The 125,432-nt window shown below is 55.3% G+C and overlaps 5 protein-coding genes across 6 annotated transcripts; all 5 read right to left on the reverse strand.

Moving 5' to 3' along the window:
- Positions 1–2,746: 2,746 nt before the first annotated feature.
- On the reverse strand, positions 2,747–13,099 carry LRRC4B (leucine rich repeat containing 4B). The gene is made up of 2 exons (XM_085565820.1): positions 12,776–13,099; positions 2,747–7,282 (listed from the first exon to the last, which is right to left on the reverse strand). The coding sequence occupies exons 1-2, from the start codon at positions 13,046–13,048 to the stop codon at positions 5,543–5,545; spliced, it is 2,013 nt and encodes a 670-aa protein (XP_085421946.1). The 5' UTR covers positions 13,049–13,099; the 3' UTR covers positions 2,747–5,542.
- Positions 13,100–24,550: 11,451 nt separating this feature from the next.
- Positions 24,551–45,408, reverse strand: SYT3 (synaptotagmin 3). Of its 2 annotated transcripts, XM_085565827.1 has the most exons (10): positions 45,150–45,405; positions 41,607–41,763; positions 40,228–40,341; positions 39,921–40,137; positions 35,542–36,067; positions 34,351–34,471; positions 33,400–33,571; positions 31,412–31,541; positions 29,045–29,116; positions 24,551–27,000 (listed from the first exon to the last, which is right to left on the reverse strand). In XM_085565827.1, exons 2-9 carry the CDS (start codon positions 41,758–41,760, stop codon positions 29,048–29,050), a joined length of 1,503 nt encoding a protein of 500 aa, XP_085421953.1. In that variant the 5' UTR covers positions 41,761–41,763; positions 45,150–45,405; the 3' UTR covers positions 24,551–27,000; positions 29,045–29,047. The 2 variants fall into 2 exon arrangements, with proteins under 2 accessions (XP_085421953.1, XP_085421952.1); XM_085565826.1 differs by having other exon boundaries at positions 39,921–40,341; positions 45,150–45,408.
- Positions 45,409–51,662: 6,254 nt separating this feature from the next.
- Positions 51,663–52,911, reverse strand: LOC146763970 (uncharacterized). The gene is made up of 2 exons (XM_085565850.1): positions 52,626–52,911; positions 51,663–52,389 (listed from the first exon to the last, which is right to left on the reverse strand). The coding sequence occupies exons 1-2, from the start codon at positions 52,767–52,769 to the stop codon at positions 51,754–51,756; spliced, it is 780 nt and encodes a 259-aa protein (XP_085421976.1). The 5' UTR covers positions 52,770–52,911; the 3' UTR covers positions 51,663–51,753.
- A 187-nt stretch (positions 52,912–53,098) lies between these two features.
- Positions 53,099–120,690, reverse strand: SHANK1 (SH3 and multiple ankyrin repeat domains 1). The gene is made up of 26 exons (XM_085565714.1): positions 119,650–120,690; positions 112,388–112,596; positions 108,669–108,872; positions 105,823–105,894; positions 104,430–104,538; positions 101,362–101,519; positions 100,171–100,338; positions 98,105–98,221; positions 96,533–96,610; positions 95,451–95,517; positions 93,114–93,390; positions 89,738–89,916; positions 86,983–87,096; positions 85,003–85,078; positions 79,451–79,750; positions 76,639–76,721; positions 74,170–74,294; positions 71,947–72,082; positions 68,983–69,066; positions 64,256–64,312; positions 63,217–63,338; positions 61,683–61,752; positions 59,430–60,044; positions 57,820–59,395; positions 54,652–55,297; positions 53,099–54,357 (listed from the first exon to the last, which is right to left on the reverse strand). The coding sequence occupies exons 2-25, from the start codon at positions 112,577–112,579 to the stop codon at positions 54,757–54,759; spliced, it is 5,520 nt and encodes a 1,839-aa protein (XP_085421840.1). The 5' UTR covers positions 112,580–112,596; positions 119,650–120,690; the 3' UTR covers positions 53,099–54,357; positions 54,652–54,756.
- On the reverse strand, positions 55,659–57,524 carry LOC146763971 (uncharacterized). Its single transcript, XM_085565837.1, has 3 exons — positions 56,752–57,524; positions 56,072–56,523; positions 55,659–55,941 (listed from the first exon to the last, which is right to left on the reverse strand). The coding sequence occupies exons 1-3, from the start codon at positions 57,097–57,099 to the stop codon at positions 55,674–55,676; spliced, it is 1,068 nt and encodes a 355-aa protein (XP_085421963.1). The 5' UTR covers positions 57,100–57,524; the 3' UTR covers positions 55,659–55,673.
- Positions 120,691–125,432: the final 4,742 nt, after the last annotated feature.

A 125,432-nucleotide genomic window follows, 5' to 3' on the forward strand; every position in this document is an offset into this window, starting at 1 on the left:
TTTTGGGGGTTTTTAAAGCGGATTTTGGGGTTTTTTTTTGAGAATTTGGGCGGACTCTCGTGGTTTTGGGGCCTTTTGGGATATTTCTGGGGTATTTTGGGTGGCTTTTGAGGAGTTTTGGAGATTTTTTAGGTTATTCGAGAGAATTTTGGGGTATTTTAGGGGCGATTTTAGGATATTTTGGGGTAAGTTTGGGGGATTTTGGGGAATTTTGTAGTTTTGGGGCATTTTTAGGACTTTTGGGGGCATTTTTGGGGGCGGTTTTTGGGGTTCTGATAATTTTTAGGGTTTTTTGGGGGTATTTTGAGGGTAATTTGGTGTAGTTCTAATGAGGTTTTTGGTGTAATTTTGGGATATTTTAGGTGTGGCTTTTGGGGATTTTTTGGGGGGTAATTTGGGATTGTTTTGGGGTTTTTTTTGCATTTTGGGGGGTATTTTTAGGGTATTTTTGGGGTCGTTTTGGTGAGGGGTGAAGGGTTTTTTGGGCAGCATTTTGGGGCATTTTGAGGGGAATTTTGGGGGTAATTTGGGGTATTTTTGGTGTCGTTTTTGGAGTATCTTCTGGTGTGGTTTTTGGCATTTTGGGGGTAATTCTGGGCATATTTTTGGTGTGGGTTTCGGAGTCTTTTGGAGTATTTTTGGAGGTGATTTGGGCGTATTTTTTGAGGTGGTTTTGGGGTATTTTTGGGGTGGTTTGGGGGCATTTTTGGAGTGTTCTTGACCACGTCAATGGAATCCAAGTCCAGGGTTATTCACACCCAAAAATCACCCCAAAATCGCCAAAACACCCCAAAAACCATCCCAAAATCATCCCAACCCCTCTGACCCTCCCAGCCCCAAATCAGCTCCGGTACCACCCCAATCCCACACCTGAAATGCTCCAAAATCACCCAAAAACACCCTAAAAACACCCGAACACACCCAAAACCACGCTAAAACACCCCAAACCACCCAAAACCCACCAAAAAAAATATCCAAAATCCAACCAAACCATGTTAAAACCACTCAAGCCCAACGCAAACCACCCTAAAAATGCCCCAAACCACTTTAAAATCACCCAAAATGACCCAAAACCACCCTTAAAACACGTAAAACCCACCCAAAACCAACCTAAACCAGTCTAAACCACCCTAAAAACCCCCAAAAGCAACCCAAAATCACCCAAAATGACCCAAAACCCACGCAAAACCACCCAAAATACTCAAAACCCACCTAAAACCACCCAAAAAGACCCAAAACCGACGCAAAACCATCCAAAATCACCCAAAACCAACCCAAAATCACCCAAAATTAACCAAAACCCACCCCAAAGCATCCAGTCACCCAAAATTACTCAAACCCAGCCAAACCACCTTAAAAACACCCAAAATCACCCAAAACCAACCCCAAAACCACCCAAAAGCACCCAAAAACCAAACCAAATGACCCCAAACCACCCAAATCCAACCCTAAAAATCGAAAACCGACCCAAAACCACCCAAAACCAACCCCAAACCTGACCAAACCACCCTAAAACCACCCAAAAAATCCCACAGCAACCCAAATCAAATCTAAACGACCCTTAAACCATCCCAAAACCACCCCAAATCCACCCAAAACCATCCAAAATCTCCCAAAACCACCCCAAACCATCCAAAATCACCCAAAATTACCCAAAACCCACCCAAAAACATCCAAACCAACCCCAACCCCCCCAAAACCAACCCCAAACCACCCCAAAACCCACCCTAAACCTCCCAAAACCACCCCAAAACCACCCAAAAATCAACCCCAAACCCCCCCAAAACCCGCACCAAACCCCCAAATCCCACCCCAAAACCACCCAAATCCCACCCCAAACCTCCCTAAAACCCCCCTAAACCCCCCCTCAATCCCACCCCAAACCCCCCAAATCCCACCCAAAACCTCCCAAACCCCCCAAATTCCACCCCAAACCCCCCAAAATCCCACCCAAAGCCCCCAAAATCCCACCCGAAATCCCCCAAATCCCACCCCAATTCCCCCCCCCATCCCCCTAAAACCACCCCAATCCCCCCAAATCCCCCCCTAAATCGCCCTAAAACAACCCCAAACCACCAAACCCCCCAAACCCACCCAAATCCCCCCCAAACCCCACCCCAATTCCCCCAAATCCCACCCAAAACCTCCCAAACCCCCCAAATTCCACCCCAAATCCCCCAAATCTCACCCCAAACCCCCCAAACCCCCCAAATCCCCCAAACCCCCCAAAACCCAACCCCCAAACCCCCCTGAAACCCCTCAAACCCTTCCCAAACCCCCCAAAATCCCCCCCAAACCCCCCAAACCCCACAAATCCCCCAAACCCCCCAAATCCCACCCCAAACACCCCTGAACCCACCCCAACCCCCCCCAGACCCCCCAAAATCCCCCCCAAACCCTTCCCCAAACCCCCCAAACCCCCCCAAACCCCCCAAAATCCCCCCCAAATCCCCCCAAACCCCCAAAATCCCCCCCAAATCCCCCAAATCTCGCCCCAAACCCCCCCAACCCTCCCAAACCCCACCCCAAACCCCCAAACCCCACCCCAAATCCCCCCCAAACCCACCAAAATTCTGCCCCAAACCCCCCAAATCCCCCCCAAATCCCCCCCAAACCCCCCAAAATCCCTCCCCAAATCCCCCAAATCCCACCCCAAACCCCCAAACCCCATCCCAAATCCCCCCAGACCCCCCAAAATCCCCCCCAAACCCCCCCAAACCCCCCAAACCCCCCAGCCCCGGCCGGCGCCGCTGGAAACAGCCGCGGGGTTTTTATTAAAGTAGGAAAGTTTCGCTTTTTTCTTTTTCGGCCGCGGCGAATTAAAAAATCCCCCCCCGGCCCCTCCCCCACCCTCCCCTCCCCCACCCCTCCCCCCCCCTTTGCACTTCGCCTCCCCTCCCCCACCCCCAATTTTGGGGGTCCCCCCCCCCCCATTTTTGGGGTCAAATTTGGGGTTTTGGGGTCCAATTTTGGGGGAGTTCGGGGCTCAATTTGGGGTTTTTGGGGCCAATTTTTGGGGCTGGGGGCGTTTCTTGAATGGGGGGGAGGGTTTGGGGGGGTCCCCGCCCCCCATTTTTTTGGGGGGTTTCCCCTCATTTCGGGGGGTTCCCCCCCATTTATCTTCTTTTGGGGGGGGGCCCCAAACCCCCAATTTTTGGGGGGCTGAAAATTTTAATTTTGGGGGGGGAGGGGGTGTCCCGAACGAAAATTTTGGGGGGGGGGTCCCATCTTATTTTGGGGGGGTCCCCACGTTCCCCCCCTATTTTTGGGGGGGTCAACTCCGAGTCCGCAGGTGGGGGGGGGTCCCGCACCCCAAATTTTTTTTGGGGGGGGGTTCAGCTCCAAGTCCGTGGTTTTTGGGGGGGGGGAGGTCGCACCCCCCCCCCATTTTTGGGGGGCTCCTCTTCAGCTCCGCAGGTGAGGGGGGGTCCCGCACCCCAAATTTTTTGGGGGGTTCAGCAACAGTTCCAAAGTTCGGGGGGTCCCGCACCCCCAATTTTTTTTTTTTGGGGTGGGGTCAGCTCCAGGTCCATGGTTTTGGGGGGGTCCCACCCCCATTTTTGGGGGGTTCCCCACATTTTTGGGGGTCTTCATCTCCAAGTCCAAAGTTCGATGATTTTCGGGGGGGTCCTCCCTAATTTTTGTGGGGTTCCCCCATTTTTTGGGGGGGTTCCCCCTAATTTTTTGGGGTTTTTCAGCCCATCCAACACTGATTAAAAAGGGGGGTCCCCAATTTTTGGGGGGTTTCCTCCACGTCTGCAGTCCGGGGGGGGGTCCCCTAAATTTTTTTGGGGTTTCCTAATTTTTTTTGGGGGGTTTCCACCACATTTTTTAGGGTTCCCACCTAATTTTTTAGGGTTTTCCCGATTTTTTGGGCGGGTTTTCCCATTTTTTGGGGGGATTTCCTTCACATTTTTTGGGGGGTTCCCCAAAATTTTGGGGGGTTTCCCCACCCTATTTTTTAGTGTTTCCTCCACAATTTTGGGGGGGATTTTTCTCTACAGTTTTGGGGGATTTTCCCCCAATTTTTTAGGGTTCCTCTGATATTTTTTAAGGTTTTCTCCATAATTTTCCCACCCATTTTCCCCGCATTTTTTTGGGGGTTTTCCTCCACATTTTTGGGATTTTTCCTCCTCTTTTCCAGGAATTTTTTCCCACATTTTTTTCTGAATATTTCCCATTTTTTTCGGGAGAGTTTCCCACATTTTTTAGGGACTTTCCTCTAAATTTTCAGGACTCTCCCCCCTCTTTTTTTGGGGATTTTCCCCCACAGTTTTTTTTTAGGAATTTCCCACAATTTTTTAGTAGTTTTTTTCCCCATTTTGGGGGGATTTTCCCCCACTTTTTTTTGGAGTCTCCCTCAGATTTTTTGGGGCGATTTTCCTCCACATTATTTAGGAATTTCCTCCAATTCTTTACGAGTCTCCCCCCCACATTTTTTAAAGAATTTTTCCCCCATTTTTTAGCATTTTATCCACATTTTTCAGGAGATTCTCCCACTGATTTTTTTAGGAGTTCACCCCACAATTTTTAGAGGATTTTCCCCCAATATTTTTTAGGAGTTTCCTCCATTTTTTCACAGTCTCCCCCCTCCCATTTTTAGGAATTTCCCCCATTTTTAGGAGTCTCCCCCACATTTTTTAGGGGATTTTCCTCCCCATTTTTAGGGATTTTCCTCCTCACTTTTAAGGATTTTTCTTCCTCATTTTTAGGGATTTTCCCTCCCCATTTAGATGGATTTTTCCTCCCCATTTTTAGGGACTTTTCCTCCCCATTTTTAGGGATTTTTCCTCCCTATTTTTAGGAGTCTCCCCCACATTTTTTAGGGGATTTTCCTCCTCATTTTTAGGGATTTTCCCCCCATTTATAGGGATTTTTCCTCCTCATTTTTAGGGATTTTCTTCCTCATTTTTAGGGATTTTCCTCCTCATTTTTAGGGATTTTTCCTCCCCATTTTTAGGGATTTTTCCTCCTCATTTTTAGGAGTCTCCCCCCGGCATTTTTTAGGGGATTTTCCTCCCCATTTTTAGGGATTTTTCCTCCCCATTTTTAGGGACTTTTCCTCCCCATTTTTAGGAATTTCCCCCCCATTTTTAGGGATTTTTCCTCCCCATTTTTAGGAGTCTCCCCCACATTTTTTAGGGGATTTTCCTCCTCATTTTTAGGGATTTTCCCCCCATTTATAGGGATTTTTCCTCCTCATTTTTAGGGATTTTCCTCCTCATTTTTAGGGATTTTCCTCCTCATTTTTAGGGATTTTCCTCCTCATTTTTAGGGATTTTCCGCCCCCATTTTTAGGGATTTTTCCTCCCCATTTTTAAACGCTTTCTCCCCACACCTCCCCAAGTCTCTCCCCCATTTCTCCACCTCCACCGCAAACCCCTTTGAGTCTCCCCCGCGTTTCTCCTCCTCCTCTCCCCCCAAAAAAAAAATCTCAATTTTTGTTTGTTTTTTTTCTTCCTTTCCGGGCGGATTTTCGGGGCGAGTTCCATGCCCCCCCCCAAAAAAAAAAAAAAAAAAATAAAACCCCCCCTTCAGATCCTCAGATCTGCGTCTCCTGCACGTTCTCCTTGGAGGGGCTCTTGAAGAGCAGCGGCTCGTGCACCGAGTTGAGCAGCGGCGTCTTCCCGCAGCCCAGCGCCGCCGCCGGCCCGCCGTAGTGCGCGGCCAGCGCCGCGTACCTGTCCAGGTGCTCCCTCTCCAAGGCCGGCAGCGCCAGCCGGTTGTCCCCACCACCCGCGCCGGCGCCGCCGGGGCCGCCGGCGGGACCCCCGGCCAGCTCGTCCTCGACGTTGACGATCTCCACGGCGCGGGCGGGGCCGCCGCGGTGCTTGTGGCGCTGGTGCTGCTTGCGGAGCTTGTAGAAGGCCACCAGCATGACGGCGGCCATGAAGGTGATGGCCACGAAGCAGCCGATGATGATCTTGGTGGTCTTCAAGACGTCGTCCAGATCCTGGAGGCCTCCGCCGGCCGCCGCGCCGGCCGCCGCCGCCGTGATGGGCACGGTGAAGGGTTTGCCGGTGGCGCGCGTGGCCGGGGCGGCCGTGGAGGCGCCGGCCGGTTCCCAGCCGGCCGCCGTGGGCGCGGCGGGGGTCTGGGGGGCTTGGTCGTCGCCGCCGGCGCCCTCGGTGGTCTCCACGGTGACGGTGGTGAAGTAGGTGTACCCGGTGGCGGCGGCGGCGGCGGCGGCGGCGGCGGCGGCCGCGGCGTCGGCGGCCGAGACGTTGAGCGTGGCGGTGGCCGTGGTGTTGCCGGCGGCGTTGGTGACCATGCAGGTGTACTGGCCGGTGTCCTGCACGGTGACGTTGGTGAAGTTGAGCGTGCCGTCGTGCAGCACCGAGATGCGCACGCGGTACGAGCCGTGCGTCATCAGCGTCCCGTTGGGCGTCAGCCAGTTGACCGACGTCATGGCCGTGCCCGTGCGGCACTTGAGCTCGGCCGCCATGCCCTCGGTGACGTTGAGGTCGGCCGGCGGCTCCACGATGACCGGCGCGTAGCAGGTGAAGTGGCCGGGCTCCAGCTCGCCCAGGTAGCGGCCGCGCAGCGCCGGCGGCGCGTGGCAGCGGGCGCAGCAGCTGGTGTTGCTGGGCACGGTCTCGCGCAGCCACCAGCTGAGCCACAGCACGTCGCAGTCGCAGCGCCAGGGGTTGTGGTGCAGGTGCACGCGCTCCAGCCGGTGCAGCGGCGCAAACAGGTCGTGCGGCAGCGAGGCCAGGTCGTTGTGCGCCAGGTTCAGCTCCTCCAGCGCCTTCAGGTCGTCGAAGGCGTTGCGCTCCACCGCCGCCACCCGCGCGTGCATCAGCCACAGCTTCCTCAGGCTGCCCAGCCCCTGGAAGGAGCCCGGCCGCACCCGGCCCAGGCGGTTCCCCGACAGCTCCAGCTCCTCCAGCCTCACCAGCGCCGTCAGGTTGGGGATCTCCTTGAGGTTGCACATGCCCAGGTTGAGGTAGCGCAGGTTGACCAAGCCCTCGAAGGCGGCCTCCGAGATGTACTCGAGGCGCTTGAGCTCGCCCAGGTCGAGGCGGCGCAGCGAGGGCACGCGGTTGAAGGCGTAGCTGGGGATGCTCTCGATGGGGTTGTTCCTCAGCCACAGCTCGCGCAGCTTGGACAGGTACTCGAAGGCCTGCGTGGGCACCGTGGTCAGGCGGTTGTCGAAGAGCTCCAGCGTGTTGAGGTTGGGCAGCCCGTTGAAGGCGCCCACCTCCACCTTGCGCACCAGGTTGCGGCTGAGCTGGAGGATCTCCAGGTGGCGCAGGTGCTTGAAGGTGTCGGTGCGGATCACCTGCGCGGGGAACGAACGGGGCGCTCGTCATTCGGGAGAAACACCAAAGATCGGGGGGGTTCGTTATTGTAATTAAGGAGAAGGACCAGAGATTGGGTGGTTTCGTAATTATAATTAAGGAGAACGACCAAAAATGGGTTGGTTTGGTAATTGAAATTAAGGAGACACACCAAAGGTTGGTTCATTTGGTAATTGAAATTGAGGAGAAACACCAAAGGTTGGTTCATTTGGTAATTGAAATTAAGGAGAAACACCAAAGATTGGGTGGTTTCGTAATTATAATTAAGGAGAACGACCAAAAATGGGTTGGTTCGGTAATTGAAATTAAGGAGACACACCAAAGGTTGGTTCATTTGGTCATTATAATTAAGGAGAACCATCAAAGATTGGTCGGTTTCATCATTGTAATTAAGGAGAAGGACCAAAGGTTGGTTCATTTGGTCATAATTAAGGAGAACCATCAAAGATTGGGTGGTTTCGTAATTATAATTAAGGAGAACGACCAAAAATGGGTTGGTTTGGTAATTGAAATTAAGGAGACACACCAAAGGTTGGTTCATTTGGTAATTGAAATTAAGGAGAAACACCAAAGGTTGGTTCATTTGGTCATTATAATTAAGGAGAACCATCAAAGATTGGTCGGTTTCATCATTGTAATTAAGGAGAAGGACCAAAGGTTGGTTCATTTGGTAATTATAATTAAGGAGAACCATCAAAGATTGGTTGGTTCAGTAATTGTAATTAAGGAGAAACACCAAAGGTTGGTCGGTTTTGTAATTATAATTAAGGAGAACCATCAAAGATGGGTTGGTTCGGTAATTGAAATTAAGGAGAAACACCAAAGGTTGGTTCATTTGCTAATTATAATTAAGGAGGACCATCAAAGATGGGTCTGTTTCGTAATCATAATTAAGGAGAAACACCAAAGATTGGTTGGTTTGTTAATTGTAATTAAGGAGAACCATCAAAGACTGGTTGGTTCGGTAATTGTAATTAAGGAGAAGCACCAAGGATTGGTTGGTTCGGTAATTATAATTAAGGAGAAGCACCAAAGGTTGGTTGGTTTCATCATTGTAATTAAGGAGAAACACCAAAGATTGGTTGGTTCAGTAATTGTAATTAAGGAGAAGCACCAAAGGTTGGATCATTTGGTAATTATAATTAAGGAGAACTACCAAAGATTGGGTTGGTTTGGAAATTGTAATTAAGGAGAAGCAGCAAAGGTTGATTCATTTGGTGATTATAATTAAGGAGAACCATCAAAGTTGGGTCGGTTTCATAATCATAATTAAGGAGAAACACCAAAGATTGGTTGGTTTGTTAATTGTAATTAAGGAGAACCATCAAAGACTGGTTGGTTCGGTAATTGTAATTAAGGAGAAGCACCTAGGATTGGTTGGTTCCATCACTGTAATTAAGGAGAAGCACCAAAGATTGGTTGGTTTGGTAATTGAAATTAAGGAGACACACCAAAGGTTGGTTCATTTGGTAATTACAATTAAGAAGAACCATCAAAGATTGGTTGGTTTCATCATTGTAATTAAGGAGAAACACCAAGGATTGGTTGGTTCAGTAATTGTAATTAAGGAGAAGCACCAAAGGTTGGATCATTTGGTAATTATAATTAAGGAGAACCACCAAAGATTGGGTTGGTTTGGAAATTGTAATTAAGGAGAAGCAGCAAAGGTTGATTCATTTGGTGATTATAATTAAGGAGAACCATCAAAGATGGGTCGGTTTCATAATTATAATTAAAGAGAAACACCAAAGGTTGGTTGGTTTGTTAATTGTAATTAAGGAGAACCATCAAAGACTGGTTGGTTTTGTAATTATAATTAAGGAGAAACACCTACGTTTGGTTGCTTTGGTAATTTTAATTAAGGAGAAGCACGAAAGGAATGTTTTCTCGTTTGGAGAAGTTACCATAATATGGATAATAACAAATTAATAGTCCGGACCTCAGCGCACATTTCAAGACTTGAGCACCGACTTTAATACTTGAGCACGGAATTTAATACTCGAGCACGGAATTTAATACTCGAGCGCGGAATTTAATACTTTAGCTCAGAAATTAATACCTTAGCCCAGAGTTTATTACTTTAGCCCAGAGTTTAACACTTTAACACAGAATTTAACACCGAATTTATCACTTCAGGATGGGATTTGATACTTTAGTATGGAATTCAAGATTTTAGGACAGCCTTTAGCCCAGATTTCAATACTTTACCAATAATTTTAATACTTTAGCACCGACTTTATTCCTTGAGTGTGGAATTTAATACTCGAGCACGGAATTTAATACTTTAGCTCAGAAATTAATACCTTAGCCCAGAATTTAATACTTTAGCCCAAAGTTTAATACCTTAGCCCAAAGTTTAATACTTTAGCCCAGAATTTAGCACTGAATTTATTACTTAAGGATGGAATTTGATACTTCAGTATGAAATTCAAGATTTTAGGACGGCCTTTGGCCCAGATTTCAATGCTTTAGCAATAATTTTAATACTTTAGCACTGACTTTAATACTTAAGCGCAGAATTTAATACTCGAGCACGGAATTTAATACTTTAGCTCAGAAATTAATAGTTTAATACTTTAACACAGAGTTTAGCACCAAATTTATTACTTAAGGATTGAATTTGATACTTTAGTATGGAATTCAAGACTTTGGAACGGCCTTTGGCCCAGATTTCAATACTTTAGCAATAATTTTAATACTTTAGCACTGACTTTATTCCTTGAGTGTGGAATTTAATACTCGAGCACAGAATTTAATACTTTCGCTCCAAATTTAATACCTTAACATGGTTTAATACTTTAGCCCAGAATTTAACACCGAATTTATCACTTCAGGATGGGATTTGATACTTTAGTATGAAATTCAAGATTTTAGGATGGCCTTTGGCCCAGGTTTCAATACTTTAGCAATAATTTTAATACTTTAACACCGACTTTAATACTTGAGCACGGAATTTAATACTCAAGCACGGAATTTAATACTTTCACTCCGAATTTCATATTTTAGCACAGAATTGAATACTTTAGAACAGACTTTCATACTTTAGCTTAGAATTTAAAACTCCAGCACAGGATTTAATACTTGAGCACCAACTTTAATATTTTAACACAGAATTTAGCGCTGACTTTCATACCTCCGTTTGGAATTTAATACTTCAGCGCGAAATTTATCGCAAAATTTAATACTTCCGCTCGGAATTTAATACTTCAATTTGGAATTTAATACTTCAGCATGGAATTTAGTATGGAATTTAATACTTCAGCTTGGAATTTAGCACAGGAGTTAATACTTCAGTTTGGAATTAATTAAAATTTAACATTTTTAGAGTATGGGAAATATCAAAAACATAAGAATGCAAAATATAAAATTAAAGGTATCAAAACCGTTAAAAACACAAAAATGCAGAAAATTAAAAAGATTAAAAAATATTTAAAATACTGAAAAGGTTAAAAATGTTAGCAAAATTAACAACATAAAAAATGCCCACAATACTAAAATACAAAATATTAAGATTACTAAAAATAATATTTAAAATATTACAATATTAACAAAATTTAAATTATGGACAATACTAAAAATGCCAAAAATTTAAAAAATAAAAAACATTTATAACATTTTTAATATGAACAACATGAACAATATTAACAATAAGAAAAATATAAAAAATAATAAAAATCTTATAAATTCAAAAATATTAAAAATATTGTTAAAATGAACAATATTTTAATACTGTTAATATTGTTTATTAATCTTAAGTATAGATGTAAATTATTATTAATAATTAATATTCTTAATATTGTTAATATTAGCAATATTGACAATATTAAAAATACAGAAAAATCTTAACAATATAAAAACATTTAAAATATTGTTAATATTAACAATACTAAAAATACAAAAAATCTAAAAAATATAACAACATTTAAAATATTGTTAATATTAATGAAATTAACAATATTAGCAATATGAAAAATGTTAAAAAATATCAACAATATTAACGCTACTGAAACCACCAAAATTATTAAAAACCCAACAAAAATTACCACAGAAACCATTAAAAATGTGTGAAAAATGGGTAAAAAATGGAAAAAAACTTGTGAAAAATGGGTTAAAAATGGAGAAAAAAATGTATGAAAAATGAATGAAAAATCAAGGAAATGGATAAAAAAAATGGAGAAAATAACCTGTGAAAAATGGGTAAAAAATGGAGAGTAAAGGGTAAAAAATGGAGAAAAAAAACTATGAAAAATGAGTAAAAATGGAGAAAAAAGGGTGAAAAATGAGTAAAAAATGGATAAAACCTGTGAAAAATAGGTAAAAAATGCGTGAAAAATGGAAAAAAAAACCTGCGAAAAATGGGTAAAAATGGAGAAAAACATGGAGAAACACCTGTGAAAAATGGGTCAAAAATGGGTAAAACATGGAGAAAAAACCTGTGAAAAATGGGTCAAAAATGGGTAAAACATGGAAAAAAACCTGTGAAAAATGGGTAAAAAATGGAGAAAAATGGGTAAAAAATGGAGAAAAAAACGTGTTCAAAAATGGAGAATAATGGGTTAAAAATGGGTAAACACCTGTGAAAAGTGGGTAAGAAAATGGAGAAAAATTGGTAATAAATGGAGAAAAATGGGTAAAAAATGGAGAAAAATGGGTAAAAAATGGAGAAAAATGGGTATAAAATGGATGAAGACCTGTGAAAAATGGGTAAAAAATGGAGAAAAATGGGTAAAAAATGGAGAATGGGTAAAAAATGGGTAAAAAATGGGTATAAAATGGGTATAAAATGGATGAAGACCTGTGAAAAGTTGGTAAAAAATGGGTAAAAATGGGTAAAAAATGGATGAAGACCTGTGAAAAATGGGTAAAAAATGGGTATAAAATGGATGAAGACCTGTGAAAAGTTGGTAAAAAATGGGTAAAAAATGGGTATAAAATGGATGAAGACCTGTGAAAAATGGGTAAAAAATGGAGAAAAATGGGTAAAAAATGGGTATAAAATGGATGAAGACCTGTGAAAAATGGGTAAAAAATGGGTAAAAAATGGGTAACAAATCGGTAAAAAATGGGTATAAAATGGATGAAGACCTGTGAAAAATGGGTAAAAAATGGAGAAAAATGGGTAAAAAATGGAGAAAAATGGGTAAAAAATGGGTAAAAAATGGGTATAAAATGGATGAAGACCTGTGAAAAATGGGTAAAAAGTGGAGAAAAATGGGTAAAAAATGGAGAAAAATGGGTATAAAATGGATGAAGACCTGTGAAAAATGGGTAAAAAATGGGTAAAAAATGGGTATAAAATGGATGAAGACCTGTGAAAAATGGGTATAAAATGGGTATAAAGTGGGTATAAAATGGGTATAAAATGGGTATAAAGTGGGTATAAAATGGGCAGAAGGCGCCGCCGCCCCTGTGAAGGATGGAGGGAAATCCCCTGTGACAAAGGACACAAAAATTGGGGTTTTGGTGGCGCTCACCTGGATGTGGTTCTCCTGCAGGTTCAGGTAGCGCGTGTTGACCGAGATGCTCTGGGGCACCTCGAGCAGCTCGCGCCGCGTGCAGATCACCCGGCTGGCCTGGTTGCTGCAGGTGCACGCCGCCGGGCACGCCGTGGGCGCCGCGGCCGCCGCCGGCAGCGCCAGCAGTGCCAGCAGCAGCACCGGCACCGGCACCGGCACCGGCACCGGCACCGGCACCGGCGCCGGGGCCGCCGCGGGCCGCCGGGCCGGGCGCTGGCGCGGCCGGGCCATGCTAAGGAGCGCCGAGGGCCAGGGGCATCGCCGGCTTCAGGGGCCCGGGAGCTGCGGGGGGAGATTTGGGGGTTAGGGGGGTTTGGGGGGGCCTGGGGGGGAGATTTGGGGGGTTTGGGGGGTTCAAAGTGGGAGATTTGGGGGTTGGGGGGGTTTGGGGGCGCCTGGGGGGGAGATTTGGGGGTTTGGGGGGTTCAGAGTGGGAGATTTGGGGGTCAGGGAGGGTTTGAGGGGTCCTGAATGGGAGATTTGGGGGTTACGGGGTGTTTAGGGGGGCCTGGGTGGGAGATTTGGGGGTTTGGGGGGTCCTGGGTGGGAGATTTGGGGGTTTGGGGGGGTTTGAAGTGGAAGATTTGGGGGTTTGGGGGAGTTCAGAGTGGGAGATTTGGGGGTCAGGGGGGGTTTGGGGGCACCTGGGGGGGAGATTTGGGGGTCAGGGGGGTCCTGAGTGGGAGATTTGGGGCTTTTGGGGGGTTCAAAGTGGGAGACTTGGGGGTTAGCGAAGGTTTGGGGGGGTTTGGGTGTTCTAAGTGGGAGATTTGGGGGTCCCGGGGGGTTTTGGGGGGTCCCGGGTGGGAGATTTGGGGTTTTGGGGGGTCCCGGGTGGGAGATTTGGGGGTTTGGGGGGTCCCGGGTGGGAGATTTGGGGGCTGGGAGGGGTTTTGGGGGGTCTGGGGGTGTCAGGAGGGTCCTGAGGGGTGCCCAAAGTGGGGGGGCAGGAGGGTCTGGGGGAATTTTGGGGATCAGGGGGGATTTTTGGGGGGTCGGGGGGGGGTTGGGGGTCCCCTGTCCACACAGGTGAGCGACACGGCCCCGCCCACCTGGGTGTGCAAGCACAGGTGTGCAAACCCCACCTGCCACACTCAGGTGTACAAACCCTCATTGTCACACTCAGGTGTGCAAACCCCACCTGTCACAGGTGTGCAAACCCTCATTGCCACACTCAGGTGTGCAAACCCCACCTGTCACAGGTGTGCAAACCCTCATTGTCACACTCAGGTGTGCAAACCCTCATTGCCACACTCAGGTGTACAAACCCTCATTGTCACACTCAGGTGTGCAAACCCCACCTGTCACAGGTGTGCAAACCCCACCTGCCACACTCAGGTGTGCAAACCCTCACTTGTCACACTCAGGTGTGCAAATCCCACCTGCCACAGGTGTGCAAACCCTCACCTGTCCCACACAAGTGTGCAAACCCCCCCTGCCCCCCCCCCCCGCGTGCACGCTCGCGCGCGCTCCAGGCGTGCAAGCCCCGCCCCCTTCCCGCGCGCGTGCAAAAAAAACCAAAAAAAAACCCCCAAAAACCAAAAATCCCCCCAAAACCCCTCCCCCCCCCCCCAAAATCCATCCCCTCCCCCCCCCCTCCCCTCCCCCACCCCCGGCCTTACCCCGCACCCCCCCCCGGCCTCGCTCGGCCCGCGCAGCCTTCGGCCTCCCCTCCCCCCCCTCCTCCTCCCCTCCCCCTCCTCTTCCTCTTCCTCTCCGCCCCCTCCCCCTCCCCTCCCCTCCCCCTCCTTCTTTCCCCTCCCCCTCCCGCCCCTCCTCTTCCTCCCCTCCCCCTCCCCCGCTCCTTCCTGCCCCCCCTTCCCCTTCCTGCCCCTCCCCCCTTCCCCTCCCCCACCCCCCCCAAAAAACGGAGCTCCGCCCCCGGAGAGATCCCAGACCCCCGGGACCCCCCAAAATCCTCCGGGACCCCCCGGGAACGATCCGGGACCCCCCAAAATCCTCCAAAATGGGTCCGAGACCCCCGGGACACCCCAAAATTCCTCCGGAGCCCCCCGGGAACGATCCGAGACCCCCGGGACCCCCCAAAATCCTCCGGGACCCCCCAAAATCATCCGGAACGGATCCGAGACCCCCGAGACCCCCCCAAAATCCTCCGGAGCCCCCCGGGAACGATCCGGGACCGCCGGGACCCCCCAAAATCCTCCGGGACCCCCCAAAATCCTCCAGAACGGGTCCGAGACCCCCGGGACCCCCCAAAATCCTCCGGGACGGGTCCGCGGCCCCCGGGACCCCCAAAATCCTCCGGGACCCCCCGGGAACGATCCGGAACCCCCCAAAATCCTCCGGAGCCCCCCGGAACCGAAGCGAGACCCCCCCCAAAATCCTCCGGAACGGGTCCGAGACGCTCCAGGATCTTCCAGACCCCCCCCCGAAACGGCTCCGAGAGCCCCAAAATCCCCCCGGGAGCCCCCCAAAATCCTCCGGACCCCCCAAAAATCCCCCCGGGACTGAACCGAGACCCCCGGGACCCCCCAAAATCCCCCGGAACGGCTCCGGAACCGCAGAGACCCCCCCCAAAATCCTCCAGAACGGCTCCGAGACCCCCGGGACCCCCCAAAATCCCCCCGGAACCCCCCCCGGGACCCCCCAAAATCCTCCGGGACCCCCCGGATCTTCCAGACCCCTCCCCGAAACGGCTCCGAGACCCCCAAAATCACCTCGGACCCCCCCAAATACCTGAGGACCCCCCCGAGACCCCCAAAATTCCCCAGAACTGATCCGAGACCCCCGGGACCCCCCAAAATCCCCCCGGACCCCCCCCGGGACCCCCCAAAATGTCTCCGGAGTCCCCCGACCACCAAAACCCCCCCAAAAAACCCCAAAAAACCTCTGAGACCCCCCCCCAGGACACCCCAAAAATCCCTCTGGGACCCCCAAAAACCTCTGGGAGCCCCAAACCTCCCCAAAATACCCCCAAAACCCCTGGGCACCCCAAAATACCCCCAAGACACCCCAAAAATCCCTCGGGGACCCCAAAATCCCCCCTGGGCACCCCAAAATTCCCCAGGACACCCCAAAAAACCCTTTGGGACCCCCCAAAACCTCTGGGACCCCAAATCCTCCCTGGACCCCCCCAAAAAACCCCTCTGAGACCCCCCCAGGACACCCCAAAATTCCCCCGAACGCCCCAAAGTCCCCCTGGGACCCCAAAAGTCACCTGGAACCCCCCAAAATCCACACGGGGACCCCAAAAATCACCTGGACACCCCAAAAATCCACCTGGAAAAGTCAAAATCCAAATCGGGGACCCCAAAAAACACCTGGGGACCCCCGAAATTCACCTGGGAACCCCAAAATCCACCTAGGGAGCCCAAAAATCACCTGGACACCCCAAAATCCATCTGGACACCCCAAAATTCACCTGGAAAAATCAAAATATAAATCAGGGAACCCAAAAACCACCTGGGGAACACCAAAATTCACCTGGGAACCCCAAAATCCACCCAGAGACCCCAAAATCTCAGAGAGGACCCCAAAAATCCACCTGGGGAACCCAAAATCCACCAGGGGAATCCAAAACTCACGTGGGGAACCCCAAAATCCACCTGGACAGCCCAAAAAAATCAACCTGGACCCTAAAATTCAGCTGGAGACCCCAAAAATCCACCTGGGGAATCCAAAATTCACCTGGGAACCCCAAAATCCACCTGGGGAACCCCAAAATTCACATTGGGGACCCCAAAATCCACCTGGGGAACCCCAAAATCCACCTGAGGAACCCCAAAATTCACATTGGGGACCCCAAAATCCACCTGGGGAACCCCAAAAATGCACCTGGAGATGCCCAAAAACACATCAGGAGCCCAAAAAACCCACCTGGAGACCCCAAAATGCACCTGGGAACCCCAAATTCCACCTTGGGACCCCAAAATCCACCTGGGGAACCCAAAACCTCAGAGAGGAACCCAAAACCCACACGAGGACCCCAAAATCCACCTGGGGAGCCCCAAAAATCCACCTGGGGAACCCAAAATGCACCTGGGAACCCCAAAATCCACATGAGGAACACAAAGTCCCAACCCGGGAACCCCAAAATTGACCTGTGGGACCCCAAAATCCACATTGGGACCCCAAAATCCACCTGGGGAGCCCCAAAAATCCACCTGGGGAACCCAAAATGCACCTGGGAACCCCAAAATCCACATGAGGAACACAAAGTCCCAACCCGGGAACCCCAAAATTGACCTGTGGGACCCCAAAATCCACATTGGGACCCCAAAATCCACCTGGGGAACCCCAAAATGCACCTGGAGATTCCAAAACTTGTAAGGGAAGCCCCAAAATCCACCTGGAGGACCCAAAGTTCACTTGGACACCCCAAAAAATGCAGCTGGAGATGCCCAAAACCACATCAGGAACCCGAAATCCACCTGGAGACCCCAAAATGCACCTGGGGAACCCCAAAAAATCAACCTGGACCCCAAAATTCACATTGGAGACCCCAAAAATCCACCTGAGGAACCCCAAAATTCACATTGGGGACCCCAAAAATCCACCTGAAGAACCCCAAAATTCACATTGGGGACCCCAAAAATCCACCTGAGGAACCCCAAAATTCACATTGGGGACCCCAAAAATCCACCTGAGGAACCCCAAAATTCACATTGGGGACCCCAAAAATCCACCTGAGGAACCCCAAAATCTCCATTGGGACCCCAAAAATCCACCTGGGGCACCCCAAAATCACCTGGGGTGAGTGCGGAAAGGGGGCGGGGCCAAAGCTGTGCACACACACACGTGTAACACACCTGGGCACACCTGGGCACACGTGTAACACACCTGTGACACACCTGGGCACACCTGTGCACACCTGGGCACATGTGTAACACACCTGTGCACACCAGGGCACACCTGTGACACACCTGGGCACACCTCTAACACACCTGTAACACACCTTGGCACACCTGGGCACGCCTGTAACACACCTGTAACACACCTGTGCACACCTGGGCACACTCACACACCTGTGCACACCCGTACTCACCTGTAACTCTCACACCTATGCACACACACCTGTACACGCTCACACACCTGTACATACACTCACACACCTGTGCACACCTGTGTCCACGCACACACCTGTGCACACACACACACACAAACACACCTGTGCACACCTGAACACACCTACACACCTGTGCACTCCTGTGCACACACCTGTGCACACACACACACAAACACACCTGTGCACACCTGTGCACACCTGCGCTCACGCTCACTAGTGCACACACACCTGTGTAGACACGCCTGTACACACCTGTACTCACATGTGCACACCTGTGCACACTCACCTGTGCACACCAGTGCACACACGTGCTCACACTAACACACACCCGCACACACACCTGTGCACACCTGTACACACCTGTACATATCTATGCATGTGCACACCTGTGCACACGGCTGCACACTCACCTGTAAACACACTCACCTGTGCACACACACACCTGTGCACATGCTCACCTGCACACCTGTGCACACACCTGTAACACACTCACCTGTGCACATCTGTGCACACACAGACCTGTGCACACACCTGCACACTCACCTGTAACACACTCAGCTGTGCACACACACACCTGTGCACACCTGTGCACACACACACCTGTAACACAGCTGTGCACACACCTGTAACACACCTGTGCACACCTGCACTCACCTGTACGCACACGTGTAACACACTCATCTGTACACATCTGTGCATGTGCACACCTGTGCACACACCTGTAACACACTCACCTGTAACACACTCACCTGCACATGCCTGTAACACACCTGTGCACACATGTAACACACCTGTAACACACCTGTGCACACCTATAACACACTTGCGCACACCTGTGCACACGCCTGTAACACACTCACCTGTGCATATCTGTGCATGTGCACACCTGTACACACTCACCTGCACACCTGTAACACACCTGTAACACACCTGTGCACACCTGTAACACACCTGTGCATACCTGTAACACACCTGGGCACACCTGTAACACACCTGTAACACACCTGGGCACACCTGTGCATACCTGTAACACACCTGGGCACACCTGCGCACACCTGCACACACCTGTACACACCTGTACACACCTGTAACACACCTGGGCACACCTGTGCACCACCCCCATTTGGGCTTTGGGGAAGGGGATTGGGGTCAGGCCTTGCCCCCCACCCCAAAATCGGGACCCCAAAATCGGGACCCCAAAATCGGGACCCCAAAATCGGGACCCCAAAACGACCCGCCCCAAAATTCACAGCCCCAAAACGACCCCCACAAAATGGGGACACCGAAATGGGGACCCCAAATTTGGGACCCCAAAATTGGGACCCCAAAATGAACCCTTAAAACGACCCCCCCCAAAATGGGGACCCCAAAATCAGTAACCCAAAAAAGACCCCCAAGAAAAAGACCCCCCAAAATGGGGACCCCAAAACGACCCCCCAAAAATTCACAGCGTCAAAACGATGACCACAAAATGGGGACCCCAAAACTACCCCCCCAAAATTCACAGCCCCAAAACGACCCCCCCAAAACGGAGACCCCAAAAAGACCCCACAGAGAAAAAAAAACCCAAAATGGGGACCCCCAAATTCGGGACCCCAAAAAAACCCCACAAGAAAGATCCCCCAAAATGAGGACCCCCAAAACGACCCCCCAAAATTCACAGCCCCAAAACGACCCCCACAAAATGGGGACACCGAAATGGGGACCCCAAATTTGGGACCCCAAAATTTGGACCCCAAAATGAACCCTTAAAACGACCCCCCCCAAAATGGGGACCCCAAAATGGAGACCCAAAACGACCCTCTCCAAAATGGGGACCCCAAAATCAGTAACCCAAAAAAGACCCCCAAGAAAAAGACCCCCCAAAATGGGGACCCCAAAACGACACCCCCCCAAAAATTCACGGCCCCAAAAATACCCCCCTAAACTGACACCCCGAAATGAGGACCCCCCCCAAAACGATCCCAAAATGGGGAGCCAAAAACGACCCCAAAAGAAAGACCCCCCCCCCAAATGAGGACCCCCAAAAGGCCCCCCCAAAAATTCACAGCCTCAAAGAGACCCCCTCAAAATGGGGACCCCAAAATGGGGACCCCAAAACGACCCCTCCGAAATGGGGACCCCCAAATCGACTCCCCAAAATCAGAACCCCAAAAGGACCCCAAAAAAATGACCCCCCCAAAATTAGGACCCCAAAACGACCCACCAAAAACGACCCCCCCAAAAAGGGACTCCAAAAAGACCCCCCCCAAAAATTCACAGCCTCAAAACGACGCCCCCCCCCCCAAACGGGGACCCCAAAATCAGGACCCCAAAATCGGGACCCCCAAAACGCCCCCTCCCCTAAAATTTCACAGCCTCAAAACGACCCCCCCCAAAATGGGGACCCCAAAATCAGTAACCCAAAAAAGACCCCGAAGAAAAAGACCCCCCAAAATGGGGACCCCAAAACGACCCCCCAAAAATTCACAGCCTCAAAACGATGCCCACAAAATGGGGACCCCAAAACTACCCCCCCCAAAATGGAACTCCAAAACGACCCCCCAAAAATTCACAGCCCCAAAACGACCCCCCCAAAAAGGGGACCCCAAAATCAGTAACCCAAAAAAGACCCCCAAGAAAAAGACCCCCCAAAATGGGGACCCCAAAACGACCCCTCCCAAAACGACCCCCCCAAAATGGGACTCCAAAACGACCCCCCAAAACTTCACAGCCCCAAAACGACCCCCACAAAATGGGGACCCCAAAATGGGGACCCCAAAACGACCCCCCAGAATTCACATCCTCCAAACGACCCCTCCAAAATGGGGCCCCACAAACGACGCCCCCCAAAACGAGGACCCCAAAATCGGGACCCCCAAAACGCCCCCCCCCCCCAAATTTCACAGCCTCAAAACGACCCCCCCAAAACGAGGACCCCAAAATGGGGGTCCCAAAACGACCCCACAAAAACGACTCCCCCAAAATGACCCCCTCCAAAACGAGGACCCCAAAATGGGGACCCCAAAACGACCCCTCCCAAAACGACCCCCCGAAAATGGGACTCCAAAACGACCCCCCACAAATCGAGCATCCCAAAACGACCCCCCCCCCAAAATTGGGACCCCAAAACGACCCCTTAAAACGACGCCCCCCCCCCCCCCCCCCCCAAAATCAGGACCCCAAAATCGGGACCCCCAAAACGACCCCCCTAAAAATTCACAGCCCCAAAACGACCCCCACAAAATGGGGACCCCAAAATCGGGATCCCAAAATCGGCACCCCCAAAACGACCCCCCCAAACCGAGCATCCCAAAACGACCCCCCCCCCCAAAAAACGAGATTTCCCCCCCCACCCCCCACCCCAAAAGGAGCCGGGTCCGTACTGGGAGGGACTGGGGGGAACTGGGAGGGGGATGGGGGTTACTGGTCTATACTGGTCCATACTGGGAGGGACTGGGGGGAACTGGGAGGGGGATGGGGGTTACTGGTCCATACTGGGAGGGACTGGGAGGGAACTGGTTCATACTGGGAGGGATGCGGAGGGGCCGGCTCCGTCCTGGGAGGGGGATGGGGGTTACTGGTCTATACTGGTCCATACTGGGAGGGACTGGGGGGAACTGGGAGGGGGATGGGGGTTACTGGTCCATACTGGGAGGGATGCGGAGGGACTGGTCCATACTGGGAGGGATGCGGAGGGGCCGGCTCCGTCCTGGGAGGGGGATGGGGGTTACTGGTCCGGACTGGGAGGGGGATGGGGGTTACTGGGAGGGGGGTGGGGGTTACTGGTCCATACTGGGAGGGGGATGGGGGTTACTGGTCCGGACTGGGGGGGGGTCGCCACTCACCGGGCCGGGCCTCAGCATCGCTCCAGCGGCCGCCGGGGCCCCGCGCCCCCGCCCGCGCTCGGCTCCGCTCGGCGCCGCTTCGGGAGGGTTCGGGAGGGTTCGGGGAGGGTTCGGGAGGGTTCGGAGAGGATTCGGGAGGGTTCGGGGAGGATTCGGGAGGGTTCGGAGAGGGTTCGGGAGGGTTCGGGAGGGTTCGGAGAGGATTCGGGAGGGTTCGGAGAGGATTCGGAGAGGATTCGGGAGGGTTCGGGAGGGTTCGGGAGGGTTCGGGAGGGTTCGGAGAGGATTCGGAGAGGATTCGGGAGGGTTCGGGAGGGTTCGGGCTCGGTTCGGCAGCGTTCGGAACGGTTCGGCTCCGCTCGGCTCTGCCCGCGCTCGGGTTCGGCTCCGGTTCGGCTCCGCTCGGCTCTGCCCGCGCTCGGGTTCGGCTCCGCTCGGCTCCGGTTCGGCTCCGCTCGGCTCCGCTCGGCTCCGCTCGGCTCCGGTTCGGCTCCGCTCGGCTCCGGTTCGGCTCCGTTCGGCTCCGCTCGGCCGCGGGTTCGGCTCCGGTTCGGCTCCGCTCGGCTCTGCCCGCGCTCGGGTTCGGCTCCGCTCGGCTCCGGTTCGGCTCCGGTTCGGCTCCGCTCGGCTCCGCTCGGCTCCGCTCGGCTCCGCTCGGCTCCGCTCGGCTCCGCTCGGCTCCCCGGAGGGGCGGGGCAGGGGGCGGGGCTGGGGAGGGGGACAGAGGGGACCGGAGGGGGGGGGGAGGGGACACGGGGACAGGGCGGGGACAGCCACAGCCCGACCCCCCCCGGGTCCCCAAAACCCCAAATGTCCCCAAAGATGTCCCCAAAACCCCAAATGTCCCCACATTGTCCCCAAACCCCCACAATGTCCCCCCGATGTCCCCAAACCCCCAAATGTCCCCAGAGATGTCCCCAAAACCCCAAATGTCCCCCCCGATGTCCCCAAACCCCCACAATGTCCCCGATGTCCCCAAATGTCCCCAACCCCCCCAGTGTCGTCAACCCCTCCCTGATGTCCCCAATCTCCCCAACCCTAAATGTCCCCAAGGTCCCCAGTTGTCCCCAAACATCCCCGAAGCCCCCAAGGTCCCCAGTTGTCCCCAAATGTCCCCAACTGTCCCCCATCCCCTCAATGTCCCCAAAGTCCCCAAAGTTCGAAATGGCCTCAATGTCCCCAAATGTCCCCTCCATGTCCCCAACTCCCCATTGTCCCCAATCCCCTGAGTGTCCCCGATGTCCCCAATTGTCGCCGAACCCCCCCAAGGTCCCCAATGTCCCCAATGCCCAACCCCAAATGTCCCCAATTGTCTCCAATTGTCTCCAATTGTCCCTAACCCCCCCCCCAAAATGTCCCCAATGTCCCCAACCCCAAAATGTTCCCGATGTCCCAAATGTCCCAAAATGTCCCCAAATGCCCCCAACTGTCCCCAACCCCAAATGTCCCCGAATGTTCCCTAACTCCCTCAATGTCCCCAATTGTCCCCAATTGTCTCCAATTGTCCCCAAAACCCTAAATGTCCCTAATTGTCCACAACCCCACAAATGTCCCCAAATGTCCCCAGTGTCCCCAAACCCTCCAGGGTCCCCAAAGTTCCCAATGTCCCCAATGTCCCTGATGTCCCCAGCTCCCAAAGTTCCTGATGTCCCCAACGTCCCCATCCCCTCAATCCCCCCAATGTCCCCAACCCCTCAATGTCCCCAAATCCCCCCAATGTCCTCCATGTCCCAAATGTCCCCAATCCACCCAATACTCCCCGATGTCCCCAGTTGTCCCCAACCCCCAAATGTCCCCAATGTCCCCAATTGTCCTCAAACTCCCCAATGTCCCCCAATGTCCCCAAACCCCCAACCCGCAATGTCCCAAATGTCTCCAAACCCCCCCCCCCAATGTCCCCAATGTCCCAAATGTCCCCCAAGGTCCCCAACCCCTCCAAATGTCCCCGCTGTCCCCAAATGTCCCCAAACCCCCCAATGTCCCCCAACCCCACAACTGTCCCTGATGTCCCCAATCTCCCAACCCCCAAATGTCCCCAATGTCCCCAACACCCACCAATTGTCCCCAAACTCCCAAATGTCTCCAATGTCTCCCAATGTCCCCAATGTCCCCAATTGTCCCCAACCCCCCAAATGTCCCCAATGTCCCCAATGCCCTCAGTGTCCCCAAATGTCCCCAACATCCCGAATCCCCCAATGTCCCCCTAGGTCCCCAATGTCCCCAATGTCCTCAAACCCCCAAATGTCCCAAATATTAAAAATGTCCCCAATCGCCCCCAGAAGTCCCCAAATGTCCCCAGTCCCCAAATGTTCCCAAACCCTCCCCAATGTCCCCAAATGTCCCCAATCCCCAACCCCCAAAATATCCCCAATGTCCCCAAATGTCCCCAACTCCCAATCCCCCAAAATGTCCCCGAAACCCCAAATGTCCCCAAATGTCCCCGATGTCCCCAAATCCCCCAATGTCGCCTCCATGTCCCCAAACCCCCCAGTGTCCCCAATGTCCCCAAATCCCCAAATGTCCCCAAACCGTCCCCAATCCCACAATGTCCCCAAACCCCCCAATGTCCCCAAATGTCCCCAAACCCCCCAGTGTCCCCAATGTCCCCAATGTCCTCAAACCCCCCAATGTCCCCAAACCCCCCAGTGTCCTCAATGTCCCCAACCCCTCCCAATGTCCCCAAGTGTCCCCAAACTCCCCAATGTCCCCAACCCCTCCCAATGTCCCCAAGTGTCCCCAATCCCACAATGTCCCCAAACCCCCCAATGTCCCCAACCCCTCCCAATGTCCCCAAGTGTCCCCAAACTCCCCAGTGTCCCCAAACTCCCCAATGTCCCCAATGTCCCCAAATGTCCCCAGACGCCGCCAGCCGCTCCGGGCTCGCTCCTTTTTTGGGGTTTATTATTTTGGGGGTTTTTTTGGGGGGGTTTTATGGCTTTGGGGACCCCCCGGCCCCACACGGACACACCCGGGGGGGGAGGGGACACACGGGGACACCGAGGGGACACCGGGGGGGGACACCGAGCCCGGGGGGGTCCCCGGGTCCCTCCTGGGGACAAACACACACGGGGGGGAGGGGCGCGGGTTTTGGGGGGACACACGGGGGGGGGTGACAAAAATGGGGGGGCCTGTTGTGGGGGGCACGGGGGGCCATTTTGGGGACCCTTTTTTGGGGGGTCCCTTTTTGGAGGTCCCTTTTTTGGGGACCCTTTTGGGATCCTCTTTTTTAGGGTCCCTTTTTTGGGGTCTTTTTTTGGGGGGACCCTTTTTGGGGGGGTTCCTTTTTGGGTCCCTTATTTTGGGGTCCCTTTTTGGGGTCCCTTTTGGGAGGGGGGAGACCGGGGTCCCTTTTTGGGGTCCCTTTTTGGGGTCCCTTTTTGGGGGTGGTTTTTTTTTGGGGGGTTCCCTTTTTTGGGTGGGTTCCCTTTTTGTGGCGTTCCCTTTTTGGGGGGGTCCCATTTTGGAGGTCCCTTTTTTGGGGTCCCTTTTTTGGGGATCCTTTTTTGGGGTCCTTTTTTTGGGATCCCTTTTTGGGGTCCCTTTTGGGAGGGGGGAGACCGGGGTCCCTTTTTGAGGTCCCTTTTTGGGGTCCCTTTTTGGGGTCCCTTTTTGGGGGTGTCTTTTTTTTGGGGGGGTTCCCTATTTTGGGGGGGTTCCCTTTTTGGGGGGTTTCCCTTTTGGGGGGGGTTTCCCTTTTGGGGTCCCTTTTTGGGGTTCCTTTTTTGGGATCCTTTTTTCTGGGGTCTCTTTTTTGGGTATCCCTTTTTTGGGGTCCTTTTTTTCGGGGTGCCCTTTTTGGGGATCCCTTTTTTGGGGGGGACACCGGGGTCCCTTTTAGGGTCCCTTTTTTTGGGGGGAATCCCATTTTGGGGGTCCCTTTTTTGGGGATCCCTTTTTTTGGGGGTTGCCCCTTTTTGGGGCCCCATTTTGGGGGGAGGACACCCCAAATTTCCTTTTTGGGGTTCCATTTTTTTGGGGTCCTTTTTTTGGTGTCTCCTTTTTTTGGGGGTCCCCCCTCCCCAATTTTGGAGTCCCTTTTGGGCTCTTTTTTTGGGGTCCCTTTTTTGGGGTCCCATTTTGGGATCCCTTTTTTTTTGGAGTCCCCCGTCTCCCTTTTTTTGGGATCCCTTTTTTTGGGGTCCCCCCTCCCCAATTTTTGGGGCCCCTTTTTTTTTGGGGTCCCCCCTCTCCAGTTTTGGGGTTCTTTTTTGCGATCCCCCTCCCCAATTTTGGGGTCCCTCCTCCCAGTTTTGGGGCCCCATTTTTGGGATTCTGTTTTTCGGGGTCCCCTTTATGGGATCCTTTTTTTGGGGTCCCCCCTCTCCTTTTTTGGGATCCCATTTTTTGGGATCTTTTTTTGGGGTCCCCCTCCCCAAATTCGGGGTCCCTTTTTTTGGGGTGCCCTTTTTTTGGGTCTCTCCTCCCCAATTTTGGAGTCCATTTTGGGGTCTTTTTTTGGGGTCCCATTTTTTTGGGATCCCTTATTTTTGGGGTCCCCCTCTCCCATTTTGGGATCCCTTTTTGGGGTCCACCCTCCCCAATTTTGGGATTCTTTTTTTTGGGGTCCCATTTTTTGGAATCCCTTTTTTTTGGGAGGTCCCCTCCCAAATTTGGGGTCCCCCCTCCCAATTTTAGGATCCCATTTTTTGGGGTCCCATTTTTTTTTGGAGTCCCCCCTCTCCCATTTTGGGGTCCCTTTTTGGGGACCCCCTCCCCAATTTTGGGTTTCCTTTCCTTGGGGTCCCATTTTTTGGAATCCCTTTATTTTGGGTTCCCTCCCAATTTTGGGGTCCCATTTTTTTTTGGGGTCCCCCCTCCCAATTTTGGGATTCTTTTTTTTGGGGTCCCATTTTTTTTTGGATCCCCCCTCTCCCATTTTGGGGTCTCTTTTCGGGGTCCCCCCTCCCCAATTTTGGGATCCCATTTTTTTGGGGTCCCTTTTTGGGGCTCCCCTCCCCAATTTTGGGGTCCCTTTTTTTGGGGTCCCATTTTTTTGGGGGGACCCCCTCCCCAATTTTTGGGATTTTTTTTTTGGGGATTCCCTTTTTCGGGATCCCTTTTTTTGGGGGTCCCATTTTGGGGGGGGGGGGGTCCCCCAAATCCCCCTCCCCCCACCGCACACGAACGGACGGGGGGTGGGGGAGGGGTGGGGGAGGGGTGGGGGGGGGAGCCCCATTTTTGGGGGGGTTCCCCTCCCCCCCACCCCCCCCGGTTTTGGGGTTCACAGTGGGGGGGGGCGGGGCCCCCCCGTGTCTTGGGGGGCCCGGGGGGGGCCCGGGGGGGCCGGGGGGGCCCCCATGGCTTCGGGCCCGCGGCCCCACGGCGCCGCCCTGCGGAGGAGACCAGTACGGACCAGTATGGACCAGTACGGACCAGTATGGACCAGTACGGACCAGTATGGACCAGTACGGACCAGTATGGACCAGTATGGACCGGTATAAACCAGTATGGACCGGTATAAACCAGTATGGACCAGTACGGACCAGTATGGACCAGTACGGACCAGTATGGACCGGTATAAACCAGTATGGACCGGTATGGACCAGTACGGACCAGTACGGACCAGTATAGACCAGTACGGACCAGTATGGACCAGTACGGACCAGTACGGACCGGTATAGACCGGTACGGACCGGTATAGACCAGTATGGACCGGTATAGACCAGTACGGACCAGTATGGACCAGTACGGACCAGTACGGACCGGTATAGACCAGTATGGACCGGTATAGACCAGTATGGACCGGTATAAACCAGTATGGACCGGTATAGACCAGTATGGACCGGTATAGACCAGTACGGACCGGTATGGACCAGTATGGACCAGTACGGACCAGTATGGACCAGTACAGACCAGTATAGACCAGTACGGACCGGTATAAACCAGTACGGACTGGTATAGACCAGTATGGACCGGCATAAACCAGTATGGACCGGTATAAACCAGTATGGACCGGTATGGACCAGTATGGACTGGTATAAACCAGTATGGACTGGTATAGTCCAGTACGGACCAGTATGGACCAGTATGGACCAGTACGGACCGGTATGGACCAGTATGGACCAATATGGACCAGTATGGACCGGTACGGACCAGTATAAACCACTATGGACCAGTATGGACCAGTATAAACCAGTATAAACCAGTATGGACCGGTATGGACCAGTATAAACCAGTATGGACCAGTATAGAGCAGTATGGACCAGTATGGACCAGTATGGACCAGTACAAACCAGTGAATTCCCAGTATGAACCAGTATGAAGTGGTATGGGACACTATGGACCAGTAGAAACCAGTATGGACCAGTGAATTCCAAGTATGGACCAGTATGGGACAGGATGGACCAGTATGGAAATGGGAATTCCCAGTACAAACCAGTATAAACCAGTATGGACCAGTGTGGGCCAGTGAACTCCCAGTATGGACCAGTATGAAAATGGGAATTCCCAGTTCCCCCCAGTCCCTCCCAGTTCCCTCCCAGTTTATACCAGTTTGGCTCCCAGTGCTCCCAGTTTGGCTCCCAGTCCGTCCCAGTCCGTCCCAGTCCGTCCCAGTGCTCCCAGTTGGGCTCCCAGTCCCTCCCAGTTCCCTCCCAGTCCCTCCCAGTTCCCTCCCAGTCCCTCCCAGTTCCCCCCAGTCCCTCCCAGTCCCTCCCAGTGCTCCCAGTTTGGCCCCCAGTCCCTCCCAGTCCCTCCCAGTGCTCCCAGTTTGGTTCCCAGTCCCTCCCAGTCCCTCCCAGTGCTCCCAGTTTGGCCCCCAGTCCCTCCCAGTCCCTCCCAGTGCTCCCAGTTTGGTTCCCAGTCCCTCCCAGTCCCTCCCAGTGCTCCCAGTTTGGCCCCCAGTCCCTCCCAGTCCCTCCCAGTCCATCCCAGTCCCTCCCAGTGCTCCCAGTTTGGCCCCCAGTCCCTCCCAGTCCCTCCCAGTGCTCCCAGTTTGACTCCCAGTCCCTCCCAGTCCCTCCCAGTTCCCCCCAGTCCGTCCCAGTCCCTCCCAGTGCTCCCAGTTTGGTTCCCAGTCCCTCCCAGTCCGTCCCAGTCCCTCCCAGTTCCCTCCCAGTCCGTCCCAGTCCCTCCCAGTCCCTCCCAGTGCTCCCAGTTTGGTTCCCAGTCCGTCCCAGTCCCTCCCAGTGCTCCCAGTTTGGTTCCCAGTCCGTCCCAGTCCCTCCCAGTGCTCCCAGTTTGGTTCCCAGTCCGTCCCAGTCCCTCCCAGTGCTCCCAGTTTGGCCCCCAGTCCCTCCCAGTCCGTCCCAGTCCCTCCCAGTTCCCCCCAGTGCTCCCAGTTTGGTTCCCAGTCCCTCCCAGTCCCTCCCAGTGCTCCCAGTTTGGTTCCCAGTCCGTCCCAGTCCCTCCCAGTGCTCCCAGTTGGGCTCTCACCGCTCAGGCCGGGCCCAGGGGCTCCCCCAGGGCCGCTTTGTCCCGCGGGGCCGCCTTGGTCAGAGCCTTCTCCTGGGACGGACGGACACACGGACAGGGATGGACACACGGACACACGGACACACGGACACACGGACACACGGACAGGGATGGACACACGGACAGGGATGGACGGAGACACGGACAGGGATGGACGGACACACGGACAGGGATGGACACACGGACACGGGACGGACGGAGACACGGACACGGGACAGATGGACACACGGACACGGGACGGACAGACACACAGACAGGGATGGACGGACACACGGACACGGGATGGACGGACACACGGACAGGGATGGACGGAGACACGGACACGGGACGGACACACGGACACACGGACACGGGACGGACACACGGACAGGGATGGACGGACACACGGACACAGGACGGACACACGGACAGGGACGGACGGAGACACGGACACGGGATGGACACACGGACAGGGATGGACGGAGACACAGACACGGGATGGACACACGGACACGGGACGGACGGACAGAGGACACGGGACGGACGGACACACGGACAGGGATGGACGGACACACGGACACGGGATGGACGGACACACGGACACGGGACGGACGGAGACACGGACAGGGATGGACGGACACACGGACAGGGACGGACGGAGACACGGACACGGGACGGACGGACACACGGACAGGGACGGACGGACACACGGACAGGGATGGACACAGGACACATGGACAGACGGACATGGGCCGGACGGACAGGGATGGACAGGGATGGACACGGGACAGACGGACATGGGGACAGATGGACACGGGACAGGGATGGACACACAGACAGGGATGGACACACGGACAGACGGACACACGGACAGAGGGACAGACATAGGGACAAACAGACACGGGGACGGACGGACAGGGGGACAGGGATGGACACGGGGACACGGGGAGAGACGGACAGAGGGACAGACAGACACGGGACACGGGGACAGAGGGACAGACGGACACAGGGATGGACATGGGGACAGGACAGACGGACACGGGGACAGGACAGATGGACACAGGGATGGACACAGGGACAGGACAGACAGACGGACACAGGGATGGACAGACAGACAGACACGGGGACAGGACAGACAGACGGACACAGGGATGGACACGGGGACAGGACAGACAGACGGACACAGGGATGGACAGACAGACAGACATGGGGACAGGACAGACAGACGGACACAGGGATGGACAGACAGACAGACACGGGGATGGACGGACAGGGGGACAGGGATGGACACGGGGACACGGGGAGAGACGGACAGAGGGACAGACAGAGGGACACGGGGACAGAGGGACAGACGGACACGGGGACACGGGGACACAGGGATAGGACAGACGGACGGACAGAGGGACAGGGATTGATACGGGAACAGACGGACACAGGGTTGGGACAGACAGACATGGGGACAGGACAGGTGGACACAGGGACAGACAGAGGGACACGGGGACGGGACAGACGGACACGGGGACAGGACACACGGACGCTGTCAGGGATCCCCAGGTCCCCTTTGGATTCCGGGGGTCCCCTATGGGATCGGGGGCACCCCAAGGGTCCCTATGGGGTCAGGGGGGTCCCTTTGGATTCTGGGGTTCCCCTTTGGATTCCGGGGATCCCCTATGGAATCTGGGGGTCCCCTATGGAATCTGGGGGTTCCTATGGGATCCTGGGGTCCCTGTGGGATCAGGGGGGTCCTTACAGGATCTGGGGGGGTCCCTGAAACTTCTGGGGGGTCTCGGGGTCCCCTATGGATCCTGTGGGGTCTTTATGGGATCAGGGGCTCCTTATGGGATCCTGATGGGATCTGGGGGTCCCTATGGGATCTGGGGGGTTTTTGGGGGTCTCCATGAGGGTTTGGGGGTCCCGGGGTGTTTTGGGGGTCCCAGAGGTGTTTTGGGGGGTCCTGGAGGGGGGCTCAGACCCCACCAGGGTGTGCCAGTGCTCGATGGGTTTGGGGGTCCCTGTGGGGTCACTATGGGATCCTGATGGGATCTGGGGGTTTTGTGGGATCCCTGGAGGTTTTTGGGGGGTCCCGGGGGGGTTTTGGGGTGTCCCTGAGGGGGTTTTGGGGGTCCCAGGGGTGTTTTGGGGGTCCCGGGGGGGTTTTGGGGGGTCCCGGGGGGCTCAGACCCTCACCAGGGTGTGCCAGTGCTCGATGGGTTTGGGGGTCCCTGTGGGGTCACTATGGGATCCTGATGGGATCTGGGGGGGTTTTGGGGGGTCCCGGGGGGTCCCGGGGGGTCCCGGGAGGGTTTTGGGGTATCCCGGGGGGGTTTTGGGGGTCCCGGGGGGTCAGACCTCCACCAGGGTGTGCCAGTGCTCGATGGGCTTGCGGGGGTTCGCCAACATCTGCGCCCAGTGCTCGCGGCCGGGGCCGTCGGCGTCGCTGCCCACGCGGCACAGCCCGATCACCTCGTTGTGCCCGATGCTGTCGGGGGGTCGCGGGGGTCAGGGGGACCCCAAAAAATCCCCAAAATCACCCCAAAATCCCCCAAAAATCCCCCATTCTGCTGGACACCAAAATCCCCCAAAATGACCCCAAAAATCCCCCAAAACGCCCCCAAATCCGGCCCACGCAGAACAGCCCCATCACCTTCACGTGACCAAATTTGGAGGGGTCAGGGGGACCCCAAAACTACGGAGGGACCCCAAAACCCCCCCACAAAATACCCCAAAAATCCCCCATTCTTCCAAACCCCAAAATACCCCAAAATTCCCCCAAATTCCCCAAAATCCCCCCAAATCTGGCTCTCCCAGAAAAAGCTCCATCACCTTCTTGTGTCCGATTTTGGAGGGGTGAGTGGGACGCTAAAAAATCCCAAAATTCCCCCCCAAAATACCCCAAAAATTCCCCATTCTGCAGAACCCCAAAAATACCCCAAAATTCCCCCAAATCCCCCAAAATCACCCCAAATCCGGCTTCCCCAGAAAAAGCTCCATCACCTTCTTGTGTCCGATTTTGGAGGGGTGAGTGGGACGCTAAAAAATCCCAAAATTCCCCCCCAAAATACCCCAAAAATTCCCCATTCTGCAGAACCCCAAAAATACCCCAAAATTCCCCCAAATCCCCCAAAATCACCCCAAATCTGGCTCTCCCAGAAAAAGCTCCATCACCTTCTTGTGTCCGATTTTGGAGGGGTCAAGGGGGCCCCAAAACCATGGAGGGACCCCAAAATTCCCCCAAAACATCCCAAAAATCCCCCATTCTTCCAAACCGCAAAATTCCCCAAAACTACCCCAAAATCCCCCAAAATCACCCCAAATTCGACCCCTGTCGGTTTCCCTGCGTGATCATCTCAACCAAGGAACGTCCCATTGCTCGAGGATGACCACAAATGCCCCAAAACCCCCCAAAATTGCCCCAAAACCCTTCAGAGACCCCAAAATTCCCTCCAAAGACCAACCAGATCCTCCCAGTACAAACCAGTTGGGCCCAACAATGATGACAAAGTTGACGTTCTCATGAAGAACGTCAACCAAGGAGGGTCCCATTGCTCCAGGATGACCCCAAACCCCCCAAAATTGCCCCAAGACCTTTCAAAGACCCCAAAATTCCCTCCAAAGGCCCCCCCAGATCCTCCCAGTACAAACCAGTTGAACCCAACGATGGAGATGAAGTTGATGCTCTCCTGGAGGACGTCAACCAACGAGCGTCCCATTGCTCCAGGATGACCCCAAACACCCCAAATCACCCCAAAACCCCTCCAGAACCCCTCAAGGACCGCAAAATTCCTTCAAAAAACCCCCCAAGAACCTCCCAGTACAAACCAGTTGAACCCAACGATGGAGATGAAGTCGACGTTCTCATGGAGGACGTCACCCAAGGAGCGTCCCATTGCTCCGGCATGACCCGAAAGCCCTACAAACCCACCCAAATTGCCCCAAACCCCCCAAAATCCTCTCAAGACCCTTCAAAGACCCCAAAATTCCCTCCAAAGGCCCCCCAGAACCTCCCAGTACAAACCAGTTGAACCCAACAATGATGACAAAGTTGAGGTTCTCATGGAGGATATCAACCAAGGAGTGTCCCATTCCTCCGGGATGACCCCAAACACCCCAAATCACCCCAAAACCCCTCCAGAAACTCTCAAAGACCCCAAAATTCATTCCAAAAAACCTCCAGAACCTCCCAGTACAAACCAGTTGAACCCAACAATGATGACAAAGTTGAGGTTCTCATGGAGGACGTCACCCAAGGAGTGTCCCACTGCTCCGGCATGACCCCAAACCCCCCCAAACCCACCCAAACCCCCCAAAATCACCCCAAAGCCTCTCCCGGTGCGCACCAGTCGTAGTCGACGACGGCGATGGTGAGGCTGACGTGGTGCACGCTCTCGTGGGGGACGTCGAAGACCAGCGCCTCGTTGTAGTTGGGGTTCAGCGTGTTCTTCTTGATGGACGTCTTGCGCTTCTTCAGCCGCCGGCCCTCGGCCATCAGCGAGGCCTTCACGTAGGGGTCTGCGGGCCCCAGAGACCCCATGGAGACCCAGGGCCACCCAAAATAACCCACAGACCCCATGGAGACCCACGGCCACCCAAAATAACCCACAGACCCCATGGAGACCCACGGTGACCCAAAATAACCCACAGGCCCCATGGAGACCCACGGTGACCCAAAATAACCCACAGGCCCCATGGAGACCAACAGTGACCCAAAATAACCCACAGGCCCCATGGAGACCAACAGTGACCCAAAATAACCCACAGGCCCCATGGAGACCCACGGTGACCCAAAATAACCCACAGGCCCCATGGAGACCCAGGGCCACCCAAAATAACCCACAGACCCCATGGAGACCCAGGGCCACCCAAAATAACCCACAGACCCCATGGAGACCCAGGGCCACCCAAAATAACCCACAGACCCCATGGAGACCCAGGGCCACCCAAAATAACCCACAGACCCCATGGAGACCCACGGTGACCCAAAATAACCCACAGACCCCATGGAGACCAACAGTGACCCAAAATAACCCACAGGCCCCATGGAGACCCAGGGCCACCCAAAATAACCCACAGACCCCATGGAGACCCACGGTGACCCAAAATAACCCACAGGCCCCATGGAGACCAAGAGTGACCCAAAATAACCCACAGACCCCATGGAGACCCAGGGCCACCCAAAATAACCCACAGGCCCCACAGACCCCACAGACTTAAGGATAAACAACACCTTTCCCCACCTGTCCCCACCTGTGACACACCCGTGACACACCTGTGACACACCCGTGACACACCTGAGTAGCCGGTGAGGTCCATGGCGCGCAGGTTGGAGGCGCGGATGACGGTGACCGTGAGGCGCCCGGCCGTGGGCAGGTAACAGAGGGAGAAGTTCACCTCGCCCAGGTCGGCCTTCTCCTGCGGGTGGGACAGGTGAGAGGTGGGACAGGTGGGACAGGTGAGGGACAGGTGGGACAGGTGAGACAGGTGGGACAGGTGAGACAGGTGGGACAGGTGGGACAGGTGAGGGACGGGTGGGACAGGTGAGGGACGGGTGGGACAGGTGACAGAGACAAGGACAAGTTCCACAGGCACCTCCTGGATGTTCCTCCAGGTGGGCACATTGGATTGCCACCTCCAGAAGGTTCTCCAGGACCACCTGCTCACCTCACCTGTCCCATGACCCTTTCTTGAGGTGTTTTGGGGTCTCTGTGGGGTTCCTCGTGGGTTCTCTATGATTTCAATGCCCACTCACCCCCGTGCCCTCCCGGATGTCCCTCTGGTGACCACCTCCAGAAGGTTCTCCAGGATTCCCTGCCCACCTCACCTGTCCCATGACCCTTTCTTGAGGTGTTTTGGGGTCTCTGTGGGGTTCCCCACGATCCCCACTCCCACTCACCCCCGTGCCCTCCTGGACATCCCTCTGGTGACCATCTCCAGAAGGTTCTCCACCACCGTTTCCCAAGACCTTTTGGGTTTTTTCTGGGATCTTTTAGGACTTTTGGGGTCTCTGTGGGGTTCTTCACAATTCCAGTGCCCACTCAGCCCTGTCCCCTCCTGGATGTCCCTCTGGTGACCATCTCCAGAAGGTTCTCCAGAATTCCCTGCCCACCTCACCTGTCCCATGACCCTTTTTTGAGGTGTTTTGGGGTCTCTGTGGGCTTCCCCACCATCCCCACCCCCACTCACCCCCGTGTCCTCCTGGATGTCCCTCTGGTGACCACCTCCAGAAGGTTCTCCAGGATTCCCTGCCCACCTCACCTGTCCCATGACCCTTTCTTGAGGTGTTTTGGGGTCTCTGTGGGCTTCCCCACCATCCCCACCCCCACTCACCCCCGTACCCTCCTGGATGTCCCTCTGGTGACCACCTCCAGAAGGTTCTCCAGGATTCCCTGCCCACCTCCCCTGTCCCATGACCCTTTTTTGAGGTGTTTTGGGGTCTCTGTGGGGTTCCTCATGGGTTATCTATGATTTCAAAGCCCACTCACCCCAGTGCCCTCCTGGATGTCCCTCCAGATGGCCATCTCCGGCCGCGCCTCGGCCGCCTCCAGCAGGTTGTCCAGCACCACCTGCCCGATGAGGTCGTGCCGCGAGAAGCGGTCGAAGTCGTAGACGCTGAAGTGCAGCCGCCGCGCCGGCAGCTCGGCGAAGGGCACCCCGAAGCTGAAGGTCTCGTCCCACTCGGGGTTCAGCGTCCGCCGCAGCACCTTGGTCTGGAACTTCTTCTTGCGGTCGGGCAGCAGGTAGATCTTCACGTAGGGGTCCGAGAAGCCGTTGGAGTCCTTGGCCGGCAGGTCCCGGGCGCGCAGGACGCGCACCAGGAGCTGCTGGGAGCCGTAGGAGTAGCGCAGGGACACGTTCAGGCGGCCGCAGGACGGCGCCGGGCCACCGAGGCCGCCGGCGTGGCCACCGCGGGCGCCGCCCGGCTCGGGGTCACCGGCGGGGCCGTAGAGCTCGGGCTGGATCTGGCCCAGGTGGGCCGGGGGCTCCTCGGGGACGGGGGGCAGCGAGGAGCTGGGGGGACACGGCCGTCAGGGGGGTTGGGGTTGGAGATGGGTTTGGGGTCGGGGATTTGGGGTTGGAGATGGTTTTGGGGATTTTGGGGATTTGGGGTTGGAGATGGTTTTGGGGTTGGGATTTGGGGTTGGAGATGGGTTTGGGGTCGGGGATTTGGGGTTGGAGATGGTTTTGGGGTCGGGGATTTGGGGTTGGAGATGGTTTTGGGGTTGGGGATTTGGGGTTGGACAAGATTTTGAGATGGAGGATTTGGGGTTGGAGATGGTTTTGGGATTGGGGATTTGGGGTTGGAGAAGGTTTTGGGATGGAGGATTTGGGGATGGAGATGGTTTTGGGGTTGGGGATTTGGGGATGGAGATGGTTTTGGGATGGAGGATTTGGGGATGGAGATGGTTTTGGGGTTGGGATTTGGGGTTGGAGAAGGTTTTGGGGTTGGGATTTGGGGTTGGAGATGGATTTGGGGAGGGGGATTTGGGGTTGGAGATGGTTTTGGGGAGGGGGATTTGGGGTTGGAGATGGTTTTGGGGTTGGGGATTTGGGGATGGAGATGGATTTGGGGAGGGGGATTTGGGGTTGGAGATGGTTTTGGGGTCGGGGATTTGGGGATGGAGATGGTTTTGGGGATTTTGGGGATTTGGGGTTGGAGATGGTTTTGGGGATTTTGGGGATTTGGGGTTGGAGATGGCTTTGGGGTCGGGGATTTGGGGTTGGACAAGATTTTGAGATGGAGGATTTGGGGTTGGAGATGGTTTTGGGATGGGGGATTTGGGGTTGGAGATGGTTTTGGGGAGGGGGATTAAGGGTTGGAGATGGTTTTGGGGTTGGGATTTGGGGTTGGAGATGGTTTTGGAGTTGGGATTTGGGGTTGGAGATGTTTTTGGGGTTGGGATTTGGGGTTGGAGATGGTTTTGGGGTTGGGATTTTGGGGATTTGGGGTTCAGGATTTGGGGTTAGAGATGGTTTTGAGATGGAGGATTTGGGGTTGGAGATGGGTTTGGGATTGGGATTTTGGGGATTTGGGGTTGGGGATTTGGGGATGGAGATGGTTTTGGGGTTGGGGATTTGGGGGATTTGGGGATTTGGGGTTCGGGATTTGGGGTTAGAGAAGATTTTGAGATGGAGGATTTGGGGTTGGAGATGGTTTTGGGGAGGGGGATTTGGGGTTAGTGGTGATTTTGGGGATTTGGGGGATTTGGGGTTGGAGATGGTTTTGAGATGGTGGATTTGGGGTTGGAGATGGGTTTGGGGTTGGGATTTGGGGTTGGAGATGGTTTTGGGGTTGGGATTTGGGGTTGGAGATGGTTTTGGGGTGGGGGATTTGGGGTTGGAGGTGGCTCTGTGATGGGGGATTTGGGGTTCAGGATTTGGGGTTGGAGATGGTTTTGGGGAGGGGGATTTGGGGTTAGTGGTGATTTTGGGGATTTGGGGGATTTGGGGTTGGAGGTGGTTTTGGGGTCAGGGATTTGGAGAGGATCTGGGGTCAGTGTTGGTTTTGAGATTGGGGATTTGGGGTTAGAGATGATTTTGGGGTTGGAGATTTGGGGTCAGTGCTGGTTTTGGGGTGGGGGATTTGGGGTTAGAGACCCTTTTGGGGTCAGGGTTTTGGGGATTTGGAGGTTTTGGGATGGAGGATTTGGGGTTAGGGATGTTTTTCAGGTGGGGGATTTGGAGTTGGACAAGGTTTTGGGATGGGGGATTTGGGGGACTTGGGGATGAGGATTTGGGGTTAGGGAAGTTTTTGGGGTTGGGGATTTGGGTTTCAAGGTGGTTTTTGGATTGGGGATTTGGGACTAGCGGTGATTTTGGGGTTTGGGATTTTGGGGATTTGGGGGATTAGGGAAGGAGGATTTGGGGTCAGAGACCCTTTTGGTATCGGTGATTTGGGGTGGGGGATTTGGAGCTGAAGACACTTTTGGAGTCGGGGATTTGGGGAATTTGGAAGATTTGGGGTTGGGGATTTGGGGTTGGAGATGGTTTTGAGGTGGAGAATTTGGGGGATTTGGAGGATTTAGGGATGGAGATTTGGGGTTGGGGATGGTTTTGGGGTCAGGGATTTGGGGTTGGGGATTTGGGGTCAGTGTTTGTTTTGGGATTTGTGATTTGGGGGTGGAGATGATTTTGGGGTTGGGGATTTGTGGGATTTGGGGATGCGGATTTGGGGTTAGGGATGCTTTTGGGATGTGGATTTAGGGGATTTGGGGTTGGAGATGGTTTTGGGGTCAGAGATTTGGGGTCAGAGTTGGTTTTGGGGTCGGAATTTGGGGTTAGTGACCCTTTTGAGGTCGGGAGTTTGGGGATTTGGAGGGGGAGGATTTGGGGTTGGAGATGGTTTTGGGGTGGAGGATTTGGGGGATTTGGGGGATTTGGGGTTCAGGATTTGGGGTTGGAGATGATTTTGGGGTTGGGGATTTGGGGTCAGAGTTGGTTTTGGGGTCGGAATTTGGGGTTAGTGACACTTTTGGTTTTGGGGATTTGGAGGGTTTGGGGTGGAGGAATTGGGGTTGGAGGATTTGGGGAATTTGGGGATTTGGGGGATTTCGGGAATGTGGGGTTAAGGATGGTTTTTGGGATGGGGATTTGAGGTTGGAGAAGGTTTTGGGGTTGGAGATTTGGAGGATTTGGGGGATTTGGGGGATTTGGGGGATTTGGGGGATTTGGGGTTCAGGATTTGGGGTTGGAGATGGTTTTGGGGTTCAGGATTTGGGGATGAGGATTTGGGGTTAGGAATGATTTTGGAACGGGGATTTGGGGGATTTGGGGTTAGAGAAGGTTTTGGGACTGGGGATTTGGGGCTGGAGACCCTTTTGGGGTCGGGGATTTGGGGGATTTGGGGGATTTCGGAGGATCTGGGGTTGGATACCCCCCCTTTCCCACCCCCCCCCCGTCCCCATCAAATGTCCCAAAATGTCCCAAAATGTCCCCAAATTCCTGAAATTCCCCAAATCCCCCAAATGTCCCCAAATCCCCCAAATGTCCCCAAATGTCCCCAAATCCCCGAAATCCCCCAAACGTCCCCAAATCCCCCCAATGTCCTCAAATCCCCCAATAGTTCCCAAATCCCCCAAATGTCCCGAAATCCCCAAAATCCCCCAAATGCCCCAAATGTCCCCTAAATCCCCAAATCCCGTGAATGTCCCCAAATCCCCCAAATCCCCCAAATCCCCCAAATCACCCAGATCCCCCAAATGTCCCAAATCCCCCAAATGCCCCAAATGTCCCCAAATCCTCCAAATGTCCCCAAATCACCCAAACATCCCCAAATCCCCCAAATGTCCCCAATGTCCCCAAAATTCCCCAAATGTCCCCAAATCCCCCCAAATCCCCAAAATGTCCCCAAATCCCCCAAATCTCCCAAATGTCCCAAATTCCCCCAAATCGTCCAAATCCCCCAAACGTCCCCAAATACCTCAAATGCCCCAAATCCCCCAAATGCCCCAAATCCCCCAAATCCCCCAAATCCCCCAAAAATCCCCAAATCCCCCAAATCCCCCCAAATCCCCCAAATGTCCCCAAATCCCCCAAATCCCCCAAATCCCCCAAAAATCCCCAAATCCCCCAAATCCCCCCAAATCCCCCAAATGTCCCCAAATCCCCCAAATCCCCCAAATCCCCCAAAAATCCCCAAATCCCCAAAATCCCCCAAATCCCCCAAAAATCCCCAAATCCCCCAAATCCCCCAAATCCCCCAAAAATCCCCAAATCCCCCAAATCCCCCCAAATCCCCCAAATGTCCCCAAATCCCCCAAATCCCCCAAATCCCCCAAAAATCCCCAAATCCCCAAAATCCCCCAAATCCCCCAAAAATCCCCAAATCCCCCAAATCCCCCAAATCCCCCCGAATCCCCCTCACCTGCCCCCCACCAGCTGCTGCGAGGGGGCGCTGGGCAGGGTCCCCGCCCCTCCCCCCCCTCCGTCCCCCCCGAACTCGGGGGGTCCCTGGGGGGGTCCCCCAGGGGGCAGGGGGGGGAGGGGCGGGGGGGGCGGGGCCAGGGCGCGGGACCCCCCCCCAATTTCGGGGCAGGGCCCCATGTCCAGGTAGCAGCGCTCGGGGGGGGGCTCGGGGGGGTCCCCCCGCTCGGGCAGGGGGTCCCCGAAGGGCGCCGCCCCTCCCCCCCCGGGCTGGGGGGGGTCTTTCCTCGGGGGGACCCCCCCGGGACCCCCCTTGTGGCGCCAGGGCAGCCAGCAGAGCTTCCAGGAGACGAAGAGCGAGACCCCCAGCAGGACCAGCCCGCAGAAGGTGACGATGACCGAGAGCAGCGACACCGACACCTCTGGGGGAAAATAACCAAAATTCACTGAAATCAACCCAAAATTCAGCAAAATTCACCAAAAAATCCAACCAGAATTCATCAAAATTCATCAAAAATCCAGAAAAATCCACCCAAAGTCCACCCAGAGACCCCCAGCAGGACCAGCCCGCAGAAGGTGACGATGACCGAGAGCAGCGACACCGACACCTCTGGGGGGAAAGAGACCAAATTTACCGAAATTCACCCAAAATTCACCAAAATCCACCAAAAAATCCAACCAGAATTCATCAAAATTCATCAAAAATCCAGAAAAATCCACCCAAAATCCACCCAGAGACCCCCAGCAGGACCAGCCCGCAGAAGGTGACGATGACCGAGAGCAGCGACACCGACACCTCTGGGGGAGGATAGACCCAAAATTTACCAAAATTAACCCAAAATTCAGCAAAATCACCCAAAATTCACCAAAATCACCCAAAAAATCCAACCAGAATTCATCAAAATTCATCAAAAATCCAGAAAAATCCAATCGAAACGCACCAAAAATTCCATCCAGAATTCACAGAAATCCACCCCAAAAAATCCACCGGGTGCCCGCGGTGCTGCCGTACCTGTGCCCAGGTGAGCTCAGCTGTACCCAGGTGTGCCCAGGTGTACCCAGGTGTGCCCAGGTGTGCCCAGGTGTGCCCAGGTGTGCTGTATCTGTACCCAGGTGTGCCCAGGTGTGCCCAGGTGTGCCCAGGTGTGCTGTACCTGTGCCCAGGTGTGCCCAGGTGTGCCCAGGTGTGCCCAGGTGTGCCCAGGTGTGCTGTACCTGTGCCCAGGTGTGCCCAGGTGTGCCCAGGTGTGCCCAGGTGTGCCCAGGTGTGCTGTACCTGTGCCCAGGTGTGCCCAGGTGTGCCCAGGTGTGCTGTATCTGTGCCCAGGTGTGCCCAGGTGTGCCCAGGTGTGCTGTATCTGTGCCCAGGTGTGCCCAGGTGTGCCCAGGTGTGCTGTACCTGTGCCCAGGTGTGCCCAGGTGTGCCCAGGTGTGCTGTATCTGTGCCCAGGTGTGCCCAGGTGTGCCCAGGTGTGCTGTATCTGTGCCCAGGTGTGCCCAGGTGTGCCCAGGTGTGCCCAGGTGTGCTGTACCTGTGCCCAGGTGTGCCCAGGTGTGCCCAGGTGTGCTGTACCTGTGCCCAGGTGAGCTGTACCTGTGCCCAGGTGTGCCCAGGTGTGCTGTACCTGTACCCAGGTGTGCCCAGGTGTGCTGTACCTGTGCCCAGGTGCGCCCAGGTGTGCCGTACCTGTGTCGGCCGGCCGCGGGTGCCCGCGGTGCCGCAGCAGGTCGGTGAACTCGAGGCAGCGGGCGTGGGGCGGGCGGGCGCGGGGCGCGAAGCAGAGCTCGTGCACCAGGCGCAGCGCGCTGCGGCAAACGTCCTCCTCGTAGTCCCCGGACATGGCCTGGAATGGGGAAAAAACACGGGAAATCGGGAAAAAACGGGGGGAAAATGAGATTTTGGGGATTTCGGGGTGTGGGGAAAAAATGGGGAAATTTGGGGAAAATATGGGGAAAATATGGGGAAAATATGGGAAAAATATGGGGAAAATGTCCTGCTCGTAGTCCCCAAAAATGGCCTGGAAATGGGGAAAAATCAGGGGAAATTGGGAAAAAAATGGGGGGAAAATGAGATTTTGGGGATTTCGGGGTGTGAGGAAAAAATGGGAGAAAAATCTGGAAATTTGGGGAAAAAATGGATAAAAGATGGATAAAATACGTATAAAATGTGGGAAAAATGTCCTCCTCGTAGTCCCCAGAAATGGCCTGGAAATGGGGAAAAAACACGGGAAATCAGGAAAAAACGGGGGGAAAATGAGATTTTGGGGATTTCGGGGTGTGGGGAAAAAATGGGGAAAAAATGGGGAAATTTGGGGAAAATATGGGGAAAATATGGGGAAAATATGGGGAAAATGTCCTGCTCGTAGTCCCCAGAAATGGCCTGGAAATGGGGAAAAATCAGGGGAAATTGGGAAAAAAATGGGGGGAAAATGAGATTTTGGGGATTTCTGGGGGTGGGGGAAAAATGGGGAAAAAATGGGGAAATTTGGGGAAAATATGGATAAAATGCATATAAAATATGGATAAAATATGGGGAAAATATGGGGAAAACGTCCTGCTCGTAGTCCCCAGAAATGGCCTGGAAATGGGGAAAAAACACGGGAAATTGGGAAAAAAATGGGGGGAAAATGAGATTTTTGGGATTTCTGGAAGTGGGGAAAAAATGGGGAAATTTGGGGGAAATTTGGATAAAATATGGATAAAATATGGATAAGATATGGGTAAAATATGGGAAAAATACATCTAAAATGTGGGGAAAACGTCCTCTTCATAGTCCCCAGACATGGCCTGGAAATGGGGAAAAAACAAGGGAAACTGGGAAAAAAATGGGGGGAAAATGAGATTTCAGGGATTTCTGGGGGTGGGGGAAAAATGGGGAAAAAATGGGGAAATTTGGGGAAAATATGGGGAAATTTGGGGAAAATATGGGGAAAACGTCCTGCTCGTAGTCCCCGGACATGGCCTGGAAATGGGGAAAAAACAGGGGAAATTGGGAAAAAAATGGGGGGAAAATGAGATTTTTGGGATTTCTGGAAGTGGGGAAAAAATGGGGAAATTTGGGCAAAATATGGATAAAATATGGATAAAATATGGATAAAATGTGGGAAATTGTCCTCCTCGTAGTCCTCGGACATGGCCTGGAATGGGGAAAAAAAACAGGAAATTGGGAAAAAATGGGGGGAAAATAGGATTTTGGGGATTTCTGGGTGTGGGGAAAAAATGGGAGAAAATTGGATAAAATATGGATAAAATATGGGAAAAAGATGGGGAAATTGTCCTGCTTACAGTCATCAGATGTGGCCTAAAAATGGGGAGAAATGGGGGGAAAACTGGGAAAAAATGAGGAAAAATTGAGATTTTTGGGATTTATGGAAGTGGGGAAAGAAGGGGGGAAATGGGGAAATTTGGGGGAAATATGGATAAAATAGAGATAAAATAGGGACAAAATAGAGGTAAAATGTGGATAAAATATGGATAAAATATGGGTAAAATAGGGATAAAATAGGGATGAAATAGGAAAAATCTGTTCTCATTGTAGTCCCCAGATGCGGCCTAAAAATGGGGGGGAAATGGGAAAAATTTGAGGAAAAAAACAAGAAAAAATGGGGGAAATTGGGATCAAATGGGGGAAATTGGGATCAAATGGGGGAAATGGGGATCAAATATGGGAAATGGTGAAAATGGGGGGAATGAAGAAAAAACGAGAAAATTGAGGGAAAAATGGGGGGAAAGGGGAAATGGGAAAAAATGGGAAAATTTGAAAAAATTGAGAAAAAAGGGGGGAATGGGGGTAAAAGGAGGGAAAATGGGGGAAATGGTGAAAAGTGGGGGAAATGGGGAAAAAATGGGGAAAAGTGGGGGAAATGGTGAAAAATGGTGGCAAATGAGGAAAATCTGTAAAAATGAAAAAAAAAGGGGGGAAATGGGGATAAAATGGGGAAAATGGGAGGAAATGGTGAAAAATTGTGAGAATGAGGAAAAAATGGGAAAAAATGTGGGAAAATGAGAGAAAATGGAGGAGAAAATGGGGGGAAAATATGGAAAAAAATGCGAAAAATGGGGGCAAAAATGGAAAAAATTGGGAAAAAAAACGTGAGAAGGACATCCTGGCCATGATCTACAGATACGGGTGAAAAAACGGGATAAAATCACGGAAAAATGGGCAAAAATGTGAGAAAAATGTGGGGGAAATTCTCCTCGTGAGCCTCAGACAAAGCTGGGGCCAAAAAAATGGCGCTGGGCACACCTGGGCACACCTGGGCACACCTGGGCACACCTGGCACAGCCCCACCCATTTTAGCCCCTCCCCTTTAAGCCCCTCCCATTTTAGCCCCCTCGAGCCCCCATTTAGCCCCGCCCCTTTCTGCCCCACCCATTTAGACCCCTCCCCTTTAAGCCACACCCATTTTAGCCCCGCCCATTTATGCCCCGCCCATTTTAACCCCGCCCATTTTTGCTCCTCCCCTTTAAGCTCCGCCCATTTTGCCCCGACCCCCGATTTAGCCCCTCCCCTTTAAGCCCCACCCACTTTAGCCCCTCCCCTTTAAGCCCCACCCACTTTAGCCCCCCTTTAAACCACGCCCAGTTTAGCCCCTCCCCTTTAAGCCACACCCTTTTTTGCCCCTCCCATTCGAGTCCCACCCACTTTAGCCCCTCCCCTTTCTCCCCCACCCTTTTAAGCCCCTCCCCTTTAAGCCACACCCAGTTTGACCCCTCCCCTTTAAGCCCCTCCCCTTTAGCCCCTCCCATTCCAGCCCCATTTAGCCCCTCCCCTTTCTCCCCACCCACTTTAGACCCTCCCCTTTCTCCCCCACCCCTTTAGCCCCTCCCCTTTCTGCCCCACCCTTTTAAGCCCCTCCCCTTTAAGCCACACCCAGTTTAACCCCTCCCCTTTAGCCCCTCCCCTTTAGGCCCCTCCCCTTCCTGCCCCACCCACTTTAGCCCCTCCCCTTCCTGCCCCACCCACTTTAGCCCCTCCCCTTTCTCCCCCACCCCTTTAGCCCCTCCCCTTCCTGCCCCACCCACTTTAGCCCCTCCCCTTTCTCCCCCACCCCTTTAGCCCCTCCCCTTTCTCCCCACCCCTTTAGCCCCTCCCCTTTCTGCCCCTCCCCTTCCCCCCCCCTTTAGCCCCTCCCCTTTCTGACCCTCCCCTTTAAGCCCCTCCCCTTTCTCCCCCTCCCCTTTAGCCCCTCCCCTTCCTGCCCCGCCCCTTCAGGCCCCGCCCCCTCACCTTTGGGGTCTCCCGACTTTGGGGGGCTCAGAGGGGCCCGGGGGGGGGGAGGGGGGCGGGGCCGGGCCATGGAGGGCGGGGCCGGGGGCGCCCCTCGCGTCACCTGTGGGGGGACAGAAATGGGGGGGACACCCCAAAAGTGACCCCAACGTGACCCCCGAAACAGCCCCACCCACCTGAACCCCAAAATTGCCACCCCAAACCTGCCCCGCACACCTGAACCCCAAATACCTGAACCCCAAAACCACCTCCAAATACCTGAACCCCAAAATCCCCGACCCAAAATCAGCCCTGCACACCTGAACCCCAAATACCTGAACCCCAAAACCACATCCAAATACCTGAACCCCAAAATCCCCTCCCAAAATCAGCCCCACACACCTGAACCCCAAACACCTGAACCCCAAAATCCCCTCCCAAAATCAGCCCTGCACACCTGAACCCCAAACACCTGAACCCCAAAATCCCTGCCCCAAAATCAGCCCCGAACACCTGAACCCCAAAATCAGCCCCGCACACCTGAACCCCAAATACCTGAACCCCAAATACCTGAACCCCAAAATCCCCGACCCAAAATCAGCCCTGCACACCTGAACCCCAAATACCTGAACCCCAAAACCACATCCAAATACCTGAACCCCAAAATCCCTGACCCAAAATCAGCCCCGCACACCTGAACCCCAAATACCTGAACCCCAAAATCCCCTCCCAAAATCAGCCCTGCACACCTGAACCCCAAAATCAGCCCCACACATCTAAACCCCAAATACCTGAACCCCAAAACCTGAACCCCAAAACCTGAACCCCAAAACTGCCCCACACACCTGAACCCCAAATACCTGAACCCCAAAATCCCTGAACCAAAATCAACCCTGCGCACCTGAACCCCAAAATCCCTGACTCAAAATCACCCTGTACACCTGAACCCCAAAATCAGCCCCACACACCTGAACCCCAAATACCTGAACCCCAAAATCCCTGAACCAAAATCAGCCCCGCACACCTGAACCCAAATACCTGAACCCCAAAATCCCCGACCCAAAATCAGCCCCGCACACCTGAACTCTAAAATCAGCCCCAAAATCAACCCCGCACATCTAAACCCCAAATACCTGAACCGCAAATACCTGAACCCCAAAACTGCCCCGCACACCTGAACCCCAAATACCTGAACCCCAAAATCCCCACCCCAAAATCACCCCGTACACCTGAACCCCAAAATCAGCCCCACCCACCTGAACCCCAAAATCAGCCCCACCCACCTGAACCCCAAATACCTGAACCCCAAAACCACCTCCAAATACCTGAACCCCAAAATCCCCTCCCAAAATCAGCCCGTACACCTGAACCCCAAAACAGCCCCACCCACCTGAACCCCCAAAATTGCCACCCCAAACCTGCCCCGCACACCTGAACCCCAAATACCTGAACCCCCAAATCAGCCCCGCTAACCTGCACCCCAAAATCCTGTAGCCCAAAATCACCCCACTCACCTGAACCCCAAAATCCTGCACCCCAAAATCAGCCCTGCACACCTGGACCCCAAAATCAGCCCCCCCAAAATCACCACACACCTGCACCCCCAAAATCCTCACCCCGAACTCAGCCCGCTCACCTGAACCCCAATACCTGCACCCCAAATCTGCCCCCATCAGCTGTCCCACACACCTGAACCCCCAAAATCAGCCCCAAACCTCCGCCCCACACCTGAACCCCAAATACCTGCACCCCAAAATCTGCCACACATCACCTGCCCCCCACACCTGCACCCCCAAAACCGCCCCCACACCTGAACCCCAATACCTGCACCCCCAAAATCTTCTCCCCATCACCTGCCCCCCTCACCTGAACCCCAAAAATCAGCCCCATCACCTGCACCCCAAAATCTGCTCCCCATCACCTGCCCCCCACACCTGCACCCCTAAATCTGCCCCAACACCTGCCCCACACCTGAACTCCGATACCTGCACCCCAAATCTTCTCCCCATCACCTGTCCCACACACCTGAACCCCAAAAATCAGCCCCATCACCTTCCCCACACCTGAACCCCCAATACCTGCACCCCAAAATCTTCTCCCCATCAACTGCCCCCCTCACCTGCACCCCAAAATCAGACCCACATCACCTGCCCCCCTCACCTGCACCCCAAAATCTGCCCCACATCACCTGCCCCCCACACCTGCACCCCCAAATCTTCTCCCCATCACCTGCCCCCCTCACCTGCACCCCAAAATCAGACCCACACCACCTGCCCCCCTCACCTGCACCCCAAAATCTGCCCCACATCACCTGCCCCCCTCACCTGCACCCCCAAATCTTCTCCCCATCACCGGAACCCCAATACCTGCACCCCCAAATCTCCTCCCCATCACCTGCCCCCCACACCTGCACCCCAAAATCTTCTCCCCATCACCTGCCCCCCTCACCTGCACCCCCAAATCTCCTCCCCATCACCTGCCCCCCACACCTGCACCCCAAAATCTTCTCCCCATCACCTGCCCCCCTCACCTGCACCCCCAAATCTTCTCCCCATCACCTGTCCCACATACCTGCACCCCCAAATCTTCTCCCCATCACCTGCCCCCCACACCTGCACCCCCAAATCTTCTCCCCATCACCTGCCCCCCACACCTGCACCCCCAAACCCGCCCCCCAATACCTCCCCCCACACCTGCCCCCCCCACACCTGCCCCCCATCACCTGCCCCCCCCACCCGAACCCCCAAAATCGCCCCCAAATTCTCCCCCCGCCCCCCCCGGACCCCGCGGTCCCTCCGGCCGGGCCCCGCTCACCTGCCGGCCCGAGCGGAGCCGAGCGGGGCCGAGCGGGGCCGAACCCGCCCGAACCGGCCCGAGCGGAGCCGAACCCGCCCGAACCCGCCCGAGCGGAGCCGAGCGGGGCCGAACCCGCCCGAGCGGAGCCGAACCCGCCCGAGCGGAGCCGAACCCGCCCGAAGCGGCCCGAGAGGGGCCGGGAGGAGCCGAGCGGGGCCGAGCGGGGCCGAGCGGGGCCGAGCGGGGCCGAGCGGCTTCGGCTCCGCCCGCCGGCAGCGGGGAGGGGGCGGGGATTTTGGGGGGATTTTGGGGGGATTTTGGGGGGATTTTGGGGGTTATGGGGGGTTAATGGGGTGATTATTGGGGGGCTATAGGGGATTTATGGGGGATTTTGGGGGGATTTATGGGGGATTTATGAGGGGAATTTGGGGGAATTTATGGGAGGATTATCGGGGGATTTTGGGGGGATTTTGGGGGGCTATGGGGGGTTAATGGGGGGATTATTGGGGGATTTATGGGGGACTTATGGGGGGATTTTGGGGGGATTTTTAGGGGGATATGGGAAGTTAATGGGGTGATTATTGGGGGGCTATAGGGGAAGTTATGGTGGATTTATGGGGGGATTTATGGGGGATTTATGGGGGGATTTTGGGGGATTTATGGGGGGATTTATGGGGGATTTTGGGGGATTTATGGGGGGATTTATGGGGGATTTATGGGGGGATTTATGGGGGGATTTTGGGGGATTTATGGGGGATTTTTAGGGGGGATTTATGGGGGGATTTATGGGGGATTTATGGGGGATTTATGGGGGGATTTATGGGGGATTTTGGGGGATTTATGGGGGATTTTTAGGGGGGATTTATGGGGGGATTTTGGGGGGATTTTTGGGGGGCTATAGGGGATTTATGGGGGATTTTGGGGGGATTATTAGGGGGCTATGGGGAATTAATGGGGGATTATTGGGGGGCTATAGGGGATTTATGGGGGATTTAAGGGGAATTTATGGGGGGATTATCGAGGGGATTTTGGGGGGATTTTTGGGGTGCTATGGGGGATTTCTGGGGGGATTTTGGGGGATTTATGGGGGGATTATTGGGGGGGATTTGGGGGGAATTATTGTGGGGATTTTGGGAGATTTATGGGGGGATTTTGGGGGGATTATTGGGGTGGGTTTGGGGGGTCTATAGGGGGATTATTGGGGGCTCATTGGAAGGGATTGGGGGGATTTTGGGGGGATTTTGGGGGGCCTATGGGGGGATTTTGGGGGTTTATTGGAGGGATTATTTGGGGGCTGTGGGGGGATTATTGGGGGACTATGGGGGGGTTTATGGGAGAATTTTGGGGGATTAAAGGGGTCTATGGGGGGATTATTGGGGGGCTATGGGGGATTATTGGGGGGGATTATGGGGGGGTTTAAGGGGGCCAATGAGGGAATTATTGGGGGGCTGTGGGGGGATTTTGGGGGGGCTCTGGGGGGATTTATGGGGGGGCTAGGGGGGATTTATGGGGGGATTAATGGCGGATTTATGGGGGGAATTTTGGGGGGACTGTGGGGGGATTTGGGGGGATTTATTGGGGGGCTGTGGGGGGATTATGGGGGAGATTATGGGGGAAATATTGGGGGGCTACGGGGGGTCCTTGGGGGCATCCATGGGGGAGAATTCCCGGGGGGTCTATGAGGGAATTTGGGGGTTTTGGGGGGATTTGGGGACGAATTTGGGGGGTCTGGGGGGTTTTGGGGGTGATCCCGGTAGTGTCGGGGGGCGTGGCCAAACCGAGGGGGCGTGGCCCCCAAGGAGAGGGCGTGGCCCCCAAGGAGGGGGCGTGGCCAAACGGAGAGGGCGTGGCCAAAAGGAAGGGGCGTGGCCAAACCGAGGGGGCGTGGCCCCAAAGGATGGGGGCGTGGCCAAAAAGGGGGCGTGGCCAAAAAGAGGCGTGGCCAAAAAGGGGGCGTGGTCAAAAGGAGGGGGCGTGGCCAAACGGAGGGGGCGTGGCCACACCCAGACACCTCCGGGCCGCCAGGGGGCGCTGTGGAGGATGGGGGCGTGGCCAATAAAAAAGGGGCGTGGCCTTGCACGCGCGTGTGAGCCCACGGGGTGGTCACGTGTGCAAAAAACCCGCCCCTTGCACGCCCACCCCGCCTTGCACACTCAGCCCCGCCCCCTCCCCCCGCCCCTTGCACGCCCATTTTGCACACTCGGGGTGGGGGCGGGGATTCTTTCCCCCCCACCCGCCCCAAGAAAACCCCGGGAGGCGCCGGTTCGTTAATTAATGAATTCATTAATTAATTACTGAATTAATTATCCCGTAATTACAATTACACCCGAGCCGCTGCGCGGGGGGGGGGGGGGGAGGGGCGCGGGGTGGGGGAGGGGCAGCTCGGCAGCGCTGGGGGGGGGAGGGGCAGTGTGTGGGGGGAGGGGGATCCTTGATCAGTGGGGGAGGGGCGCTGCGGGAGGGGGCGGGGCTTGGGGGGGTGGGGGAGGGGCTGGTGAGGGTGGGGGGAGGGGCGGGGACATCGCCCCTCCCCCTCCCCTCCCCCTCCCCCGGGGGGGGCGGGTCACAGTGAATTTGGGGGGGGTGGGGTGCGCCCCTCCCCCACCCTGGAGTTTGGGGGGTGGGGTGGGGGAGGGGCGCTGGAAGACATTCGAGTCGGGGGTCGTTGCCTCTGTTTTGGGGGGGGGCGGGGGAGGGGCGACGACCCTGAGAGAGCCCTTTGAGAGTGGGGGAGGGGCCCGTGAGCATGCGGGGCACGGGCGGGGCACGCGCGTGTGCAAGGGGCCGGGGGGAGGGGCGGGCGAGTGTGAGGGGGAGCGGGGGGAGGGGCGCGGGTGAGTGTGCGAGGGGGGAAATGGTGAGTGTGCAAGGTATAGGGCAGTGAGTGTGCAAGGGTGGTGTGAGTGTGCAAGGGGGAAATGGTGAGTGTGCAAGGGGGAACGGTGAGTGTGCAAGGGTGGCGTAAGTGTGCAAGGGGGAGTGGTGAGTGTGCAAGGGGGTTTGAGTGCGTGTACAAGGTGTGGTGCAGTGAGTGCGAGGGGGAACAGTGAGTGTGCAAGGGGGAATGGGGAGTGTGCGAGGTGTGGCACAGCGAGTGTGCAAGGTGTGGGGCAGTGAGTGTGCAATGGGGAACGGTGAGTGTGCAAGGGGGTGAGAGTGCGTGTGCAAAGTGTGGGGCAGTGAGTGCGCAAGGGGAATGGTGAGTGTGCAAAGGGCAGGGCTGTGGGTGAGCTGTGAGTGTGTAAGAGGGATGGGTGTGCGACCCACGAGTGTGTGAGAGAGCCTGGGTGGGTGTGCGAGGGGGAATTGGTGAGTGTGCAAGGGCTGGGGTGAGGGTGAGCTGTGAGTGTGCAAGGGTGCTGTGTGAGGGGGTTGAGTGTGCAAGGGAAGGGGCTGAGTGTGTCCGGTGAGTGTGCAAGGGCGGTGGGTGAGTGGGGTGAGTGTGCAAGGGGCGTGTCAGCACGTGTGCCAGGGAAGGGGTGAGCGTGTGACACACGTGTGTCAAGGGGAGTTATGTGTGTGACACGTGAGTGTGCAGGGGGCTGAGTGCATGACGTGAGTGTGCAAGGGAGGGAGGGGCAGGAGAGGTGAGGCACGTGAGTGTGCAAGGAACAGCTGAGCGTGGCACGCGAGTGTGCAAGGGGTGCAGACTAGGCGTGCAAGGAGTGCGTGTGAGCGCGTGACAGTTGCGCGTGTGCAATGGACACGAGAGAGTGACGCTTGTGCGTGCGTGTGAGCCTCGCACACGCGCGTGCGCACGGCCGCCCTCACCCCCACACGCGCGTGCGAGCCTCGGAGGGGGCTCCCACCCCCCCCTTTGCACGCCCGGTCACACTCCCACGTCCCCTTGCACGCTCAGGGGCTCTTGCACGCCCGGCTGCGGATCCCGTTGCACACTCGGGGCCTCTTGCACGCCCGGCTCCTGCGGTACATTCGCCTCTCGTTGCACAATCATCGCCTCTTGCACAATCATGTTCTGTTGCACGCCCGTGTCCGCGGCCTGTTGCACGCTCAGCGGCTCCCCTCGCACGCCCGGCTCCCATTGCACGCCCGGGTCCGTGTCCTGCGGCGCGTGTGGCTCCCGGGGCACGCCCACGTGTCCTTGCACGCCCGGCTCCCGTTGCACGCCCATTTCCACGTCCCACCGCACGCTCGGAGCCGCTTGCACGCTCAGCTCCTGCTGCACGCTCAGCTCCACCTCCCGTTGCACGCTCGCCTCCCACTCCGCGCCCGGCTCCCGTTGCACGCCCGGCTCCCACTGCACGCCCAGCTCCAGCTGCCGTTGCACGCCCAGCTCCTGTTGCACGCTCAGCTTCCTCTGGATCTCCACCTCCCGTTGCACGCTCAGCTCCTGTTGCACGCTCAGCCGCCTCTGCGCCTCCAGCTCCCGTTGCACGCTCAGCTTCCGCTGCACGCTCAGCTCCCGGGGCACGCTCAGATCCCGCCGGGCTCCCACGTCCACCTCCTGTTGCACACTCAGCTCCCGTTGCACGCTCGCGTCCCAGCGGATGCCCACGTCCACGTCCCGGCGCCCGCTGTCCACGTCCCGTTGCACACTCAGCGCCCGCCGCACGCCCGCCCCTGCACGCGCGCCCCGGCCCCCCTGCACGCCCGCGTCCCCTTGCACACCTGGGCCCCAGGGCACACTCAGGTCCTCTTGCACACCGAGATCCCCTTACACACTCGGATCCCATTACACACCTGGATCTGCTTGCACACCCGGATCCCATCACATTCCCATGTCCAGGTCCCGTTGCACACTTGGATCCTGTTGCACACCTGGATCCCATGGCAAGCCTGGATCCTGTTGCACACTCGGATCCCATCACATTCCCATGTCCACATTCTGTTGCACACTCGGATTCCATTGCACACTTGGTTCCCATCACATTCCCATGTCCAAGTCCCGTTGCACACTTGGATCCCATTGCACACCTGGACCCTGCTGCACACTGAGATCCTGTTGCACACTCGGATCCCATCACATTCCCATGTCCAGGTCTCATTGCACACTCAGATCCTGTTGCACACTCGGATCCGATCACATTCCCATATGCAGATTCCGTTGCACACTCGGATCCCGTTGCACACTCGGATCCCATCACAATCCCATGTCCAGGTCCCGTTGCACACTCGGATCCCGTTGCACACCTGGACCGTGCTGCACACTGAGCTCCCGTTGCACACTCGGATCTTGTTGCACACCCGGATCCCATCACATTTCCATGTTCAGATCCTGTTGCACACTCAGATCCCTTTGAATACCGAGATCCCGTTGCACGCTCAGATCCTGTTGCACACTTGGATCCCGTTACATCCCCATATGCAGATCCCCTTGCACACCCGCCTCCCTTTGCACACCCAGATCCAATTGCACACCGAGATCCCATTGCACACTCGGATCCTTGTACAATCCTAAATCCAGATTCCGTGGCACACTCGGATCCCGTTGCACACCCGGATCCCATTGCATTCCTACATCCACACTTTGTTGCACACCTGGATCCCGTCGCACACTCAGATCCCCTTGCACATTTGGATCCCGTGCCACACTCGGGTCCCGTTGCACACTCGGATCCCGTTTTACACCTGGATCCTGTTGCACACTTGGATCCTTTCACAGTCCTAAATCCAGATCCTGTGGCACACTCAGATCCCGTTTTACACCTAGATCCTGTTGCACACCTGGATCCTGTTGCACACTCGGATCCTGTTTTACACTTGGATCCTGTTGCACACCTGGATCCTGTGGCACACCTGGATCCTGTTGCACACTCAGATCCTGTTGCACACCTGGATCCTGTGGCACACCTGGATCCTTTCACAGTCCTAAGTCCAGGTCCTGTGGCACACTCGGATCCCGTTGCAAACCTGGATCCTATTGCACACCTGGATCCCATTGTACACCTGGATCCTATTGCACACCTGGATCCCATTGCACACCTGGATCCTGTTTTACACCTGGATCCTGTTTTACACCTGGATCCTGTGGCACACTCGGATCCTGCTGCACACCTGGATCCCGTTGCACACCTGGATCCTGTGGCACACTCGGATCCCATTGCACACCTGGACCCCGTTACACACCTGGATCCCATTGCACACTCACCTTCCCCCTCACCCCCTCTCTCCCTCACACCTGGGGGTCTCATCCCGGTACCTGGGGGTTGCTCCCTCTCACCTGAGCCCCTCCCCCAGGTACCTGGGGGCCTCCCCCTCTCACCTGGGGGTCTCCCCTTCACACCTGGGGGTCTTTCCCTGACACTTGAGGGATTCCCCCTCACACCTGGGGGTCTCCCCTCGGTACCTGGAGGTGTCACCCTCACACCTGGGGGTCTCCCCTCGGTACCTGGGTGCCTCCACCTCACACCTGGCGGTCTCCCCTCGGTACCTGGAGGTGTCTCCCTCACACCTGGGGGTCTCCCCTCGGTACCTGGAGGTGTCTCCCTGTCACCTGGGGGTCTCCCCTCGGTACCTGGGTGCCTCCCGCTCACACCTCGGGGTCTCCCCTCGGTACCTGGGTGCCTCCACCTCACACCTGGGGGTCTCCCCTCGGTACCTGGAGGTGTCTCCCTGTCACCTGGGGGTCTCCCCTCGGTACCTGGGTGCCTCCTACTCACACCTGGGGGTCTCCCCTCGGTACCTGGAGGTGTCTCCCTGTCACCTGGGGGTCTCCCCTCGGTACCTGGGTGCCTCCCGCTCACACCTGGGGCTCTCCCCTCGGTACCTGGAGGTGTCTCCCTCACACCTGGGGGTCTCCCCTCGGTACCCGGCCGCCTGCCCCCCTCACCCGTCCCCGCGCCCGCCCCTCCCGGCGCCCGCCGCGGCCCCATCACCTCTCGAGGAAGAGGCGCAGGGCGCGGTCGATGTTCATGCGGTGCCCCACGCGCGTCACGCCCAGGTCGATGTAATCCTCCTTGGTCAGCGCGGGCAGGTGCGTGCCGTCGATCTCGTTGTGCAGGAAGCGCGCCCGGTGCTCGCCCAGGTTCAGCGACTCCAGCCAGTCCGCCACGTCGAACTTGCTCCAGAACGCCAGCGGCTTGGCGCCGAAGGGTTTCCCGGGGGCGGCGGCGCGGGGCGGCGACAGCGAGCGGGCGGCGGGCGGCTCGGGGAAGGCGCCGCGCAGCTCCAGGTAGGCGCCGGCGTAGAGCGGCGCGGCCGGCAGCGCGGGCAGCGAGGCGGGCCGGGGCGCGGGGCTGCCGCGCCGCTCCGACGGCGGCGGCGCCGGGCTGGGCGCGCGGCGCAGCGGCGGGCGCGGCTCCAGCTCCGCGGCCACGCCCACCGCCGGCTTCGGCCAATGGGGGAACAGCGCGGGGCCCGGGGGGAGGGGCTTGGCGGGGGAGGGCGGGGCGGGGGCGGAGGAGTCGGTCAGCCTGTGGGGGGGGGGCGGGGGGTTAGGGGGGGACGCGGCAGGTGAGGCCACGCCCACTGACCACGCCCCCGAGCCACGCCAGGTGAGGCCACGCCCACTGACCACGCCAGGTGAGGCCACGCCCACTGACCACGCCCCCGAGCCACGCCCCCCAGCCACGCCCACTGACCACGCCCCCGGAGCCACGCCAGGTGAGGCCACGCCCACTGACCACGCCCCCCGAGCCACGCCAGGTGAGGCCACGCCCACTGACCACGCCCCCCGCGCCACGCCAGGTGAGGCCACGCCCCCGAGCCACGCCCCCGGACACGCCCCCCGAGCCACGCCAGGTGAGGCCACGCCCCCCGAGCCACGCCCCCCGAGCCACGCCCTTCCCTTTAACGCCGAAGTGGGTGGGCAGGTGTGCCAGGTACAGGTGTGAACAGGTGAGATGGGCACAGGTGTGATGGGTGCAGGTGTGATGGTACAGGTGTGCCAGGTGAGATGGGCACAGGTGTGAGGGGTACAGGTGAGATGGGCACAGGTGTGATGGGTGGAGGTGAGATGGTACAGGTGTGAACAGGTGTGATGGTATAGATGTGCCAGGTGACATGGGCACAGGTGTGAGGGGTACAGGTGTGATGGGTACAGGTGTGATGGGTACAGGTGACATGGGTATAGGTATGATGGGTACAGGTGTGAACAGGTGAGATGGGCACAGGTGTGAGGGGTACAGGTGTGACGGGTACAGGTGTGATGGGTACAGGTGACATGGGTATAGGTATGATGGGTACAGGTGAGAACAGGTGAGATGGGCACAGGTGTGAACAGGTGTGATGGTACAGATGTGCCAGGTGAGATGGGCACAGGTGTGAGGGGTACAGGTGTGACAGCTGTGATGGGTACAGGTGTGATGGGTACAGGTGAGACCCTACAGGTGTGACGGGCACAGGTGTGACAGGTGTGATTGGCACAGGTGTGATGGGCACAGGTGTGAGGGGTACAGGTGTGAGATGTGTACCGGTGAGATGGGCACAGGTGTGATAGGTGTGATGGGTACAGGTGTGATGGGCACAGGTGTGATGGGCACAGGTGTGCCAGGTGTGACGGGTACAGGTGTGCTGGGCACAGGTGTGATGGACACCACAGGTGCGATGCCCACCCCAATCCATGCAACAGCTGCCACAGGTGTGTTGCAGGTGTGCCAAGGGTGCCACACCCCCCAAGCCCATGCAGCAGGTGCCAGGTGTGCCACAGGTGCAATGCTCCCCCATCCATGCAGATTCCAGGTGTGTCACAGGTGTGTCACAGGTGTGCCAAGGATGCCACACCCCCAAGCCCATGCAGCAGGTGCCAGGTGTGCCACAGGTGTCACAGGTGCGATGGCCCCCCCATCCATGCAGGTGCCACAGGTGTGTCACAGGTGTGCCACAGGTAACACAGGTGAGTCACAGGTGTATCACAGGTGTGCCATAGGTGCCACAGGTGTGCCACAGGTGTGCCCACAGGTGCGATGGCTGCCCCCCATCCATGCAGGTGCCAGGTGTGCCACAGGTAACACAGGTGAGTCACAGGTGTGTCACAGGTGTGCCACAGGTAACACAGGTGAGTCACAGGTGTATCACAGGTGTGCCATAGGCGTGCCACAGGTGTTCCCACAGGTGCGATGGCTGCCCCCCATCCATGCAGGTGCCAGGTGTGCCACAGGTAACACAGGTGAGTCATGGGTGTGTCACAGGTGTGCCACAGGTAACACAGGTGAGTCACAGGTGTGTCACAGGTGTGCCATAGGTGACACAGGTGCGATGGCTGCCCCCCATCCATGCAGGTGCCAGGTGTGCCACAGGTGCCACAGGTGTGTCACAGGTGTGACCGCACCATCCATGCAATGCATGCCCCAGGTGTGATGGGTGTCACAGGTGTGATGGGTGCCATGAATGCTGCAGGTGTCCCAGGTGTGATGGGTGTCACAGGTGCCCCAGGTGTGATGGGTGTCACAGGTGTGATGGGTGCCATGAATGCTGCAGGTGTCCCAGGTGTGACAGATGCCCCAGGTGTGATGGATGCCACGCCCCCCAGGTGTGATGGGTGCCATGTTCCCCAGGTACCCCAGGTGTGACGGGTGCCCCAGGTGTGATGGGTGCCATGTCCCGCAGGTGCCCCAGGTGTGATGGGTGTCACAGGTGTGATGGGTGCCCCAGGTGTGATGGGTGCCATGTTCCCCAGGTGTTCTGCCCTCCCCTCCCCCCCAGGTGTTCCGCCCTCCCCTCCCCCCCCAGGTGTGCCGCCCGCCCCTCCCCCCCAGGTGTTCCGCCCGCCCCTCCCCCCCAGGTGTGCCCCCCGCCCCTCCCCCCCAGGTGTGCCTTCCGCCCCTCCCCCCCCAGGTGTTCCGCCCGCCCCTCCCCCCCAGGTGTTCCCCCCTCCCCCCACCCCAGGTGTTCCCCCCGCCCCTCCCCCCCAGGTGTTCCGCCCGCCCCTCCGCCCCCCAGGTGTTCCCCCCGCCCCTCCCTCCCCCAGGTGTTCCGCCCGCCCCTCCCCCCTCACCTGTGCCGGGCTCCGAATCCTCCCTCGAGTCCCGCGCGGCTCCATCCTGCGCCCATCCCCCCGCGGGGGGGGGGGCCCTGCCCGTGGGGGGGGAGGGGAGGGGCGGGGAGGGGCAGGGGGAGGGGCAGCTCCTCCCACTCCGCCCTCCCCCTCAGCCCCGCGCGGCCCCTCCCCCGGCGCTCCCCTCCCCCCCCGTCGGCCGGGGGTCCCTCGGCGCCCTCGGGGGGGTGGTCGCTGCTGCTGCGGCTGTCCACCTCCTCGATGCCCGAGTCCGTCACCGCCTCGGCGCCCTCGGCGGCCCCTCCCCCCGAGCCCCCTCCCCCCGGGCCCCCTCCCCCCGCGCCGGCCCGCCGGGGGTCGTGGGCGGCGCCCCCCGGCCCGCCCTGGGTCAGCGTGGCCACCTCGCTGTCGTACGAGGTCAGGCTGGACGCGGCCGAGTCGCCCGGGCCCGGGTGGGGAGGGGCGGCCTCCGGGGGGTGGGCGAGGGTCGCGGCCGGACCCTCGAAGCTGTTGGCGAACTCCAGCGGCGGGGGGAGGGGCTCGGCCAGCAGCAGCTCCTCGTCGGCGTCCACCGAGGGGGCGGGGGGGGGAAGGGACAGGAGACCCCCGGCCCCTCCCCCGCCCCCCGGCCCTCCCCCACCCCCCGGCCCCTCGGAGAAGCGGACGCGGCCCTCGGCGGGGGGAGGGGCGGCCCAGGGGTCGGGCTGGGGGGGGCGGCGGGAGGGGCTGGAGGGGGGGGCGGGGAGTTTTTGGGGAGGGGGCGCCTTGGGGAGGGTGGGGGGGCCGGAGAGGTGCAGGGCGGGGGAGACCCCCCCCAGGAGGGGGAGGGAGCGGACCCCTCCCCCCGCGGGCAGGGGGGAGCCCATCCCCCCCCCCAGGGAGGGGTGCAGGGGGGAGGGGGCGGGGCCGGCGGGGGGAGGGGCGTGGAGGGGGTGGGGGAGACCCCCGTGGAGCCCCCCCAGGGGGAAGGGGGAGGGGGCGGCGGGGGGGAGGACGCGGCAGCCGCCGGCGGGGGGAGGGGGGCGCGCGGGGCTCAAACTGGGATGCACCGGGGACAAACTGGGATGGACCGCGCCCATACTGGGATGCACCGGGGACAAACTGGGATGGACCGGGGACAAACTGGGATGCACCGGGGACAAACTGGGATGCACCGGGGACAAACTGGGATGCACCGGGCTCATAGCGGGATGCACCGGGACCCCTCCCGCGTGCAGCGGCGGGGGAGGGGCCGCCCCTCCCGCCCCTCCCCCCACGCTGCTGAAGGCGCTGCCCCTCCCCCCGCCTTGCCCACCCCCCCGAGCCCCCCGGTAGCCGCGGGTGGGGGCGGGGAAGGCCTCGCCCCCTCCCCCCCCGGCCGCGAACATCCCCTCGTCGATGCTCTTGGAGTGCCGCAGGCGGGGGGCGGGGGGGCCCAGCCCTCCCCCACCCCCCGCCCCTCCCCCCAGCGCCCCCTCCTCCTCCTCCTCGGTGCTGAGGAAGAGCGCCGAGCGCCGCCCCGCCCCCCACTCGCGCCGCCCCGCCCCCACCAGCGCCGCCCCGAACTGCGAGGTGAAATCGGGGGGGGGGGAGGAGCCGCCGCCCCTCCCCCTCCCCCTCCCCCTCCCCCCTCGGGGGTGCTCCCCCCCCTCCCCCCCCCTCAGCCTCCACGCTGCTGCCGCGGCTGCTGCGGCCGGAGCTGGAGGTGGAGGGCGCCTTGACCACGATGGTGGGGATGGCGATGGAGCTGCGCTCCGGCCCCGCCGCGCCCGCCTCCGCCTCCACCTTGGGCTGCTTCACCAGCGGCCCCTTGCGCCGCAGCGGCTTCGGCAGCGCCGCCGCGGCCCCGCCCCGCGGCCCCGCCCCGGCCCCGCCCAGCCCGTACAGCCGCCAGGGCGGCGCGCCCGCGGCCACGCCCCCTCCGCCCAGGGACACGCCCCCTCCGCCCAGGGACACGCCCCCTCCGCCCAGGGACACGCCCCCTCCGCCCAGGGACACGCCCCCTCCGCCCAGGGACACGCCCCCCGCTGACGCGGCCACGCCCACTGCTGACGCGGCCACGCCCCCCGCTGGCGCGGCCACGCCCCCTCCGGCCGGAGCCACGCCCCCTCGCGGCGCAGCCAATGGCGGCTCGGGGGGCGCGGTGGTGGGCGGCGGCGGGATCTCCTCCGGGCCCGGCACCGACAGGCTGCGCGCGAAGCGGCCGCCAGGCGGCGCCAGCAGCGGCCGCTCGTCCTCCGCCGCGCCTGCGGGCAGAGCGCATGCAAAGGAGATGCAAATGAGGGGCGAAGGAGATGCGAAGGAGATTCCAATGAGATTCAAAGGAGATGCAAATGAGGGGCGAAGGACGGGCAAATGGGATTCAAATGAGATGCAAATGAGGGACAAAGGAGAGGCAAATGAGGGGAAAAGGAGGTGCAAATGAGGGGAAAAGGAGATTCAAAGGAGATGCAAAGGAGGGGCGAAGGACATGCAAATGAGATTCAAAGGAGATGCAAATGAGGGGAACAGGAGGTGCAAATGAGGGGCGAAGGAGAGGCAAATGAGGGGCGAAGGAGATGCAAATGAGGGGAAAAGGAGATGCAAATGAGGGACAAAGGAGAGGCAAATGAGGGGCGAAGGAGAGGCAAATGAGGGGAAAAGGAGATGCAAATGAGGGGAAAAGGAGATTCCAATGAGATTCAAATGAGACTCAAAGGAGATTCCAAGGAGATGCAAATGAGATTCAAATGAGATGCGAAGGAGATTCCAATGAGATTCAAAGAAGATGCAAATGAGGGGAAAAGGAGGTGCAAATGAGATTCAAAGGAGAGGCAAATGAGATTCCAATGAGATTCAAAGGAGATTCAAATGAGGGGAAAAGGAGATGCAAATGAGGGGAAAAGGAGATGCAAATGAGGGGCGAAGGAGATGCAAATGAGGGGAAAAGGAGATGCAAATGAGGGGAACAGGAGGTGCAAATGGGATTCAAATGAGATGCAAATGAGGGGCGAAGGAGGGGAAAAGGAGATGCAAATGAGATTCAAAGGAGATGCAAATGAGATTCAAAGGAGATGCAAATGAGGGGGAAAGGAGATGCAAATGAGGGGCAAAGGAGGTGCAAAGGAGATTCCAATGAGATTCAAAGAAGATGCAAATGAGGGACAAAGGTGATTCAAAAGCAATTCAAAGGAGATTCAAATGAGATTCAAATGAGATTCAAAGGAGTTAAGGGAAAGAAGGGGGGATGAGAGATGGGGGTTATTTTGGGGGGGTTTTTTTGGGATTTTTTTGGGGTTTTTCGGGATTTTTTGTGGGGTTTTCGGGATTTTTTGGGGGGTTTTTTGCGTTTTTTTGGGGTTTTTCGGGAGTTTTTTGGGGTTGATCGGGATTTTTTTGGGGTTTATCGGGATTTTTTTGGGGATTTATCAGAATTTTTGGGGAGTTTTGTCAGGATTTTTTTGGGCGGGATTTTTTTTAGGGTTTTTTAAGGATTTTTGGGGAGTTTTTTCAGGATTTTTTGGGTTGGTTTTTTTTTCAGAATTTTTTGGAGGTTTTTTCAGGGATTTTTTTTGGGTTTTTTCGGGATTATTTTGTGGGGTTTTATCAGGATTTTTGGAGAGTTTTTACAGGATTTTTTTTGGGTTTTTTAGGATTTTTTGGGGATATTTTAAGGGTTTTTTTTCAGGATTTTTTTGGGAGATTTTCAGGACTTTTTGGGGAGTTTTTTCAGGATTTTTTGGGCTGTTTCTCAGGACTTTTTGGGGAGTTTCTGAGGAGTTTTTGGGGAGTTTCTGAGGAGTTTTTGGGGAGTTTCTCAGGACTTTTTGGGGAGTTTCTGAGGACTTTTTGGGGAGTTTCTCAGGAGTTTTTGGGGAGTTTTTCCCGGATTTTGGGGCACGCACCGATGGATTTCTGGCGCAGCACCAGCCCGTGCGGCGGCCCCGGGGCCAGCAGGGGGCGCTCAAAGGGACCCTGGGGAGAAACGGGGGGGGTGACCCCAAAAATCAGATCAGAAACCCAAAAATGCCCAAAAAAGCCACAGCAGAACCCCAAAAACGGTGGCCAAATTTCCCCCGAATTTCACCCAAATTTCTCCAAATTTTGTCCAAATTTCCCCAAAATTTCACCCCAATTTTCCCCAATTTTAACCTAAATTCTGCCCAAATTTCCATCAATTTCACCCACATTTTCCCCAAATTTCACCCAAATTTTCTGCCAAATTTTCCCTGAATTTTGCCCAAATTTCACCTGAATTTTCCTCGAATTTCAACCAATTTTTCCCAAATTTTCCCCAAATTTCTCCCGATTTCCCCCCAAAATTCTCTAAAATTTTACCTAAATTTTGCCCCAATTTCCCCCAAATTTCTCCTGAATTTCCCCAAATTTCACTCAATTTTCACCCAAATTTCTTTCAACTTTTCTGCACATTTCACCCAAATCCTCCCGAATTTCACCCAAATTTCTCCAAATTTCACCCAAATTTCCCCAAAATTTCACCCCAATTTTCCCCAAATTTTACCCAATTTCTGCCCAAATTTCCCTCAATTTCACCCAAATTTTCCCCAAATTTCACCTGAATTTCCCCACATTTTCTGCCAAATTTTCCCTGAATTTTGCCCAAATTCCCCAGCTTTGCTCCAATTTCCCCCAAATTTCTCCTCAATTTCCCCAAATTTCCCACAAATTTCCCCCAATTTTCAACTAAATTTATTTCAACTGTTCTGCAAATTTCACCCAAATTCTCCCAAATTTTTTCCAAATATCCCCCCAATTTCACACATATTTCCCCAAATTTTGTCCAAATTTCACCTGAGTTTTACCTGAATTTCCCCTGAATTTCTCCCAAATTTCCCACCCAAGTTTCTCCGAAATTTTTCCCAAATTCCCCCAAATTTTCCATTACTTCCCCAAATTTTACCCAATTTCTGTCCAAATTTCCCTGAATTTCACCAAAATTTCCCCCAAATTTCACCTGAATTTCCACACATCTTCTGCCAAATTCTCCCTGAATTTTGCCCAGATTTCCCCAATTTTCCCTGAATTTCAACCAAATTTCCCTCAAATTTTACCTAAATTTTGCCCCAATTTCCCCAAATTTCACACATATTTCCCCAAATTTCACCTGAATTTTACCTGAATTTCACCCACATTTTCCCAAAATTTCCCCAAAATTTCACCCAAATTTTCCCCAATTTTTACCCAAATTTCCCCCAAATTTCACACATATTTCCCCAAACTTTGCCCAAATTTCACCTGAATTTTACCTGAATTTCACCCACATTTTCCCCAAACTCCCCCAAAATTTCACCCAAATTTTCCCCAATTTTTACCCAAATTTCCCCCTGAATTTTCCCAAATTTCCCTGAATTTCCCCCCCAATTTTCCCCCAACTTTCCCGACTTTGCCCAAATTCCCCCGAATTCGCCCCAAACTCACCTCGGGGCCGAAGAAGCCTTTGGGGCGCCCCCCCTTGCCCAGGGGGGGTCCCAGGGGTGCCCCCGGCCCCTCCCCGGCGCTGATGCTCTGCTGGGCGGCTGCCAGGATCTCATCCAGCTTGTCTGGGGGGGGGAGGGAATTTGGGGAGGGGTCCCGGGCCCGAAACCCCCCAAAATCACCCCAAAAATCCCCCCAAAAAACCTCAAAAAAATCCCCCCCAAAATCCCAAAAAAATCCCCAAAAATTCACCCAAAAACCTCCCCGGGACCCTCCCCCACGCCAAATCTCGTCCAGCTTGTCTGGGGGGGGGGGAGGGAATTTGGGGAGGGGTCCCGGGCCCAAAAACCCCCGAAATCACCCCAAAAATCCCCCCAAAAAAACCTCAAAAAAATCCCCCCCAAAATCCCAAAAAAATCCCCAAAAATTCACCCAAAAACATCCCCGGGACCCTCCCCCACCCCAAATCTTGTCCAGATTTTCTTGGGGGTGGAGGGAATTTGGGGAGGGGTCCCGGGCCCGAAACCCCCCAAAATCACCCCAAAAAATTCCCATAAAATCCCTCCCAAAATTGCCCCCAAAATAAAAAAAAATTCCCCCAAAATCCCCCCAAAATCCCCCTGGGACCCCCCAGAACTCTCCGGGACCCCCCAAAATCCCCTCAAGACCCCCCAAAATCCCCCTGGGATCCCCAAAAATCTCCTCAGGGCTCCCCCAGGACCCCCAAAATCCCCCTGGGACCCCCCAAAATCCCCCTGGGACCCCCCAAAATCCTCCTGGGATCACCAAATCCCCTCAAGACCCCCTAAAATCCCCCTGGGACCCCCCAAAATTCCCCTGGGATACCCAAAAATCTCCTCAGGGCCCCCCCAGGACCCCCCAAAACCCCCCCAGGACCCCCCAAATCCCCCCAGGACCCCCCAAAATCCTCCTGGGAACCCCCAAAATCCTCTTGGGAACCCCCAAAATCCTCTTGGGAACCCCCAAAACCCCCCCAGGACCCCCCAAAATCCCCCCGGGACCCCCCAACCCCCCCGCTCACTCAGCGCCATCTGGTACACCGTCCTCTTCTTCTCGGTGGTCGAGGAGGGGTCGAAATCTGGGGGGAGGAGAAGATTTTGGGGGGTCCCGGGGGGATTTTGGGGGGTCCCGAGGGGATTTTGGGGGGTCCCGAGGGGATTTGGGGGGGTCCCGGGGGGACTTTGGGGGGTCCCAGAAGGATTTGGGGGGTCCCAGAAGGATTTGGGGGGGTCTTGGGTTTTTTTTGGGGGCTCTGAGAGGGATTTTGGGGGGACTCAGAAAGATTTGGGGGGGGTCCCAGAGGGATTTTGGGGTCTCCTGGGGGATTTGGGGAGATTTTTGGGGGTTCCAGGGGGATTTTGGGGGTCCTGGAGGGATTTGGGGAGGATTTTGGGGGATTTTGGGGGGGGTCTCGGGGAGGTTTTGGGGGGATTTGGGGGGAATTTGGGGATTTTGGGGGGTCACAGAAGGATTTTGGGAGGATTTGGGGATTTTGGGAGGATTTGGGGATTTTGGAGGGGGTCTCGAGGAGGTTTTGGGGGGATTTTGGGGAAATTGGAAATTTTGGGAGGATTTTGGGGAGGTCCCAGAGGGATTTTGGGGCAATTTTGGGGAATTTGAGCTTTTTTTGGGGGGGTTTCCAGAGGGATTTTGGGGGGATTTGGGGATTTTGGGGGGTTCTTGGGGAAGGTTTTGGGGGGCGTTTTGGGGGTTTTGGGGGATTTTTGGGAAATTGGAAATTTTGGGGGGGGTCCCAGAGGGATTTTGGGGGATTTCTGGGATTTTTTGGGGGATTTTTTTGGATTTTTTTGGGATTTTTTGGGATTTTTTTGGGGATTTTTGGGAGTTTGGGATGCTGGGGGAGGGGGGGATGAGCGTGCAAGGGCTGAGTGTGCAAATCCTGGCACGGGGATTCGCTGAGCGTGCAAGGCTTCGGGAGGTTCCGTTAGTGTGCAAGGAGTGTGCAAGGCCTGCAGAAAACCCTGCGAGGATTTGCAATGAGTGTGCAATGAGTGTGCAAAGCTTTGCACAGCTGAGCCGTGTCAGGGGTTCGGACGAGCGTGCAAGGCTCCGGAAGGTTCCATTGGTGTGCAATGAGTGTGCAATGAGCGTGCAAGGCTTCTAATGGGGGTTGGGTGAGTGTGCAAGGCTCCGGTAATTTCCATGAGTGTGCAAGGGGCGTGCAAGGGGTGTGCAATGCCTGTGCAAACCCTTGCACAGGTGTGCAATAGGTGTGCAAGGCCCTCAAATGGTTTTTAATGAGTGTGCAAGGCGCTGGAAAGTCCAATGGGTGTGCAAGGGGTGTGCAGTGAGAGTGCAAGGCTCCGGAAGGTTCCAAGGCTGCTCAATGCGTGTGCAAGGAGTGTGCAAGGGGTGTGCGATGAGTGTGCAAGGGGTGCTCGATGAGTGTGCGATGAGTGTGCAAGGCCTTCCGAGCCTTTTTGATGGGTGTGGAAGGATCTGGAACGTTCTGTGAGTGTGCAATGGGTGTGCAAGGGGCGTGCAGGGAGTGTGTGATGAGTGTGCAAGGGGTGTGCAAGGACCCTCATGGGGTGTTTGATGAGTGTGCAAGGCTCCAGAAAGTCCCATGAGCGTGCAATGAGTGTGCAAGGCCCACACAAGCCTTTGCCCAAGTGTGCACTGAGCGTGCAAGGGGTGTCTGACGAGTGTGCGAGGATCCGGAAGGTTCCATGCGCGTGCAATGAGCGTGCAAGGCCTTTGAAGGGTATTTGATGAGTGTGCAAGGGGTGTGGGAAACCTTCAAAGGGCCGGGTAATGAGTGTGCAAGGCTCCGGAAGGTTCCACGGGTGCTTGATGAGTGTGCAAGGAGTGGGTGTGCAAGGGGCGTGCAATGAGTGTGCAAGGGGTGCGTGAACCCTTCAAAGGGTGTCTGATGAGTGTGCAAGGGTCCGGAATGTTCGATGAGTGTGCAAGGACTTTCATGGGGTGTCTGATGAGCGTGCAAGGCTCCAGAAAGTTCCGTGAGTGTGCAAGGAGCGTGCAAGGGGTGCTCGATGAGTGTGCAATGGGTGTGCAAGGCTCCGGAAGGTTCCACGGGTGTTTGATGAGTGTGCAAGGGTCCGGAACGTTCTGTGAGTGTGCAAGGGGCGAGTGTGCGATGAGTGTGCGATGAGTGTGCAAGGGGCCGTCACTCACCGCTCCGTTTCTTCCAGGGGGAGACTGGGGAGACACGAGACGCGTTAGGGGAGAATTGGGGGAAATTTGGGAAAATTTGGGAAAATTTGGGGAAATTTTGGGAATTTTGGGGGAATTTTGGAAAGATTTGGGGGAAATTTGGGGGAGGTTTGGGAGATTTTGGGGATTATTTGGGAAATTTGGGGGAATTGGGGGAAAATTTTAAAAATTTGGAGGGAAATTCGAGGGATTTGAGGAGAATTTGGGGGAATTTTGGGAGAATTTTGGGGAAATGGTGGGCAAATTTGGGGAATTTTTGGGGAAAATTTGGGGAAAATTTGGGAATTTTTTGGGAAATTTTGGGGGATTTGGGGAATATTGAAAAAATTGGGAGGGAAATTTGAGGGATTTGAGGAGAATTTTGGGGGAATTTTGGGGGATATTAGGGGAAAATTTGGGAAAATGTTGGGCATTTTTTGGGGAAATTAGGGAGAATTTTGGGGAAATATGGAAAAAAATTGGATGGAAATTTGGGGGACTTGAGGAAAATTTTGGGGGAATTTTGGGGAAATTTGGGGAATTTGGGGGAAATTTGGGAAAATTGAGAATTTGGGGGGAAACTGGGAGGAATTTTGGGAGTATTGGAAAGATTTGGAGGGAAATTTGGGGGATTTGAGGATTTTTGGGGGAATTTTGGGGAGATTTTGGGGATTTTGGGGGAATTTGGGGAACATTTGGGAGAATTTTGGGGGAATTTTGGGGAACTTCTAGGGAAATTTGGGAGAATTTTGGGAATATCGAAAAAGTTTGGAGGGAAATTTGGGGGATTTTAGGAGAATTTTGGAGAAATTTGGGGAACATTTGGGGAAATTTAGGGGAATTTGGGGAAAATTTTGGGGAAATTCGGGAGATTTTTGGGTAAATTTAGGGCATTTTGAGGGATATTTGGGGGATTTTGGAAGAATTTTTAGGGTTGGGGAGGATTTGGGGGGTTTGGGGGAATTTTGGGGAATTTTGGGGAATTTTGGGAAATTTTGGGGATTTTGGGGGGGGTCCCAAAGATTTTTTTTTGGGGTTCCCAAAATCCCGGGGGGGGTCCGGAGCCCCCCCCCCACTCACCCTTCTCCACTGCGGGGCCGGAGGTCAAAGGTCAAAGGTCAAAGGTCAGCAAAGCATCAGAGACCCCTCCCCAAATTCCTCAGCGACCCCAAAACCCCAAAATTCCCCCCAAAATTCCCCAAATCCCCCCAAACCCCAAAAAATCAACTCAAAGTCCCAAAAAAAACCCCAAAATCCCCCCAAAAATCATCAAAATTCCACAAAATCCCCCAAAATCCCCCCAAAATTGCCAAAAATCCCCCCCAGGACCCCCCAAAATCCCTTCAAATCCCCCCAAAATTCCCCAGACCCCCCCAAATCTTCCAAACCTGCTCAAAATGACCCCAGAATTCCCCCGAAATCCCCCAAAATTCCTTCTAAAATCCCTCTAAAATTCCCCAAACCCCCCAAAATTCCCCCCAAATCCCCCAAATAATCCCTTAAACCCCCTAAAACCCCCCCTAAAATCCACCAAAACCCCCCAAAATCCCCCAGCGCCCCCCCAAAAATCCCTTAAACCCCCCAAAATTCCCCTAAAATCCCCGAAATGCCCCCCAAAATCCCCTCCAAATTCTCCCATATACCCCCAAAATTCCCCCCAAAATCCCCCCGAAAAAATCCCTTTACTCCTCCCAAAATTCCCCCTCAAATTCCCCAAACCCCCAAAATTTCTCCTAAAATCCACCAAAACCCTCCAAAATCCTCCAACCCCCCCAAAAAATTCCTTAACCGCCCCAAATTCCCCCTAAAATCCCGCAAACCCCACAAAATTCCCCCTAAATCCCCCAAAATCCCCCAAATTCCCCCTAAAATCCCCTAAAATCCCCAAAATTTCCCCTAAAATCCCCCAAACCCCCAAAAATCCCCCAAAATTCCCCCTAAAGCCCCCTAAAGCCCCCAAAATTTCCCCTAAAATCCCCCTAAAATCCCCCAAAACTCATCCCAAAATCCCCCAAACACCCCCAAAATCCCACCTAAAATCCCCCAAACCCCCCCAAAATCCCCCTAAAATTCCCCAAATCCCCCCAAAATCCCACCTAAAATCCCCCAAAATCCCCCTGAAATCCCCCAAACCCCCCCAAAAATCCCCCCTAATATCTCACAAACCCCCCAAAAATCCCCCTAAAATCCCCCCAAAATCCCCCCAAAATCCCCCAAATCCCCCAAAAAACCTCCAAAAATCCCCCTAAAATCCCCCAAGCCCCATAAAAATCATACCAAAATCCCCCTAAAATTCCCCAAATCCCCCAAAATCCCCATAATTCCCCCCAAAATCCCCCAAACCCCCTAAAAATCATACCAAAATCCCCCTAAAATCCCCCAAACCCTCCAAAAATCATCCCGAAATCCCCCCAAAACCCCCCCAAAAATCCCCCCTAATATCTCCCAAACCCCCCCAAAAATCCCCCAAAAATCCCCCTAAAATCCCCCCAAAATCCCCCCAAAACCCCCCAAACCGCCCGAAATCCCCCCAAAATCCCCAAACCGCCCGAAATCCCCCCAAAATCCGCTCACCCATCTCCTCGAGCTCCGAGGTCATGGACTTGGAGCGCAGCGAGATCGGGGGGGCCGGGAGGCGCCGCGGGGGGGGCGGGGCCGCTGGGGGCGGGGCCGCGTCAGGCCACGCCCCCGGAACAGGCCACGCCCCCCGGCTCAGACCACGCCCCCCGGCTCAGGCCACGCCCACCAGGCACCTCCACCCGGCACAGGCCACGCCCCCGGCACGGGCCACGCCCACCCGGCTCAGGCCACGCCCACCGCCACAGGCCACGCCCCCGGAACAGGCCACGCCCACCGGCTCAGGCCACGCCCACTCGGCACAGGCCACGCCCACCCGAGACGGGCCACGCCCACCCGACACGGGCCACGCCCACCGGCACAGGCCACGCCCACCGGTTCAGGCCACGCCCACCGACAGAGGCCACACCCACCAGTCACAGGCCACGCCCGCCAGGCAGAGGCCACATCCACCGCTCATTGAAACTCCACCCACAATTCAAATAAACCCAGGCCCCGCCCACAATTCAAATTGAGACCCCGCCCACAATTCAAATAAACTGAGGCCCCGCCCACAATTCACCGAGATCCCGCCCACAATTTACTGAGATTCCGCCCACAATTCAAATAAACCGAGACCCTGCCCACAATTCCAAATAAAACCAGACCCCTCCCACAATTCAAATTGAGACCCCGATCACAGTTCAAATAAACCCAGGCCCCGCCCACAATTCAAATTGAGACCCCGCCCACAATCCAAATCAACCCAGGCCCCGCCCACAATTCAAATAAATGAGACCCCGCCCACAATTCAAATAAACCGAGACCCCGCCCACAATTCAAATAAACCGAGACCCCGCCCACAATTTAAATAAACCGAGACCCTGCCCACAATTCCAAATAAAACCAGACCCCGCCCACAATTCAAATTGAGACCCCGCCCACAATCCAAATCAACCCAGGCCCCGCCCACAATTCAAATAAATGAGACCCCGCCCACAATTCAAATAATCTGAGACTACGCCCATAATTCAAATTAACTGAAGCCCCGCCCACAATTCATGGAGACCCCGCCCACAATTTAAATCAACTGAGAGCCCGCCCACAATTTAAATTAACTCAGACCCCGCCCACAATACACTGAGACCCCGCCCACAAGTTAAATTAACTCAGACCCCGCCCACAATACACTGAGACCCCGCCCACAAGTTAAATTAACTCAGACTCCCCCACAATTTAACTCAACCAAGACCCCTCCCATATTTCAATGAGACCCTGCCCGTAATTAAAATCGACTGAGACCCCACCCACAATTCACTGAGACCCCGCCCACAATTGAAATCAACAGAGACCCCGCCCACAATTTAAATTAACTAAGACCCCACCCACAATTCACTGAGACCCCGCCCACAATTCATTGAGACCCCACCCACATTTTAATAAACTAAGACCCCGCCCACAATTCTTTGGGACCCCGCCCACAATTTAAATAAACAAAGACCCCCGCCGATAATTCACCGAGACCCCGCCCACAATTTAACTAAACCAATACCCCGCCCATAATTAACTGAAACCCCGCCCACAATTCAAATTAATTGAGACCCCGCCCACAATTAATTGAAACTCGGCCCACAATTTAAATAAACTGAGACCCTGCCCAAATTCCATTGTGACCCCACCCACAATTTAAATAATTGGAGACCCCGTCCCTAATTGCAATTAACTGAAGCCCCGCCCACAATTCATCGAGACCACGCCCACAATTTAAATTAACCAAGATCCCGCCCACAATTCAAATTAACCAAGACCCCGCCCACAATTCAAATTAACCGAGACCCCGCCCACAATTATTGGAGACCCCAGCCAAATTCAAATTAACCGAGGCTCCACCCCAAATTAAATGAGACCCCGCCCCAATTCAAATCAACCGAGACCCCGCCCACAATTATTGGAGACTCCACCCAAATTCAAATTAACCGAGACCACGCCCCCAATTAATGGAGACCCCGCCCCAAATTCAAATTAACTGTGAATCCTCTCCAAATTCAAATTAACCGAGACCCTGCCCCAATTAACGGGGACTGCACCCAAATTCAAATTAACTGAGACCCCGCCCCCAATTAATGGAGACTCCACCCAAATTCAAATTAACCGTAAATCCTCTCAAAATTCAAATTAACTGAGACCCCGCCCCCAATTAATCGAGACTCCACCTCCAATTCAAATTAACTGTGACCCCACCCTAAATTAATGGGAAATTAACCGAGGCCCTGCCCCAATTAATGGGGACTCCACCCAAATTCAAATTAACTGAGACCACGCCCCAAATTCTAATTAACTGAGCCCCGCCCACAAACACAGGTGCCCCCAGGTCTATCCCAGGTGTGCCCAGGTGCCCCCAGGTGTGCCCAGGTGCCCCCAGGTCTATCCCAGGTCTATCCCAGGTGTGCCCAGGTGCCCCCAGGTCTATCCCAGGTCTATCCCAGGTGTGCCCAGGTGCCCCCAGGTCTATCCCAGGTGTGCCCAGGTGCCCCCAGGTCTATCCCAGGTCTATCCCAGGTGCGCCCAGGTGCCCCCAGGTCTATCCCAGGTGCGCCCAGGTGCGCCCAGGTGCCCCCAGGTGTGCCCAGGTGCCCCCAGGTCTATCCCAGGTCTATCCCAGGTCTATCCCAGGTGTGCCCAGGTCTATCCCAGGTGTGCCCAGGTGTGCCCAGGTACCCCCAGGTCTATCCCAGGTGTGCCCAGGTGTGCCCAGGTACCCCCAGGTCTATCCCAGGTGTGCCCAGGTGTGCCCAGGTCTATCCCAGGAGCCCCCAGGTGTGCCCAGGTGCCCCCAGGTCTATCCCAGGTCTATCCCAGGTGTGCCCAGGTGTGCCCAGGTACCCCCAGGTCTATCCCAGGTGCCCCCAGGTCTATCCCAGGTGTGCCCAGGTCTATCCCAGGTGTGCCCAGGTGTGCCCAGGTGCCCGCAGCTGTGCTCACCTCTGCGCCGGGGCGCCTCGGGGGGCTCCGGGTGCCGCGTCACCATCACCACCTTGAGCACCAGGCTGTTCCCGCCCTGCCGGATCATGTTCACCACCTGCCGGTGGCCCACCTTGACCACGTTCTGCCCGTTCACCTGCGCAGGTGACACGTGTGTGACACGTATGTGACACTGTACAGGTGTGTGACATGTAACACATGTGTGACACTGTACAGGTGTGTGACACGGCTCAGGTCCATGTTCACCACCTGCCGGTGGCCCACCTTGACCACGTTCTGCCCATTCACCTGCGCAGGTGACACAGGTGTGACAGGTGTGTGACACTGTACAGGTGTGTGACACTGTACAGGTGTGTGACACGGCTCAGGTCCATGTTCACCACCTGCCGGTGGCCCACCTTGACCACGTTCTGCCCATTCACCTGCGCAGGTGACACGTGTGTGACATGTGTGTGACACTGTACAGGTGTGTGACACTGTACAGGTGTGTGACACGGCTCAGGTCCATGTTCACCTGCCGGTGGCCCACCTTGACCACGTTCTGCCCGTTCACCTGCGCAGGTGACACAGGTGTGACACGTATGTGACACTGTACAGGTGTGTGACATGTAACACATGTGTGACACTGTACAGGTGTGTGACACGGCTCAGGTCCATGTTCACCTGCCGGTGGCCCACCTTGACCACGTTCTGCTCGTTCACCTGCGCAGGTGACACGTGTGTGACATGTGTGTGACACCATGTGACACTGTACAGGTGTGTGACACTGTACAGGTGTGTGACACCGCCAGGTGTATTGCCAGGTGTGCCCAGGTGTATTGCCAGGTTTGTTCCCAGCTGTGCCCAGGTGTGCCCAGGTGTATTCGCAGGTGTGCCCAGGTGTGCCCAGCTGTACCCAGGTGTATTCGCAGGTATGCCAACTGTGCCCAGGTGTGCCCAGCTGTATTCCCAGGTGTGTTCCCAGCTGTGCCAGCTGTTCCCAGCTGTACCCAGGTGTATTCCCAGGTGTGCTCGGGTGTGCCAGGTGTGCCCAGCTGTACCCAGGTGTGCTCAGGTGTATTCCCAGGTGTGCCCAGGTGTATCATAGACATGCCCAGGTGTGCCCAGGTGTGCCCAGCTGTACCCAGCTGTGCCCAGGTGTATCATAGACATACCCAGGTGTGCCCAGGTGTGCCCAGGTGTGCCTTGGTGTGCCCAGGTGTATTCCCAGGTGTATTCCCAGGTGTATTCCCAGGTGTGCCCAGGTGTATTCCCAGGTGTATTCCCAGGTGTGCCCAGGTGTGCCCAGGTGTGCCCAGGTGTATTCCCAGGTGTGCCCAGGTGTATTCCCAGGTGTATTCCCAGGTGTGCCCAGGTGTGCCCAGGTGTATTCCCAGGTGTGCCCAGCTGTGCCCAGGTGTATTCCCAGCTGTGCCCAGGTGTGCCCAGGTGTATTCCCAGGTGTGCCCAGGTGTATTCCCAGGTGTGCCCAGGTGTATTCCCAGCTGTGCCCAGGTGTGCCCAGGTGTGCCCAGCTGTGCCCAGGTGTATTCCCAGGTGTGCCCAGGTGTGCCCAGGTGTGCCCAGCTGTGCCCAGGTGCATTCCCAGGTGTGCCCAGGTGTGCCTTGGTGTGCCCAGGTGTGCCCAGGTGTGCCTTGGTGTGCCCAGGTGTATTCCCAGCTGTGCCCAGGTGTATTCCCAGGTGTGCCCAGCTGTGCCCAGCTGTGCCCAGGTGTGCCCAGGTGTATTCCCAGGTGTATTCCCAGCTGTGCCCAGGTGTATTCCCAGGTGTGCCCAGGTGTATTCCCAGGTGTGCCCAGGTGTGCCCAGCTGTGCCCAGGTGTATTCCCAGGTGTGCCCAGGTGTGCCCAGGTGTGCCCAGGTGTGCCCAGGTGTGCCCAGGTGTGCCCAGCTGTGCCCAGGTGCATTCCCAGGTGTGCCCAGGTGTGCCTTGGTGTGCCCAGGTGTGCCCAGGTGTGCCTTGGTGTGCCCAGGTGTATTCCCAGCTGTGCCCAGGTGTATTCCCAGGTGTGCCCAGCTGTGCCCAGCTGTGCCCAGGTGTGCCCAGGTGTATTCCCAGGTGTATTCCCAGCTGTGCCCAGGTGTATTCCCAGGTGTGCCCAGGTGTATTCCCAGGTGTGCCCAGGTGTGCCCAGCTGTGCCCAGGTGTATTCCCAGGTGTGCCCAGGTGTGCCCAGGTGTGCCCAGGTGTGCCCAGGTGTGCCCAGGTGTGTGCCCCTCACCTCGATGAGGAAGTCGCCCATGCGCAGCCCCGCCCGCCAGGCCACGCCGCCCTCGTCCACCGACTCCAGGTACTGCAGGGCCGGGAAGGCCGGGGTGGGCGTGAACTCCTCGATGGGGGTCTGCGCTGTGGGGAGGGCGGCACCCCGAAAATCGCCAACTCGCCCCAAAAATACCCAAAATCCCCAATTCCCAAAATCCACACCAAAATCCCCCAAAAAATCCCCAAAAAAACCCCAAAAAAATAAGGTTAAAAACGCCCAAATTAACCCCAATTTCCCCTGCAAAAAATCCCTTTAGAAAATCTCCAAATTCCCCAAAATCCCCAAATCCCCAAAATCCCCAAAATACCCAATTCCCAAAAATCCACACCAAAATCCCCCAAAAAAATCCCCAAAAAACCCCAAAAAAATAAGGTTAAAAACGCCCAAAATAACCCCAATTCCCCCTGCAAAAAATCCCTTTAAAAAATCTCCAAATTCCCAAAAATCCCCAAATCCCCAAAATCCCCAATTCCCAAAAATCCACACCAAAATCCCCACCAAAATCCTCAAAAACCCCAAAATTTCCCCCCAAAAAAATCACATTAAAAAATGGAGAAAAAAGCCCAAATTGCCTCCAGAAAATTGCATTTAAAAAATCCCCAAATTCCCCAAAAATCCCCAAATTCCCCAAAATACCAAAATCCCAAATCCCAAAAATCCCCACCAAAATCCCCATGAGAATCCCGAAAAAATCCCAAAAATTAAGGTTAAAAAAGCCCAAAACAACCCCCACAAAAAATCCCTTAAAAAAACCACCAAAATTCCCCAAAATCTCCAAATCCCCAAAATACCAAAAATCCCATATCCCAAAAATCCCCACCAAAATCCCAAAAAAATCCCAAAAAATCAGGTTGAAAAAGCCCAAAACAACCCCAAATCCCCCCCCAAAAAATCCTTTAAAAAATCCCCAAATTCCTCAAGAAAATCCCAAAATTCCTCAAAAAATCCCAAAATTCCCCAAAAATTCCAAAATTCCTCAAAATCCCCAAATTCCCATTAAAAAATCCCAAAATTCCAATTTAAAAACCCAAAAATCCCCGTTCCAAAGGGCCCCAAACCCACCCAAATCTGGGCTGGGGTGAACTCCTCGATGGGGGTCTGCGCTGTGGGGAGGGGTGGGACCCCGAAAATCACCCAGCTCACCCCAAAAATCCCCCAAATCCCCAAAATCCCCAATTCCCAAAAATCCACACCAAAATCCCTACCAAAATCCCAAAAAACCCCAAAAATCCCCAAAAAAATCACATTAAAAATGGAAAAAAAACCCCAAATTTCCCCCCGAAAATCGCATTTAAAAAATCCCCAAATCCCCCAAAAATCCCGAAATTCCTCAAAACCCCCAAATTCCCATTTAAAAAAAAATCTCAAAAATCTCCCAAAAATCCCCCCCAAAAACCCCAAAAAACCAGGTAAAAAAACCAAGAGAAAAATCCCTAATCCTCCCAAAAATCCCATTAAAAAATCCCCAAATTCCCACAAAAATCCCAAAACTCCCCCAAAAATTTCGAAATTCCTAAAAGAATCCCCAAAAATCCCAAAAAAATCTCAAAATCGCCAAAAAAATTAGCTTATAAAAGCCAAAAATATCCCAAATCTCCCCTTAAAAATCCCTTTAGAAAATCCCCAAATTCCCCAAAATCTCCAAATCCCCAAAAAAGTCCCAAAAAAGTCCCAGAAAAATTACATTAAAAATGGAGAAAAAAATCTCAAATTCCCCCCAAAAAATCCCATTAAAAAAATCCCAAAATTCCCAGATTAATCCCAAAAAATCTCAAAATTCCTAAAAAAAAAATCCTGAATTCCCATAAAAATCCCAAAATTCCCCCCAAATTCCCAAATTTCCCCCAAATCCCCCAAAATTTCCCAAAAAATCTCCAAAAAATCCCAAAATTCCCCCCAAATCCCCCAAATTCCTCCGAAATTCCCAAAATTTCCCCAAAAATCTCCCCCAAGGAACCTCTGGGGCCACCCCGGGACCCTCCAGCCCCTCCCCAAATGTCCCCAAATGTCCCCAAATGTCCCCAAATGTCCCCAAATCCCCAAATCCCCCCAATCCCCTCGATGTCCCCAATGTCCCCGCTGTGCCCGATGTCCTTCATGTCCCCAATGTCCCCTTGATGTCCCCTCGATGTCCCCAACCCCCCCAATGTCCCCAATGTCCCCAAATCCCCAATGTCCCTGAATCCCCTAATGTCCCCAAATGTCCCCAATCCCCCCAATGTCCCTGATGTCCCCAATCCGCCCGATGTCCCCAATGTTCCCGATGTCCCCATTGTCCCCGCTGTGCCCGATGTCCCTCATGTCCCCAAATCCCCAGTGATCCCAATCCCCCCAACATCCCCAACGTCCCCAACATCCCCAATCCCCCCCAATGTCCCCAATCCCCCGCTGTCCCCGCTGTCCCCATGTCCCCATGTCCCCGCTGACCCTTGGCCCCGCGCAGCACGAAGCCGAAGCCCTCGCTGTCCTTCTTCTGCAGCAGCACCGTCTTCTCCTTGATGATGTAATCGCTGCGGGCACGGGGACACCGGGGACAATGGGGACACCGGGGACATCGGGGGGATTGGGGACACTGGGGACAATGGGGACATCGGGGACATTGGGGGGATTGGGGACATTGGGGGGATTGGGGACATTGGGGACTTTGGGGGGATTGGGGGATTGGGGGATTGGGGGATTGGGGACATTGGGGACATTTGGGGACATCGGGGGGATTGGGGACATTGGGGACATTGGGGACATTGGGGATATTGGAGGGTTGGGGACATTGGGGAGATTGGGGCATTTCGGGACATTGAGGACGTTGGGAATATTGGGGACATTTGGGGAGATTGGGGACATGGAAGGGACATTTGGGGATTTGCGGAATTGGGGACATTTGGGGACATTGGGGAGATTGGGGGACTGGGGACATTTGGGGACATTTGGGGACAATGGGGACATTGGGGACGTCAGGTGGATTGGGGACAGTGGGGATGTTGGGGACATTTGGGGACATTTGGGGGGGTTGGGGACATGGAAGAGACATTGGGGACATTGGGGGGATTTGGGGACAATTGAGACATTAGGGACATCAGGGACATTGGGGGAGTTGGGGACATTTGGGGACATTGGGGACATTTGGGGATTTGGGGACATTGGAGCGATTGGGGGGACTGGGGACATTTGGGGACATTTTTGGACATTGGAGGGGTTGGGGACGTTGGGGACATTGGGGTCTGGGTATTTTGGGGACCTTGGGGGCATCGGGAGGATCGGGGGAATTGGGGAGTTTGGGGACATCAGGAGGTGTTGGAGGCATTGGGGACAATGGGGGGACTGGGGACATTGGGGACATGAGGAAGGGACACTGGGGACGTTGGGGACATTGGGGGGGTTTGGGGACATCAGGGGACACTGGGGGTGTTGGGGACATTGGGGACACTGGGGATATTGGGGACACTGGGGGGGTTGGGGACATTGGGGGGGTGTTGGGGACATCAGGGGACACTGGGGGTGTTGGGGACATTGGGGACACTGGGACCACGGCGCAGACAGGGGGACGCTCCCGCGGGTGACACGTGGGGACAAGGGGGGGACATCGATGGCACCGAGGCCACGATGACACCCGCACACCGGTGACACCCCCCCTTGTCCCCAGCAGTGTCCCCAAAGCACCCCAGACGTGTCCCCAATGTCCCCAACCCCACCGTGTCACCTCCCTGTCCCCCCACAAGTGTCCCCTCCCCTCCCCATTGTCCTGTGTCCCCCCACTGCCACCCCCGGGGGGACAAAGAGGGACAGAGGGACACCAGGGGACAGCGGGGGACATTGGGAGGACATTGGGGGACACCAGGGGACACGAGGGGACCTTGGGGACATGGGGGGACATTGGGGGACACCAGGGGACATTGAGGAGGACACCAGGGGACATTGGGGGACACCAGGGGACATGAAGGGACCTTGGGGACATGGGGGGACATTGGGGGTGACACGGGGGGGACATTGAGGGGGACACCAGGGGACACCAGGGGACATTGGGGGTGACACGGGGGTGGACATGGAGGGTGACATGGGGGGACATTGGGGGAAATGGGGGGGGACATGTGTGGGACACAGGGGGACACCGAGGGTGACCTGGGGGGACATTGGAGGGACACTGAGGGGGACACTGGGGGGACACTGGGGGACACGAGGGGACCTTGGGGACAGGAGGGGACATTGGAGGGTAGATGGGGGGTACATGGGGGGACTTTGGGGTGACATGGGGGGGACATTGAGGGGGACATTGGGGGGACAGTGGGGACATGAGGGGACATTGGGGGACACTGGGGGACACGGGGGGACACGGGGGGGTGACAAGAAGGGGCACAGGAGGGGACACTGGGGAGGGGGACACGAGGGGGACACTGAGGGGAGACATTGGGGTGGACACGGGGGGACTTTGGGGGACACAAGGGGACATTGCGGGGGACACGAGGGGGACACTGGCGGGACACGGGGGGGGTGACAGCGGGACCCTGGTGGGGACATGAGAGGGGGACACGATGGATGGATTTGGGGGGGTGGTCCCGGTACCGGGGGGGTCCCGGTGCCGGGGGGGGGGTCCCGGGGGTGGTCCCGGTACCGGGCGGGTCCCGGGGGGTCCCGAGTGACACAGGGGGGTGACAGTGGGACCCTGGTGGGGACAGGATAGGGGGACACGATGGATGGATTTGGGGGGGTGGTCCCGGTACCGGGGGGGTCCCGGGGGGTCCTGAGTGACACCGGAGTGACACGGGGGGGGTGACACTGGAATTTGGGGGGACCCTGGTGGGGACAGGATAGGGGGACACGATGGATGGATTTGGGGGGTGGTCCCGGCCCGGGGGGGGGGTCCCGGTACCGGGGGGGTCCCGGGGGTGGTCCCGGTACCGGGGGGGTCCCGGGGCGGTCCCGGGGGGGTCCCGAGTGACACCGGAGTGAAACGGGGGGGGTGACACCGGGATTTGGGGGACCCTGGTGGGGACATGAGAAGCGGACACAATGGATGGATTTGGGGGGGTGGTCCCGGTACCGGGGGGGGGTCCCGGGGTGGTCCCGGTGCCGGGGGGGTCCTGGGGGGGTCCCGAGTGACACGGGGGGGGTGACAGCAGGACCTTGGCGGGGACAGGAGAAGCGGACACGATGGATGGATTTGGGGGGTGGTCCCGGCCCGGGGGGGGGTCCCGGTGCCGGGGGGGTCCCGGGGCGGTCCCGGGGGTCCCGGGGGTCCCCGTACCTGTAGATGTACCAGACGCTGCGGCGGGGGGGTCCCAGCAGGGGCCAGCTGGAGGAGAGCGGGGGCGCGGGGGGAGGGGGCGCGGCGCGGGGGGAGGGGGCGCGGCGGGACATGGCGGGGGCTGCGTGGGGAGGGGGCGCGGCCGCATCGCCCCCCGCGATGGGGAGGGGGCCCGGCAGGGCCCGGGGCTGGCGGCCGGGCCGGACGGGCGGGACCGGCACCGGGAGCGGCTCTAGGACCCGGCGGAGCGGCGGGGACGGCGGCCGGGGAGGGACAGCGGAGAGGCGCGGAGGAATTGGGGAGGGGGCGCGGGGAATTGGGGAGGGGGCGCGGGGAATTGGGGAGGGGGCGCGGGGAAATCCTGGGGACAGCGGAGAGGCGCGGAGGAATTGGGGAGGGGGCGCGGGGAATTGGGGAGGGGGCGCCGGGAATTGGGGAGGGGGCGCCGGGAATTGGGGAGGGGGCGCGGGGAAATACTGGGGACAGCGGGAGAGGCTCTGGAGGAATTGGGGAGGGGGCGCAGGGAAATACTGGGGAGGGGGCGCCGGGAAATCCTGGGGACAGCGGAGAGGCGCGGAGGAATTGGGGAGGGGGCGCGGGGACGGAATTGGGGAGGGGGCGCCGGGAATTGGGGAGGGGGCGCCGGGAATTGGGGAGGGGGCGCGGGGAAATCCTGGGGACAGCGGAGAGGCGCGGAGGAATTGGGGAGGGGGCGCGGGGAAATACTGGGGAGGGGGCGCCGGGAAATATTGGGGAGGGGGCGCGGGGAAATCCTGGGGACAGCGGAGAGGCGCGGGATGGGAATTATTGGGGAGGGGGCGCCAGGAATTGGGGAGGGGGCGCGGGGAAATCCTGGGGACAGCGGGAGAGGCGCGGAGGAATTGGGGAGGGGGCGCCGGGATGGAATTGGGGAGGGGGCGCCGGGAATTGGGGAGGGGAATTAATTGGGGAGGGGGCATGGATGGACTGGAGTGGACTGGGAGGGAACTGGGATAAACTGGGATGGACTGGGATGAACTGGGACAGACTGGGAGGGGACTGGAATGGGACTGGGAGGAACTGGGATAAACTGGGAGAGACTGGGACAGAATTCAGATGAACTGGGATGGACTGGGACAGACTGGGAGGGACTGGGAGGGAATTCAGATAAACTGGGATGAACTGGGATGGACTGGGAGGGACTGGGACAGACTGGGAGGGACTGGGAGGAAATTCAGATAAACTGGGATGAACTGGGATGGACTGGGAGGGACTGGGAGGGACTGGGAGGGACTGGGAGGAAATTCAGATAAACTGGGATGAACTGGGATGGACTGGGAGGGACTGGGAGGGAATTCAGATAAACTGGAATGGACTGGGAGGGACTGGGACAGACTGGAATGGGACTGGGAGGGACTGGGATGAACTGGGACAGACTGGAATGGGACTGGGATGAACTGGGATGGACTGGGACAGGACGAGCACCAAGGGCAGTTCCAGCTCCCAGTACAGAACCAGTACAGAACCAGTATGGCACCAGTACGGCACCAGTATGGCACCAGTATAACTCCCAGTATGGCACCAGTACGGCACCAGTATAGCTCCCAGTATGGAACCAGTACAACTCCCAGTATAGCACCAGTGTGGCACCAGTATGGCACCAGTACAACTCCCAGTACAGCTCCCAGTACGGCACCAGTATGGCACCAGTATGGCACCAGTATAGCACCAGTATGGCACCAGGATGGCACCAGTATGGCACCAGTATAGCACCAGTATGGCACCAGTACGGCACCAGTATGGCACCAGTATAACTCCCAGGATAGCACCAGTATGGCACCAGCATAGCACCAGTATGGCACCAGTACAACTCCCAGTATGGCACCAGTACGGCACCAGTATGGCACCAGTATAACTCCCAGTATGGCACCAGTATGGCACCAGTATGGCACCAGTATAACTCCCAGTATGGCACCAGTATGGCACCAGTATGGCACCAGTATAACTCCCAGTATGGCACCAGTATGGCACCAGTACGGCACCAGTATGGCACCAGTACAGCTCCCAGTATGGCACCAGTATGGCACCAGTACGGCACCAGTATGGCACCAGTATGGAACCAGTACAACTCCCAGTATAGCACCAGTACGGCACCAGTACAGCTCCCAGTACAGAACCAGTACAGCACCAGTATAACTCCCAGTATGGCACCAGTTCAACTCCCAGTACGGCACCAGTATGGCACCAGTATAAGTCCCAGTACAGAACCAGTACGGCTCCAGTACAGCCTCAAATTGACCTTCTAAGTGCCCCTAACCCAACCCCAAATCTGCCCCAAAATGCCCCAAAACCATCCTGAAATGGCCCCAAAACTGCCCCAAATCTGCCCAAAATCAGTCCCAAAACGACCCCAAATCAACCCCAAAACTGCCCCAAAAATGCCCCAAAACTGTCCCAAATCAACTCCAAAAATATCCAAAAAATGCCATGAAATGACCCCAAAATGCCCCAAATCTGCCCCAAAATGTCCCAAATCTGTCCCAAAAATCTGCCCAAAAATCTGCCCCAAATCTGCCCCAAAATGTCCCAAAACTGCCCCAAAACTGCTCCAAAAATGTCCCAAAATGCCCCAAATCTGCCCCAAATCAGCCCCAAATCTGCCCCAAATCTGCCCCAAAATGTCCCAAATCTGCCCCAAATCAGCCCCAAATCTGCCCCAAAATGCCCCAAATCGGCTCCAAATCAACTCAAAAAATATCACAAAAATGCCATGAAATGACCCCAAAATGTCCCAAAATGCCCCAAATCAGCCCCAAAACTGCCCCAAATCAACTCCAAAAATATCACAAAAATGCCCCAAAATGCCCCAAATCTGCCCCAAAACTGCCCAAAAAAATGGACCCAAAATGCCCCAAAAATGCCCCAAATCAACTCCAAAAATATCACAAAAATGCCATTAAATGACCCCAAAACTGCCCCAAAATGCCCCAAATCTACTCCAAAAATATCACAAAAATGCCATTGAATGACCCCAAAATGCCCCAAATCTGCCTCAAAATGCCCAAATCTGCCCCAAAATGGCCCCAAATAAACGCGAAATCTGTCCCAAATCTGCCCCAAAATGTCCCAAAACTGCCCCAAATCAACTCAAAAAATATCACAAAAATGCCCAAAAATGCCCCAAAAATGCCCCAAATCAGCCCCAAAACTGTCCCAAAAAACCCCCAAATAAACCCCAAAACTGCCCCAAATCTGCCCTAAATTAGCCCCAAAACTGCCCCAAAAATGCCCCAAAATGCCCCAAAAATGCCCCAAAACTGTCCCAAATCAACTCCAAAAATATCCAAAAAAATGCCATGAAATGACCCCAAAATGCCCCAAATCTGCCCCAAAATGTCCCAAATCTGTCCCAAAAATCTGCCCAAAAATGTGCCCCAAATCTGCCCCAAAATGTCCCAAAACTGCCCAAAATCTTCCCCAAATCTGCCCCAAAATGCCCCAAAACTGCCCCAAAATGCCCAAATCTGCCCCAAAATGTCCCAAAACTGCCCCAAATCAACTCAAAAAATATCACAAAAATGCCCAAAAATGCCCCAAAAATGCCCCAAATCGGCTCCAAATCAACTCCAAAAATATCACAAAAATGCCATTAAATGACCCCAAAATGCCCCAAAAATGCCCCAAATCAACTCCAAAAATATCACAAAAATGCCACGAAATCGACCCCAAAATGCCCCAAATCTGCCCCAAATCGGCTCCAAATCAACTCCAAAAATATCCCAAAAATGCCCCAAAATGTCCCAAACTGCCCCAAATCGGTGCCAAATCAGCTCCAAATCAACTCCAAAAATATCACAAAAATGCCCCAAAACTTTCCCAAATCAACTCCAAAAAAATCACCAAACTGCCCCAAACTGCCCCAAACTGCCCCAAACCCGCCGGACAATTTTGGGGGGGGGGTCCCAAACCGGGACAGGCCCCGGGGGGAGGGTTGGGAGAAAATTTGGGGGGATTTTGGGGGATTTTTTGGGAGATTTTGGGGGGATTTAGGGGAGATTCGGGGGATTTTGGGGAGATTTTGGGAGATTTTGGGGGGATTTTGGGGGAGATTTGGGGGATTTGGGAGAAAATTTGGGGGGATTTTGGGGGATTTTTTGGGAGATTTTAGGGGTGATTTGGAGGATTTGGGGGATTTTGGGGGAATTTTGGGGGAGATTTTGGGGGGACTGGGAAAATTTTGGGAGATTTGGGAGGTTTGGGAGAAAATTTGGGAGGATTTTGGGTTTTTGGGGGGAGATTTTGGGGAGATTCAGGGGATTGTGAGGAAATTTTGGGAGATTTGGGGGATTTGGGAAAAAATTTTGGGGAATTTTGGATAGATTTGGGGAGATTTTGGGGGGATTTTGGGGAAATTTTGGGAGATTTGGGGGATTTGGGAGAAAATTTGGGGGAATTTGTTGGGAATTTCAGGGAAAATTGGGGATTTTGGGGGAATTTTGGGGCAAATTTGGGGGATTTTTGGGGAATTTCAGGGAAAATTGGGGAAATTTGGGGAAATTTTGGGGCAAATTTGGGAAAAATTTGGGGGATTTGGGGGGATTTTTGGGAGATTTTAGGGGATTTGGCGGATTTAGGAGGAATTTGAGGAGATTTGGGATTTTTGGGAGATTTGGGGGGATTTTGGTGGAATTTGGGGTATTTGGGAGGATTTGGGGGATTTTTGGGAAATTTTGGAGAATTTTGGGAGGATTTTGGGGAATTTAGGGGGATTTAGGGAGAATTTTGGGGGTTTCAGGAGGAATTTGGAGATTTTGGGGGGATTTGGAGATATTTGGGGGATTTTGGGGGGATTTGGGGAGATTTCAGAAAATTTTGGGAGGATTTGAGGAAATTTGGGTGATTTTGGGAGGATTTAGGAAGAATTCGGGGGATTTTTGGGTGATTTTGAGGGAATTTGGGAGGAATTTGGGGGCTTTGAGGAGGATTTGGGGAATTTTGGGGAGATTTGGAGAAAATTTGGGAGGATTTTGGGAGGAATTTGGGGAATTTTTTGGCATTTTGGGGGATTTGAGGATGATTTGGGGAATTTTGGGGAGATTTTGGAGGATTTTGGAGGAATTTTGGATGATTTTGGGAGGATTTATGTGATTTTGGGAAGATTTTGGGGGATTGGGGGAAAATTCTGGGGATTTGGGGGAATTTGGGAGGATTTTGGGGAAATTTGGGGTTTTTAAGAGGAAATTTTGGGTTTTTTGGGGTTTTTTTGGGGTCTTAGGGGTTGGAGTTTGGGGCAATAATTTGGGGTTTTGAGGGGCTTTTTTTGGGGAATTTTTTGGGATTTTTTGGGGTCCCAAGAGGGAAATTTGGGATTTGTGGGAATTTTGGGGGTTTTTTTTGGGATATTTTGGGTCTCAGGGGTTGAAATTCGTGGCAATAATTTGGGATTTTCGGGGCTTTTTCGGGGCTTTTTTTTTGGGATTTTTTTGGGGTTTTTTTGTGCTCCCGAGAGGGAATTTTGGGAATTTTGGGATTTTGGGATTTTTTGGGGATTTTTGGGATATTTTGGGTCTCACCTGGGCGCGTCGAAGCTGTCGTAGGAGCCCACGGTGTAGTGGCGGAAGAGCCGCTTCGCCTTCTCGCTGCGCGACTCTGCCGGAATTCGGGGCAAATTTGGGGAGTTTTGGGCAATTTGGGGCATTTGGGGATTTTTGGGTCAGAGGGGCTTGGGGATTTGGGGGATTTTTGGGGGGATTTTGGGTTTTTTTGTGGGGATTTTTGGGGGTTTTTGAGTTTTTTTGGGATTTGGGGGGATTTGGGGTTATTTTTGGGGGTTTTGGGTCAGAGGGGTTTGGGGGATTTGGGGGATTTTCGGGGTGTTTTGGGGGTTTTTGGGGGGATTTTGGGGGATTTTTGAGGGTTTTTTGGGATTTGGAGGGGTTTGGGGTTATTTTGGGGTTTTTTGGGATTTTTGGGGGTTTTTGGGTCAGAGGAGTTTGGGGGATTTTGGGGGTTTGGGGGATTTGGGAAATTTGGGGTTTTTTTGGGGGGATTTTTGGGGATTTTGGGGTTTTTTGGGGTTTTGGGTCAGAGAGGTTTGGCGAATTTTGGAATTTTTGGGGTTTTGGGTTTTTTTGGGGGGGATTTTTGGGGTTTTTTGGGTGTTTTTGGGGATTTTGGGGATTTTGGGGGTTTTTGGGGGTTTTTTTTGGGGATTTTGGGGGTTTTTGGGTCAGAGGGGTTTGGGGGATTTGGGGGATTTTTGGGGATTTTTGGGGTCAGAGGCATTTAGGGGTTTTTGGGGTCCAGGGAGGATTTTGGGTTTTCGGGGATTTTTGGGTTTTTTGGGGGGATTTTGGGGGTTTTTGGGGGATTTTTGGGGATTTTGGGTGTTTTTGGGGATTTTGGGGGTTTTTGGGTCAGAGGGGTTTGGGGGATTTTTGGGGATTTTTGGGGATTTTTGGGGTCAGAGGGGATTTGGGAGATTTGGGGGATTTTGAGAGAGTTTTGAGATTTTTGGGGTTTTTTGGAGACTTTTGGGGTTTTGGGGGTCCAGGGAGGATTTTGGGTTTTCGGGGCTTTTTGGGTTTTTTGGGGGGATTTTTGGGGTTTTTGGGGGATTTTTGGGTCAGAGGGATTTGGGGGATTTGGGGAATTTTGGGGTTTTTTTGGGGTCAGAGGGATTTGGGGATTTTGGGGTTTTGGGGAGAGATTTGGGGGATTTGGGGGATTTTGAGAGAATTTGGGTTTTTGGAGTCCAGGGAGATTTTGGGGGTTTTTTGGGATATTTTGGGTTTTTTGGGGGGCATTTTTGGGTTTTTTTGGAGTCAGAGGGGTTTGGGGGATTTGAGGGATTTGAGGATTTTGGGGTTCAGTGAAGGATTTGGGGATTTTGGGTTTTTTTGGGGTCGGAGGGAGAATTTAGGGTCTGGGAAGGATTTTTGGGGTTGGGGGGAGATTTTTGGGGTCTGGGAAGGAATTTTTGGGGTCCGGGAGTTATTTTTGGGGTCGGGGTGGGATTTTTGGGGTCCAGGAAGGGATTTTTGGGGTCTGGGTGGGATTTTTTGGGGTCAGGGAGGGATTTTGGGGGTATGAGAAGGGATTTTGGGGTCTGGGAAGGATTTTGGGGTCTGGGAAGGATTTTGGAGTACAGGGAGGGATTTTTGGGGTCCAGGAAGGGATTTTTGGGGTACGGGAAGGATTTTGAGGTCCGGGGTTTTTGTGGTCCAGGGGTTTTTGGGGTACAGGGAGGGATTTTTGGGGTCCGGGATTTTTGGGGTCCGGGGGGTTTTTGGGGTCCAGGAATGGTTTTTGGGGTACGGGAAGGATTTTTGGGGTCAGGGAAGGATTTTGAGGTCCGGGGGGTTTTTGGGGTCCGGGGGGATTTTAGGGTCCGGGGATTTTTGGGGTACGGGGTTTTTGGGGTCCAGGAATGGTTTTTGGGGTCAGGAAGGGATTTTAGGGTCCGGGATTTTTGGGGTCTGGGGGGTTTTTGGGGTCTGGGGGGTTTTTGGGGTCCAGGAAGGGATTTTGGGGTCCGGGGGTTTTTGGGGTACCTGTTTTGCCCTCGGGGGTCCGGGGGGGCACCTCCTCCACGCACTCGGACGGGAACCACCCGACCCGGCCCCGGGCCTGGCCCTCCCAAAATCCGCCCTCGCCCACGCTCAGCACTGCGGGCACCCAAAATCCATCAGAGACACCCCAAAAAACCCCAAAAATACCCCAAAAATCCCCCCCAAAAACCTCCCAAAAACTCCCCAAAAACCCCGAAAAAAAACCCCCAAAAACTCCCCAAAAATCCCCAAAATCCGCCCTCGCCCACGCTCAGCACTGCGGGCACCCCAAAATCTGTCAGAGACACCCAAAAAACCCCAAAAATACCCCAAAATCTCCCCCAAAAACCTCACAAAAACTCCCCAAAAACCCCGGAAAAAAACCCCCAAAAACACCCCAAAAATCCCCAAAATCCGCCCTCGCCCACGCTCAGCACTGCGGGCACCCGAAATCCGTCAGAGACACCCAAAAAAACCCAAAAACACCCCAAAATCCCCAAAATCCGCCCTCGCCCACGCTCAGCACTGCGGGCACCCGAAATCCGTCAGAGACACCCCAAAAAACCCCAAAAATACCCCAAAATCCCCCCCAAAAACCTCCCAAAAACTCCCCAAAAACCCCGAAAAAAAACCCCCAAAAACACCCCAAAAATCCCCAAAATCCGCCCTCGCCCACGCTCAGCACTGCGGGCACCCGAAATCCGTCAGAGACACCCCAAAAAACCCCAAAAATACCCCAAAAATCCCCCAAATTACCCCAAAAACCCCCAAAAATCTCCCCAAAAATCTCCCAAAAAACTCGCCCAAAACCCCCCCAAAAAGCCCCAAAAAACCTCCCAAAAACCCCCCAAAAACCCCCCAAAAAACCCCAAAAACCCCCCCAAAAAAAACCAAAAACCCCCCAAAAAACCCTCCCAAAAACCCCCCCAAAACACCCCAAAATCCCCCAAAATTACCCCAAACCCCCCCCAAAAAAACTCCCCACAAATCTCCCAAAATCTTCCCAAAAAACCCCAAAATCCCCCCCAAAATTCCAAATCCCCCCAAAATCCCCAAAAATGAGAAATTCACACCAAAAAAAACCCTCAAAATCCTCAAAAAACCCAAAAATGAGAAACCCACCCAAAAAACCCCAAAATCCCCCAAAAACCCCAAATCCCACCCAGAAATTCCCAAAATCCCAAATCCCACCCCCCAAAAAACCCTCAAATCCTCCCAAAATCCCCCCAAAATTATAAATTCACCCCAAAAAACCCCAAAAATCTCCCCAAATACCCAAAAAATAAAATAACCACCCCCAAAAAAGCCCCAAAAACCCCCAAAAATCTCAAAATCCCAAATCCCACCCCCCAAAAATCCCCAAAAATGAGAAACTCACCCCCCCAAAAAAAAACCCAAAACAAAACAAAAAAACAAACAAACAAACAAAAAAAAAAAAAAAAAAAAAAAAAACCGAAAAAATACAACAAAAAAAATTTTGGGTTTTTTTGGGGAGGAATCCCGGATTTTTGGGGTTTTTTTGGGGTGGATTCCGGGATTTTTTTGGTGGTTTTTAGGGATTTATTGGGATTTTTGGGGGGTTTTTTTGGGGATTTTTTTTTGGGGGGTGGAATCCTGGAATTTTGGGGATATTTTGGGGCTATTTTAGGGCTATTTTGGGGATATTTTGGGGATATCTTGGAGATATTTTGGGGATATTTTGGGGCTATTTTGGGCATATTTTGGGGATACTTTGGGCATATTTTGGGGATAATTGGGGGATATTTCGGGGCTATTTTGGGGCTATTTCGGGGCTATTCTGGGGCTATTCTGAGGGGGTCTTTGGGGCTATTTTGGGGCTATTTTGGGGATATTTCGGGGCTCTTTTGGGGCTATTCTGGGGGGTTTTGGGGCTCTTTTGGGGATATTTTGGGGCAGTTTTGGGGCTATTTCGGGGCTATTCTGGGGGGTTTTTGGGGCAATTCTGGGGGGTTTTCGGGGCTATTTTGGGGCTATTCTGGGGGGGTTTTGGGGCTATTTCGGGGCTATTCTGGGGGTGTTTTGGGGGCTATTCTGGGGTTTTTTTGGGGGCTATTCTGGGGTTTTTTTGGGGGCTATTCTGGGGTTTTTTTGGGGGCTATTCTGGGGGGTTTTTGGGACTATTCTGGGTTTTTTTTGGGGGCTATTCTGGGGTTTTTTTGGGGGCTATTCTGGGGTGTTTTGGGGACTATTCTGGGGTTTTTTGGGGGGCTATTCTGGGGTTTTTTTGGGGGCTATTCTGGGGTTTTTTTGGGGGCTATTCTGGGGTTTTTTGGGGGCTATTCTGGGGTTTTTTTGGGGGCTATTCTGGGGTGTTTTGGGGACTATTCTGGGGGTGTTTTGGGGGCTATTCTGGGGTTTTCTGGGGGCTATTCTGGGGTTTTTTTGGGGGCTATTCTGGGGTTTTTTTGGGGGCTATTCTGGGGTTTTTTGGGGGGCTATTCTGGGGTTTTTTTGGGGGCTATTCTGGGGTTTTTTGGGGACTATTCTGGGGTTTTTTTGGGGGCTATTCTGGGGTGTTTTGGGGGGCTATTCTGGGGTTTTTTTGGGGGCTATTCTGGGGTTTTTTGGGGCTATTCTGGGGTTTTTTTGGGGGCTATTCTGGGGTTTTTTGGGGGGCTATTCTGGGGGTGTTTTGGGGGCTATTCTGGGGTGTTTTGGGGCTATTCTGGGGTTTTTTTGGGGGCTATTCTGGGGTTTTTTTGGGGGCTATTCTGGGGCTCTGTGCCCCCGGACCCACCCTTGATGCGCTCGCCCTTGCTGAGGCTGAGCTCGCCCTCGCCCTGCGCCTGGTAGGGTCTCACGGCCAGGAAGGTGCGGCCGGGCACGGCCGAGTAGAGTTTCCTCTTCACGCCCCGCGAGCCCAGGGTGCCCCCGGGGGTGCCCCCCGCGCCCGGCTCCCGGCTCAGGCCGCTGGAGCTGGGGGGCACCGGGGGGACGGGGCTGAGACCCCCGGCACGGCCCCGGGAGCCCCGAGCTGCGGCTCCCGACGCTCGGATCGGGGTCCGGTTTGGGGGCTGGCGTCTGATTTGGGGTCTGGGGTTCCAATTTGGGGCTCCCGACGCTCGAATCGGGGTCCGGTTTGGGGGCTGGGGTCTGGTTTGGGGGCTGGGGTCTGATTTGGGGGCTGGGGTCTGATTTGGGGGCTGGGGTCCCGGTTTGGGGGCTGGGGTCCCGGTTTGGGGGCTCGGGTCCCGGTTTGGGGTCTGGGGTCTGGTTTGGGGGCTGGGGTCCCGGTTTGGGGGCTGGGGTCTGATTTGGGGGCTGGGGTCCAGGTTTGGGGGCTGGGGTCCCGGTTTGGGGTTCCCGACGCTCGAATTGGGGTCCGGTTTGGGGGCTGGGGTCCCGGTCTGGGGGCTGGGGTCCCGGTTTGGGGTCTGGGGTCCCGGTTTGGGGTCTGGGGTCCCAGTTTGGGGGCTGGGGTTCCAATTTGGGGTTCCCGATGCTCGAACCGGGGTCCCGGGACTCCAAACGGGGCCGGGAGGGGAGATTTGGGGCCTGGGGTCCCGATTTGGGGTCTGGGGTCCCGGTTTGGGGGCTGGGGTCCCGATTTTGGGGTTCCCGACGCTCGAATCGGGGTCCCAGTTTGGGGGCTGGGGTCTGATTTGGGGTCTGGGGTCCTGATTTGGGGTCTGGGGTCCCGGTTTGGGGTCTGGGGTCCCGATTTTGGGGTCTGGGGTCCCGGTTTGGGGGCTGGGGTCCCGATTTGGGGTTCCCGAGTCCCAATTTGGGGTTCCCGACGCTCGAATCGGGGTCCCGGTTTGGGGGCTGGGGTCCCGGTTTGGGGTCTGGGGTCCCAGTTCGGGGTCTGGGGTTCCAATTTGGGGTTCCCGATGCTCGAACCGGGGTCCCGGGACTCCAAACGGGGCCGGGAGGGGAGATTTGGGGGCTGGGGTCCCGATTTGGGGTCTGGGGTCCTGGTTTGGGGTCTGGGGTCCCGATTTTGGGGTCCCTGAGTCCCGATTTGGGGTTCCCGACGCTCGAATCGGGGTCCTGGGGCTCCAAACGGGGCTGGGAGCCGAGATTTTGGGTCTGGGGTCCCGATTTGGGGTCTGGGGTCCTGGTTTGCGGTCTGGGGTCCTGATTTGGGGTTCCCGACGCTCGAATTGGGGTCCCGGGACTCCAAACGGGGCCGGGAGGGGAGATTTGGGGTCTGGGGTCGCGGTTTGGGGTCTGGGGTCTCGATTTGGGGTCTGGGGTCTCGGTTTTGGAGTCTGGGATCACAATTTTGGGGTCTGGGGTCCCGATTTGGGGTCTGGGGTTCTCAATTTGGGGTCTGGGGTCCCGATTTGGGGTCTAGGGTTCTCAATTTGGGGTCTGGGGTCCCGATTTGGGGTCTGGGGTTCTCAATTTGGGGTCTGGGGTCCCGATTTGGGGTCTGGGGTTCTCAATTTGGGGTCTGGGGTCCCGATTTGGGGTCCTGAACCCTCAAAAGGGGCCCCCAGACCCCCAAAAACGGGATGCAGGTCCCAGTCCAAAGGACCCAGCCCCCCCAAAAATCCCCCCAAGCTCCCCCAAATCCCCCCAAAATCCCCCCCAAAAATCTCCAAAATCCCCCCAAATCTCCGCCAAGGGGTTCCAGCCCCTCAAATCCCCCCAAAAATCCCCCAAATCCCCCAAAATGCCCCAAAAATCCCCCAAAATCCCCCCCCCCCAATACCTGGGACTCCTCCAGGTGCCTTTTCCAGGGGTTCCAGTCCCCCAAAATCCCCCCAAAATCCCCCAAATCCCCCCCAAAATCCCCCAAAATCCCCCCCAAGTCCCACCCCCAGGGGTCCCAGCCCCCCAAAATTCCCCCAAATCCCTCCAAAAAAATCCCCCCCAGGTGCCCCCCCTGTACCTGGGCCTATCCTGGGGTTCCTCCAGGCGCCTTTTGCTGCGGTTCCAGCCCCCCAAATCCCCCCAAAATCCCCCCCAAATCCCCCCAAAAACCCACTAAACACCCCCAAATCCCCCTAAATCCCCCCCAAATCCCCCCAAATCCCCCCCAAACACCCCAAATCCCCCCAAATCCCCCCAAAATTCCCCCCAAAATCCCCCCCAGGTGCTCCCCCCCGTACCTGGGCCTGCCCCGGGGTTGCCTCCAAGGCTCCTCCAGGCGCCTTTTCTGGTGGTCCCAGCTCCCCAAAATCCCCCAAACCCCCCCAAATCCCCCCTCAAACCCACCCCAAACCCCCAAATTCCCCTCAAACCCTCCCCAAAATCCACTCAAATCCCCCCAAAATCCCCCCCCTTTTACCTGGGCCGGCCCCGGGGCTGCCTCCGCGGCTCCTCGGGGTGGCCCCTCGGGGGTCCCAGCCCCCAAAACCCCCCTGAAACCCCCCAAACCCCCCTCAATCCTCCCCAAATCACCCCAAATCCCCCCCAAATCACCCTAAATCCCCCCCAAACCCCCCAAATCCCCCCCAAATCTCCCCCAAATCCCCCCCAAACCCCCCAAATCCCCCCCAAATCACCCCAAATCCCCCCAAACGCCCCCAAAATCCCCCCGTTTTACCTGGGCCGGCGCCGGGGCTGCCTCCGCGGCTCCTCGGGGTGCCCCCCTTGGGGGTCCCAGCCCCCAAAACCCCCCTGAAACCCCCTGAATCCCCCCAAAACCCCCCCAAACCCCCCAAATCCCCCCCAAATCCTCCCCAAATCACCCCAAATCCTCCCCAAATCTCCCCAAATCCCCCCCAAACCCCCCAAAATCCCCCCCGTTTTACCTGGGCCGGCCCCGGGGCTGCCTCCGCGGCTCCTCGGGGTGCCCCCCTCGGGGGTCCCAGCCCCCAAAACCCCCCCAGATCCCCCCAAATCCCCCTCAAACCCCCCAAATTCCCCCCAAATCCCCCCAAACCCCCCAAATCCCCCCACCCCCGTACCTGGGCTGGCCCCGGGGTTGCCTCTGCGGCTCCTCGGGGTGCCCCCCTCGGGGGTCCCAGCCCCCCAGACCCCCCTGAAACCCCCCAAATCACCCCAAATCCCCCCCAAACCCCCCAAAATCCCCCCACCCCCTTTTACCTGGGCCGGCCCCGGGGCTGCCTCCGCGGCTCCTCGGGGTGCCCCCCTCGGGGGTCCCAGCCCCCCAAATCCCCCCCAAATCCCCCCCAAACCCCCCAAAATCCCCCCCCTTTTACCTGGGCCGGCCCCGGGGCTGCCTCCGCGGCTCCTCGGGGTGCCGGCCGCGGGAGGGGGAGCGCGCCCGAGCCCCCCGGGGGGAGCTGGAGCTGCGCAGGGTGCCCGAGGGGGGCCGGGGGCCCGGGGGGGCTCCGGGGGGACCCCTCAGCACCCACTCGGGCAGCGCCCCCCCCCCGGTGTCGCTGTTGGCCCGCAGGAGCCGCTGGGGGGGCAGGGGGAGGCCCCGCAGCCCCTCCCGGCGGCGGCCGGCGAACTGGGGGCTCTCCTGGAAGGGAACTGGGGGGGTTTGGGGGGTCAGGGGGGGTTTGGGGGTGTCTGGGGGGGATTTGGGGGGATTTGGGGGGGTTTGGGGCTCTCCTGGAAGGGAACTGGAGGGGTTTGGGGGGGTTTAGGGGGGATTTGGGGTGTTTGGGGGGGATTTGGTGGGGTTTGGGGGGGATTAGGGGAGGATCTGGGGGCGTTTGGGGCTCTCCTGGAAGGGAACTGGGGGGATTTGGGGGGGTCAGGGGGGGTTTGGGGGTGTTTGGGGGGGATCTGGGGGGGTTTAGGGGGGATTTGGGGTGTTTGGGGGGGATTTGGGGGGTGTTTGGGGCTCTCCTGGAAGGGAACTGGGGGGATTTGGGGGGTTTAGGATGGATTTTGGGGTGTTTAGGGGGGGTTTGGGGGGGTTTGGGCTCTCCTGGAAGGGAACTGGGGGGGTTTGGGGGGTCAGGGGGGGTTTGGGGGTGTTTGGGGAGGATTTGGGGAGGATTTGGGGGGGTTTGGGGCTCTCCTGGAAGGGAACTGGGGGGGTTTGGGGGGTCGGGGGGGTTTTGGGGTGTCTGGGGGGGATTTGGGGAGGATTTGGGGGTGTTTGGGGCTCTCCTGGAAGGGAACTGGGGGGATTTGGGGGGTCAGGGGGGGTTTGGGGGTGTTTAGGGGGGATTTGGGGTGTTTGGGGGGGATTTGGGGAGGATTTGGGGGGTTTGGGGCTCTCCTGGAAGGGAACTGGGGGGATTTGGGGGGGTCAGGGGGGGTTTGGGGGTGTTTGGGGGGGACTTGGGGGGGTTTGGGGGAGATTTGGGGGTGTTTGGGGGGGTGTCTGGGCTCTCCTGGAAGGGAACTGGGGGGGTTTGGGGGGGTCAGGATGGATTTTGGGGTGTTTAGGGGGGATTTGGGGGGGTTTGGGGGGGATTTGGGGGGTTTGGGGCTCTCCTGGAAGGGAACTGGGGGGGTTTGGGGGGTCGGGGGGGTTTTGGGGTGTCTGGGGGGGATTTGGGGAGAATTTGGGGGTGTTTGGGGCTCTCCTGGAAGGGAACTGGGGGGGTTTGAGGGGGTCAGGATGGATTTTGGGGTGTTTAGGGGGGGTTTGGGGTGTTTAGGGGGGGTTTGGGGCTCTCCTGGAAGGGAACTGGGGGGATTTGGGGGGTCAGGGGGGGTTTTGGGGTGTTTACGGGGGATTTGGGGGGTTGGGGGGGCTTTGAGGGGGATTTGGGGGGGTTAGAATGGATTTTGGGGTGTTTAGGGGGGATCTGGGGGGGTTTGGGGTGTTCAGGGGGGGTTTGGGATGGATTTTGGGGTGTTTGGGGGGGATTTGGGGGGATTTGGGGAGATTTGGGGTGTTTAGGGGCAATTTTGAGGGGTTTGGGGGTGTCAGGGGGGGTTTGGGGGAGTTTAGGGGGGAATTTTGGGGGGGATTTTGGGGGTTTGGGGGGGGTTGGAACGGCGGCACCCCCCGAGTCCCTTCCAACTCCCATCCCCCTTCCCCACTGTCCTCAAATGTCCCCAAACGTCCCCAAACATCCCCGGTGTCCCCAGGTGTGTCCCCAGGTGTGTCCCCAAATGTCCCCATTGATGTCCCCAATGTCCCCAATGTCCCCAATCCCCCCAATGTCCCCATTGATGTCCCCGATGTCCCCATTGATGTCCCCGATGTCCCCAATGTCCCTGATGTCCCCAATGTCCCCAATGTCCCCAATGTCCCAAATGTCCCCATTGATGTCCCCAATGTCCCCAATGTCCCCATTGATGTCCCCAATGTCCCCAATGTCCCCAAATGTCCCCAATGTCCCCAATGTCCCCAATCCCCCCAATGTCCCCAATGTCCCCAGTGATGTCCCAAATGTCCCCATTGATGTCCCAAATGTCCCCAATGTCCCCATTGATGTCCCCGATGTCCCCAATGATGTCCCCAATGTCCCCAATGTCCCCAATGTCCCCATTGATGTCCCCAATGTCCCCAATGTCCCCGATGTCCCAAATGATGTCCCCAATGTCCCAAATGTCCCCAATGTCCCCAATGATGTCCCAAATGTCCCCATTGATGTCCCCAATGTCCCCAGTGTCCCCCTGCTCACCCACGTCGCTGTCCCGGTGGTTCTTGATGAGCTCCCCCAGCTCAAAGTTCCCGGCGATGACGGCCACCTGCGGGGACAGGGACAGAGGGACAGGGACAGAGGGACAGGGACAGAGGGACAGGGACAGAGGGACAGGGACAGAGGGACAGAGGGACAGGGACAGAGATGGGACAGGGACAGAGGGACAGGGACAGGGACAGGGACAGGGACAGAGGGACAGGGACAGAGGGACAGGGACAGAGGGACAGGGACAGAGGGACAGGGACAGGGACAGGGACAGAGGGACAGGGACAGAGGGACAGAGATGGGACAGGGACAGGGACACAGGGGAGAGGGACAGGGACAGGGACAGGGACAGGGACACAGGGGAGAGGGACAGGGACAGGGACAGGGACAGATGGACAGGGACAGGGACACAGGGGAGAGGGACAGAGGGACAGGGACAGAGGGACAGGATGGGACAGGGATGGGGACAGAGAGGGGACACTCACGTGGGGGGTCACACCCTCCAAAATGTCCCCAGTGCCACCTGCAGCAGGGTGTCCCCAGTGTCCCCAATGTCCCCAGTTTCTCCAGTGTCACCCAGAATGAGGTGTCCCCAGTGTCCCCAGTATCCCCATTAGTGTCCCCAATGTCCCCAGCGTCCCCATTGGTGTCCCCAGTGTCCTCATGGTGTCCCCAGTGTTCCTATTGGTGTCCCCATTGGAGTCCCCAATGTCCCCAATGTCCCCAGTGTCCCCAGTGTCCCCAGTGTCCCCAGCGTCCCCATTGGTGTCCCCGGTGTCCCCTCGATGTCCCCAGTGTCCCCAGCGTCCCCATTGGTGTCCCCAGTGCCCCTCGATGTCCCCAGTGTCCCCGATGTCACCTGGACCCAGTGTGTCCCCAATGTCCCCAATGTCCCCGGTGTCCCCATGGTGTCCCCAGTGTCCCCAGTGTCCCCAGTGTCCCCGGTGTCCCCAATGTCCCCAGTGTCCCCATGGTGTCCCTGGTGTCCCCAGTGTCCCCAATGTCCCCAGTGTCCCCGGTGTCCCCATTGGTGTCCCCGGTGTCCCCGTCGTTGTCCCCGGTGTCCCCGGTGTCACCTGGAACGGCGTCTGCCCGCTGTTGTTCTTCACCTCCTTGTTGGCCCCTCGGTACAGGAGGATCCGGGCGCAGCTCTCCTGGGGGACACCGGTGGCACCAAGATGTCACCAAGGTGGCACCAAGGTGGCACCAATGTGTCACCAAGTTGGCACCAAGGTGTGACCAATGTGTCACCAATGTGTCACCAAGGTGTCACCAAGGTGGCACCAAGGTGTGACCAATGTGTCACCAATGTGTCACCAATGTGTCACCAAGGTGTGACCAATGTGTCACCAAGATGTCACCAATGTGTCACCAAGGTGGCACCAAGGTGTGACCAATGTGTCACCAAGGTGGCACCAAGATGTCACCAAGGTGTCACCAAGGTGGCACCAATGTGTCACCAAGGTGTCACCAAGATGTCACCAAGGTGGCACCAAGGTGTGACCAAGATGTCACCAAGGTGTCACCAATGTGTCACCAAGGTGTCACCAAGATGTCACCAAGGTGGCACCAAGGTGTCACCAAGATGTCACCAAGGTGGCACCAAGGTGTGACCAATGTGTCACCAATGTGTCACCAAGGTGTCACCAATGTGTCACCAAGGTGGCACCAAGATGTCACCAATGTGGCACCAATGTGTCACCAATGTGTCACCAGCGTGTCCTCAACAATATGTCACCAATGTGTCACCAGCAGCGTGTCTCCAAGGTCCCCAATCCCCCATTTCCCACTGTGGCCCTCAATGGCCCCACTGTGTCCCCATAATGTCACCCCAATGTCCCCAGTGTCCGCAGTGTCCCCAATGTCCCCAATCCCCAATGTCCCCAATCCCCAATGTCCCTTTAGTGTCCCCAATGTCACCCCAATGTCCCCAATCCCCAATGTCCCCAGTGCCCCCAATGTCCCTTTAGTGTCCCCAATGTCACCCCAATGTCCCCAATCCCCAATGTCCTCGGTGTCCCCCAATGTCCCCAATTCCCCCGATGTCCCCAGTGTCCCCAATCCTCAATGTCCCCAAATGTCCCCAAATGTCACCAAATGTCCCCAGTCTTCCCAATGTCACCAACACCTCCCTGATGTCCCCAACCTCCGCAACCCTAAATGTCCCCAATGTCCCCAGTTGTCCCCAAACCTTCCCCAATCCTCCAATGTCCCCAATTCCCCCAATGTCCCCAATGTCCCCAATTCCCCCAATGTCCCCAATGTCCCCAATTCCCCCAATGTCCCCAATGTCCCCAGTGTCCCCAATGTCCCCAATGTCCCCGATGTCCCCAATGTCCCCGATGTCCCCAATGTCCCCGATGTCCCCAATCCCCTCAATGTCCCCAATGTCCCCGATGTCCCCGATGTCCCCAATCCCCTCAATGTCCCCAATCCCCCCGATGTCCCCGATGTCCCCAATGTCCCCGGGGGTGTCCCCAGGGTGTCACCTTGTTGTAGAGGGCGCAGATGTGCAGCGCGGTGTTGCCGGACGCCCCCGTGTCCTTGTGTCCCCAATGTCCCCAATGTCCCAAACATCCCCAATGTCCCCAATCCCCCCGATGTCCCCGATGTCCCCGATGTCCCCGGAGGTGTCCCCAGGGTGTCACCTTGTTGTAGAGGGCACAGATGTGCAGCGCGGTGTTGCCGGACGCGTTCTGCGCCGCCGCCTCGGCCCCGTAGAACAGCAAATGCTCCAAGTGCTGCGAGTGGCCGTGCTGGCACGCCTGGGGACACGGGGACGTCAGCGGGGACATCGGGGACAGCAGGGACATTTGGGAGAGCAGAGGGGACATCGGGACATTGGGGACAGCGGGGGGATTGGGGACATTGGGGACATTGGGGACATTGGAGACATTGGGGACATCGGGGACACCGGGGACATTGGGGACATCAGGGACAGCAGGGACATTTGGGACAGCAGAGGGGACATCGGGACATTGGGGACAGCGGGGGGATTGGGGACATTGGGGACATTGGGGACATTGGGGGGATTGAGGACATTGGGGACATTGGGGGGATTGGGGACATTGGGGGGATTGGGGACATTGGGGACATTGGGGACAGCAGAGGGGACATCGGGGACATTGGGGACATTGGGGGGATTGGGGACATTGGGGGGATTGAGGACATCAGGGACATTGGGGACATCGGGGACATTAGGGACCTCAGGGACATTGGGGACAGCGGGGACAGCGGGGGGATTGGGGACATTGGGGGGATTGGGGACTTTGGGGACATTGGGGACATTGGAGGGATTTGGGGACATTGAGGACATTTGGGGACATTTGGGGACATTGGATTGATTTGGGACATTGTGGGGACATTGAGGATATCAGGAGATTTGGGACATTGGGGACATTGGGGGGATTTGGGGACATTTGAGGGGATTTGAGGGATGAGGGATGATGGGGTGACCCAGTGACACGGTGATGTGGCAGAGTGACAGTGATGGTGACATCTGCCACTGGCACGGTGACGCAGTGACAGGGTGACAGCAGGACAGGGTGACACGGTGATATGGTGAGGTGGTGACAGGGTGACAGCAGGATTGGGTGACACAGTGACACGGTGACAGTGACACGGCTGTCACCTGGTGGATCTCCTGCCAGCCGTTCTCGTCGGCTGTGCCGATGTGACATGGTGACACAGGGTGACACAGGGTGACACAGGAATGGGATAAGGGGGTGACACAGTGACATGGTGATGGGGTGACACAGTGACACATTGACACAGTGACACGGTGACACGGTGACAATGACACAGGTGTCACCTGGTGGATCTCCTGCCAGCCGTTCTCGTCGGCCGTGCCGATGTGACACGGTGACACAGGGATGGGATAAGGGGGTGACACAGTGACATGGTGATGGGGTGACACAGTAACACGCTGACACAGTGACACGGTGACAATGACACAGGTGTCACCTGGTGGATCTCCTGCCAGCCATTCTCGTTGGCCGTGCCGATGTGACACAGGGTGACACAGGGATGGGATAAGGGGGTGACACAGTGACACGGTGACACGGTGACACGGTGACAGTGACACGGCTGTCACCTGGTGGATCTCCTGCCAGCTGTTCTCGTCAGCCGTGCCGATGTGACACGGTGACACAGGGTGACACAGGGATGGGATAACGGGGTGACACAGTGACATGGTGATGGGGTGACACAGTGACACAGTGACACGGTGACACGGCTGTCACCTGGTGGATCTCCTGCCAGCCGTTCTCGTTGGCCGTGCCGATGTGACACAGGGTGACACAGGGATGGGATAAGGGGGTGACACAGTGACACGGTGACACAGTGACACGGTGACAGGTGACAGTGACACAGGTGTCACCTGGTGGATCTCCTGCCAGCCGTTCTCGTCGGCCATGCCGATGCGACACAGGGTGACACAGGGATGAGATAACAGGGTGACACAGTGACATGGTGATGGGGTGACACAGTGACACAGTGACATGGTGACACAGTGACACGGTGACAATGTAACACAGTGACACGGCTGTCACCTGGTGGATCTCCTGCCAGCCGTTCTCGTCGGCCGTGCCGATGTGACACGGTGACACAGGGTGACACAGGGATGGGATAACAGGGTGACACAGTGACATGGTGATGGGGTGACACAGTGACACAGTGACACAGTGACACGGTGACACGGTGACACAGCTGTCACCTGGTGGATCTCCTGCCAGCCGTTCTCGTCGGCCGTGCCGATGTGCGCGCGGTTGTAGAGCAGCAGCTCGCAGCACCGCGGGTCCCCGCCCACCATGGCCGTGTGGTACAGGGGGGTCAGGCCCCGCCGGTCCTTGTAGTTCGGGGACCCCCCCAGGTCCAGCAGCGCCTGCGGGTGACAGCGTGACACCCGTGGGACCCCCTGGTGACACCCGTGGGACCCCCTGGTGACACCCGTGGGACCCCCCGGTGACACCCGTGGGACCCCCTGGTGACATCTCCATGGCACCCATGGCACCCAGGGGGTGTCACCCCCTTTATTTGGGGAACCCCCAGGTCCAGCAGCGCCTGCGGGTGACAGCGTGACACCCGTGGGACCCCCCAGTGACACCCGTGGGACCCCCTGGTGACATCCCCAGACACCCCCCATGGCACCCATGGACCCGCCATAGCACCCACTGGGTGCCACCCCTATGTCCCAGGTGTCCCCAGGTGTCCCCAGGTGTCCCCAGCTGTCCCCAGGTGTGCCCAGGTGTCCCAGGTGTCCCAGCTGTCCCCAGCCGTCCCCATCTGTCCCCAGGTGTCCCCAGCTGTCCCCAGGTGTCCCAGCTGTCCCCAGGTGTCCCTATCTGTGCCCAGGTGTCCCAGGTGTGCCCAGGTGTGCCTATCTGTCCCCAGGTGTGCCCAGGTGTCTCCAGCTCTCCCCAGGTGTCCCAGCTGTCCCCAGGTGTCCCAGGTGTCCCAGCTGTCCCCAGGTGTGCCTATCTGTCCCCAGGTGTGCCCAGGTGTGCCCAGCTGTCCCAGGTGTCCCAGGTGTGCCCAGGTGTGCCCAGGTGTACCAGCAGGGCGGGGTAGCGCCGCGTGCACACCGCCCGGTGCAGCGCCACCCCTGTGCCACCCCCGTGTCCCCAGGTGTGCCCAGGTGTCCCCATCTGTCCCTATCTGTGCCCAGGTGTCCCAGGTGTGCCCAGGTGTGCCCAGGTGTACCAGCAGGGCGGGGTAGCGCCGCATGCACACCGCCCGGTGCAGCGCCACCCCTGTGCCACCCCCGTGTCCCCAGGTGTCCCTATCTGTCCCCAGGTGTCCCAGCTGTCCCCAAGTGTCCCAGGTGTGCCCAGGTGTCCCCAGGTGTCCCTATCTGTCCCCAGGTGTCCCAGCTGTCCCCAGGTGTCCCAGGTGTGCCCAGGTGTACCAGCAGGGCGGGGTAGCGCCGCGTGCACACCGCCCGGTGCAGCGCCGTGGCTCCGTCGCGGGCGCGGAAGTCCAGGTGGGCCCCGCCCAGGCAGAGCAGCCGGATGATCTCCACCTCGGCCGGGCCCTCGCGCTGCGCCGCCAGCGTCAGCGGCGTCTCTGGGGACAGCGGGGACAGCGGGGACGTTGGGGACGTTGGGGACATTGGGGACATCGGGGACATTGGGGACATTGGGAACATTGGGGACATTGGGAACATTGGGAACATTGGGGGGTTTGGGGACATTGGGGACATTTGGGGGATTTGGGATAGTGGGGACATTGGGGACATCGGGGACGTTTAGGACGTTGGGGACATCAGGGACATTGGGGACATTGGGGACATTTGGGACATTGGGGACGTCGGGGACATTTGGGAACATTGGGAGGATTTGGGGACATTTGGGGGATTTGGGATACTGGGGACATCGGGGACATTGGGGACCTTGGGAGGATTTGGGGACATTAGGGACATTTTGGGGACATCGGGGACATTGAGGACATTTGGGAGATTTGGGGACATTTTGGGGATTTGGGACATTGGGGACATTTGGGGACATTGGGGACTCTGAGGCTCCACCTCGGCCGGGCCCTCGCGCTGCGCCGCCAGCGTCAGCGGCATCTCTGGGGACAGCGGGGATGTTGAGGACATTGGGGACATTGGGGACATTGAGGGTGTTGGGGACATTGGGGACATTTGGGGTTCTTGGGGACATTGGGAGAATTTGGGAATATTGGGGGTATTGGGGACATTGGGGACATTGAGGGTGTTGGGGACATTTGGGGGATTTGGGATGTTGGGGACATTCAGGGTGTTGGGGACATTGGGGGTGTTAAGAGACATTTGGGGGATTTGGGACATTGGAGACATTTGGGGACATTTGGGGACATTTGGGATGTTGGGAGAATTTAGGGACATTGGGGGTCTTGGGGACACTGGGGGCAGTGAGGGGATTTGGGAGCATTGTGGACATCCTGGATATTCAGGGTGTTGGGGACATTGGTGACTTTGGGGACATCAGGGGGTATTTGGGACAATTTGGGGACATCAGGGACATTGGGGGTGCTGGGGACATTTGGGGCATTTGAGGACACCGGGGACACTGGGGATTTGGGGACATCGGGGACATTGGGGACATTGGGGGGATTGGGGACACTGGGGGGTGTTGGGGACTTTGGGGTATTGGGGCATTGGGGATGTTGGGGATGTTGGGGACATTGGGGCAATTTGGGGACATTGGGGACATTTGGGGTTTTGGGGACATTGGGGGGATTTGGGGACATCAGGGGGTCTTGGGGACATTGGGGACAGTGGGGACACTGGGGGGACTTGGGACATTGGGAACATGGGGACATTGGGAGGATTTGGGGACACTTGGGACCTTGGGGACATTGGGGATATTTGGGGGCATTTGGGGACATTGGGGACACTGTGGATGTTGGGAGGATTTGGGGACATTGGGGATATTTGGGGGGATTTGGGGACATTGGGGATATTTGGGACCTTGGGGACATTGGGGATATTTGGGGGGATTTGGGGACATTGGGGACATCGGGAGTATTGGGGGAATTTTGGGAAATTGGGAATATTGGGGACATCAAGAATATTGGAAGGATTTGGGGACATCGGGGACATTCAGGGTGTTGGGGACATTGGGGACATTGGGGACATTTGGAGTGACCCCAAGGATTTTGGGGGTGTCCCAGATGATTTTTGGGCTCCCAGGGCATTTTTTTGGAGGAATTCCGGGGTAATTTTGTGGGGGATTTTTGGGAGGGTTTTTTGGGGTGATTTTTGGGGGGATTTTGCAAGGATTTTTGGGAGGATTTTTGGGGTAATTTTGGGAGGATTTTTGGGGTGATTTTCAGGTGATTTTGGGAGGATTTGGGGGGTGATTTTGGGAGATGATTTTGGGGGGATTTGGGGGCATTTCGGGTCTCACTCCCTGAGTCCGAGCCATGGTAGTTGGGGTCCCGGGGGTGATTTGGGGGATTATTTTGGGGTGATTTTTGGGATAATTTTTGGGGTGATTTTGGGGGATGATTTTGGGGTGATTTTGGGAGATGATTTTGGGGTGATTTGGGGGGATTTGGGGTCTCACCCCCCGAGTCGGAGTCGTGGTAGTTGGGGTCCCGGGGGTGATTTGGGGGATTTTGGGGGATGATTTTGGGGTGATTTTTGGGATTATTTTTGGGATGTTTTTTGGGATGATTTTTGGGATGATTTTTGAGGATTTTGGGGGATGATTTTGGGAGATGATTTTGGGGGGATTTTGGGGGATTTGGGGGAGATTTTGGGGGATGATTTTGGGGTGATTTGGGGGGATTTGGGGTCTCACCCCCCGAGTCAGAGTTGTGGTAGTTGGGATCCCGGGGGGAATTTTGGGAGGATTTTCAGGGGGATTTTAGGGTCATTTTTGGGGTGATTTTGGGGGATGATTTTGGGGTGATTTTGGAGGATTTTGGGGAGATTTTGGGGGATGATTTTGGGGTGATTTTTGGGATGATTTTTGAGGATTTTTGGGGTGATTTTGGGGGATGATTTTGGGAGGATTTTGGGGTGATTTTGGGGGATGATTTTGGGGAGATTTTGGGGGGATTTGGGGTCTCACCGCCCAAGTCCAAGTTGTGGTAGTTGGGGTCCCGGGGGTGATTTTGCGAGGATTTTCAGGGGGAATTTTTGGGAGGATTTTGGGGTGATTTTGGGGGATGATTTTGGGGTGATTTTGGAATATTTTGGCATGATTTTGGGGGGATTTTGGGAGATGATTTTGAGGTGATTTTGGAGGATTTTGGCGTGATTTTGGGGGGATTTTGGGAGATGATTTTGGGGTGATTTTGGAGGATTTTGGCGTGATTTTGGGGTGATTTTGGGGGATGATTTTGGGGTGATTTTGGGGGATGATTTTGGGGTGATTTTTGGGATGATTTTTGGGATTATTTTTGAGGATTTTGGGGTGATTTTGGGGTGATTTTGGGGTGATTTGGGGGGATGATTTTGGGGTGATTTTGGGGGATTTGGGGTCTCACCCCCCGAGTCGGAGTCGTGGTAGTTGGGGTCCAGCCCCCGCTCCAGCAGCCGCGCCACCTTCTCGGCCGAGCCGTGCTGGACGTAGTCCAGGAACTTCCGCAGCCCCGTCTGGGGACACCGGGACACGTTGGGGACATCGGGGACATCGGGGACAGGAGGGGAGGTTTGGGACATTGTGGCATTTGGGACATCGGAGACATTGCGGACATGGGGGGGATTGGAGACATCGGGGACAGGGGGCATTGGGGACATTGGGGACAATGGGGGGATTGGGGACATCGGGGACAATGGGGGGCATTGGGGACATTTGGGGACATTGGGGGGGTTGAGGACATTTGGTGACATTGGGGACTTCGGGGACAGGAGGGGACACGGGGGACAGTGGGAACATTGGGGGATTGGGACATTTGGGACGTTTGGGGACATTTGGTGGGGTTGGGGACATTGGGGACAGGAGAGGAGGTTTGGGACATTGTGGCATTTGGGACATTGGGGACATTGGTTACATGGGGGGGATTGGGGACATTGGGGACATTTGGGGACATTTGGGGACATCAGGGACAGGAGGGGACACTGGGGACATTGGAAACATTGGGGGATTGGGACATTTGGGACATTTGGGGATATTGGGGGGATTGGGGACATTTGGGGACATTGGGGACATTTGGGGACATTTGGGGACATTTGGGGACATTTGGGGACATTTGGATCACATTTCAGGACATTGGGGACAGGAGGGGACAGTGGGGGGGTTGGGGACATTGGGGATTTTGGGGACTTCGAGGGGACATTGGGGACATTTGGGGACATTTGAGGAATTGGGGACATTTGGGGACACTGGGGACATTTGGGGACAGGAGGGGACATTGGAGAAATTGGGGACGTTGGGGACATCTGGGGACATGCAGGAGTCCCTGGGGGACACCTGGGGACACCCGGGAGGGGCGTGGCCATGCGGGATGGGGGCGTGGCCAGGGAGAAAGGGGCGTGGCCACAAAGAAAATGGGTTATGTCATCACCCAATGGGCGTGGCCACAGCCCAAATGGGCGTGGTCAGTGTGGGTGTGGCCTCGGCACGAGGTGTGTGGCCAAAGGGGGCGTGGCCAGTGAGTTGATTATGCAAAAAGGGCGTGGCCAAAGTACAGGGGGCGCGGCAATTGAATAGAGCAGATGGGGGCGTGGCCAATGAGCAGAGGGGCGTGGCCAAGGAAAGGGGGCGTGTCCAGGGGCTCAGGTGGTTCGGGGGGTGTGGCCACTTCTGGGCAGCACAGGTGAGGTTTTGGAAAGAAGGGGTGTGGCCAGAGCGCTGGGTGGGCGTGTCCAGGGAATTGGGGGCGTGTCCGGGATGAGGAGGGGGCGTGGCCTAGGGGGCAGGGGGCGTGTCCCACCCACCTTGGTGTGGAGCTTGGCGAGTTGTTTCTCGTCCAGGTTGGTTTGTTTGTACACCCGGGTCTTGTACCGGAACTGGGGGCGGGGTCAGCACGGGGCCACGCCCCCCCAGCGGGGGACACGCCCCCTCCCGGCCCAGACCACGCCCACCCCACGGGCACACGCCCACCACCTCCCCAAGCCACGCCCACCCCACGCCCTCAAGAAGCCACGCCCACGACACAGACCACGCCCACAATCTGCCACAAGCCACGCCCATTGCATAGACCACGCCCACGCAGTAATAAGCCATGCCTATCACCCAGACCACGCCCACAATGGCCCCAAGCCACACCCACACATGCCCTAAGCCACGCCCACCCCATTGGCCACGCCCACCTCTGCCTTAAGCCACGCCCACCACAATGAACACGCCGCACCTGCCCTAAGCCACGCCCACCCCATTGGACACGCCCACACCTGCCCTAAGCCACGCCCACCACACAGAACAAGCTCACACCCGCCCTAAGCCACGCCCACCCCATTGGACACGCCCACACCTGCCCTAAGCCACGCCCACCACACAGAACAAGCTCACACCCGCCCTAAGCCACGCCCACCCCATTGGCCACGCCCACACCTGCCTTAAGCCACGCCCACACAGTGGCCACGCCCACCCAGAGGCCACGCCTCCTGACCACGCCCACTCGGAGCCATTTTAACCCCAAATTTGCTGTTTTAACCCCAATTCTGCCGCCCTGTCCCGAATGGTGGGCACGCCCACTAAATGGCCACGCCCATAAATTGGCCACGCCCACTTAGTTTACGCCCCCATGGCCACACCCAAACCCTGACCACGCCCACTCGCATCAATTTTTGACCCCCAAATTTGCCAATTTTGGCAAAAGTTTCCCAAATGACCACCCGCCAAAATGGAAGCCACGCCCACCACATGACCACGCCCAAACCCTGACCACGCCCACTCCCCATCATTTAAACCCCATTTCTCCAAATTTAACCCAAATTCTCCCTAATTAATCCACCCCAAATTGAAACCACGCCCACCATGAGCCACGCCCACAGTGACCACGCCCACGGGGCCACACCCACACCCTGACCACGCCCACTCTGCATCACTTTAACACAATTTCTGCCACTTTTATCAAAATTCCGAATAACCAACCCCACCCAAAATCTCCGCCACGCCCACCCCGTGACCCCGCCCACCCCGTGACCACGCCCACTGTGACCACGCCCATTCTGCACCATTTTAACCCCATTTCTGCCACTTTTATCCAAATTCTGAGTAACCAACCCCACCCAAAATATCCACCACGCCCACACCGTGACTCCGCCCACGCCGTGAACACGCCCACTGTGGCCCCGCCCACAGGGCCACACCCACACCCTGACCACGCCCATTCTGCACCATTTCAACCCCAAATCCGCCACTTTTATCCAAATTCTGAATAAGCAACCCCACCCAAAATCTCCGCCACGCCCACCCCGTGACCCCGCCCACTACTGAGACCACGCCCACTGTGAACACGCCCACGGGGCCACACCCACACCCTGACCACGCCCATTCTGCATCACTTTAACCCCATTTCTGCCACTTTTGGTAAAATTCTGAATAACCAACCCCACCCAAAATCTCCGCCACGCCCACCCCGTGACTCCGCCCACTGTGACCACGCCCACTGTGACCACGCCCATTCTGCACCATTTTAACACCATTTCTGCCACTTTTATCAAAATTCTGAGTAACCAACCCCACCCAAAATCTCCACCATGCCCACGCCGTGACCCCGCCCACCACTGTGACCACGCCCACGGGGCCACACCCACACCCTGACCACGCCCATTCTGCACCATTTTAACCCGATTTCTGCCACTTTTATCCAAATTCTGAATAACCAACCCCACCCAAAATCTCCACCACGCCCACCCCGGTGACCACACCCACTGTGACCACGCCCAATCCCTGGCCACGCCCATTCTGCACCATTTTAACCCCATTTCTGCCACTTTTGGCAAAATTCTGAATAACCAAACCCCACCCAAAATCTCCGCCACGCCCACCCCGTGACCCCGCCCACCACTGTGACCACGCCCACTGTGACCACGCCCATCCTGCACCATTTTAACCCCATTTCTGCCACTTTTATCCAAATTCTGAGTAACCAACCCCACCCAAAATCTCCGTGACGCCCACCCCGTGACCCCACCCACTGTGACCACGCCCACTGTGACCACGCCCATTCTGCACCATTTTAACCCCATTTCTGCCACTTTTATCCAAATTCTGAGTAACCAACCCCACCCAAAATGTCCGCCACGCCTCCCGCGTGACCCCGCCCACCCCCGTGACCACGCCTACTATGCCCACGCCCATTCTGCAACATTTCAACCCCAAATCCGCCACTTTTATCCAAATTCTGAGTAACCAACCCCACCCAAAATCTCTGCCACGCCTCCCGCGTGACCACGCCCACCCCGTGACCACGCCCACCCCGTGACCACGCCCACGGGGCCACACCCACACCCTGACCACGCCCATTCTGCATCACTTTAACCCCAAATCCGCCACTTTTATCAAAATTCTGAGTAACCAACCCCACCCAAAATATCCACCACGCCCACCCCGTGACCCCGCCCACCACTGAGACCACGCCCACTGTGACCACGCCCACAGGGCCACACCCAAACCCTGACCACGCCCATTCTGCACCATTTTAACCCCATTTCTGCCACTTTTGGCAAAATTCTGAGTAACCAACCCCACCCAAAATCTCCGCCACGCCCACCCGTGACCCCGCCCACCCGTGACCACGCCCACCCGTGTCCCCGCCCACTGTGGCCCCGCCCACCTCGAGGTAGGGCACGCCCTGGTCGAAGCTCTGCGGGTAGTCGCGCAGCGGCCGCTCCTCGTCCAGGAACTTGGCGTCGCGGCCGGCGGCGGCGGGCTGGAAGAGGCCGTAGTTGAGGCCGTCGTGGAGCCCCTCGGTCAGCGCGCACAGCAGCTGCTGCTTGGCCGCCCACACCGCCGCGCCCGGGTCGAAGCGCAGGCACTTCTGGGGGGACGCAGAAACGGGGGTCAGGGTCGGGGGAACCCCGAGAATGGAACCCCGAAGGGTTTGGAATTAGAGGAGCCCAAAAATCCCCGGGTTTGGGGAGGTTTGGATGAGGAAATTGCCACAAATCGCCATAAAATGGCCCAAAAAGGCACAAAAAATCATTTGGGATGAGTCCCAAAAATGTGGATTGGGGGTGTCAGTTCAGGGGAACCCCGAAAATGAAACCCCGAAGGGTTTGGGGTGAGTGGACCCCAAAAATCCCCGGGTCTGGGGAGGTTTGGATGAGGAAATTGCCACAAATCGCCATAAAATGGCCCAAAAAGGCACAAAAAATCCCTGGGATGAGTCCCAAAAATGGGAACCCCAAAGATTCTGGGGAGCGGGAGAAACGGGGGTCAGTTCAGGGGAACCCCGAAAATGGAAGCCCGAAGGGTTTGGGGTGAGTGGACCCCAAAAATCCCCGGGTTTGGGGAGCCCCGGGTGAAGAAATTGCCACAAATTGCTTTAAAATATCCAAAAAATCCCAAAATTCATTTGGGATGAACCCCAATAATGAGGATTTGGGGTTCAGCTCATGGGAACCCCGAAAATGAAACCCCGAAGGGTTTGGAATTAGAGGAGCCCAAAAATCCCCGGGTTTGGGGAGGTTTGGATGAGGAAATTGCCACAAATCGCCATAAAATGGCCCAAAAAGGCACAAAAAATCCTGGGATGAGCCCCAAAAATGTGGATTGGGGGTGTCAGTTCAGGGGAACCCCAAAAATGAAACCCCGAAGGGTTTGGGGTGAGGGGACCCCAAAAATCCCCGGGTTTGGGGAGGTTTGGATGAGGAAATTGCCTCAAATCGCCATAAAATGGCCCAAAAAGGCACAAAAAATCCCTGGGATGAGCCCCAAAAATGGGAACCCCAAACCTTCTGGGGAGCGGGAGAAACGGGGGTCAGTTCAGGGGAACCCCGAAAATGGAAGCCCGAAGGGTTTGGGGTGAGTGGACCCCAAAAATCCCCGGGTTTGGGGAGCCCCGGGTGAGGAAATTGCCACAAATTGCTTTAAAATATCCAAAAAATCCCAAAATTCATTCGGGATGAACCCCAAAAATAAGGATTTGGGGTTCAGCTCATGGTAACCCCAAAAATGAAACCCCGAAGGGTTTGGGGCGAGGGGAGATCAAAAATCCCCGGGTTTGGGGAGCCCCGGGTGAGGAAATTGCCTCAAATCACCTTAAAATGGCCCAAAAAAACCCCAAAATCCAAAAAAAAACCCCAAAAATTCTAAAAAAACCCCAAAATTCATTTGGGATGAGCCTCAAAAATGAGGATTTGGGGTTCAGGTCATGGGAACCCCAAAAATGAAACCCCGAAGGGTTTGGGGTGAGGGGAGATCAAAAATCCCCAACTTTGGGGAGGTTTGGATGAAGCATTTGCCACAAATTGCCATAAAATGGCCCAAAAAGGCACAAAAAATCCCTGGGATGAGCCCCAAAAATGTGGATTGGGGGTGTCAGTTCAGGGGAACCCCGAAAATGAAACCCCGAAGGGTTTGGGGTGAGGGGACCCCAAAAATCCCCGGGTTTGGGGAGGTTTGGATGAGGAAATTGCCACAAATCGCCATAAAATGGCCCAAAAAGGCACAAAAAATCCTGGGATGAGCCCCAAAAATGTGGATTGGGGGTGTCAGTTCAGGGGAACCCCGAAAATGGAACCCCGAAGGGTTTGGGGTGAGGGGACCCCAAAAATCCCCGGGTTTGGGGAGGTTTGGATGAGAAAATTGCCTCAAATCACCTTAAAATGGCCCAAAAAGGCACAAAAAATCCTGGGATGAGCCCCAAAAATGGGAACCCCAAAGATTCTGGGGAGCGGGAGAAACGGGGGTCAGTTCAGGGGAACCCCGAGAATGGAACCCCGAAGGGTTTGGGGTGAGTGGACCCCAAAAATCCCCGGGTTTGGGGAGGAAATTGCCACAAATTGCTTTAAAATATCCAAAAAACCCCAAAATTCATTTGGGATCAACCCCAAAAATGAGGATTTGGGGTTCAGCTCATGGGAACCCCAAAAATGAAACCCCGAAGGGTTTGGGGCGAGGGGAGATCAAAAATCCCCGGGTTTGGGGAGGTTTGGATGAGGAAATTGCCTCAAATCACCTTAAAATGCCCCAAAAAAACCCAAATTTTTCCATCTCCCCGTGATTTTTTGGGGGGAAAAAACTACAATTTTTGGGGTTTTTTTCCCCAATTTTTGGGGGGAAAATTCCAAATTTTGGTGAGAAAATTCCCCAATTTTTTTGGATAAAAATTCCCATTTCTTTTTAATTTTTTCCCAATTTTTGGGGAAAAATTTAGGTTTTGGTCGCAATTTTCCCCAATTTTTTGGGGGAAAAATTCCCAATTTTTTGGATAAAAATTCCAATTTTTTTGGGTTTTTTCCCCATTTTTAGGAGGAAAATTCCCAATTTTTTGGGTTTTTTTCCTCAGTATTTTTGGGGGAAAATTCACCATTTTTTTTACTCTTCTTCCCAATGTTTTTGGGGAAAAAAATTCCCATTTTTGGTGAGAAAATTCCCCATTTTTGGTGAGAAAATTCCCAATTTTGTTGCTCTTCTTCCCAATTTTTTGGATAAAAATTACCAATATTTTGAATAAAAATTCCCAATTTTTTTTCTATTTTTCCGCAATTTTTGGCGGAAAAAATTCACTTTATTTTTCCATTTTTCCCCCAATTTTTTAGCTTTTTCCCCCCAATTTTTGGTATAAAAATCCCCAATTTTTTTCTGTTTTTTTCCCCCAATATTTTTCTGGTTTTTCCCCCAATTTTTGTCCTTTTTCCCGTTATCCGGGGCGTTTCCTCACCGTCTGGTGCAGGTCGGGGATGCCGATGCGGAACACCATCATGCTGAGCACGGGGTTGGGGCAAAACTCCCAGTTTTTGGGGTGTTTTTTCCCCCAATTTTTTCCGATTAAAAAATCCCCAATTTTTTTGATCTTCCCCCCAATTTTTTGTGATTTTCCCCCTGTTTTGGGAGAAAAATTCACTTTTTTTTTTGTTTTTTCCCAATTTTTTAGGTTTTTTTCCCCCAGTTTTTGATATAACAATCCCAAATTTTTTGGATAAAAATTACCAATATTTTAGATAAAAATTCCCAGTTTTGGGGGGATTTTTTCCCAAATTTTGGGGGTAAAAATTCACTTTATTTTTTGCATTTTTTTCCCCAATTTTATGGTATAAAAATTCCCTTTTTTTTTTCAATTTTTTCCCAAATTTTGGGGGAAAAATTCACTTTATTTTTCCATTTTTCCCCCAATTTTTTAGCTTTTTTCCCCAATTTTTTGGTATAAAAATTCCCCATTTTTTTCCTATTTTTTCGCAATTTTGGCAGAAAAAATTCACTTTATTTTTGCATTTTTCCCCAATTTTTTAGCTTTTTCCCCCCAATTTTTTTCTGTTTTTTCCCCCCATACTTTTCTGGTTTTTCCCCCAATTTTTGTCCTTTTTCCCGTTATCCGGGGCGTCTCCTCACCGTCTGGTGCAGGTCGGGGATGCCGATGCGGAACACCATCATGCTGAACTGCGCCTCCTCGGGGGGCGGCCGGGGGGCGCGGCCGGGCCCGGGGGGTCCCTCGCGGGAGCTGCCGGAGTCGGAGTCGGGCTCGGGGTACTCGGAGCCGCGGCCGCCCTCCTCCTCCTCGCTGGAGGCCGGCGAGCGCGGCATGGCCTCAGCATGCCAGCCTGGGCAGGGAGACGGGGACACCCAGGTCGGGAAAAGGGACGGGAACGGGATCGGGACCGCGGAAAACGGGATCGGGACCGCGGAAAACGGGATCGGGACCGCGGAAAACGGGATCGGGACCGCGGAAAACGGGATCGGGACCGCGGAAAACGGGATCGGGACCACGGAAAACGGGATGGGAAACCCAAAAAACGGGATCGGGACCGTGGAAAACGGGATCGGGACCCCAAAAAACGGGATCGGGACCGCGGAAAACGGGATGGGAAACCCAAAAAACGGGATTGGAACCCCGAAAAACGGCCAAAAGTGCCCAAAAACGGGATCGGGACCGCGGAAAACGGGATTGGAAACCCAAAAAACGGGATCGGGACCGCGGAAAACGGGATCGGAACCGCGGAAAACGGGATCGGAACACGAAAAACGGGATCGGGACCGCGGAAAACGGGATCGGGACCGTGGAAAACGGGATTGGAAACCCAAAAAACGGGATTGGAACCCCGAAAAACGGGATCGGGACCGCGGAAAACGGGATCGGAAACTCAAAATCGGCCAAAAGTGCCCAAAAACGGGATCGGAACCCCAAAAAACAGGATCGGAACCACAAAAAACAGGATCGGAACCGCGAAAAACGGCCAAAAGTGCCCAAAAACGGGATCGGGACCGCGGAAAACGGGATCGGGACGCGAAAAACGGGATCGGGACCGCGGAAAATGGGATCGGGACGCGAAAAACGGGATCGGGACCGCGGAAAACGGGATTGGAAACCCAAAAAACGGGATCGGGACCGCGGAAAACGGGATCGGAACCGCGGAAAACGGGATCGGAACACGAAAAACGGGATCGGGACCGCGGAAAACGGGATCGGGACCGCGGAAAACGGGATTGGAAACCCAAAAAACGGGATTGGAACCCCGAAAAACGGGATCGGGACCGCGGAAAACGGGATCGGAAACCCAAAAAACGGGATCGGAACCCCGAAAAACGGGATCGGAACCCCGAAAAACGGGATTGGAACTCCAAAAAACGGCCAAAAGTGCCCAAAAACGGGATCGGGACCGTGGAAAACGGGATCGGAAACCCAAAAAACGGGATTGGAACCCCAATAAATGGGATTGGAACCCCAAAAAACGGGATTGGAAACCCAAAAAACGGCCAAAAGTGCCCAAAAACGGGATCGGGATCGCGGAAAACGGGATTGGAAACCCGAAAAATGGGATCGGGACCGCGGAAAATGGGATCGGGACCGCAAAAATGGGATCGGAATCCCAAAAACGGGATTGGAACCCCGAAAAACGGGATTGGAACCCCGAAAAACGGGATTGGAACCCCAAAAAACGGCCAAAAGTGCCCAAAAACGGGATTGGAACCCCGAAAAACAGGATCGGGACCGCGGAAAACGGGATCGGAAACCCAAAAAACGGGATCAGAACTGCAAAAAATGGCCAAAAGTGCCCAAAAACGGGATCGGAACCGCGGAAAATGGGATTGGAACCCCGAAAAACGGGATCGGGACCGCGGAAAATGGGATCGGAAACCCAAAAAACGGGATCAAAACCCCAAAAAACGGCCAAAAGTGCCCAAAAACGGGATCGGGACCACGAAAAATGGGATCGGAAACCCAAAATTGGCCAAAAGTGCCCAAAAACGGGATCGGGACCACGAAAATCGGGATCGGAAACCCAAAAAACGGGATTGGAACCCCAAAAAACGGCCAAAAATTAAAAAAAAGCAGGATCAGAACCCCAAAAAACAGGATCAGGACCCCAGAGAATGGGAACGGGACCCCAAAAACGGGATTAGAACCCCAAAAAACTGGATTGGAACCCCAAAAACGGGATTGAAATCCCCAAAAATGGGATCGGAACCCCAAAAAATGGGATTGAAATCCCCAAAAATGGGATCGGAACCCCAAAAAACGGGATCGAAACCCCAAAAAACAGGATCAGAACCGCAGAAAACGGGATTGGAATCCCAATAAACCGGATCGGAACCGCAAAAAACGGATCAAAATCGCAGCAAAATTCATCAGAATCACGCAAATATTGACAAAGCCAACCCAAAACTCATCAAAATCACCCAAAACTCATCAGAGTCACCCGAAATTCCTTAAAAACGACCCAAAACTCATCAGAATCACCCAAATATTCACCAAATCAACCCAAAACTCATCAAAATCACCCAAAACTCATCAGAATCACCCAAATATTGATGAAACCAACCCAAAACTCATCAAAATCACCCAAAATTCATCCGAATCACCCAAATAGTCACGAAATCAACCCAAATCTCAGCAGAATCACCCAATCAATGAAAAGGGGCAGAAAATCCCAAAAAATGGTGAAATATCCCAAAAAACGGGATTGAAACTGCAGCAAAACTCATCAGAATCACCCAAAATTCATCAAAATCCCCCAAAATTTCCTCAAAATGCCCCGAAATGCCCCGAAAATCTCCTCCGAATCCCCACAAACGTCCCTAAAACTGCGCAAAACGCCTCAAAACCACCCAAAAAAGTGTCCCAAAAGTGTCACCCAAAATTGTCACCCCAAAAAGTGTCACAACCCCAAAAACTGCCCCAAAACTGCCCCAAAACTGTCCCAAAATTGTCCCAAAACTGTCCCCAAAATGTCCCAAAATGTCCCAAAATTGTCCCCAAATTGTCCCAAAATTGTCCCAAAACTGTCCCCAAAATGTCCCAAAACTGTCCCCAAATTGTCCTAAAATGTCCCAAAACTGACCCCAAATTGCCCCAAAAAGTCCCAAAATTGTCCCAAAATGTCCCAAAATGTCCCAAAACTGACCCAAAATGTCCCAAAATTGTCCCCAAATTGTCCTAAAATGTCCCAAAACTGACCCCAAATTGCCCCAAAAAGTCCCAAAATGTCCCAAAATTTCCCAAATTGTCCCCAGATTGTCCCAAATTGTCCCAATTTGTACCAATTTGTACCAATTTGTCCCAAATTGTCCCAAAATTGTCCCTAAAATGTCCCAGAAAGTCCCAAAATGTCCCAAAATTGTCCCCAAATTGTCCCAAAATGTCCCAAAATATCCCAAAACTGACCCAAAATTGTCCCAAAATGTCCCAAAATTGTCCCCAAAATGTCCCAAAACTGACCCCAAATTGCCCCAAAAAGTCCCAAAATGTCCCAAAATTGTCCCAAAATGTCCCAAAATTGTCCCAAATTTCCCCCAAATTGTCCCAAATTGTCCCAAATTGTCCCAATTTGTCCCAAATTGTCCCAAATTTCCCCCAAATTGTCCCAAATTGTCCCAATTTGTCCCAAATTGTCCCAAAATTGTCCCAAATTTCCCCCAAATTGTCCCAAATTGTCCCAAAATGTCCCAAATTTTCCCAAATTTTCCCCAAATTTCCCTAATCGTCCCAATTTGTCCCAAATTGTCCCAAATTTTCCCAAAATGTCCCAAATTGTCCCCAAATTGTTCCCGGCCGGGCGGGGGCGGGGCCGGGCCCAGAACGAGGCCGCGGCTCCCGCGGGGCTGCGGGGGGAGGGGCGCTAATTAGGCAGGGCGCTAATTAGCGGGCACTAATTAGACAGGGGTCACTTACTGAGGGGTCGTTAATTGGGTGGGATCATTAATTGGGGGGTCATTAATTGAGGGGCGTTAATTACAGAGAGGGCATTAATTGGGGGGGTCATTAATGGGGTGATCATTAATTGGGGGGGTCATTACTTAGACGGGGGCGCTAATTAGGCAGGGCGCTAATTAGGGGGGCACTAATTAGACAGGGGTCACTTACTGGGGGGTCGTTAATTGGGTGGGTTCATTTATTGGGGGGTCATTAATTGGGGGGCGTTAATTACAGAGAGGGCATTAATCGGGGGGGTCATTAATTAGACAGGGGCGCTAATTAGGGGGGCAGTAATTGGGAGGGCATTAATTAGAGAAGGGGCATTCATTTGGGATCATTAATTGGGGGGATCCTTAATGAAAGAGGGGTCCTGAAATTGGGGTGGGGTCATTAATTGGGGGGGGGGCATTAATTAGAGAGGGGGATTAATTGGGTGGCATTAATTACAGAGGATTCATTAATTGGGGGGGTCATTAATTGGGGGCATTAATTACAGAGAGGGCATTAATTGGGGGGCATTAATTAGACAGGGGTCACTAATTTGGGGGGGTCATTAATTGAGGGGTCATTAATTACAGAGGGTTCATTAATTGGGGGGGTCATTAATTGGGGGCATTAATTACAGAGAGGGCATTAATTGGGGGGCATTAATTAGACAGAGGTCACTAATTTGGGGGGGTCATTAATTGAGGGGTCATTAATTACAGAGGGGGCATTAATTGGGGGGGTCATTAATTGGGGGATCATTAATTACAGAGGAGTCATTAATTGGGGGGTCATTAATTAGACAGGGGTCACTAATTGGGGGGGTCAATAATTGGGGAGGTCATTAATTGGGATTATCATTAATTGGGGGTCATTAATTGGGGCAGGGTCATTAATCGGGGGGTCATGAATTGGTGGGTCATTAATTAGAGAGGGGTCATTAATTATGTGGGTCACTAATTAGAGGTCATCAATAGTTGGGGTCATTAATTGGGGACGGGTTATTAATTACAGAGGGGTCTTTAATTTAGGGGCCATTAATTGGCGAAGGTCATTAATTGGGGGGGTCATTAATTAGAGCAGGATCACTAATTACAGAGGGGTCATTAACTGGGGTGACCATTAATTGGGGGGTCATTAATTAGGGAGGAGGGTGCTTAATTAGGGAGGGGTCATTAATTGGGGAGGGGTCGTTAATTGGGGAGACGTCATTATTTAGGGAGGGGGCATTTAATTAGGGAGGTGGAGCTTAATTAAGGATGGAGCCTTAATTGGGGAGTGGTCCTTAATTAGGGAAGGGATCATTAATTACCGAGGGGTCATTAATTAAGGTCAGGCCTTAAATTAGGGAGAGGGTGCTAAATTGGAGAAAGGTGATTAATTAGGGAGGGGTCATTTAATTGAGATGGGTCCTTAATTGGGGAGGGGTCGCTTAATTAGGGAGGGGTCATTTAATTGGGAAAAAGTCCCTAATTAGGGCAGGGTCTTTAATTACAGAGGGGACGCTAAATTGGGGAAGGGTCTCTTAATTAGGGAGGGGATCTATTAATTAAAGAGGACACAATTAACTGGGATGGGGTTGCTTAATTAGGGAGAGGTCATTAATTAGGCAGAGGTCCTAAAATTGGGGAGGGGGTGATTAATTAGGGAGGGGTCCTTAATTAGACGGGGCTCCTTGTTTATGGAGGGGGCCTTAATTAGGGAGGGGTCCTTAATTGGAGAGGGAGCCTTAATTAGGGACAGGCCTTAAATTGGGGAGGGGGGTTGCTTAATTAGGGAGAGATCCTTAATTGGGGCAGGGTTATTAATTAGGGAGGGGTCCTGAAATTGGGGAGGGGTCTCTTAATTAGGGAGGGGTCGTTTAATTGGGCAGGGGTCCCTATGTAGGGCGAGGGCACTTAATTAGGAGAAGGTCAATTAATTGGGGAAGGGTCGCTAATTAGGGCAGGGTCATTAATGACGCAGGGGTCTCTTAATTAGGGCGGGGGTCAGGAAATTGGGACAGGCCTTAAATTGGGAAGGGTCTTAATTAGGGCAGGGTCCTTAATTAGGGAGGGGGTTCTTAATTAGGGAGGGGTCCTTAAATGGTGGAGGGGTCCCTAATTAGGGCAGGGTCTTTAATTAGGGAGGGGGCTCAAAATTAGGGGGGGTTTCTTAATTAGGGAGGGGATTCATAATTAGGGAGAGGTCATTAAATAGGGGAGGGGTACCTAATTAGGGGAAGGTCCTTAATTAGGGAGGGGTCCCTAATTAGCACAGCGTCCTTAATGAGGGAGGGGGCTCCTAATTAGGGAGGGGGCTCTTAATTGGGAGGGGGTTCCTAATTAGGGCAGAGGTCCCTAATTAGGGCAGGGGCTCCTAATTAGTGAGGGGTCATGAAATAGGGGAGAGGTCCCTAATTAGGGCAGGGTCCTTAATTAGGGAGGGGGTTCTTAATTAGGGAGGGGGTTCTTAATTAGGGAGGGGGTTCTTAATTAGGGAGGGGTCTTTAAATAGGGGAGGGGTCCCTCATTAGGGCAGGGTCCTTAATTGGGGGTGGGAGTTCTTAATTAGACCAGGGTCCTTAAATAGGTGAGGAGCCCCTAATTAGGGCAGGGCCCTTAATTAGGGGAGGGGTCCCCTAATTAGGGCAGGGTCCCTAATTAGGCAAGGGCTCCTAATTGGGGAGGGGTTTCTTAATTAGACCAGGGTCCTTAAATAGATGAGGGGTCCATAATTAGGGCAGGGCCCTTAATTAGGGAGGGCGTTTTTAATTGGGGAGGGGTCATTAAATAGGGGAGGGGTCCCTAATTAGTGCAGGGCCCTTAATGAGGGGAGGGCTCCACTAATTGGGGAGGGGGCGGCGCAACGGCTGGAGCTGCCTTAATTAGCGCGGCCTCCTTAATTGGGGAAGGGGTCGGCCAATTTGGGGCGTGGCCTTAATTAGGGGAGGGGTCCTTAATGAGGGGGGGGGTCCCCGAAAGGGGGGGGAGGGGGGAGGGGGCGTGGCCTCCCCCCCCGCGCGCGCCCATCCCCCCCCCACGTGTCACTGCAGCGACCCCTCCCCCCCCCCAAATTCCCACGCGCGCCCCTCCCCCCCCCCAGCGCGTGCGGGGCGCGACCCCTCCCCCACCCCCCCGCCCCCTCCCCAAATTCCCCCCCCTCCCCTCCCCCACCCCTGACGCCCCCTCCCCTCCCCTCCCCCCCCAAAAAACGGCCCCGTTCCACCCCTCCCCCACCGCCGCGCGACCCCTCCCCAAATCCCTGCCCCCCCCTCCCCTCCCCCACCGCGACCCCTCCCCAAATCCCCCCCTCCCCTCCCCTCCCCCTCCCCAAATCCATCCCCGGAGCGGCGCCCTCCCCTCCCCCACCGCGCATCTCCCCCTCCCCCCCCCCCACCCCCCGCGAGGTGCGCGACCCCTCCCCAGATGTGCGGACCCCTCCCCTCCCCCCCAGATGTGCGGACCCCTCCCCTCCCTCCCCTCCCCCCCCGTACCTGCCGGGCTCGGGAGCGGCGGGGGCGGCCGAGGAGCGGCGGAGCGCGAGCGGCCGCGCCGGCCCCGCCCACCGGGGCCACGCCCACCGCGGGACACGCCCACCCGCCGCCCGCAGCCAATGGCGGCCGCCCTGGCCCCCCGGCCACGCCCTCTGGCCACGCCCACTCGCGGGGTGGGGGAGGGAAGGCACGCCCCCTCGGAAAGCCACGCCCCCTATGGGGAAAGCCACGCCCCCTCGGAAAGCCACGCCCCCTATGGGGGAAGCCACGCCCCCTTAGAAAAACCACGCCCCCTCTGGTAAGCCACGCCCCCGCTAGGGAAAACCACGCCCCCGGTAGGAAAAGCCACGCCCGCTCAGAAGCCACGCCCCCTCCGATAAGTCACGCCCGCTCTGAGAGGCCACGCCCCACGGAAGCCACGCCCCCTATGGGGAAAGCCACGCCCCCTCTGATAAGACACGCACCCCGCTATGGAAAGCCACGCCCCCTCATAAAAGCCGCGCCCCCTCGGAAGCCACGCCCACGCTAGGGAAAGCCACGCCCCCTCTGATAAGCCACGCCCCTCCCACCTGGTCGGTAAAGGACACGCCCACCCGCCGCCCGCAGCCAATGGCGGCAGCACTGCCCCCCGGCCACGCCCTCTGGCCACGCCCACTCGCGGGGTGGGGGAGGGAAGGCACGCCCCCTATGGGGAAAGCCACGCCCCCTATGGGGAAAGCCACGCCCCCTCTGATAAGCCACGCCCATACTAGGGAAAGCCACGCCCATACTACGGAAAGCCACGCCCCCTTAGAAAAACCACGCCCCCTGGTAAGCCACGCCCCCGCTAGGGAAAGCCACGCCCCCTATGGGGGAAGCCACGCCCCCTCAGAAGCCACGCCCCCTCCGATAAGTCACGCCCGCTCTGAGAGGCCACGCCCACGGAAGCCACGCCCCCTATGGGGGAAGCCACGCCCCCTCGGAAAGCCACGCCCCCGCTAGGGAAAGCCACGGCCCCTCTGATAAGCCACGCCCCTCCCACCTGGCCTGTAAAGGACACGCCCACCCGCCACCCGCAGCCAATGGCGGCCGCCCTGCCCCCCCGGCCACGCCCTCTGGCCACGCCCCCTCGCGGGGTGGGGGGGGAAGGCACGCCCACATAAAAAGCCACGCCCCCTATGGGGAAACCACGCCCCCTGTGGGGAAAGCCACACCCTCTCTGATAAGCCACGCCCCCATGGGGAAAGCCACACCCCCTCTGATAAGCCACGCCCCCGCTAGGAAAAGCCACGCCCCCTCAGAAGCACGCCCCTCCGATAAGTCACGCCCCCTCTGATAGACCACGCCCCACGGAAGCCACGCCCCCGCTAGGGAAAGCCACGCCCCTTATATAAGCCACGCCCCTCCCACCTGGTCGGCAAAGGACACGTGCAACCCGCAAAGCCACGCCCCCTCTGGGAAAGCCACGCCCCTCAGGAAAGCCACGCCCTCCCATCTGGTTTGTGAAGGACACGCCCACCCCCGCAAACCACGCCCCCTATCGTCAAATGACACGCCCATACCAAAAAGCCTCTCCCACAATTAGTAAAGGTCACGCCCACCCCGCAAAGCCACGCCCCCTTCCACTTGTTATGTAAATGACACGCCCACCCGCAAAAGCCACGCCCCCCTCGGCAAAGGACACGCCCACTCGGGAATCCGCGCCCCAAATGGGTCAGGGGGACACGCCCACCAGACAAGGCCACGCCCCCAATGGCTCATGGGGCCACGCCCACCCGCGAAGCCACGCCCACCATCTGCTCACGAAGCCACGCCCACTCGCGGCAGCACGGCTGGAGTGGGGGGAAGCCACGCCCACTCGGAAAGCCACGCCCACCATCGTCAGAGGACACGCCCCCATGGTCACCAAGGCACGCCCACTCGCGGCAGCAAGGCTAGGGTGGGATGTGAAGCCACGCCCACCCCCAAAAGCCACGCCCACCATTAGCAGAGGACACGCCCATCGGCGGAGCCACGCCCACAACGAGAGTGAAGCCACGCCCACCCCTCAAAAGCCACGCCCAGAATGAGAATTTAAAGCCACGCCCACCCCTCAAAAAGCCACGCCCACAATGAGAATTTAAAGCCACGCCCGCCCCTCAAAAGCCACGCCCACAAATCAAAGCCAGCCCCTGATTGGCTAATAGCACCCCCGACTGGGCTAAGCCACGCCCACCCCACGAAGCCACGCCCCCTGATTTAAGCTCCGCCCATCAAAGCATCATTAGCATACAATGGCAGGCCACGCCCACAGCCACGCCCTGCAAACCACGCCCGCTTTCAGGCCACGCCCCCTTTAAGGCCACGCCCACAGCTTTTGGGCCACGCCCTCATTTCCATGGAAAAATTTGGGAGGGGCTGGGGGCGGGGCTAGCTGCACCCTCATGAATATTAATGAGCTGTTGGTCTCGATTTGCCCTTTTAATCAAGACGCAGTTGCAGACAGCGGGTCAATTATGAATATTAATTAGCGAGCGATTTCTAATTGCCACAGGTTCACGAATAGCCATTAGCAGATTGTCTAATTACCACCTCATTAATATTAGCGACAGCAATGACCGATGGTCAATTATAATGAATATTCATGAGACACAGCTCATTAGAAGGCTAATTAACGAGGCCTACTCCATTGTACTGTACCCGGCGGCCTCTTCTTCATGAATATTAATGATTGGCCACAATCATTGCCCTCCCTCTGTGAATATTAATGAGCCTGCCCCTCATTAACATTAATTGGCACCACTCAGCCCCGTGCTGCTGGTACGTCATCCATCATGCCCCTCATTAATATTCATAACTTGTTTTCAATTAGCGCTGCCCGATATAAAGGCGGGGAGGCCTGCGTGGGCCCCACCCCCTCATTAATATTAATGAGGGAGCCCAGCGCAGCCAGCGGTGTGGGCGTGGCCAAAGGGGCGTGGCCAGCGAAGGGGCGGGGCACACCAATAGGAATAATGATGGGCGTGGCTTCGGGAAGGGGCGTGGCTTGAGGGGGCGTGGTCTGACAGGGGGCGTGGCCTCCTTGGCGCCATCTTGCGGCGCGCCGCCGCCATCTTGCGCATGCGCGGCTCTGCCGCCGCCTCCGGCCGCCAGGGGGCGCTCCCGGCCGGAACATCCCGAAAATACCAAAAACCACCAAAAACAGCCCAAAAACGCCACAGAAACACCCCAAAAACAGCCAAAACCGCCCAAATCCCACCCCAAAACCGCCCCAAAACCAGCCTAAAATCACCCCAAAAATCACCCCCAAAATACCCCAAAATCACCCCAAAAATCAACCCAAAAGCACCCTAAAATCATCCCAAGCTCACCCCAAAATCACCCCGAACTCACCCCAAAATCACCCAAAATCACCCAAAAAATCACCCCAAAAACACCCTTAAAACACACAAACTCACCCCAAAAACACCCCCAAAAACACCCAAAAAACACCCCAAAAACACCTCTGGGAGCGGCTTCGGAACCCAGGGGAGACACCCCCAAATCCCCTCTGCGGGACCCCCAAAAACTCCCTAAAAACACCCAAAATCACCCCGAAAAACACCCTAAAATAATCCCAAAGGCGCCCCAAAAAGCACCCAAAAAATCACCCCAAAACCAGCCCCAAAAACACCCAAACTCACCCCAAAAACACCCCCAGAAACACTCCAAAACACCCCAAAATCACCCTAAAACCATCCCAAAAATCACCCCAGAAACACCTCTGGGACCCCCATTGGAGCCCAGGTGAGACACCCCCAAATCCCCCCCTCGGGACCCCCAAAATCACCCCAAACAGCCCCAAAAAATCACCCCAAAACCAGCCCAAAAAAACCACCCAAAACCACACCAAAACACCCCCAAAACCACCCCAAAAAACCCCAAAAGCACTTCCGGGACCCCCTTTGGAACTCAGGTGAGACCCCCCCAAATCCCCTCCGCGAGACCCCCAAAAACACCCCCAAAAACCAACCAAATCCACCCAAAAAACACCCCAAAAACACCCCAAAAAACCCCAAAAACACCCCAAAATCACCCCAAAACCCACTCCATAGACACCCCATAAACACCCCAAAATGACCCCCAAAAACACCCCAGAAACAACCCCAAAAATCACTGAAAAATACCAGAAAACCACCCCAAAACCAGCCCAAAAACAGCCCAAAAATACCCCCCCAAAACAGCCCAAAATCACGCAAAAACACCCCAAAAATCTCCCCCAGGACCCCCCAAAATCTCCCCAAAAATCTCCCCCAAATCCCCCCAAAATCTCCCCAAACCAGCCCAAAATCCTTAAAATCCCCCAAAATACCCCAAATTTCACCAAATTCCCCAACATCTCCCAAAATCCCCCCGAAAATTCTCCACAAAATTCCCCCAAACCCCCCAAAATCTCCCCAAAATCCCCCCAAAAAATCCTCCCCAAATTCCCCACAAATTTCCCCAAAATCTCCCCAAAATCCCTCAAAATTCCCCCAAAAAATCCTCCCCAAAATTCCCACAAATCTCTCCCAAAATTCCTCAAAATTTCCCCCAAAAATCCCCCCAAATCCCAAAAATCCCTCCCAAAATTCCCCAAAATTCCCTAAAATCTCCCCCAAAATGCCCCCAAATAATTTGCGCATTATTCACAAAAATGTATTTATGTATTTTAAAAATGCATATTAATTTATTATAATTAATACATTAAATTGATCATTAATATTCAAACTACGTTAATATAAAATATATTAATACTAACATGCAACAATATTAAAATATATTAATAGCAATATCTATGAATATTAAAATAGGTGAATATTACATTAACGTTAAATATATGAATATTAAAATTATGATATTAAAATATATTAATATTAAAATATATGGATTAAAAAATAAATCTAAAATACATTTTTGCAGAATAAATTCATTTCAAATCAACTTTCCCACCACCTCATTTACGTATAATTACAATACATTTAATTAGTTCCAGCGTAGAGCGTGCTGCTCGTACAGGGCTAATATTCCCCTATTAATTAATTAATTAATTAATTTATTTATTTATTTATTTATTAGCACGCATTAATTCCACGCCGTCCGCGTTTCCATCCCCCTGCCCATCACCAATAAACGCGCTGATTAATTAATGAAGGGGTTCATTATTGATTAATGAACGGATTAATTATCGATTAACGGATTATTGATGAATTAATGGATTCATTATTGATTAAGGGATTAATTATTGATTAATTCAGGGATTAATTGCAGGCGGCGCCGCTTTTCGGAGCATTACGGGAGGAGGGCGCCTCTACTGCGGTAATTACGGGAGCGGCACCGCCGTAATTACGGGAGGGGAGCGCCCCCAAAAATCCCCAAAAACTCCGAAAAATCCCCAAAAAATCCCCAAAAATCCCCCCAAAATCCCCCCAAAATTCCAATAAAATTCCAAAAAATCCCTAAAACCACCGAAAAAATCAAAAAAAAGTTCCAAAATATCCCCAAAAGCTTGAAGCAAAACCCAAAAATTTCTTAAAAATCAAGAAATCTTCCCAAAAAACACAAAGACCCCCAAAATTCCCAAAAAAACCCCAAAAATCCCAAAAAAACCCGAGTCCCCCCCAAAAAAGACAAACCCCCAAAAATTCCAAAAAACAAAAAAACGCCAAATCCCCGAGAAAATCCCAAACCCCCAAAATTCCCAAACAAACAAAAAAAATTCCCCAAAACCCCCAAACCTCAAAAAAACTCCACCAAAAAAAACCCAAAAAACCCCAAATCTCGCAGAAAAAAACCAACCCCCCCAA

This window comes from Lonchura striata, chromosome 37, assembly GCF_050655825.1.
Source record: "Lonchura striata isolate lonStrDom1 chromosome 37, ASM5065582v1, whole genome shotgun sequence".
NCBI lineage: Eukaryota > Metazoa > Chordata > Aves > Passeriformes > Estrildidae > Lonchura > Lonchura striata.

Coding starts and splice junctions, on each gene's coding strand:
- LRRC4B (XM_085565820.1), bottom strand. CDS start 13,048: ATGGCCCGGCCGCGCCAGCGCCCGGCCCGGCGGCCCGCGGCGGCCCCG. Junction 7,283..12,775: donor TGCAGGAGAACCACATCCAG/GTGAGCGCCACC, acceptor TTCCCCGCGCAG/GTGATCCGCACCGACACCTT.
- SYT3 (XM_085565826.1), bottom strand. CDS start 41,760: ATGTCCGGGGACTACGAGGAGGACGTTTGCCGCAGCGCGCTGCGCCTG. Junction 36,068..39,920: donor CAGCAGCTGGTGGGGGGCAG/GTGAGGGGGATT, acceptor GTGTCCCCCCAG/CTCCTCGCTGCCCCCCGTCC. Junction 31,542..33,399: donor GCCGTCGTCGACTACGACTG/GTGCGCACCGGG, acceptor ACCCCCCGACAG/CATCGGGCACAACGAGGTGA.
- LOC146763970 (XM_085565850.1), bottom strand. CDS start 52,769: ATGTGGACATGGGAATGTGATGGGATCCGAGTGTGCAACAGGATCCAG. Junction 52,390..52,625: donor GGGTGTGCAAGCAGATCCAG/GTGTGTAATGGG, acceptor AGTGTGCAACAG/GAGGTGGACGTGGGAGCCCG.
- LOC146763971 (XM_085565837.1), bottom strand. CDS start 57,099: ATGGATGGGGGGCAGCCATCGCACCTGTGTCACCTATGGCACACCTGT. Junction 56,524..56,751: donor CTGTGGCACACCTGTGGCAC/CTATGGCACACC, acceptor CACCTGTGGCAC/ACCTGGCACCTGCTGCATGG. Junction 55,942..56,071: donor CCCATCTCACCTGTTCTCAC/CTGTACCCATCA, acceptor TACCCATGTCAC/CTGTACCCATCACACCTGTA.
- SHANK1 (XM_085565714.1), bottom strand. CDS start 112,579: ATGCCGCGCTCGCCGGCCTCCAGCGAGGAGGAGGAGGGCGGCCGCGGC. Junction 98,222..100,170: donor GCTGGCAGGAGATCCACCAG/GTGACAGCTGTG, acceptor CCGTGTCCCCAG/GCGTGCCAGCACGGCCACTC. Junction 74,295..76,638: donor CGTGCTGCGCGGGGCCAAGG/GTCAGCGGGGAC, acceptor CCCTCCCCACAG/CGCAGACCCCCATCGAGGAG.